Source organism: Hypanus sabinus, chromosome 1, assembly GCF_030144855.1.
Source record: "Hypanus sabinus isolate sHypSab1 chromosome 1, sHypSab1.hap1, whole genome shotgun sequence".
NCBI classification, from domain to species: Eukaryota; Metazoa; Chordata; class Chondrichthyes; order Myliobatiformes; family Dasyatidae; genus Hypanus; species Hypanus sabinus.
Window position 1 is genome coordinate 38,316,124 of NC_082706.1, and position 144,179 is coordinate 38,460,302.

The window sequence follows — 144,179 nt, forward strand, 5'->3', positions numbered from 1 at the left end:
AGGAAGGTTGGCTAGTGCTGCTCCAGGGGGTTTAAACTAGATTTGCAGGGGGAGGGGAAGCAGTGTTAGAGCAGATAGTGAGGTGGAGTAGGATAAAGGTCATGCGAGAACTGCAAGTATAGTGCATGGAGTAAAGCCAGATCTAGCATATAAAGGGGCTTTGAGGAAAGACAAGCAGAATAAAGGGTGTAAAGGTATTAAGGTAGAAGGGTTAAAGTGTGTGTTCTTCAGTGCAAGAAGCATCAGGAACAAAGGTGATGAACTGAGAGCTTGGATACACACATGGAATTATGATGCAGTGGCCATTACAGAGAGTTGGCTGGCACCAGGGCAGGAATGGATTCTCAATATTCCTGGATTTCAGTGTTTTAAAAGGGATAGTGGGGGGGGGAGAAGGAGAGGAGGGGTGGGATTACTGGTCAGGGATACTATTAAAGCTGCAGAAAGGGTGGGTAATGTAGCAGGATCCTCTTTTGAGTCAGTATGGGTGGAAGTCAGAAACATGAAGGGAGCAGTTACTCTATTGGGAGTATTCTGTAGGCCCCCTGGTAGCAGCAGAGATACCGAGGAGCAGGTTGGGAGGCAGATTTTGGAAAGGTGCAAAAATAACAGGGTTGTTATCATGGGTGACTTTAACTTCCCTAATATTGATTGGCACCTGATTAGTTCCAATGGTTTAGATGGGGCAGAGTTTGTTAAATGTGTCCAGGATGGATTCCTATCACAGTATGTTGATAGGCCGACTAGGGGGAATGCCATACTAGATCTAGTCTTAGGTAATGAACCAAGTCAGGTCACAGATCTCTCAGTGGGCGAGCATCTGGGGGACAATGACCACCTCTCCCTGGCCTTTAGCATTATCATGGAAAAGGATAGAATCAGAGAGGACAGGAAAATTTTTAATTGGGGAAGGGCAAATTATGAGGCTATAAGACTAGAACTTGCGGGTGTGAATTGGGATGATGTTTTTGCAGGGAAATGTACTATGGATGTGTGGTCAATGTTTAAGGATCTCTTGCAGGATGTTAGGGATAAATTTGACCCAGTGAGTAAGATAAAGAATGGTAGGGTGAAGGAACCATGGGTTTCAAGTGAAGTGGAAAATCTAGTCAGGTGGAAGAAGGCAGCCTACATGAGGTTTAGGAACCAAGGATCAGATGGGGCTATTGAGGAATATAGGGTAGCAAGAAAGGAGCTTATGAAGGGGCTGAGGATAGCAAGAAGGGGGCATGAGAAGGCCTTGGTGAGTGAGGTAAAGGAAAACCCCAAGGCATTCTTCAATTATGTGAAGGACAAAAGGATGACAGGAGTGACGGTAGGACTGATTAGAGATGAAAGTGGGAAGATGTGCCTGGAGGCTGTGGAAGTGAGCGAGGTCCTCAATGAATACTTCTCTTCGGTATTCATCACTGAGAGGGAATTTGATGACGGTGAGGACAATATGAGTGAGGTTGATGTTCTGGAGCATGTTAATGTTAAGGGAGAGGAGGTGTTGGAGTTGTTAAAATAGATTAGGACCGATAAGACCCTGGGGCCTGACAGAATATTCCCCAGGCTGCTCCACGAGGTGAGGGAAGAGATTGCTGAGCTTCTGGCTAGGATCTTTATGTCCTCGTTGTCCACAGGAATGGTACTGGAGGATTAGAGGGAGGCGAAAGTTGTCCCCTTGTTCAAAAAAGGTAGTAGGGATAGTCCTGGTAATTATAGACCATATGTCTGTGGTGGGAAAGCTGTTGGAAAAGATTCTTAGAGATAGAATGTATGGGCATTTAGAGAATCATGGTCTGATCTGGGACAGTCAACATGGCTTTGTGAAGGGAAGATTGTGTCTAACAAGCCTGATAGAGTTCTTTGAGGAGGTGACCAGGCATACAGATGAGGGTAGTGCAGTGAATGTGATCTACGTGGATTTTAGTAAGGTATTTGATAAGGTTCCACATGGTAGGCTTGAAAGTCATGAAAGTCAGAAGGTATAGGATCCAGGGAAGATTGGCCAGGTGGATTCAGAATTGGCTTGCCTGCGGAAGGCAGAGGGTTGTGGTGGAGGGAGTACATTCGGATTGGAGGGTTGTGACTAGTGGTGTCCCACAAGTATCGGTTCTAGGACCCCTACTTTTTGTGATTTTTATTAACGACCTGGATGTGGGAGGAGAAGGGTGGGTTGGCAAGTTTGTAGACAACACAAAGGTTGGTGGTGTTGTAGATAGTGTTGAGGATCGTCGAAGATTACAGAGAGACATTGATAGGATGCAGAAGTGGGCTGAGAAGTGGCAGATAGAGTTCAGCCCAGAGAAGTGTGAGGTGGTACACTTTGGAAGGACAAACTCCAAGGCAGAGTACAAAGTAAATGGCAGGATAATTGGTAGTGTGGAGGAGCAGAGGGATCTGGTGGTATACGTCCACAGATCCCTGAAAGTTGCCTCACAGGTAGATAGGGTAGTTAAGAAAGCTTATGGGGTGTTAGCTTTCATAAGTCGAGGGATAGAGTTTAAGAGACGTGATGTAATGATGCAGCTCTATAAAACTCTGGTTAGGCCACACTTGGAGTACTGTGTCCAGTTCTGGTCGCCTCACTATAGGAAGGATGTGGAAGCATTGGAAAGGGTACAGAGGAGATTTACCAGGATGCTGCCTGGTTTAGAGAGTATGGATTATGATCAGAGATTAAGGGAGCTAGGGCTTTACTCTTTGGAGAGAAGGAGGATGATAGGAGACATGATAGAGGTGTACAAGATATTAAGAGGAATAGACAGAGTGGATAGCCAGCGCCTGTTCCCCAGGGCACCACTGCTCAGTACAAGAGGACATGGCTTTAAGGTAAGGGGAGGGAAGTTCAAGGGGGATATTAGAGGAAGGTTTTTCACTCAGAGAGTGGTTGGTGTGTGGAATGCACTGCCTGAGTCAGTGGTGGAGGCAGATACACTAGTGAAGTTTAAGAGACTACTACACAGGTATATGGAGGAATTTAAAGTGGGTGGATTTATAGGAAGCAGGGTTTAAGGCTTGGCGCAACATTGTGGGCCGAAGTGCCTGTACTGTGCTGTTCTATTCTATAAGATTCTATAAGACAGTGTGTGTCCCTGCTGGGGGACAGTGTGTGTCTGTGCTGGGAAACTGTACCTGTCTGTGCTGGAGATGGGATGCATCTGTTTTGGGAGTCAGCATGTGTCTGTGCTGGGAGACATTGACCATCTATGCTGGGAGACAGTGTGTGCCTATGCAGGGGGTAGTGTGTGTGTCTGTTGCCAGACAGTGTGTGTCTCTGCAGGCAGACTCTGTGTGCTGTGCTTTGAGACAATGTGTGTCTCTATTCTGGGAGACAGAGTGTGTCCATTGTGGAAGACAGTGTGTATCTCTATTTTTTTTTGGGAGAGAGTTTGTGTCTGTGCTGTGAAACTGTGTTTTTGTGTGGGAGAGAGTGTGTGTCTGTGCCGGGAGAGAGCGTGTGTCTGTGCCGGGAGAGAGCGTGTGTCTGTGCCGGGAGAGAGTGTGTGTCTGTGCCGGGAGACGGTATGTGTCTATGCTGAGAGAGAGTGTGTGTCTGTGTTGTCAGATGGTGTGTCTCTCTGAAGGCAGTCTGTTTATGTTGTGCTTTGAGACAGTGTGTGTGTCTGTTAGCAAGCAGTGTGTGGCTGTGCTGGGAAACAATGTGCATCTGTGTGGGAGACAGTGTCTGTGCCAGGAGACAGTGTATGTCTGTGCTGGGAGAGCATGTGTGTCTGTGTTAGCAGACAGTGTGTGTCTCTCCAGGCAGACTGTGTGTGCTGTGCTTTGAGATTGTGTTTGTGCTAGGAGACAGTGTGTGTCTATGTTGGTAGACAGAGTGTGTTCATGCTGGGAGGCAGTGTGTGTCTGTGTTTGGAGACAGTGTGTGTCTGTGTTTGGAGGCTGTGTGTGTCTGTGTTTGGAGGCAGTGTGTGTCTGTGTTTGGAGGCTGTGTGTGTCTGTGTTTGGAGATAGTGTGTGTCTGTGTTTGGAGGCAGTGTGTGTCTGTGTTTGGAGACTGTGTGTGTCTGTGTTTGGAGGCAGTGTGTTTCTGTGTTTGGAGGCAGTGTGTGTCTGTGTTTGGAGACAGTGTGTGTCTGTGTCTGTCTCTGTTGAAAGAGAGTGTGTCTCTGTGCTGGGTGACGGTGTGTTTATTCTGGAAGGCATTGTGCGTCTGTGTTGGGAGACGTTATGCAACGGTTCTGGGAGACAGTGTGTGCCTCTGTTAGGAAAGTTAATGATCTGGAAGACAGCATGTGCCTATGCTGGGGGCAGTCTGTGTCTATTCTGGGAGACAGTGTATGTCTGTGCTGGGAGAGTGTGTATGTCCGTGTTGCTAGATGCTGTGTGTCTCTGCAGGCAGACTGTATGTGCTGTGCTTTGAGAGTGTATCTCTGTTGTAAAACAGTGTGTGACCATTGTGGGAGACAGTGTTTGTCTCTGTTGGAAGAGAGTTTATGTCTGTGCTGGGAAACTGTGTACGTCCATGTGGGAGACAGTGTGTGTCTGTGCTCAGGGACAGTGTATATCTGTACTGGGAGAAAGTGTGTGTTGTGTTGGCAGGTGATGTGTATCCCTGCAGGCAGACTGTATGTGCTGTGTGCATGTGTCCGTTGTGGGAGACGATGTGTGTCTCTGTTGGAAGACATTGTGTCTGTGTTGGGAAACAGTGTGTGTCTTTGCTGGATGACAGTGTGTGTGCATCTATGCTGGGAGACATTATATGCCTGTGCTGGGAGACATTATGTTACCAGGCCGGGAGACATATTGTGTCTGTGTTGGGAAACAGTGTGTGTCTTTGCTGGATGACAGTGTGTGTGCATCTATGCTGGGAGACATTATATGCCTGTGCTGGGAGACATTATGTTACCAGGCCGGGAGACATAGTGTGTCTGTGTTGGGAAACTGTGTGACTGTTTTGGGAGACAGAGAGTGTGTGTGAGCTCGGAGACAGTGTGTGTCCATGCTGTGAGACAGAGTGTGTCCTTGCCTGATGACAGTGTGTGTCTGTGTGGGAGACTATGTGTGTCTGTTTGCGGAGACAGTTTGTGACTGTGCTGGGAGATAGTGTGTGTCTGTGCTTGGAGAGAATGTGTATCTGTGGTGGGAGACAGTGTACGTCTCTGGTGGGAGAGTTTGTTTATTATTCACTTTGCCTTTAATCCTGACAGGAACATACAAACTCTCCTTTGAAGGCCTCCCACTTACCAATGACATCCTTGCCAGAGAACAATCAGTCCCAATCCACGCTTATTTGATCCTTTCTCATTTCTTCAAATTTGGTCTTTTTCCAGTTTAGAACCTCAACCCGAGGACCAGATCTATCTTTATCCATGACCAAGTTGAAACTAATGGTGTTATGATCACTGGAACCAAAGTGTTCCCCTACACACACATCCGTCACCCGTGCTAACTCGTTTCCTAATAGGAAATCTAATTTTGCATCCACTCTAGTTAGTACCTCTATATATTGATTTAGAAGACTTTCCTGGACACATTTTACAAACTCTTACCCATCTAGACCTTTAACAGAATGGGAGTCCCAATCAATACATGGAAAATTAAAATCCCCTACTATCACAATTTTATGTTTCCTGCAGCTATCTGCTATCTCTCTGCAGATTTGCTCCTCCAATTCTTGCAGACTGTTGGGTGGTCTATAATACAACCCCATTAATGTGGTCATACCTTTTCTGTTTCTCAGCACCACCCATATGGCCTCGGTAGACAAGCCCTCTAATTTGTCCTGCCTGAGCACTGCTGTAACATTTTCCCTGACTAGCAATGCCACGCCCCCCCAAAACTTCATCCCTCAGCCTCTATCACGTCTGAAACAACGGAACCCTAGAACATTAAGCTGCCCCTCCTGTAGCCAAGTTTCACTAATGGCTACAATGTCATAATCCCATGCGTCAATCCACACCCTCAACTCGTTAGCCTTCCCCACAATACTCCTCGCATTGAAATAGACACACCTCAGAAGACTATTATAACCAACACAACCCTTCTATTTGTGTGTGTCTGTGCTGGGAGACGGTGTGTTCTGGAAAACAGTGTGTGTCTGTTTTGGGAGACAGTTTGTGTTTGTGCTGGGCAACAGTGTATGTCTGTGCTCGGAGAGAATGTGTATCTGTGCCGGGAGACATTGTGTATCTCAATTGCAAGACAGTCTGTGTCTATTTTGGAAGACAGTGCATGCTGTTGGTGGAAGACAGTCCACTTTGGTTTCAAGAGACAGTGTAGGCTGTGCTGGGAGACAGTGTGTCTCTGTTGGAAGACTCTGAGTGTCCATGCTGGGAGACAGTGTGTGTCCGTGCTGGGAGACAGTGTGAGTCTGTACTGGGACATAGTGTGTGTCAGTACTGGGAGACTCTGTGTGTCCATGCTGGGAGACTGTGCGTGTCTGTGCTGGGAGACTGTGTGTGTCTGTGCTGGGAGACAGCGTGTGTCCGTGCTGGGAGACAGTGTGTGTCCGTGCTGGGAGACTGTGTGTGTCTGTGCTGGGAGACTGTGTGTGTCCGTGCCAGGAGACAGCGTGAGTCTGTGCCGGGAGACAGCGTGTGTCCGTGCGGGAGACAGCGTGTGTCCGTGCCGGGAGACAGCATGTGTCCGTGCCGGGAGACAGCATGTGTCCGTGCCGGGAGACAGTGTGTGTCAGTGCCGGGAGACAGTGTGAGTCTGTCCTGGGAGACAGTGTGTGTCAGTGCTGGGAGACATTGTGAGTCTGTACTGGGACATAGTGTGTGTCAGTACTGGGAGACTCTGTGTGTCCATGCTGGGAGACAGCATGTGTCCGTGCTGGGAGACTGTGTGTGTCTGTGCTGGGAGACTGTGTGTGTCTGTGCTGGGAGACAGCGTGTGTCTGTGCTGGGAGACAGCGTGTGTCAGTGTTGGGAGACAGCGTGTGTCTGTGCTGGGAGACTGTGTGTGTCTGTGCTGGGAGACAGCGTGTGTCTGTGCTGGGAGACAGCGTGTGTCAGTGCTGGGAGACAGCGTGTGTCCGTGCTGGGAGACAGTGTGTGTCCGTGCTGGGAGACAGTGTGAGTCCGTGCTGGGAGACAGTGTGTGTCAGTGCTGGGAGACTGTGTGTGTCCGTGCTGGGAGACTGTGTGTGTCCGTGCTGGGAGACAGTACGTGTGTGTACTGGGAGACAGTGTGTGTCCGTGCTGGGAGACTGTGTGTGTCAGTGCTGGGAGACTGTGTGTGTCAGTGCTGGGAGACTGTGTGTGTCCGTGCTGGGAGACTATGTGTGTCCGTGCTGGGAGACAGTACGTGTGTGTACTGGGAGACAGTGTGTGTCCGTGCTGGGAGACAGTGTGTGTCCGTGCTGGGTGACAGTGTTTGTCCGTACTGGGAGACAGTGTGTGTCCGTGCTGGGAGACAGTGTGAGTCCGTGCTGGGAGATAGTGTGTGTCTGTCCTGGGAGACAGTGTGAGTCCGTGCTGGGAGACAGTGTGTGTCCGTGCTGGGAGACAGTGTGTGTCCGTGCTGGGAGACTGTGTGTGTCGTACTGGGAGACTGTGTGTGTCGTACTGGGAGACAGTGTGTGTCAGTGCTGGGAGACTGTGTGTGTCCGTGCTGGGAGACTATGTGTGTCCGTGCTGGGAGACAGTACGTGTGTGTACTGGGAGACAGTGTGTGTCCGTGCTGGGAGACAGTGTGTGTCCATGCTGGGTGACAGTGTTTGTCCGTACTGGGAGACAGTGTGTGTCCGTGCTGGGAGACAGTGTGAGTCCGTGCTGGGAGATAGTGTGTGTCTGTCCTGGGAGACAGTGTGTGTCTGTCCTGGGAGACGGTGTGAGTCTGTCCTGGGAGACGGTATGAGTCTGTCCTGGGAGACGGTGTGAGTCAGTCCTGGGAGACGGTATGAATCTGTCCTGGGAGACAGTGTCTGTCTGTCCTGGGAGACGGTGTGTGTCTGTCCTGGGAGACAGTGTGAGTCTGTCCTGGGAGACGGTGTGTGTCTGTCCTGGGAGACAGTGTGAGTCTGTCCTGGGGACGGTATGTGTCTGTCCTGGGAGACAGTGTCTGTCTGTCCTGGGAGACGGTGTGTGTCTGTCCTGGGAGACAGTGTGAGTCTGTCCTGGGAGACGGTGTGTGTCCGTGCCAAGAGACATTGTGCTCTGGGAGTCTGTGTGTGTCTGTTTTGTGAGATGGTTTGTATCTGTGCTGGAAGATAGTGTGTGTCTGTTCTGGAGGAGTGTTGTGAATCTGTGCTGGGAGACGGTCTGCATCCAGGCCAGGAGACAATGAGCATCCATTGTGGGAAACAGTGTGGGTCTGTGCCGGGAGATGGTGTGTTCTGGGAGGCATTGTGTGTCTGTGCTGAGAGACAGTGTGTGTCTGTTTTGGAAGACAGTTTGTGTCTGTGCTGGGAGTCAGTGAGTCTTTCTGATGGAACGTGGTGTATTTGTCTGTGCTGGGAAACAGTGTGATCTGTGCTGGGAGATGCTGTGTGTCTGTGCTGAGAGACAGATTGTGTCCACGCTTTGAGACAGTCGAGTGTGCGTGTCTGCTTTCGGAGACAGCTTGTGACTGCTGGGAGACAGAGTGTGTCTTTGTTCCAAGACAGGGTGTGTCTGTTTTGGAAGGCAGTGGATGTCCGTGCTGAGAGATGGTGTCTTTCTGTGCTGGGTACTGTGTGTATCTGTGTTGGAAGACATTGTGTGTCTGTGCTGGGCAACAGAGTTTGTCCACCGGGAGGCAGTGTGTAATTGTGCTGGGAGAGAGTGTGTATCTGTGTTTGGAGAGAGTGTGTGTCTGTGCTGGAAGACACAGTATTCTGGGAGATATTGTATGTCTGTCTAGGGAGTCTGTGTGAGTCTGTTTTGGGAAACAGTTTGTGTCCGTGCTGGGAGAATGTTTGTGCCTGCGTTGGGAGACAGCAAGTGTCAGTGTTGGGAGACTGTGTGTGTCTGTGTCTTGAGACAGCTTGTGTCTGTTCTAGGAAATGGTCTGTGTCTGTGTTGGCAGACTGTGTGAGTCTGTTTTGGGAGACAGTTTTTGCCTGTGTTGGGAGACAGTGTGTGTCTGTGTCTTGAGACAATTTGTGTCTATGCTGGGAGACAGTGTGTGGCAGTGTTGGGAGACTGTGTGTGACTATTTTGAGAGATGGTGTGTGTCTTTACTGGGAGAGTGTTTGTCTGTACTGGGAGGCATTGTGTGTCTGTGTCGGGGGACTGTGTGAGTCCGTTCTTGGAGATGGTTTGCATCTGTGCTGGGAGACAGTGTGTGTCTGTTTTGGAAGAGAATTTGTGTCTGTGCTGGGAGTGATTCTCTTTGCTGGGACAAGGAGTGTGTCTGTTGGAAGTCAGTGTGGGTCTGTGCAGGAAGACAGTATATGTCTGCACAGGCAGAGAGTATGCATCTGTGCTGGGAAACTGTGAGTGTCTCTGCTGGAACACAATCTATTCTAGGGGACAGAGTCTCTGTTTTGGGAGACAGTCTGCATATGTGCTGGGAGACAATGTGTATCTTTGTTGGAAGACGGTGTGTCTCTATGCTGGGAAGCAGTGTGTGTCTGTACTGGTGGACAGTGAGTGTCTGTGCTGGGAGTCAGTGAGTCTCTCTGCTGGGACAAGTTGTGTGTTGTGCTAGGAGACAGCGTGTGTGTGTGCGCTGTGAGACAGCGTGTGTTGTGCTGTGAGACAGCGCATCTGTACTGGGAGATGGTGCGCTCTGGGAGACAGTGCTGGAAGACAGAGTGTGTCTTTGTTGTGAGACAGGGCATGTATGTTTTGGAAGACAGTGTGTGTCCGTGCTGTTGATCAGTTTGCGTCTGTGCTGGGAGATAGTTTCTGTCTGTGCTGGGAGACAGGTTGTGTCTGTGCTGCGAGACAGTGTGTGTTGATCTTGGGTGACCGTGTGTGATTGTTTTAATAGATGATTTATGTCTGTGCAGGGAGACAATGTGTGTTTTTCTTGGATGACAGTGTGTCTCCCTGCTGGGTGACAGTGTGGTCTGCTTGGGAAGATGTTGAGTGTCTGTTTTGGAAGACAGTTTGTGTCTGTGCTGGCAGTCAGTGAGTCTCTCTGCTGGGTCGGTGTGTGTTGTGAAGGAAGCAGTGGGCATCTATGCTGGGAGATGGTGTGTTCTAAGACAGGGGTCACCAACCTGTTTTGGACTGCAGCCCGGTTTAATATTGACAATATTCTTGTGGACCAGCCGATGGGGAGGGAGTGGTGTTAATCACGACCGGAATATAGGCAATAAGTGAACTATAAGTCACTTGTAAGTGGCTAATACATTCAATTTCGTTTCTAAAAGGATTTATCTAACAAATTTAGTATTAAACACACAGCATATATTTTCCTCGCATGAATATAGTGATATGTCAATTATAAGTCACTTATAATTCAATAGCATCATAGCATTTTAATTAACATTTGGATATTAAACACACAACGCATATTTTCCTCGTATGAACATATAAATTCCTTGCAACACACCAATATTGCTGAATCAGTGGGAGCCCTGGGCTTGTTTCCCTGCAACAAGACGGTCCCATTGAGGGGTGATGGGAGACAGTCCTTATGTCCAGTCTATTCTGCAATTTAGTTTTCGTTGCATTCATTGTGGAAAAGCCCACTTCACAGAGATATGATGTTGGAAATGGAAGCAACGTTTTCAGTGATTTCGTGGCTATCTCAGGATATTCAGCCTTGACTTTGATCCAGAATGCCGGCAGAGATGTTATGTCAAACATACTTTTCAGCCCACCGTCATTTGCAAGCTCGAGGAGTTGATCTTCTTCCCGTGCTGACATGGATGATTCACTGGGGACATTCACAAATGGGTCATGGACCCATTCCTTTGCACGTCTTGGGTCATTTGCAGTTGGGAAGTAACACTCGAATTCTGTCGACAGCGAAGATAGGTGATCGTGCACCAGCTGTGAGAAGGACGGTGCAGCCTCAGTCTCTCCCAAAATCCCAGCTAATGTTGGGAACATGTCAAATATGCCAACACAAAGTGCACTGCAGATGCTATAGTAAAATCAAGACGTACAAAAAAGCTGGATGAACTCTACAGGTCGGGCAGCTTCCGTTGAAAGAAGCAGTCAACGTTTCGGGTCGAAACCCTTCATCAGGACTTCATCAAATATGCCCCTGTCCACTCGCCGTCTCCACAGTTCCAGTTTGGCTTTGAAAGCAGACACTTTATCTGCCAACTTGAAGACAGTTGTTATTCTCCCCTGAAGTGACAAATTGAGTTCATTGAGCAGGTTGAAGGTGTCACACAGATCAGCGAGTTTTGCTATCCACTCCTCGTCACTGAAGTGTGCTGCCAGTGGTGACTTTTTTCCTGAAAGAAATCTCTGTAGCGGCTCTCTTAACTCAAAAACCCTGGCCACGGCTCTCCCCCTTGATAGCCACCTGACTTCAGTGTGTAAGAGAAGGTGTTCGTGCTCTGCATCCATTTCCTCGCAAAGCTGCTCAAACAGACGTGAGTTAGGGGCTTCTGCTGCGATGTGATTGATAACTTCAACAATGTCACTCAATAGGCTGTTAAGATCAGGTGACATTTTTCAGCTAGCCAGCATTTCCTTGTGTATGACGCAGTGTGTAGACTGGCATTCAGGAGCAACCTCTTTGACTCGGGTAGTGAAACCAGACAGCCGTCCAGTCATAGCTGCAGCCCTGTCTGTGCATATTCCAACACAGAATGATCAGTCCAGTTTGCCTGACATGTAGTCATTCAAAGACTTGAATAGTTCTGCCCCAGTTGTGTTAGTTGGCAGCAACAGTGCACACAACATATCCTCATGCACATCGTCTTGAAATATATATCATACATAAATCAGCATTATTGCCTTGTTGTCAACATCGGTAGACTTGTCGACCTGGGTAGCATACCATGGTGACTCGTTAAGCCGTTCCAGCAGCTGTGCTTCGATGTCCTCCGCTATGTCATCGATTCTCCTTGAAACTGTGGGAGCTGAAAGAGAAACCTGTGCCATCTTGTTAGCTGAAGTTTCTCCCAACAGTTCACGGCACATGTCCTTGGCAGCAGGCAGAATCAGTTCTTCTTAGCTTAGCAATATGTCTAGCCACTATTTGGGATGCTGTCAGAGCAGCAGTATTTGTGGTGGTGGCTCTCAGCATTTGCTTCTGTCCTGCTTGCACATGTTTTTTCCACTCAAAAAACTCAAAGGGTTTGTCTTTAAGTGCAGAGTGCTTGGACTCAAGGTGCCAAAGTAGTTTTGAGGGCTTCATTGCCTCATTAAACAGATCACACACAGGGGGCTTGGAGCATCTGAGTCACCGGTCGCATTAAAGCCACATTTTATGTATGACTCATCGTATTTTTTGTTGAGGGAAGCTTTCCAGTTTTTTGCAGATTTGGCCTCAGCTGTCTGCGTTATCATCGTTAGGCCTTTTAAGTCCCTACCACCTCTTCCAAAGAAACTCTCAAGCAATTTGTTTGTTACTCATTGAGTAGTAGTAGGTTAATGACTGACTGATGACCTCATGTGGGTAATGACCTCGCGTGCGTTCAAGTTCAACAGTGGGCATGACGGAATGAGAAAAGGTGCAGCTGATTCATATCGTTTCATACCACCAAATCATGTTGTTTCCTCGCGGCCCGGTAGCACATGCTTTGCGGCCCGGTAATTGAGGACCACTGATCTAGGAGACTGTGTGTCTGTTTTTGGAGATGGTTTGTTTCTTTGCTGAGAGACAGTGTACGTCTGTGGTGGGAGACGGTGTGTGTCTGAGCTGGGAAGAGGTGCATGAAGACTGTGTGTATCTGTGCCAGGAGACAATTTCTGTCCCTGCTTGGAGACAGTGTGTCTCTGAGCTAGCAGACTGTATGGGTCTCTGCTGGGAGATTATGTGTGTCTTTGCTGGGAGATTGTGTGTGTCTCTGCTGGGAGACAGTGTGTCTCTGTTTTGGAAGGCAGTTTGTGTCTGTGCTGGGAGTCAGTGATTCTCTCTGCTGGGACACAGTGTGTGTTGTGCTAGGAGATGGTGTGTTTCTCTGCTTGGAGACCGTGGTGTATCTCTGCTGGTAGACACTTTGTCACTGCTAGGAGATAGTGTGTGTCAGTTTTGGAAGGCAATTTGTGTCTCTGCTGGGAGATTATGTGTGTCCGTGCTGGGATGCAGTGTGTGTCTGTGCTGGGATACTGAGGCATCCATGCTGGGAGACAGTGTGTCTTTGCTGGGATACTGGGAGAGAGTGTGTGTCTGTGCTGGGAGGCAGTGTGATCTGGGAGGCATTGTGTGTCTGTGTTGGGAGACAGTATGAGTCTGTCCTGGGAGATGGTTTGTGTCTCTACTGGGAGACAGTGTGCGTCTGTTTTGGGAGACAGGTTGTGTCTGTGCTGGGTGATGGTGTGAGTCTGTGGTGGGAGACCGTGTGTTATCTGCATGGAGACAGTATGTGTCGTGTGTTTGTGTATTTGTGCTGGGAGACTGTGTGTCTGTTTTGGGAGGCAGTTTGTGTCTCTGTTGGGAGACTGTCTGTATGTGCTTGGAGACAGTGTGTCTCTGTTTGGAAGACAGTTTGTGTCTGTGCTGGGAGTCAGTGAGTCTGTCTTCTGGGAGATGGTTTGTGTTGGTGCTGGAGGACACTGCTTGACTGTGCTGGAAGACAATCTGCGTCTGTGCTGGGATACAGTGTGTGTCGCTGGTGGGACCCAGTTTATTCTGGGAGATAGTGATTGTCTGTTTTGTGAGATAGTTTATGTCTGTGCTGGGAGACAGTTTCTGTGTGTGTTGGAAGACAATGTGGATCTGTGCTGGGAGGCAGTGTGTGTCTCTGCATGGAGACAGTGTGCGTCTGTGCTGGCATTTGGCTTGTGACTGTGCTGGGGTACAGTGTGTGTCTGTGCTCAGAGACAGTGTGTGTCCGTGCTGGGAGACGGTGTGTGTCCGTGCTGGGAGACGGTGTGTGTCCGTGCTGGGAGACGGTGTGTGTCAGTGCTGGGAGACGGTGTGTGTCCGTGCTGGGAGACGGTGTGTGTCAGTGCTGGGAGACGGTGTGTGTCCGTGCTGGGAGACTGTGTGTGTCTGTGCTGGGAGATAGTGTGTGTCTATTTTGGGAGGCAGTTTGTGTCTGTGCTGGGAGGCAGTGTGTTCCTGCTGGGAGACCTCGTGTGTCTGTGTTGAGAGATTGTGTATCTGAGCTGGTAGACAGTGTGTGTCTGTGCTGGCTATCAGTGAGTCTCTCTTCTGGGACACAGTGTATGTCCGTGCTGGGAGACTATGTGTGTCAGTGCTGGGAGACAGTGTGTGTCTGTGCTGGGAGACAGTGTGTGTCAGTGCTGGGAGACAGTGTGTGTCCGTGCTGGGTGACAGTGTTTGTGTCAGTGCTGGGTGACGGTGTGTATCGATGTTGGGACTCTGTGTGTGACTGTATTGAGAGACGGATTGTGTCTGTGCTGACAGGCAGCATGCGTGTGTGCTAGGAAAAGTTGTGCATCCGTGTTGGGAGACATAGTGTGTCTGTACTGGGTGACAAAGTGTATTTGTACTGGAAGACATTATGAGTCTATTCTGGGAGGTGGTTTGTGTCTCTGATGGGAGACAGCGTGTGTCTGCTTTGGGAGACAGTTTGTGTCTGTGCTGGGAGACAATGTGTAAGTGTTGGGATACTGTGAGTGACTGTTTTGAGAGATGGCGTGCGTGTGTACTAGGAAAAAGTATGCGTCCGAGCTGGGCGATTGTGCGTGTCCATGCTGGGAGACCAAGTGTGTCTCTGCTGGGAGACACTGTTTCGGGAGGCAGCCTTTGTCTGTGCTGGGAGACATTGTGTGTGTCTTCGTAGGATGACAGGGTCTGTCTGTGCTGGGAGATGGTGTGTTCTGGAAGATAGTGTGTCCTGGGAGACAGTGTGTGTCTGTTTGGGAAATGGTTTGTGTCTGTGCTGGGAGACGGTGTGTTCTCGGAGAATGTCTGTGCTGGGAGACAGTACGTGTGTGTACTGGGAGACAGTGAATCCCTCTTTTGGGACACGGTGTGTGTGTGTCTATGCTGGCAAACAGTGCGTGTCTTTGCTGGGAGACAGTGTATGTCTGTTTTAAAAACAGTATGTGTCTGTGCTGGGAGACAGTGTCTGCTGGGAGAGTATGTGTCTGTGCTTGGAGAGTGTTGTGTCTGTGTCTGTTCAGGGAAATGGCGTGTGAGTGTGTGTGTGTGTGTGTGTGTGTGTGTGTGTGTGTGTGTGTGTGTGTGTGTGTGTGTGTGTGTGTGTGTGTGTGTGTGTGTGTGTGTGTGTATGTGTGTGTGTGTGTGTGTGTGTGTGTGTGTGTGATGGTTTGTGCCTGTGATGGGAGACAGTGTGTGTCCGTGCTGGGAGACATTTTGAGTCGGTGCAGGAAGGCAGTGCGTGCCTGTTTTCTGGGACAGTTTGTGACTGTGCTGGGAGACACTATGCCTCTTTTTTGGAAGACAGTGTGCGTCTGTGCCGGGATTCAATGTGTGTCTCTGCAAGGAGACAGTGGGTGTCTGCTTTGGAAGACAGTGTTTCTCTTTGCTGGGAGACAGTGTTTGTCTGTGCTTGAAGACAATTTGTGTCTGTGCTGGGAGACAGTTTGTGTCTGTGCTCGGAGCTGTTGTGTGTGTCTGCTTTGGAAGATGGTGTGTGACTGTGCTGGGGTTCATTATATGTGTGTGCTGAGAGATGGTGTGTCCATGCTGGGAGACAGTGTGTCCGTGCTGTGGGACAGTGTGTAGCTGTACAGAAAGACATTGTAGGCCTATGCTGGGAGACAGTGTTTTCTGGTAGACATTGTGTGCGGTGTTGGGAGACTGTATGTGACTGTTTTCAGAGATAGTTTGTGTCTGTGCTGGAAGATGGCTTGTGTCTGTGGTGGGTGACAGTCCTTGTTTGTGCTGGGGGAATGTGTGTGCCTGTGCTGGAAGACAACTCGTGGTTGTTTTGGGAGACATTTTGTGTCTGTGTCTGGAGACAGTGTGTGTCTCGGCTGGGATACAGTCTATTCTGGGAGACCGAGTGTGTGTCTGTTTCGGGAGATAGTAGATGTTTGTGCTGGGAGAGAATGTGGGTGTGTTTGCTGGCAGACAGTGTTTGTCTCTACTGGGAGACAGTGTGTGTCTGTGCTGGGAGACAGTTTGTTCTGGAGGTATTGTGTGTCCCGGTAGGGAGACTGTGTGAGTCTGTTCTGGGCAATGATTTGTGTCTCTGCTGGGAGACAGTGCTGGGAAGACAGTTTGTGTCTGTGCTGTTGACAGTGTGTGCCCGTGCTGGGAAAATGTGTGTGTCTCTACTGGGGGACGGTGTGTGTCCATTTCAGCAGATAGTTTGTGTTTGTGCTGGGTGACAGTGTGTGTTTTTGTTGGAAGACAATGTGTATCCATGCTGGGAGACAGTGTATGTCTGTGTATGTCTGTGACTGTGCTAGAAGACGGTGTGTGTCTGTGCTGGAAGATGGTATGTGTCTGGTGTGTGACATTGTGTGTCTGTTTCGGGAGGCTGTTTATGACTTTGATGGGAGACTGCATGTATCTCTGATGGGGCACAGTCTATTCTCGGAGACAGTGTCTGTCCATGCTTGGAGACAATTTGTGTCTGTACTGGGGGATAGTGTGGCTCTGTGCTGGGAGACAGTGTGTGTCTGTCCTGGGAGACAGTGTGTGTCCGAGCTGGGAGACAGTGTGTGTCCGTGCTGGGAGACAGTGTGTATCTGTGCTGGAAGATGGTGTGCAGCCGTGCTGGGAGACATTGTGTGTCTGTGTTGGGAGACTGTGTGAGTCTGTTCTGGGAGATGGTCTGTGCCACTGGTGGGAGTCAGTGTTTGTATGTGCTGGGTGACAGTGTTTGTGTCTGTGCTGGGAGACAATGTGTAAGTGTTGGGATACTGTGTGTGACTGTTTTGAGAGATGGCATGTGTGTGTACTAGGAAAAAGTATGCGTCCGAGCTGGGAGATTGTGCGTGTGCATGCTGGGAGACCAAGTGTGTCCATGCTGGGAGACACTGTTTCGAGAGGCAGTCTTTGTCTGTGCTGGGAGACATTGTGTGTCTTTGTAGGATGACAGGGTCTGTCTGTGCTGGGAGATGGTGTGTCCTGGGAGACAGTGTTTGTCTGTTTGGGAAATGGATTGTGTCTGTGCTGGGAGATGGTGTGTTCTCGGAGAATGTCTGTGCTGGGAGACAGTACGTGTGTGTACTGGAAGACTGTGAATCCCTCTTTTGGGACACGGTGAGTGTGTGTCTATGCTGGCAAACAGTGCATGTCTTTGCTGGGAGACTGTGTATGTCTGTTTTAAAAACAGTATGTGTCTGTGCTGGGAGACAGTTTTGTCTGTGCTTGAATACAGTTTGTGTCTGTGCTGGAAGACAGTGTCTGCTGGGAGAGTATGTGTCTGTGCTTGGAGAGCGTTGTGTCTGTGTCTGTTCAGGGAAATGGTGTGTGTGTGTATGTGATGGTTTGTGTCAGTGCTGGGAGACAGTGTGTTACCGTGCTGGGTGACAGTGTTTGTCTGTGCTGGGTGACGGTGTGTATCGATGTTGGGACTCTGTGTGTATATGGGACTGTGTGTCTGTGGGACTGTATTGAGAGACAGATTGTGTCTGTGCTGAGAGGCAGCATGCGTGTGTGCTAGGAAAAGTTGTGCGTCCGTGTTGGGAGACATAGTGTGTCTGTACTGGGTGACAAAGTGTATTTGTACTGGAAGACATTGTGAGTCTATTCTGGGAGACGGCATGTGTCTGCTTTGGGAGACAGTTTGTGTCTGTGCTGGGAGACAATGTGTAAGTGTTGGGATACTGTGAGTGACTGTTTTGAGAGATGGCGTGCGTGTGTACTAGGAAAAAGTATGCGTCCGAGCTGGGTGATTGTGCGTGTCCATGCTGGGAGACCAAGTGTGTCTCTGCTGGGAGACACTGTTTCGGGAGGCAGTCTTTGTCTGTGCTGGGAGACATTGTGTGTCTTCGTAGGATGACAGGGTCTGTCTGTGCTGGGAGATGGTGTGTTCTGGAAGATAGTGTGTCCTGGGAGACAGTGTGTGTCTGTTTGGGAAATGGATTGTGTCTGTGCTGGGAGACGGTGTGTTCTCGGAGAATGTCTGTGCTGGGAGACAGTACGTGTGTGTACTGGGAGACTGTGTGTCTGTGCTGGGAGACAGTTTGTGTGTGTGCTGGGAGTCAGTGAATCCCTCTTTTGGGACATGGTATGTGTGTGTCTATGCTGGCAAACAGTGCGTGTCTTTGCTGGGAGACAGTGTGTGTCCATGTTCTGGGAGACTGTGTATGTCTGTTTTAAAAACAGTATGTGTCTCTGCTGGGAGGCAGTTTTGTCTGTGCTTGAATACAGTTTGTGTCTGTGCTGGAAGACAGTGTCTGCTGGGAGAGTATGTGTCTGTGCTTGGAGAGTGTTGTGTCTGTGTCTGTTCAGGGAAATGGCGTGTGTGTGTGTGTGTGTGTGTGTGTGTGTGTGTGTGTGTGTGTGTGTGTGTGTGTGTTTGTGTGTGTGTGTGTGTGTGTGTGTGTGTGTGTGTGTGTGTGTGTGTGTGTGTTTGTGTGTGTGTGTGTGTGTGTGTGTGTGTGTGTGTGTGTGTGTGTGTGTGTTTGTGTGTGTGTGTGTGTGTGTGTGTGTGTGTGTGTGTGTGTGTGTGTGATGGTTTGTGCCTGTGATGGGAGACATTTTGAGTCGGTGCAGGAAGGCAGTGCGTGCCTGTTTTCTGGGACAGTTTGTGACTGTGCTGGGAGACACTATGCCTCTTTTTTGGAAGACAGTGTGCGTCTGTGCCGGGATTCAATGTGTGTCTCTGCAAGGAGACAGTGGGTGTCTGCTTTGGAAGACAGTGTTTCTCTTTGCTGGGAGACAGTGTTTGTCTGTGCTTGAAGACAATTTGTGTCTGTGCTGGGAGACAGTTTGTGTCTGTGCTCGGAGCTGTTGTGTGTGTCTGCTTTGGAAGATGGTGTGTGACTGTGCTGGGTTTCATTATATGTGTGTGCTGAGAGTTGGTGTGTCCATGCTGGGAGACAGTGTGTGTCCGTGCTGTGGGACAGTGTGTAGCTGTACAGAAAGACATTGTAGGCCTATGCTGGTAGACAGTGTTTTCTGGTAGACATTGTGTGCGGTGTTGGGAGACTGTATGTGACTGTTTTCAGAGATAGTTTGTGTCTGTGCTGGAAGATGGCTTGTGTCTGTGGTGGGTGACAGTCCTTGTTTGTGCTGGGTGAATGTGTGTGCCTGTGCTGGGAGACAACTCGTGATTGCTTTGGGAGACAGAGAGTGTCTGTGGGAGACAGTGTGTTTTGGGAGATATTTTGTGTCTGTGTCTGATGACAGGGTCTGTCTGTGCTGGGAGACAGTGTGTGTCTCTGCTGGGAGATTATGTCTCTCTTTGTAGGATGACAGTGTATACCCGTGCTGGGAGATCGTGTGTACCTATGTTGGATGACAGTGTGTTTCTGTACTGGGAGACAGTGTATATTTGTGCTGGGAGACAATTTGTGTCTGTTTTGGGAGATAATGAGTGTCTGCTGAGAGACAGTGTGTTTTTGGAGACATTGCGTGTCTGTGTCTGGAGACTGTGTGTCTCTCGGCTGGGTCACAGTCTATTCTAGGAGACCGAGTGTGTCTGTTTCAGGAACATTATGTGTCTCTGCTGGGAGACAGTGTGTGTCTGTGCTGGGAGGCATTGTGTGTCTGTGTTGTGAGACTCTGAGAGTCTGTTCTGGGATATGATTTGTGTCTCTTTTGGGGGACAGTGTATTCTGGGAGACAATGTGTCGGTGTTTGGGAGACAGTTTGTATCCATGCTGGGACACAGTGCATGTAGAACATAGAAGATAGAACAATACAGCACAATGCAGGCCATCTGGCCCACAATGTTGTGCCAACCCTTAAACCCTGCCTCTCATATAACCCTCCACCTTAAATTCCTCTATATACCTGTCTAGTAGTCTCTTAAATTTCACTGGTGTATTTGCCTCCACCACTGACTCAGGCAGTGCATTCCACGCACCAACCACTCTCTGAGTGAAAAACCTTCCTCTAATTTCCCCCTTGAACTTCCCATCCCTTACCTTAAAGCCATGTCCTCTTGTATGTCTGTACTGGGAGGCAGAGTGTGTCCTTGCTTGGAGTCAGTATGTGCTTCTGCTGACAAACAATGTAAGCCACGGGAGATTGTGTGTGTCTATGCTGCGAGACCGTGCGTGTCCGTGCTGGAAGACACTCTGTATTCCTGCTGGGAGACAGTGTGTGTCTTTGTTAGACAATAGTGTATGTCCGTACTGGGAGGCAGTGTGTTTCTGTGTTGGGAACGATGTATATCCATGATGTGAGACAGTCTAATCTGTGCTGAGTGACAGTGTGTCTCTGTGCTTGCAGACATGGTGGCTCTCTGCTGGGAGACAGTGTGTGTCTGTTTTGGGAGGCAGTTTGTGTCTGTGATGGGAAACCATGTGTGTCTTTCTAAGGTGACAGTGTGTGCCCGTGCTGGGAGAGAGCTTTTGTCTGTGCTGGGAGACAGAGTGTGTATGTTTTGTAAGACAGTGTGTGTTTGATATGAAGTCAGTTTGTGTCTGTGTTGGGAGTCAGTGAGCCTCTCTGTTGGGACACGGTGTATGTTGTGCTAGGAGACGGTGATCTTTTGCTGGGAGACAGTGTACGTCTATGCTTGGAAAAGGTGTGTTCTACGAGATTGTGTGTGTCTGTGCTGGAAGATAGTGTATTCTGGGAGACTGTGTGTGTCTGCTTTGGAGATGGTTTGCTTCTGTGCTGGGAGATGTGTCTGTGCTGGGAGATGGTGTGTCTGTGCTGGGAGATGTTGTGTCTGTGCTGGGAGACTGTGTGTCTGTGCTGGGAGATGTTGTGTCTGTGCTGGGAGACTGTGTGTCTGTGCTGGGAGATGGTGTGTCTGTGCTGGGAGATGTTGTGTCTGTGCTGGGAGACTGTGTTTGTCTGTGCTGGGAGATGTTGTGTCTGTGCTGGGAGATGGTGTGTCTGTGCTGGGAGACTGTGTTTGTCTGTGTTGGGAGATGATGTGTCTGTGCTGGGAGATGGTGTGTCTGTGCTGGGAGATGGTGTGTCTGTGCTGGGAGATATTGTGTGCTGGGAGATATTGTGTCTGTGCTGGGAGATGTTGTGTCTGTGCTGGGAGATGTTGTTTCTGTGCTGGGAGACTGTGTTTATCTGTGCTGGGAGATGGTGTGTCTGTGCTGGGAGATATTGTGTCTGTGCTGGGAGATATTGTGTCTGTGCTGGGAGATGTTGTGTCTGTGCTGGGAGATGTTGTGTCCGTGCTGGGAGACTGTGTGTCTGTGCTGGGAGATGGTGTGTCTGTGCTGGGAGATGTTGTTTCTGTGCTGGGAGACTGTGTTTGTCTGTGCTGGGAGATGTTGTGTCTGTGCTGGGAGATGGTGTGTCTGTGCTGGGAGACTGTGTGTGTCTATGCTGGGAGACAATAGACAGTAGGTGCAGGAGTAGGCCAATTGGCCCTTCTAGCCAGCACTGCCATTCACTGTGATCATGGCTGATCATATACAATCAGGACCCAATTCCTGCCCTCTTCCCATATCCCTTGACCCCGCTATCTATAAGAGCTCTATCTAACTCTCTCTTGAATGCATCCAAAGACTTGGCCTCCACTACCTTCTGGGCAGAGCATTCCACATAACCACCGTTCTCTGGGCGAAAAAGTTTTTCCGCATCTCAGTTCTAAATGGCCTACCCCTTATTCTTAAACTGTGGCCTCTAGTTCTGGGCTCACCCATCAGCGGGAACAGGCTTCCTGCCTCCAGTGTGTCCAATCCCTTAATAATCTTAGATGTTTCAATCAGATCCCCTCTCATCCTAAATTCCAGTGTATACAAGCCCAGTCGCTCCAATCTTTCAACATACGACAGACCCGCCATTCCGGGAATTAACCTTGTGAACCTACGCTGCACTCCCTCAATAGCAAGAATGTCCTTCCTCAAATTTGGAGACCAGAACTGCACACAATACTCCAGGTGGGGTCTTACCAGGGCCCTGTACAGCTGCAGAAGGACCTCTTTACTCCTATACTCAATTCCTCTTGTTATAAAACCCAGCATGTCATTAGCTTTCTTCACTGCCTGCTGTACCTGCATGCTTGCTTTCATTGACTGATGGACAAGAACACCTAGATCTCGTTGTACTTCCCCTTTTCCTAACTTGACTCCATTTAGATATCCTGTTCTTGCCACCAAAGTGGATAACCTCACATTTATCCACATTAAACTTCATCTGCCATACATTTGCCCACTCACCCAACCTGTCCAAGTCACCCTGCATTCTCATAACATCCTCCTGACATTTCACACTGCCACCCAGCTTTGTGTCATCAGCAAATTTGCTAACTTTACTTTTAATCCCTTCATCTAAATCATTAATGTATATTGTAAACAGCTGCGGTCCCAGCACCGAACCTTGCGGTACCCCACTGGTTACAGCCTGCCATTCCGAAAGGGACCCGTTAATCACTACTCTTTGTTTCCTGTCAGCCAACCAATTTTCAATCCATATCACTACTCTGCCCCCAATACCACGTGCCCTAATTTTGCCCACTAATCTCCTATGTGGGACTTTATCAAAAGCTTTCTGGAAGTCCAGGTACACTACATCCACTGGCTCTCCCTTGTCCATTTTCATAGTTACATCCTCAAAAAACTCCAGAGGATTAGTCAAGCATGATTTCCCTTCATAAATCCATGCTGACTTGGACTGATCCTTCTACTGCTATCCAAATGTGTCGTGATTTCCTCTCTTATAATTGACTCCAGCATCTTTCCCACCACTGACGTCAGGCTAACCGGTCTATTATTCCCTGTTTTCTCTCTCCCTCCTTTCTTGAAATGTGGGACAACATTAGCCACCCTCCAATCAGCAGGAACTGTTCCTGAATCTATAGAACATTGGAAAATGATTACCAATGCATCCATGATTTCTAGAGCCACCTCTTTAATATCCTGGGATGCAGACCATCAGGTCCCAGGGACTTATCAGCCTTCAGACTCAACAGTCTAATATAAATTCTTGCCTAATATAAATTTCCTTCAGTTCATCCTTTACCCTAGTTCCTTTGGCCACTATTACATCTGGGAGATTGTTTATGTCTTCCCTAGTGAAGACAGATCCAAAGTACTTGTTCAACTCATCTGCCATTTCCTTGTTCCCCATAATAAATTCACCCGTTTCTGTCTTCCATGGCCCAATTTTGGTCTTAACTTTTTTTTTGCTATTCACATACCTAAAGAAGCTTTTACTATCCTCCTTTATATTCTTGGCTAGTTTACCTTCATACCTCATTTTTTCTTGGTGTATTGCCTTTTTTATTATCTTCTGTTGCTCTTTAAAAGCTTCCCAGTCCTCCGGTTTCCCGCTCATCTTTGCTATGTTATACTTCTCTTTTATTTTTATACTGCCCTTTACTTCCCTCGTCAGCCACGGCCACCCCTTACTCCCCTTAGGATCTTTCTTCCTCTTAGGAATGAACCAAACCTGCACCTTCTGCATTATTCTCAGAAATACCTGCCATTTTTGTTCCACTGTCTTCCCTGCTAGGGTATTGTTCCATTGAACTCTGGCCAGCTCCTCCCTCATAGGTCCATAGTTCCCTTCGTTCAACTGTAATACTGACACATCCGATTTTCCCTTCTCCTTCTCAAATTGTAGGTTAAAACATATCATATTATGGTCCCTACCTCCTAATGGTTTCTTTACCTCGAGGTTCCTGATCAAATCCTGTTCATTGCACAACACTAAATCTAGAATTGTATTCTCCCTGGTAGGCTCCAGTACAAGCTGTTCTAAGAATCCATCTCGGAGGCACTCCACAAACACCCTTTCTTGGGGTCCAGTACCATTCTGTTTCTCCCAGGCTACCTGCATGTTGAAATCCCCCATGACATATGTATCATTACCTTTGCGACATGCCAATTTTCAACTTATACCCTACATCCAGACTGCTGTTTGGGGGCCTGTAGATAACTCCCATCAGGGTCTTTCTACCCTTAGAATTTCTCAGTTCTATCCATACTGACTCTACATCCCCAGATTCTATGTCCCCCCTCGCAAGGGGCTGAATATCATTCCTCACCAACAGAGCCAACCCACCCCCTCTGCCAGTCAGTCTGTCCTTTCAATAAGATGTATATCCTTGAATATTCATTTCCCAGGCCCTGTCCGCTTGAAGCCATGTCTCAGTTATTCCCACAACATTGTACTTGCCAATTTCCAACTGAGCCTCAAGCTCATCTACTTTATTCCTTATACTGAAAGACTGTGTGTGTTTGTGCTGGGAGATGGTGTGTCTATGCTGGGAGACCGTGTGTGTCTGCTTTGGGAGACAGTGTGTATCTGGTCTAATAGACTGTGTGCGCAATCACAGCTGGCTTTTGCTGGTGTCCCAAACCTAGATGTTGGCTTTATAACTACCCGGCGGCACACAAGGGAAGCAGATGCTGGAATCTGGAGTGACAGCCTGTTCTCCATTTGGTCGGTTGGTTGCACAGTGTGTGTCGATGGGAAAGGAACTCGCAACATTTTAGGTTGGACTTCTGTCACTGAACCTCCCTTGGTTTTCTGCGCTGGAGATTTTTATTGTGAGATCTCGGTTGATTTGGAATTGTGTTATGTGGGAGAGCAGTGTTTTTTCTGGCTGTGGGCTGGCTGCTGACCCAGTTGATTTTCAGCCATGGCCACCAGCCTGTTGGTAGAGTGTGTGGGAGCACTAAATGTGTCTCTAAGGTGCTGAGTTCACCAAACGTCTCCCCAGAGCTTGACTCAGTCTCGCTCTGAACTTCGGGGACACCCCCTCTGCCTTTCACGGGATCTAAAATAAGAACTGACTTCCTCTTTCTGTTTTATCAGAAGCAGAAGGTATGGGTGCAGATGCCAAGGGCGGACTGTGTTAAAGGGTGCCCAGACCGCCACTGCTGGTCCCAGAAATAGATCACACTGTCTCGGTCACTAGGAGCTGGCGCTGGACACAAAGGGCAGACACTGGCAACTCCTGACCCGCATCATAAGCTCACCCCACCCCCTGGCACCCAAAGGTCTTGAAGTTGGCAGCTGAGGCACAGCACCACAGGTTGCAGAGATTCTCTACTGAAGGCAGGGTCCGCTGTCCCACAGTCCCACAGTCCCACATAGCTTGTCCAGAGTGCCGGCCCAAAACTGAGGCAAACCACGGCTGGGTTGGTTCTCCCTCGGCTGGTCTGAGTCTCAGCTGTGGATGTGGCCAGTGGACCCAGACATAGTGTAACCCCATCAGTGCTGCCGGTCAGGGGCTGTCTGCAAAACGCCGTTGCACTTATCTTTAGGGTTGTGTGTAGGTGAGCAGTGTGTGACTCAGAAGGGGGAAGACAGTACGAGGTAAGACAGCTGGTGTAGACCGGGGAGTAATGTGCTCATGGACACTGGTGTGTGATTCAGACATGTGCACATTGAAGTGTGTGAATCAGAGCATAATTAAAGTGAGTCAGGGATGGGTGCATTGATGAAGTCTCTGAGTGTGTAAATCGGGGGTAATTAGTGTGATTTGGGGGCAGATACATTGAAGCTCATGTGTGTGTAAATCAGGGGGTAATTAGTGTGATTCGGTGGCAGATACATCGATGAGGCTTTTGAGTGTATAATTCAAGGTGTAATTAGTGTGATTTGGGGCAAATACATTGATGAGGCTTGTGTGTGAAAATCAGGGGTGTAATGAGTGTGATTTGGGGGCAGATACATCGATGAGGCTTGTGAGTGTGTAAGTCAGATTTGGAGTATAAATCTGTTTGCCTGGGTGTATTGTGTTACCCCGCATTGTGTTGTGGGATTTAATCTGGAGGTATATTCATCCTACGTGGACTCAGCCACAGGGGAGGCTTGGTGGGGAAGGGGTTAACCGGGTATAGTCTGAGCAGCGGGGTTTGCTGGGCTGTATGAGAGAGCTCGAGCTTCCAGCAGAGGCCACGTGTGGTTTGATGTGGTTGTCTCACCAGTGCCTGTTGCACCACGTGCAGAGGCTGATTTGCTTACAAAGTGCGTCTCGGGGGCTGAGCGATATACGTCCTTCCTCCACCCCCAGGGGGTGGGGGTGGGGGGGGGCTGACTCAGGCATCTCTCCGACTGCTGCTCCGTCACGCCTGTTGTCTCCCCACTCTCCACCGTCCCCTGACCTCCAGTGTCCCGACACCTCTCCTTGTTTGCGAGCTGGCAGTCCTCTGAATCCGTGCTGAAACTGTTGGTGGAGGCAGTGAAAGTGGAGCACTGAGAGAATGGTGTGTGGGTGAAGTTGGAACCCAGTCGCTGGGATTCAGTAATCTGGTACACTCAACTTTTTCTTCCCCCCTCCTCTCTGTCGCTCCTTGGTCTCTACACCCCTCTGAACCCCACGTTTACCTCACCCATTATCAGGTGGTCAATGTTTTTCCTTTAAGATACATCATTATGCAAACCCCCTCTGAATAACTTTCTGCTCCCCCTCCTGCTAACATCTGCTGATGTGGCTCGCTGTCACAGTTCTTTTGAGAATTGTACCTTGAGATGTTTTACAGTGGCGTACAAACGCGGATGTGTTGTTCTAGGGGCAGCGGGGATGTGCTGGTGTGTTCAGTGCCCTACTGTGGGAGATGTATCTTTGGCTCAGCTCTCCTACAGCAACAGGTCGTCTGAGATATTAAGGTTCCCTGGACGAGGTCTGAGTCTGGAAGTCCCCACACTGGCAGGATTCATACAGATTTTCTGTCAGAGAGCAGTCAAATGTCCATAACTTTGTTCGAAGTATGTCAACCAGAGTAGTCCGTGGCTGTGTGTTTTCTACTGTGTAAGTGCTTCATTGGTCAGACTGTGTCACGCATGCTTGGCTCTCCGTGTCAATTTGTGTGGTTGTTTCAGCCTGAATGTTTGAGCTTCAGTGTGTTTTAACTTAGATATTTTGTGACTTTGTCATGCCTTCAGAACGTACGCTTCGGAGCGCGCGTGTTTCGATATTGAGAGAAAGTGTTTTCAGCGTGTGTTGGCGTGCTGCATTGCCTGCCTCTCAGCAGAATCAGAAGCAGCTTTGTTATTTATCCCTGACGTGCAGCGTGAAATTTGTTGTTCTGTGGCGGTGTTACAGTGCGGGTCATAAAATTTACTAGAAGTCACAAAAACAAACATTTAAAAAATATTGTGCAAAAGAGGGACAGTGAAGTTCATGGGTTAGTGAACCAGTCAGAAATCTGATGGTGGATTAGAAGAAGGTGTTCTTTGGCATGCAGTTAGCATGATGTTATTACAGCTTGGGGCATCGCAGCTCAAAATTCACCTCCGGCACCCTCTGTGAGGAAGATTGTATGTTCTTCCCACGTGCATGTGGGTTTCCTCCGGCTGTTTTGATTTCTTCCCAAAGACGTACCAGTTAATTGGTCATTGTAAATTGACCAGTGATTAGGCTGGGGTTAAATCTGTGGACTGCAGGGTAATGCAGCTCACTGGGCCGGAAAGGCCTGCTCCATTTGAATCCCTAAATAAAATAACGCATTGAGGTTCCTGTGTCGCTGACAATTATTACTGACTCATTAGAGAGCAAGGGCACGCAGCAGTGCGGTGAGTAAAAATCGAATCAGAGAGACCATAGAAAGCGTGTGACCTTAAAGGCCATTTGGGCCATCTGGGAAAGAGTTGCCCCTCCTATTCCCACCTCCCCTCAGCGGGTTTTGTGGCCTTGCAGTCTACGTGTGGTTAGACTTGCTGCCACCTCCCCCACCTGCTGACGGAACAGTTTCAGTTTCCCACCACCCACCGGCAGAGAGATTTTTCCAAACTTCACTTTACTCCTTCAGCCCATTATTTGAAATGTTACTCCCCTTCCACCCCTGACCTGAGTTCCAGCACAGGCCCAAGTCCCTTCGACCATCCATCGGGCACAAATCAGTCTCTATTCTAATTCCACAGAGTTTGTCTATCACAGTCTCTGCATTGGTAAGTCTAGATTCTGCTTCTATAAAGAGAGTGCCTCTGCCCCCACCACCCCCTCAGGTATTGTGTTCCAGATTCTAACCACCCCCACCTCCGGGTGAAAAAAATGTTCCTCCTTAAATCCCCGACCCACACTCTCCGATAATAGATGCCTCTGCCAAGCAGACAGCTTTATCCTCCACCCTATTCTTGTACAGGGGTCCAAGTCCACAGGTCTCTGAAAGTGGCTGCACAGGATGATGGTGGTAAAGAAGTCACGTGGCTTACTTGTATCGTCAAAGCACTGAGTTCAGGAGTCAGGAAGTTATAATGCAACTTAGTAAAACTCTGCTTCGGCTGCATCTGGAATATTGTTTTCAGTTCTGGGAGCTCTTTTGCAGGAAGGATGTGGAGGCTTTGGAGAGGGTGCATAAGAGTTCCACTAGGATACTGCCTGGGTTAGAGGGTATGGGCTGGAAGGAGAGGTTGGATAAACTTGGGTTGTTTTCTCTGGAATAACAGAGGCTGTGGAAATCCGATAGAAATTTATAAGATTGTGAAAGGCATAGATCAACAACCAGTATCTTTTCCTCAAGGTTTTATTTTATTTTGCTAATTTATTCACTTACGGGATGTGGGCTTCATGAGCTAGGCCCACATTTATTGCCCATCCCCAGTTGCCCTTGAGAAGGTGGTGAGGAGCGGTCTTCTTGAACCGCTGCAGTCCTTGAGGTGTAGGTACACCCACAGTGCTGTTAGGGAGGGAATTCCATAGAACCATAGATCTTTACAGCACAGAAACAGTCCTTTTGGCCCTTCTTGGCTGTGCCAAACCATTTTTCTGCCTAGTCCCACTGACCTACACCTGGACCATATCCGTCCATACACCTCTCATTCATGTACCTGTCCCAAGTTTTTCTTAAATGTTAAAAGTGAGCCCGCATTTACCACTTCATCCGGCAGCTCATTCCACACTCCCACTATTCTCTGTGTGAAGAAGCCCCCCCAATGTTCCCTTTAAACTTTTCCCCCTTCACCCTTAACCCATAGCCTCAGGTCTTTTTCTCCCCTAACCTCAGTGGAAAAAACCTGCTGAATTTGAATTTCAAACATTTCTGTTGAGACATTAAGCTTCCTTCTCACCCCACCCGTCATCCTAAATCAGATATTTTGCAATATTGCCATGCAATTGAAAAAGTGGAATTGTGATTATTAATTATAAATACTTATTAATTAATATTAATGAATTATTAATTGTGATTCCATCAATTCCATTCTAAAGATGTCATTGAATTCGTACATCTTAATGGTGTGTATATTTTGTGTGTTAACCAAAAAAAAGATTCCACTTCTGTAGAAAGAACTAATAATAGTCGCTTTTGTATACATTCAGAACTCTTAACGCAATATACTACTACTCCACACTATGAATATATTTTGTAAATATGAAACGCTTCTTATAATAAGACAAAAATCAGTATTGAAGTTACATGTGGCAAACAAGACCCATGTTTTTGATTTTGACTAGCGACAGTGAAAGAACGATGTTATGTTTCCAAGTCAGGATGGTGAGTGACTTGGAGGGGGATTTCCAAGTGGTGTGTTCCCAGGTATCTGCTGTTCTCGCCCTGCTAGATGGTAGTGATTGTGGGTCTGGAAGGTGCTGCCTTAGGAACTTTGGTGTGTTGTTGCAGTGCATCCTGTAGATAGTACACACTGCTGCAACTGTTCGCCGATGGTGGGGGGATTGGATGCTTGCCGAAGGGGTATCAATCGAGTGGGCTGCCTTGTACTGGATGCTGTCAAACTTCTTGAGTGTTGATGGAGCTGCATTCATTCAGGTGAGGGGTGAAATATCTAATACTAGAGGGCATATGTGTAAAGTGAGAGGGGAGTAAGTTCAAAGGAGATCTGTGGGACTGTGTTTTTAACACAGAGTTGTGGCGGCCTGGAATGCTGTGCCAGGCGTGTTGGTGGAGGCAGATGCAATAGAGGCACTTAAGAGGCTCTTAGTATACGAATGTGCAGAGAATGGAGGGTTAAGGACATTGTGTAGGCAGAAGGATTAATTTAGTTCTGCATTTGATTACTAATTTAATTAAAAACATGGTGAGCCGGCCTGTGCTGTAAGTCTCATGAATGAGAATGCATCAGTCGAGTCCCTCAGCCTGACTGACATATGCAATGTCTTTCCTGTTTACTCAGTCTGAGTCTCTCCCGGCTGTCAGTGCTGCTGAGGGTCCATGTGGGAAGTTGTGATTTTCCCTGGCCACTGCGCTGCCCGCTTGCATTGAGGCCTGTTTTGGCTGAAGGATTCCATCCTTCTGTGAGTCGTGGAATCAGAGTCGATACCAATGCAGGCTCTGTTTTTTCTGTCTAGTGGACGTGGCCTGGGCGCACCCAAAGGATTCAGTAATCACTTGTCGATTTTATAAGTTGCAGTGAAGTCTTACCGCAGCTCCAAGGGAAACAATCCAGCCAGTCCAGTCCATCCTCATAGCTAGAGCCAACGACCTTATACCCTCTCCAGAGTAATCACGTCCTTCCTGTAATGTGGTTCCTCCGACCATATGCAGCACTGAATCAATGGCCCAGTTGGTGTTGATACAGTTTGAGCATAGCTTCCCTGTTCCTTACACTCTGTGCATGAGGCAATAGAGGTTAGGGTTAGGGTTAGGGTTAATCATCTCACTGCCCCCCATTGCTTTCCCCCTTTCCTGGTTTTGCTCATAGAACATACTGTAGACCAGCACAAAAACAAGCCCTTCAGCCCATAACCATATATCAATCACAGCACGGAAACAGGCCATCTCGGCCCTCCTAGTCCGTGCCGAACTCTTAATCTCACCTAGTCCCACCTACCCGCACTCAGCCCATAACCCTCCACTCCTTTCCTCTCCATATACCTATCCAATTTTACCTTACTGAACTAATTAATTAGTGGGGGGAAAACATCCAACTAAATCCATTCCTTCTGGCTACACTAGTCTATATCCCTCCCATTCTGTGCCTATCCAAATGCCTCTTGAAAGCCTCCACCTCCAACCCTGGCAGCACATTCCAGGAACCCATCTAGTCCATGCCAGAACCATTTAAATTGCTTGCTCCCATATCTCTGCTGTCAATGTACCTATCCAAACTTCTCTTAAACATTGAAATTGAGCTCACACACACTACTTGTGCTGGCAGCTTGTTCCACACTCACAACCCTCTGACTGAGGAAGTTTCCCCTCATGTTTCACTTAAACCATTCACCTTTCACCCTTAACCCATGACCGCTGGTTGTAATCCCAACCAACCTCATTGGAAGAAGCCTGCATGCATTTAACCTATCTTTACCCCCCATAATTTTGTATACTTCTGTCAGATCTCCCCTCATCTTCCACCACTCCACCAATCCAAGTTTGCCCAACCTGTCCTCAAACCCACGTGCCCTCTAATCCTGGCAGCATCCTGGTGAACCTCTTTTGCACCCCCTTCAAGGCCTCCACATCCTTCCTATAGTGGGCAACCCGAATTGAATGCAATACTCCAGATGTGGCCTAAACCAGAGTTCTCTAAAGCTGCCATAACTTCCTGCCTCTTGAACTGAATGTCTATATACTTCATTATCACCCTATCAGCCTGTGTAGCCACACTCAGGGAACTATGGACATGGGACCTCAAAATCCCTCTACTCATCAACACTGTTAAGGGTCTTGCCTTTAACAGTACACCGTCTCTTTACCTCTGATCTCCCAAAGTGCAACACTTCACATTTGGCCGGGTTAAACTCCATCTGTCATTTCTTTGCCCATAACTGCTACTGCTCTATTTCCCACTGTATTCTTTGACAATCTTCTACACCCCATCCAAGTCATTTATATATACACAAACAGTAGAGGTCCCAGTACAGATCCCTGCAGAACATCTTCAGCCCAGGTAGGTCTGATTGACCACTACCCTCTTTCTTCAATGTGGAAGCCAGTTTTGAATTCAGACAGCCAATTCACCAAGGATCCCATTCATCTTAATCTTCTCAATGAGCCTCCCATGAGGGACCTTGTTAAACACCTTAATAAAGTTCATGTAGACAACATCCACAGCTCTACTTGCATCAATCACCTCTGTCACCTTCTTGAAAAACTCAGTCAAGTTAGTAAGACACAACTTTCTCTGCGCGGTCATGCTGACGGTAACTAATTAGGCCAAGGTTTTCCAAACAGTCGTAAATCCAATCCCGAAGCATCCTCTCCAGTAATATCCCTACCCCTGACGTGAGACTTAGTGGTCTATTGTTTCCAGGATTATCTCTAGTTCCCTTCTTGAATAATAGAACAACATTAGCTAATCACCAGTCATCTGAGACCTCAGAGGGAACACAAAGATATTGGTCAAGGCCCATATAGCACATCATACCTTGTGAACTTATCCACCTTAGTGTTCTTTAAAAGACCCAACCCTATCTCCTCTTTTATCTTAAAACATCCTTTCACATTAATATGCTCCACACTGATCTCTCTATCCATCTTCTTCACCTCCAAACACATGTTCCCTTCTTTATCTTTGAGTGGTCCTACCCTCTCCCTAGTTATCTTCTTGCTGTTGATGTACGTATAGATTGCCTTGGGATTCTCTTTAATCTTACTTGCCAAGGACTTTTTATGACTCATTCTGGCTTTCCTAACTCTCTGCTCGAGTTCTTTTCCATCTTCTTCATAAACCTCTGCTTAATTTTGGCTTACTAAACACTACATGTACTTCCTTTTTCTTCTTGACCACATTTGCCATCTCTCTCGCCATCTAAAGTTCCCTGACCTTGCCATTCTTAACCTTCCTTCCTACTGGAACATGCATTTCCTGTACTTTGTGTAGTTGGTCTTTAAACACGCTCCACATGTAACATGTGGACTTGCCCAAAAGCAGCTGTTCCCAATGAACTTTCCCTATTTTCTGTTTAATAGTCTCATAATTTTCCCTGCTCCAATTTAATACTCTCCCATAAAGTCTATACCAACTTATCTTTATCTATAGTTATCTTAAAACCTAAGGAATTATGGTCACAGTTCCCTAATTGTTCCCCACTGAAAGGTCAGTCACCTGGCCAGGCTCATTTCCCAGCATCAGGTCCAGTGTAGCTCCATCTCTGATGGAATGGCTACACATTGATTTAAGAAACTCTCCTGGATGTACCTAACAATTTCTCCTCTACCTAAACTTCTTGCACTAAGGGGGTCCATGTCTATATTGGAGAAGGTGAAGTCACCACGGCAACAACGTTATTGTTCTTATATCAGCCTGCATACCTGTTCCTCAATATCTCAGTGGTTATTGGGGACTCTGCATCATCCAATATAGTGATTGCACCTTTCTCGTACTTGAGATGTATCCATATAGATGCAGAGGATGATGCCTCCATTCTGTACAGGGAAGATTCTAACATGGATAAAGCAGTGGCTGACTGGCAGGACGCAAAGAGTGGGAATAAAAGGAACCATTTCTGGTCAGTTGCTGGTGACTAGTGGTCTTCCACAGGGGTCTGTTTTCGGACCAACTATTTTTAGGTTATATGTCAATGATTTGGATAATTGATTAATGGCTTTGTTGCAAAGTTTGCAAATGATACGAAGGTAGGTGGAGAGGAAGGTAGTTTTGAGGAAGTAGAGAGGTTACAGAAGGATCTAGACATATTAGGAGAATGGGCAAAGAAGTGGCAGATGGAACACAGTGTTGAGAAGTGTATGATCATTCACTCTGGTAGAAAAAATGAAAGGGTTAACTATTTTCTAAATGGAGAGAAAATACAAAAAAAAAACGGAGGCACAAAGGGACTTGGGAGTCCTTGTGCAGGATTCCCTAAAAGTTAACTTGAAGCTTGAGTCTGTGGTGAGGAAGGCAAATGCAATGTTAGCATTCGTTTCAAGAGGACGAGAATATAAAATCAAGGATGGAATATTTATAAAGCATTGGTGAGGCCTCACTTGGAGTATTGTGAGCAGTTTTAAGGCCCTTATCTTAGAAAGGATGTGCTGAAACTGGAGAGGATTCAAAGGAGGTTCACAAAAGTGATTCCAGGATTGAATGGCTTGTCATAACTCTATGCTTGTATTCATTGGGATTCAGATGAATAAGGGGTGACCTAATTGAAATCTATTGAATGATGAAAAGCCTCAATAGAGTGAATGTGAAGAAGATGTGAAGAGGAAGACCAGAGGACACAGCCTTTAAGGCCGAGATTGATAGGGTCTTGTTTGGTCAGGGCATGAAGGAATGTGGGGAGAAGGCAGGAGATTGTGGCTGAGAGGAAAAATGGATCAGTCGTGATGAAATGGCAGAGTAGACTCAATGGGCCAAATGGTTTAATTCTGCTCCAATGTCATATGGTCTAATGGTGTCCTCTGAATGCAGCTGATTAATAGCATAACTCCCCTCCCCCAAATTTATTTTATCTCCAGCTATATCATTCTTTAAGCTTTGAAACCGTGGAACTTGAAGCATCAAGCCATGTCTCTCTCTCTCTCAATCAAGTCTCTGTTATGGCCACATCATAGTTCCGTGTACTGATCCATGTTCTTCTGAATTCTTCAGCCTTACCCATATTTCTTCTTGCTTTAAAATATGCACATTTTAACCTGTCTATCCCAATGTATCTATCAATATTCTTACTGGTCATGGCAACAACCTTTCTCTCAATCCCTCCATTTTCCAACCTAATGCTCTGGTTCCCACCCCCTTGCCAAACTAGTTGAAACTCTCCTGAGTAGCACTAGTGAGCTTCCCAGCCAGGATATTGGTTCCCAATGTTAAAGTGCAATCCACTCATCTTGTACAGGTAGAACACTCCTGCCCCAGAAGACATTCCGAAGATCCAAGAACCTGAAACTCTGCCATGTGCACCAGTTCTCAGCCACATATTTATCCATTCTGTCTTTCTACTCCTGCCCTCACAGTCTTGTAGCACCAGGAGTAATCCAAAGGTTGCTACCTTCGAGGTCTTGCTTTTCAGTCTCTTTCCCAACTCCCTATACTCACTGTGCAGGACCTACTCCCCCACCCTTCCTCTGTCTTTGGTGCAAGTGTGCATTACAACCTCGGGCTACTCAACTTACCCCTTGAGGATGCTCCAAGATGACCTTAACCCTGACATCTGGGGGGGGGGGGGCAACATGCCATCCTGGTGTATCTGTCCCCCTAACTCTTGAATCTCCAACCACTGTTACCTGCTGAGCTTCAGAGACAGACCAGAAACACTAACCTGGCTAAAATCTATTTGCCCAGCTCAGTCTATTGTGATCGTCCTGCAGTCTGGGCTGTGGATGCATGGCTGATCTTTGTACTGCTGGAGACCCCTTGCCCACCTTCCCCCACCAAGTCCTGGATCGTTGAGGTCTCTTTCTGAAGGCGAGGGTGGAGTACTGAGGCTTGTGCACCCCTTCCCAAAGGGAGCACCCTTGCTGTCTGATCCTGCTGCTGAACCCACTCACCTTGGACCCCACTTGCCTTGGGGGTCCCACGGGCTCCTACTTCTCTGCTCACCTGTTAAAAGTTTCGCCAGACTCCATGTAACCTACATCACGTGCTTCATCCACCTTCACCTCATCACCTCTTTCAAACATGATGTTCCCTTAACAAACCTGCACTGACTGCCATGATCAATCTGTGCCCACCTCAGTCAAGATCTATCCACCCTTCAGTATGGATCCCAGTGCTAACGGCATTGTACTTGCACTGTCCCCCCCCCCCCCACCACCATCTTGTACAACACCAACTCTCCTCCACTCCCTGCAGTCATGAAGATTTAAAAATTGTAGGGAGAGCCTTTCCAGTTTTCTCCTTTGCTTCTATTAACAGCCTGTCATATGCGTTATCTGGGCCTGCTAATTTATCTATACTCCAGGACGATAAATCCTTTAAAGATAAATGAATATCAAAGCAACAGCAGATGCTGGAAATCTAAAATAAAAGCAGAAAATACTGAAAACGATCAGCAGGTCAGACAGCATCTGAAACAGAATTAAAGTTTCAGATAAACGCCTCACCACTTCCTCTTTTACCCTGTTTACCGATCCATGGTTTCACATTTATTTTTCTAAGCTACATCATTGATTCATACCCTCTTTTGCGAAAAATATTATCATGATTATTTTTTACTGCGTCTTCATCTTCCTCACTTCTCTTCGAGTTGCACTCTGCACTCCTGGTGTCTGAAATAAGCTTCCCTTTCTTGCCTTATCTTTCACTGAGTGCTCCTATATTTAGCTGTCCTACCCTCTTTGTTTGTGGAAACGTGTTTGACCGGAACACATTCAATCTCTCCTCAAGATCCTTCTTTTGCTCTGGGACTGATTTTCTTCCAAGTGTCTCCTTCTAGTCCAGTCTTGCTAGCTCCAGTAGAACTGACTTTATCCTGATTTGGAGCCTTTACTATCCCTCCTCTTTTCTATGTCTATGCTGTTTTGTGATCACTTCTACAATAATGTTCCCCCACTGATACATTTTCCACCTGCCCAGCCTTCCTCCCTTAAACTCAATCCAGACTGGTTCTGGTCCTGGTCTTCTTATCGTGTCCATGGACAGTCTTTACATGGCCCAGCCAGAAATGGACACATTTTTGTGCCATGTTGTTGAACTCAGCAAGATCTGCAATGGTACAGGGTTCTTCTTGCGATGGGCATTGCAGGAGATGTTGCATAATTTGTGGCTCAGCTCCACATTCACAAGTTGTCGGGCTGGGTGTATATCCCCATTTGCTTAGTGACAGCTTTGAAAGGCCTACACCAGTCCTCAGTCTGTTCAGGCACTTCCAGGTTGCCCAGTTGCAATTAGCTCATGGGGAAGGCTTTCATCTGGTGGAATTTCCTTTGTTGGGGGTTGTTTGAGACTGGCGAGCCGGTCTTTCAACAAGGCGATGCGGGCTTCGGATGGGTTAATTGCAATGGAACAACACTGTTCATGAAACTCTTCCTTGACTTTAGGCAGCTGGGTATGACCATGTAGAGGGTGCCTCTCATCTGATGTTTGACGGAGTCATACCATTCTTCTTATATCAGGGGGAGCAATACCCGCCAGGATATATAGGCTGTTGGTGTTTGTTGGTTTTAAACAACCGGTGATAAGTCGGCAGCTTGCATTCAGAATGGCATCTATCTTCTTAGCATGAGTAGATCTTTCCCATGCAGGGCAGGCATATTCAGCAGTGGAATAGCAAAGAGCAAGTGCACTGGCTCTCAATGTTTTCGAGCTTGCTCCCCATTTTGGTCCTGGTGAGGGGCAGTCTATTTGGCCTTCTCCCCTGGACATGCATCCAGTGCCCTAGAGAGCAATGACTCTCTCTCCAGCCTCACCTCTGCAGCCACACATTCATCTGCCCAACATCCTGCTTGTGTGCTCACTGGCAGCTGCCACATAGCAGTAGCAGTGCTCCCTTTTCTCTACCTGCCGTGTCTAAGAATATCAGAAGTTTTAAAAATATGTTTCCGATTATCACATTTATGGAATTAAGATTTTGAACAACATCAAGCATAGAACAGTACAGCACTGGACAGGCATTCGGCCCACAATGTGCCAATCTTGATGCCAATTTAGAAAGCCACACACAAATTGCTGGAGGATCTCAGCAGGTCGTGCAGCATCTATGGAAATGAATAAGCAGTTGACATTTTGGGACGAGACCCTTCATCAAGACTGGCCAATTTATAATAATTGCTCTCCTCCTATGTATCCTCCATATTCTTCTATACTCGTATTCCTGTATCTTTCTAACAGCTTCCTAAACTCTACCAAGCTTCCTGCATCCACCACTACCCCTGGTAATCCATTCCAGGTACCTATCACTGTCTGTGTAAAAAAAATTGTCCCTTACGGCAGCTTTAAACTTCCCTCCTCAACCAGCCCTAAAAGCATGCCTTCAGCTGTCTGAATAGTTTCTAACTGTCTACCCTAACTTTTCCTCTTATAGTTTATAGTTTTATAGTTTTAAAAACCTCTGTAAGGTTTCCATTCATTCACCAATACTCAAAGGAGAACAATACAAGTGTGCTTAACTTCTTCTTGATAGTTCATATCCTCTAATCCAGACACTTCCTGGTAAACCTCTTCTGCAGCCTCCCCCTCTCCACATCCTTCCTATAATAGGACAGTTATACTGCACGCAATACTCCAAGTGTGGTGTGACTAATGTTTCATACAGCTGCAGAGTGACTTCCTCACTCTTCTACTAAAAACACTTACCAATGAAGACAATCATGCTATATACCTTCGTTACTGTTTTATCCACTAGTGTGACCACTTTCAGAGATCCCTCTGTACCTCAATGCTATAGAGGCCTACCCTTTATAGTACACCTTCTCCTTTCATTTGTCCTGTCAAAGTTCAACACCTCTATATTGAATAAATAGTACAAAAGGTGAATAACAAGGTGGTGATTGTAGGTTTGTGGACTGTTCAGAAATTTGGTGGTGTAGAGGAAGAAACTGGTACTAAAACATTCAGTGTGGATCTCCAGGCTCCTGTACCTCCACTTTCATGAGCCACAGACTTTCGGAGATGTCCTCAATGGTGGGGAGTCTTGAGCTGACTGAGTCTACAGCTTCTTTCGACCCTGTGGATTAGACCTCCATACCAGGAGATGATGCTCCAGGAGGGGTTCTCTCCACTGCACATCTGTAGAAATTTTTTAGAGTCTTTGATGACGTAACAAATCTTGGGCTCCTAATGAAGTGGAGCCAGCTGTTTTAGTGTGCCTTTGTAGTTGTAGAGTCCTGTGTTTTCTGTGGTACCTGGAGCAGGCAGGTGGAAATCTTGTACAGCATGGACAAGTTTGGCTGAAGAGCCTGTTTCGTTGTGGTATGGCTCCTGACCCTACCAATCACTGTGTAGGTTTCACACTTACGAGTCCTTCCAAAGGGTATCATTTCACTTGCAGCAAAGTGTGATTAAATTGTAGGGCACTGGAGGCCATGCAGGGAGATCGGTGAGTGTGCTCCCCACAGCTGGGTGGCAGAGATTAATTATCCAGTAAGGGGCAATATGAGAAAGTATCTGTCATGGAAAAAGTGCAAGAATATCATCAGCAAACCTGGGTAAGAATTTCAAGTAAAACAAAATCATTTGAGCCCATCAGTGACAGTGTTGGAATGGTGTAAAACTTCATAGAATCATACAGCATGGAAAAAGGCTGTTCAGTCCGCTATCTGCACTGACCTGTGGTCAAGCATCTGCTTTCACCACATCTTCGAGAACTTGGCCCCCCCATACCCTTTGCCTGGGAGATCCAACTACTCGTCCAGTCAAATCTTTAGTGCTGTCAGTGACTATGGTTTCACCTCTCTATCTCTGACAGTGTGTTCCAAGTACTCAGCACTCAGGCAGAAGAAGGTCACCTTCAGAGTCTCTCTAAGTCTCTGGCCCATTTCCCCTATCTCAGTAAGAAATTACAGCTAGAAATTCCATTGTGTAACCTCTGAAATGATGCTGTTCAGATCATATATCAAGTTGTGTAAGACGCTGAGACATTAGTGAGGTCTAGTTTGAAGTACAGTGTGCAGTTTTGGCCATCTAGCTACAGGAAGGATATCAATCAGATTGAAAGAGTACCAAGAAAATTTGCAAGGATGGTGTTGGGGCTTGAGAACCTGAGATTTAGGGAGAGGTTGAGTAGGTTACGATTTCATTCACTGCAGTACAGGAGACTGGGGAAGATCATACAAAATTATGAAGGGTATAGATAGGGGTATGCAGACTTTTTCCTCTTAGATTGGATAAGAATGGAAATGGAGGCCATAGGTTTAAGATGAAAGGTAAAATATTTAAGGGGAATCTGAGGGGAAACTTCTTCACTCAGAGGGTGTTGTGAATGTGGAATGAGCTGCCAGTGTAAATGGTAAATGCGGGTTCAATTGTAATGTTTAATGAATCTGTAGATGTATGAGAGTGGTAAGGAGGGATATGGTCAGGGTGCAGGTAGGTGGGATTAGGCAGAAGATCAGATCAGCATGAACTAGCTGGGCCAAAAAGGCTTGTTTCTGTGCGGTAGTGCTCTGTGCCACAATTACTGTGTTCACTTGAAGAGCAGGATTGTGCAGGTGGCCAAGTGTGGCAGGGAAATGTAACCCTGGCTTTCTAGCCATATTTACAGTCTTTATGGTGAAATAAAACTCCTTTAGTTGACAAATTGCAGAGTTGTGGACTCAGCTTCGAACATCACAAAAACCAGCCTCCCCTCTGTGAGCTCTTTCACTGCCTCAGTAACACAGCCATCATAATCGAAAACCCTGTCCACCCCTGACTTTCTCTCTTCTCCCTTTGTCCATCGGGCAGAAGGTACGAAAGCCTGAAAGCACTCACCACCAGGTTCATGGACAGCTCCTACCCCACCGTTATATTGAGCAGACCAACAGTAAGTTAAAAAGGACTTTTGACCTCACAGTCTCCCTCGTTATAGTCTTGCACCTTACTGTTTACCTGCTCTGCAGTTTCTCTGTCGCTGTTCACTTTATTCTCTATTCTGTCATTGTTTTATCTTGTTCTACCTCAATGCACTGTGTAATGTGTATGAACAGTATGCAAGACGAGCTTTTCACTGTACCTCAGTACATGTGACAATAATAAACCAATTCCAAAACGTTACAGCTCAGCAATTCCATCGCAGCCCATGCCTCCCTCTGGTCCCCTCCTCCTTCTCTTTATTCCATGGTCCACTGTCTTCACCTGTTAGACATTTCCTTCAGCCCTGTACCGCTTCCACCTATCCTCTCCCAGCTTCTTACTTCATTCACACCCACCCACCTTCCCCCTCGCCCATCTCCCGCCAGCTTGTACTCCACCTCACCTTCTTACTCTGACATCTGCCCCTTCCTTTCCGATCCTGATGAAGAGTCTCAGCCAAAAATGTCAACTGTTTATTCTCCTCCCATAGATGCCACCTGACCTGCTGAGTTTCTCCAGCATTTTGTGTGCGTTGCTCTAGATCAGGGTCCCCGACCTTTTTTTATGCCATTGACCAATACCATTAAGCAAGGGCTCCGTGGACAACAGCTAGGAACCCCTGCTCGAGATACGTCCCCATTTACGCTTCACGCTGTCGAGATGGGGGTCTTCTTTCCACTGCTGTTCATGAGTTTAACCAGAGACCAGTCAGCTGAAGTAGAACATCCACAAATGAAAACCCTACGGTTACAAAAGGGGTCCTCTTAGTTTAGCAGGAACTCCAGGAACTCTGGCCTCCAGCATTTAATTAAAATGTTACCAGCACTGACTACTACATTGCAAATGGTTAGGCAATGTGCAATTGTCCCACCAGCTTTCTGGGATGGATCATTTCTGTTAGTCGCTAGATCATGTTCTCCCTGAGTCAATGTGTTAAGATGCCATTTCTAGTTTCAGTGGGAGGCCTGTTTTTCCCTCACTGTGAGTACTGCCACGTCCTGGATGCTGTTGGTGTCATGTTAAAACCACATTCCCCAAGGCAGGCAGAGGGCAGTCCACTCCCTCCTGACCTATGCTTTGGAGATGGGGATAAAGTTTTTGGGGAGTCAGGACTAGCCAAGTTAGGCACCGAGGTCGACACAAAATGGTTGGGCTGAATGGTCTGTAAGCATGTAGTATCGCTCTGAGGCACTCTTTGTACTGGAACCCCTTCCCTCCACCCTACCATCTGAAACAATCAGGTCTGCCCCATCTGGGGACAACCTCTCCATCCAGAGAGTTGAGCCATCAGTCCCACTAGCCCCAGAGGTATTGGTAGCAGGACGGAGAGCTGGACAGATGGGTGAAGGGGAGGTGAGGTTCAGCGAGTGGGCTTGGAGCTGTGGGGGTGGGCAGCTGCACCCATGACACATTAAGTTACTCGGTACTGCAAAAACAGAATGACTTGATTGGCTGAGACTGTCTTGGTATTGGTATTGATATTGATTTATTATTAATAAACTCTTCTCAGGCTTCCAGTCATGTCAGGCATCTATTTTAACTGAAGTTTTGATGATAAATTCTGCCATCTTCATCAGGGATGATGCCTGGGCATGCCTAGTCCGGTGGTATTTATACCCCCGTCGTCCATCCCTCCTGATTGGATAGTCCTCATCCAATCAGTTTTCCACTGTCCCACCTTGCTTACAAAGACAAAGCAATTTTAACAAAGCCGAAAGTCTCACTTGAATTCGATCATATCCTTGAGCCAGGAATCTGTACGTCCAGGGTTTTGTATCTTCTGCCGGATGGGAGGGGGGAGCAGAGAGACTGTCCAGGGTGGGTGGGGTGACTCATTAAGCCGGCTGCTTTACCAAGACAGTGAATAGTGTAAACAGAGTCCATGGGGGGGGGGGGAGCACTGGTTTTTGTGATGTTCTTGTGCTCACGGGCAGAGTAGTTGCTGGACAAAGCTGTGGTGCGTGCAGATAGGATGTTTCTATGGTGCACCGATAAAAGTCAGTGGTCCATGGAGACATGTCAAATTTCTTCAGCCTCCCGGGGAAGGAGAGGGATCTGTGAGCTTTCCTGGCCATAGCTTCCATGCTGCGGGCAGACTATCTGCTTAGGGGTTGGCATTCGCCCCGCCACCCCTTTAGGCATGGAACCCACCGCCGATGTCAGCACCCCAGCTACCCCACCCCCCACGGTACATACCCAGTATGTCCTCTTGCTACCTACCCACATCCTGGGCTGCTGTTTTCCTCCTTTTACCCTGCCAGTGGCCATTCCCAGAGACAAGCCAGGGCCGGTCTCTCCCTTTGCAAAATGACCTAGGAACCAAGCAGGTCAGGCAGCATCTGTGGGGACGAATAAAGAGTCAATTTCTTATTCCTCTCCCTTGATGCAGCTTGACCTGCCGAGTTTCTCCAGCATCTTGTACGTGTTACGCTGGATTTCCAGAATCTGCAGAAACTCTTGTGTTTATATACCCCCCTCCCCTGACCCTTGGTCACTTCCTCAACTCCTGTGGGGGGCCCTTCCCCTCCCTCCCTCCCTCCTCGACCCCACCCTGAGCCGCTGGAACAGTTACCCCTCCCCCACTGAGATCGGTCCACTTCTCCGGGGATTGTTCCTTGCCTCCCCCACTCTGGGATCTGCAGGCCTCCCTCCTGTGGTCAAGGTACACAGGAGTGACTAGCCTCTCCACTCAGTCTCCCGCTGTCTCCTCTCCCTCTTGTCCCACCAGCTCACCAGTCTCAATGTCTCCCCTTCCTTTCCTCCTCTGTCTCTGCTCTGCTCTCTCATTCCCTCCCCATGCTGTGTTCCATTTCTCGCCATCCCTCACCTCTGACGCTCATTCCCCCCCGCTGCTTTATCTCTCTTTTGTTTTCTTTTCTCTATCTTTTCCTCTTTTTCTCTGTCTTTCCCCTTGATTTTCTTTTCTCTATCTATCTTTCCATCTCACTCTCTCTCTCTCTCTCTCTCTCATTGCCTCTCTATATCTCTATCTCCCACTCTCTCTCACTATCACTACTTCTCCCGGTTATCTCTTTTGTCCATCTGTATCTTAATATCTCTGACTCATTATCTCTTTCCTATATCTCTATTTCGCAATCTTTCCTCCCTCTCGCTCTCTCTTTCTCTCCTTTTCTCCCTCACCCTCTCTCTCACTGTCAGTCACTCTTTCCCTCTGTCTCGTTATGTCACCCCTAACTACCCAGGGAAGGACAGTTCTATTTTTACTCATGTCCATAAGTTAAAAAATACACAAAACTCACTGCGTATTGAAACTATACCTCCACAATATTGCAATAAGTCAAGAAAACTCATAAGAAACATTAACCGAAAGTAAAGAGAGAGGAAGCTAGTTCTGCCGTTAGTGGGATGATCGTGTTTGTACAAATGTTGGACTTTTCAATGTGATGCTATGAGGGGAGCAGTGTCAGTGTGAAATGTCAAGCACTGGTAACCCAGGGACAGCCTATGTCTGAAGTTAATGTTTGTCATCTCCCTGCAGAAATAAGAATGAACAAAGAGACAGAATGTGAGAGTGCCGGATTGGAGTCCCAGCTGGAGCTTACAGGTACAGCCGAGCTTACACGCACAGCCGAGCTTACAGGCACAGCCGAGCTTACAGGTACAGCCGAGCTTACACGCACAGCCGAGCTTACAGGCACAGCCGAGCTTACAGGTACAGCCGAGCTTACAGGTACAGCCGAGCTTACAGGTACAGCCGAGCTTACACGCACAGCCGAGCTTACAGGCACAGCCGAGCTTACAGGTACAGCCGAGCTTACAGGTACAGCCGAGCTTACAGGTACAGCCGAGCTTACACGCACAGCCGAGCTTACAGGCACAGCCGAGCTTACACGCACAGCCGAGCTTACAGGCACAGCCGAGCTTACAGGTACAGCCGAGCTTACACGCACAGCCGAGCTTACAGGCACAGCCGAGCTTACACGCACAGCCGAGCTTACAGGCACAGCCGAGCTTACACGCACAGCCGAGCTTACACGCACAGCCCAGCTTACAGGTACAGCCCAGCTTACAGGTACAGCCCAGCTTACACGCACAGCCGAGCTTACAGGTACAGCCGAGCTTACAGGTACAGCCGAGCTTACAGGTACAGCCGAGCTTACACGCACAGCCGAGCTTACAGGTACAGCCGAGCTTACATGTACAGCCGAGCTTACAGGTACAGCCGAGCTTACACGCACAGCCGAGCTTACAGGTACAGCCGAGCTTACAGGCACAGCCGAGCTTACAGGTACAGCCGAGCTTACAGGCACAGCCGAGCTTACAGGTACAGCCGATCTTACAGGTACAGCCGAGCTTACAGGCACAGCCGAGCTTACAGCTACAGCCGAGCTTACAGGCACAGCCGAGCTTACAGGTACAGCCCAGCTTACAGGTACAGCCGATCTTACAGGTACAGCCCAGCTTACAGGTACAGCCGAGCTTACAGGTACAGCCGAGCTTACAGGCACAGCCGAGCTTACAGGCACAGCCGAGCTTACAGGTACAGCCGAGCTTACAGGCACAGCCGAGCTTACAGGTACAGCCCAGCTTACAGGTACAGCCGATCTTACAGGTACAGCCGAGCTTACAGGTACAGCCGAGCTTACACGTACAGCCGAGCTTACAGGTACAGCCGAGCTTACACGCACAGCCGAGCTTACAGGCACAGCCGAGCTTACAGGCACAGCCGAGCTTACAGGTACAGCCGAGCTTACAGGTACAGCCGAGCTTACAGGCACAGCCGAGCTTACAGGTACAGCCGAGCTTACACGCACAGCCGAGCTTACAGGTACAGCCGAGCTTACAGGCACAGCTGAGCTTACAGGTACAGCCGAGCTTACAGGTACAGCCGAGCTTACACGCACAGCCGAGCTTACAGGTACAGCCGAGCTTACAGGTACAGCCGAGCTTACAGGTACAGCCGAGCTTACACGCACAGCCGAGCTTACAGGTACAGCCGAGCTTACAGGCACAGCCGATCTTACAGGCACAGCCGAGCTTACACGCACAGCCGAGCTTACAGGTACAGCCGAGCTTACAGGTACAGCCGAGCTTACAGGCACAGCCCAGCTTACACGCACAGCCGAGCTTACAGGTACAGCCGAGCTTACAGGTACAGCCGAGCTTACAGGTACAGCCGAGCTTACACGCACAGCCGAGCTTACAGGTACAGCCGAGCTTACAGGTACAGCCGAGCTTACACGCACAGCCGAGCTTACAGGTACAGCCGAGCTTACACGCACAGCCGAGCTTACAGGTACAGCCGAGCTTACAGGTACAGCCGAGCTTACAGGTACAGCCGAGCTGACACGCACAGCCGAGCTTACAGGTACAGCCGAGCTTACAGGTACAGCCGAGCTTACACGCACAGCCGAGCTTACAGGTACAGCCGAGCTTACAGGTACAGCCGAGCTTACAGGTACAGCCGAGCTTACACGCACAGCCGAGCTTACAGGCACAGCCGAGCTTACAGGCACAACCGAGCTTACAGGTACAGCTGAACTTACACGCACAGCCGAGCTTACACGCACAGCCGAGCTTACAGGTACAGCCGAGCTTACAGGTACACCTGAGCTTACAGGTACAGCCGAGCTTACAGGTACAGCCGAGCTTACAGGCACAGCCGAGCTTACACGCACAGCCGAGCTTACAGGTACAGCCGAGCTTACAGGTACAGCCGAGCTTACAGGTACAGCCGAGCTTACACGCACAGCCGAGCTTACACGCACAGCTGAGCTTACAGGTACAGCCGAGCTTACAGGTACAGCCGAGCTTACACGCACAGCCGAGCTTACACGCACAGCCGAGCTTACACGCACAGCCGAGCTTACAGGTACAGCCGAGCTTACAGGTACAGCCGAGCTTACAGGTACAGCCGAGCTTACACGCACAGCCGAGCTTACAGGTACAGCCGAGCTTACACGCACAGCCGAGCTTACACGCACAGCCGAGCTTACAGGTACAGCCCAGCTTACAGGTACAGCCCAGCTTACAGGTACAGCCGAGCTTACAGGCACAGCCGAGCTTACACGCACAGCCGAGCTTACAGGTACAGCCCAGCTTACAGGTACAGCCCAGCTTACATGCACAGCTGAGCTTACAGGTACAGCCGAGCTTACAGGTACAGCCGAGCTTACACGCACAGCCGAGCTTACACGCACAGCCGAGCTTACAGGTACAGCCGAGCTTACAGGTACAGCCGAGCTTACACGCACAGCCGAGCTTACAGGTACAGCCGAGCTTACAGGTACAGCCGAGCTTACAGGTACAGCCGAGCTTACACGCACAGCCGAGCTTACAGGTACAGCCGAGCTTACACGCACAGCTGAGCTTACAGGTACAGCCGAGCTTACACGCACAGCCGAGCTTACACGCACAGCCGAGCTTACACGCACAGCCGAGCTTACAGGTACAGCTGAGCTTACAGGTACAGCCGAGCTTACACGCACAGCCGAGCTTACAGGCACAGCCCAGCTTACAGGTACAGCCCAGCTTACAGGTACAGCCGAGCTTACACGCACAGCCGAGCTTACAGGCACAGCCGAGCTTACACGCACAGCCGAGCTTACAGGCACAGCCGAGCTTACAGGTACAGCCGAGCTTACACGCACAGCCGAGCTTACACGCACAGCCGAGCTTACACGCACAGCCGAGCTTACAGGTACAGCCGAGCTTACACGCACAGCCGAGCTTACAGGTACAGCCGAGCTTACAGGTACAGCCGAGCTTACAGGTACAGCCGAGCTTACAGGTACAGCCGAGCTTACAGGCACAGCCGATCTTACAGGCACAGCCGAGCTTACAGGCACAGCCGAGCTTACAGGCACAGCCGAGCTTACAAGCACAGCCGAGCTTACAGGTACAGCCGAGCTTACAGGTACAGCCGAGCTTACACGCACAGCCGAGCTTACAGGTACAGCCGAGCTTACAGGTACAGCCGAGCTTACACGCACAGCCCAGCTTACAGGTACAGCCCAGCTTACAGGTACAGCCCAGCTTACAGGTACAGCCGAGCTTACAGGCACAGCCGAGCTTACACGCACAGCCGAGCTTACACGCACAGCCGAGCTTACAGGTACAGCCGAGCTTACACGCACAGCCGAGCTTACACGCACAGCCGAGCTTACAGGTACAGCCGAGCTTACACGCACAGCCGAGCTTACAGGTACAGCCGAGCTTACACGCACAGCCGAGCTTACAGGTACAGCCGAGCTTACACGCACAGCTGAGCTTACAGGTACAGCCGAGCTTACAGGTACAGCCGAGCTTACACGCACAGCTGAGCTTACAGGTACAGCCGAGCTTACAGGTACAGCCGAGCTTACACGCACAGCCGAGCTTACAGGTACAGCCGATCTTACAGGTACAGCCGAGCTTACACGCACAGCCCAGCTTACACGCACAGCCCAGCTTACAGGTACAGCCGATCTTACAGGTACAGCCGAGCTTACACGCACAGCCGAGCTTACAGGTACAGCCGAGCTTACACGCACAGCTGAGCTTACAGGTACAGCCGAGCTTACAGGTACAGCCGAGCTTACACGCACAGCTGAGCTTACAGGTACAGCCGAGCTTACAGGTACAGCCGAGCTTACACGCACAGCCGAGCTTACAGGTACAGCCGAGCTTACAGTTACAGCCGAGCTTACACGCACAGCCGAGCTTACAGGTACAGCCGATCTTACAGGTACAGCCGAGCTTACACGCACAGCCCAGCTTACACGCACAGCCCAGCTTACAGGTACAGCCGAGCTTACACGCACAGCCGAGCTTACAGGTACAGCCGAGCTTACACGCACAGCCGAGCTTACACGCACAGCCCAGCTTACACGCACAGCCCAGCTTACAGGTACAGCCGAGCTTACACGCACAGCCGAGCTTACAGGTACAGCCGAGCTTACACGCACAGCCGAGCTTACACGCACAGCCCAGCTTACAGGTACAGCCCAGCTTACAGGTACAGCTGAGCTTACAGGTACAGCCGAGCTTACAGGTACAGCCGAGCTTACACGCACAGCCGAGCTTACAGGTACAGCCGAGCTTACACGTACAGCCGAGCTTACAGGCACAGCCGAGCTTACAGGTACAGCCGAGCTTACAGGTACAGCCGAGCTTACACGCACAGCCGAGCTTACAGGTACAGCCGAGCTTACAGGTACAGCCCAGCTTACAGGTACAGCCCAGCTTACAGGTACAGCCGAGCTTACAGGTACAGCCGAGCTTACACGCACAGCCCAGCTTACACGCACAGCCCAGCTTACAGGTACAGCCGAGCTTACACGCACAGCCGAGCTTACACGCACAGCCGAGCTTACACGCACAGCCGAGCTTACACGCACAGCCCAGCTTACAGGTACAGCCCAGCTTACAGGTACAGCCGAGCTTACAGGTACAGCCCAGCTTACAGGTACAGCCCAGCTTACAGGTACAGCCGAGCTTACACGCACAGCCCAGCTTACACGCACAGCCCAGCTTACACGCACAGCCCAGCTTACAGGTACAGCCGAGCTTACAGGTACAGCCGAGCTTACACGCACAGCCGAGCTTACAGGTACAGCCGAGCTTACAGGTACAGCCGAGCTTACACGCACAGCCGAGCTTACAGGTACAGCCGAGCTTACAGGTACAGCCGAGCTTACAGGCACAGCCGAGCTTACACGCACAGCCGAGCTTACACGCACAGCCGAGCTTACAGGTACAGCCGAGCTTACAGGTACAGCCGAGCTTACACGCACAGCCGAGCTTACAGGTACAGCCGAGCTTACACGCACAGCCGAGCTTACAGGTACAGCCGAGCTTACAGGTACAGCTGAGCTTACACGCACAGCCGAGCTTACAGGTACAGCCGAGCTTACAGGTACAGCTGAGCTTACAGGTACAGCCGAGCTTACAGGTACAGCCGAGCTTACAGGTGCAGCTGAGCTTACAGGTGCAGCCGAGCTTACAGGTACAGCCGAGCTTACACGCACAGCCGAGCTTACACGCACAGCCGAGCTTACAGGTACAGCCGAGCTTACAGGTACAGCCGAGCTTACAGGTACAGCCGAGCTTACACGCACAGCCGAGCTTACAGGTACAGCCGAGCTTACACGCACAGCCGATCTTACAGGCACAGCCGAGCTTACAGGTACAGCCGAGCTTACACGCACAGCCGATCTTACAGGTACAGCTGAGCTTACAGGTACAGCCGAGCTTACAGGTACAGCTGAGCTTACAGGCACAGCCGAGCTTACAGGTACAGCCGAGCTTACAGGTACAGCCGAGCTTACACGCACAGCCGAGCTTACAGGTACAGCCGAGCTTACAGGTACAGCCGAGCTTACACGCACAGCCGAGCTTACAGGTACAGCCCAGCTTACACGCACAGCCGAGCTTACAGGTACAGCCGAGCTTACACGCACAGCCGAGCTTACAGGCACAGCCGAGCTTACAGGTACAGCCGAGCTTACACGCACAGCCGAGCTTACAGGTACAGCCGAGCTTACAGGTACAGCCGAGCTTACAGGTACAGCCGAGCTTACACGCACAGCCGAGCTTACAGGTACAGCCGAGCTTACAGGTACAGCCGAGCTTACACGCACAGCCGAGCTTACAGGTACAGCCGAGCTTACACGCACAGCCGAGCTTACAGGTACAGCCGAGCTTACACGCACAGCCGAGCTTACAGGCACAGCCGAGCTTACAGGTACAGCCGAGCTTACACGCACAGCCGAGCTTACAGGTACAGCCGAGCTTACAGGTACAGCCGAGCTTACACGCACAGCCGAGCTTACAGGTACAGCCGAGCTTACAGGTACAGCCCAGCTTACAGGCACAGCCCAGCTTACACGCACAGCCGATCTTACAGGTACAGCCGAGCTTACAGGTACAGCCGAGCTTACAGGCACAGCCCAGCTTACACGCACAGCCCAGCTTACAGGTACAGCCCAGCTTACAGGTACAGCCGAGCTTACAGGTACAGCCGAGCTTACACGCACAGCCGAGCTTACAGGTACAGCCGAGCTTACAGGTACAGCCGAGCTTACAGGCACAGCCGAGCTTACACGCACAGCCGAGCTTACAGGTACAGCCGAGCTTACACGCACAGCCGAGCTTACAGGTACAGCCGAGCTTACAGGTACACCTGAGCTTACAGGCACAGCCGAGCTTACAGGTACAGCCGAGCTTACAGGTACAGCCGAGCTTACACGCACAGCCGAGCTTACAGGTACAGCCGATCTTTCAGGTACAGCCGAGCTTACACGCACAGCCGAGCTTACAGGTACAGCCGAGCTTACAGGTACAGCCGAGCTTACAGGTACAGCCGAGCTTACACGCACAGCCGAGCTTACAGGTACAGCCGAGCTTACACGCACAGCCGATCTTACACGCACAGCCGAGCTTACAGGTACAGCCGAGCTTACAGGTACAGCCGAGCTTACAGGTACAGCCGAGCTTACACGCACAGCTGAGCTTACAGGTACAGCCGAGCTTACAGGTATAGCCGAGCTTACACGCACAGCCGAGCATACAGGTACAGCCGATCTTACAGGTACAGCCGAGCTTACACGCACAGCCGAGCATACAGGTACAGCCGATCTTACAGGTACAGCCGAGCTTACAGGTACAGCCGAGCTTACACGCACAGCCGAGCATACAGGTACAGCCGATCTTACAGGTACAGCCGAGCTTACACGCACAGCCGAGCTTACAGGTACAGCCGAGCTTACACGCACAGCCGAGCTTACACGCACAGCCGAGCTTACAGGTACAGCCGATCTTACAGGTACAGCCGAGCTTACAGGTACAGCCGAGCTTACACGCACAGCCGAACTTACAGGTACAGCCGAGCTTACAGGTACAGCCGAGCTTACAGGTACAGCCGAGCTTACACGCACAGCCGAGCTTACAGGTACAGCCGAGCTTACACGCACAGCCGAGCTTACAGGTACAGCCGAGCTTACAGGTACAGCTGAGCTTACACGCACAGCCGAGCTTACAGGTACAGCCGAGCTTACAGGCACAGCCGAGCTTACAGGTACAGCCGAGCTTACACGCACAGCCGAGCTTACACGCACAGCCGAGCTTACAGGTACAGCTGAGCTTACACGCACAGCCGATCTTACAGGTACAGCCCAGCTTACAGGTACAGCCCAGCTTACAGGTACAGCCGAGCTTACAGGTACAGCCGAGCTTACAGGCACAGCCGAGCTTACAGGTACAGCCGAGCTTACACGCACAGCCGAGCTTACAGGTACAGCCGAGCTTACAGGTACAGCCGAGCTTACACGCACAGCCGAGCTTACAGGTACAGCCGAGCTTACACGCACAGCCGAGCTTACACGCACAGCCGAGCTTACAGGCACAGCCGAGCTTACAGGTACAGCCGAGCTTACACGCACAGCCGAGCTTACAGGTACAGCCGAGCTTACAGGTACAGCCGAGCTTACAGGTACAGCCGAGCTTACACGCACAGCCGAGCTTACAGGTACAGCCGAGCTTAAAGGTACAGCTGAGCTTACAGGTACAGCCGAGCTTACACGCACAGCCGAGCTTACAGGTACAGCCGAGCTTACAGGTACAGCTGAGCTTACACGCACAGCCGAGCTTACAGGTACAGCCGAGCTTACAGGTACAGCCGAGCTTACACGCACAGCCGAGCTTACAGGTACAGCCGAGCTTACACGCACAGCCGAGCTTACAGGTACAGCCGAGCTTACAGGTACAGCCGAGCTTACAGGTACAGCCGAGCTTACACGCACAGCCGAGCTTACAGGTACAGCCGAGCTTACACGCACAGCCGAGCTTACAGGTACAGCCGAGCTTACAGGTACAGCTGAGCTTACAGGCACAGCCGAGCTTACAGGTACAGCCGAGCTTACAGGTACAGCCGAGCTTACACGCACAGCCGAGCTTACAGGTACAGCCGAGCTTACAGGTACAGCCGAGCTTACACGCACAGCCGAGCTTACAGGTACAGCCGAGCTTACAGGTACAGCCGAGCTTACAGGTACAGCCGAGCTTACAGGCACAGCCGAGCTTACAGGTACAGCCGAGCTTACAGGTACAGCCGAGCTTACACGCACAGCCGAGCTTACAGGTACAGCCGATCTTACAGGCACAGCCGAGCTTACACGCACAGCCGAGCTTACAGGTACAGCCGATCTTACAGGTACAGCCGAGCTTACACGCACAGCCGAGCTTACACGCACAGCCGAGCTTACAGGCACAGCCGAGCTTACAGGTACAGCCGAGCTTACAGGCACAGCCGAGCTTACAGGGACAGCCGAGCTTACAGGCACAGCCGAGCTTACAGGCACAGCCGAGCTTACAGGTACAACTGAGCTTACAGGCACAGCCGAGCTTACAGGTACAGCCGAGCTTACAGGTACAGCCGAGCTTACAGGCACAGCCGAGCTTACACGCACAGCCGAGCTTACACGCACAGCCGAGCTTACAGGTACAGCCGAGCTTACACGCACAGCCGAGCTTACACGCACAGCCGAGCTTACAGGTACAGCCGAGCTTACACGCACAGCCGAGCTTACAGGTACAGCCGAGCTTACACGCACAGCCGAGCTTACAGGTACAGCCGAGCTTACACGCACAGCTGAGCTTACAGGTACAGCCGAGCTTACAGGTACAGCCGAGCTTACACGCACAGCTGAGCTTACAGGTACAGCCGAGCTTACAGGTACAGCCGAGCTTACACGCACAGCCGAGCTTACAGGTACAGCCGATCTTACAGGTACAGCCGAGCTTACACGCACAGCCCAGCTTACACGCACAGCCCAGCTTACAGGTACAGCCGATCTTACAGGTACAGCCGAGCTTACACGCACAGCCGAGCTTACAGGTACAGCCGAGCTTACACGCACAGCTGAGCTTACAGGTACAGCCGAGCTTACAGGTACAGCCGAGCTTACACGCACAGCTGAGCTTACAGGTACAGCCGAGCTTACAGGTACAGCCGAGCTTACACGCACAGCCGAGCTTACAGGTACAGCCGAGCTTACAGGTACAGCCGAGCTTACACGCACAGCCGAGCTTACAGGTACAGCCGATCTTACAGGTACAGCCGAGCTTACACGCACAGCCCAGCTTACACGCACAGCCCAGCTTACAGGTACAGCCGAGCTTACACGCACAGCCGAGCTTACAGGTACAGCCGAGCTTACACGCACAGCCGAGCTTACACGCACAGCCCAGCTTACACGCACAGCCGAGCTTACAGGTACAGCCGAGCTTACACGCACAGCCGAGCTTACAGGTACAGCCGAGCTTACACGCACAGCCGAGCTTACACGCACAGCCCAGCTTACAGGTACAGCCGAGCTTACAGGTACAGCTGAGCTTACAGGTACAGCCGAGCTTACAGGTACAGCCGAGCTTACACGCACAGCCGAGCTTACAGGTACAGCCGAGCTTACACGTACAGCCGAGCTTACAGGCACAGCCGATCTTACAGGTACAGCCGAGCTTACAGGTACAGCCGAGCTTACACGCACAGCCGAGCTTACAGGTACAGCCGAGCTTACAGGTACAGCCCAGCTTACAGGTACAGCCGAGCTTACAGGTACAGCCGAGCTTACAGGTACAGCCGAGCTTACACGCACAGCCCAGCTTACACGCACAGCCGAGCTTACAGGTACAGCCGAGCTTACACGCACAGCCGAGCTTACACGCACAGCCGAGCTTACACGCACAGCCGAGCTTACACGCACAGCCCAGCTTACAGGTACAGCCGAGCTTACAGGTACAGCCGAGCTTACAGGTACAGCCGAGCTTACACGCACAGCCGAGCTTACAGGTACAGCCGAGCTTACACGTACAGCCGAGCTTACAGGCACAGCCGATCTTACAGGTACAGCCGAGCTTACAGGTACAGCCGAGCTTACAGGCACAGCCGAGCTTACAGGTACAGCCGAGCTTACAGGTACAGCCCAGCTTACAGGTACAGCCGAGCTTACAGGTACAGCCGAGCTTACACGCACAGCCCAGCTTACACGCACAGCCCAGCTTACACGCACAGCCGAGCTTACAGGTACAGCCGAGCTTACAGGTACAGCCGAGCTTACACGCACAGCCGAGCTTACAGGTACAGCCGAGCTTACAGGTACAGCCGAGCTTACACGCACAGCCGAGCTTACAGGTACAGCCGAGCTTACAGGTACAGCCGAGCTTACAGGCACAGCCGAGCTTACACGCACAGCCGAGCTTACACGCACAGCCGAGCTTACAGGTACAGCCGAGCTTACAGGTACAGCCGAGCTTACACGCACAGCCGAGCTTACAGGTACAGCCGAGCTTACACGCACAGCCGAGCTTACAGGTACAGCCGAGCTTACAGGTACAGCTGAGCTTACACGCACAGCCGAGCTTACAGGTACAGCCGAGCTTACAGGTACAGCTGAGCTTACAGGTACAGCCGAGCTTACAGGTACAGCCGAGCTTACAGGTGCAGCTGAGCTTACACGCACAGCCGAGCTTACAGGTACAGCCGAGCTTACACGCACAGCCGAGCTTACACGCACAGCCGAGCTTACAGGTACAGCCGAGCTTACAGGTACAGCCGAGCTTACAGGTACAGCCGAGCTTACACGCACAGCCGAGCTTACAGGTACAGCCGAGCTTACACGCACAGCCGATCTTACAGGCACAGCCGAGCTTACAGGTACAGCCGAGCTTACACGCACAGCCGATCTTACAGGTACAGCTGAGCTTACAGGTACAGCCGAGCTTACAGGTACAGCTGAGCTTACAGGCACAGCCGAGCTTACAGGTACAGCCGAGCTTACAGGTACAGCCGAGCTTACACGCACAGCCGAGCTTACAGGTACAGCCGAGCTTACAGGTACAGCCGAGCTTACACGCACAGCCGAGCTTACAGGTACAGCCGAGCTTACACGCACAGCCGAGCTTACAGGTACAGCCGAGCTTACACGCACAGCCGAGCTTACAGGCACAGCCGAGCTTACAGGTACAGCCGAGCTTACACGCACAGCCGAGCTTACAGGTACAGCCGAGCTTACAGGTACAGCCGAGCTTACAGGTACAGCCGAGCTTACACGCACAGCCGAGCTTACAGGTACAGCCGAGCTTACAGGTACAGCCGAGCTTACACGCACAGCCGAGCTTACAGGTACAGCCGAGCTTACACGCACAGCCGAGCTTACAGGTACAGCCGAGCTTACACGCACAGCCGAGCTTACAGGCACAGCCGAGCTTACAGGTACAGCCGAGCTTACACGCACAGCCGAGCTTACAGGTACAGCCGAGCTTACAGGTACAGCCGAGCTTACAGGTACAGCCGAGCTTACACGCACAGCCGAGCTTACAGGTACAGCCGAGCTTACAGGTACAGCCCAGCTTACAGGCACAGCCCAGCTTACACGCACAGCCGATCTTACAGGTACAGCCGAGCTTACAGGTACAGCCGAGCTTACAGGCACAGCCCAGCTTACACGCACAGCCCAGCTTACAGGTACAGCCCAGCTTACAGGTACAGCCGAGCTTACAGGTACAGCCGAGCTTACACGCACAGCCGAGCTTACAGGTACAGCCGAGCTTACAGGTACAGCCGAGCTTACAGGTACAGCCGAGCTTACAGGCACAGCCGAGCTTACACGCACAGCCGAGCTTACAGGTACAGCCGAGCTTACACGCACAGCCGAGCTTACAGGTACAGCCGAGCTTACAGGTACACCTGAGCTTACAGGCACAGCCGAGCTTACAGGTACAGCCGAGCTTACAGGTACAGCCGAGCTTACACGCACAGCCGAGCTTACAGGTACAGCCGATCTTTCAGGTACAGCCGAGCTTACACGCACAGCCGAGCTTACAGGTACAGCCGAGCTTACAGGTACAGCCGAGCTTACAGGTACAGCCGAGCTTACACGCACAGCCGAGCTTACAGGTACAGCCGAGCTTACACGCACAGCCGATCTTACACGCACAGCCGAGCTTACAGGTACAGCCGAGCTTACACGCACAGCCGAGCTTACACGCACAGCCGAGCTTACACGCACAGCCGAGCTTACAGGTACAGCCGATCTTACAGGTACAGCCGAGCTTACAGGTACAGCCGAGCTTACACGCACAGCCGAGCTTACAGGTACAGCCGAGCTTACAGGTACAGCCGAGCTTACAGGTACAGCCGAGCTTACACGCACAGCCGAGCTTACAGGTACAGCCGAGCTTACACGCACAGCCGAGCTTACAGGTACAGCCGAGCTTACAGGTACAGCCGAGCTTACACGCACAGCCGAGCTTACAGGTACAGCCGAGCTTGCAGGTACAGCCGAGCTTACAGGTACAGCCGAGCTTACACGCACAGCCGAGCTTACAGGTACAGCCGAGCTTACACGCACAGCCGATCTTACAGGTACAGCCCAGCTTACAGGTACAGCCCAGCTTACAGGTACAGCCGAGCTTACAGGCACAGCCGAGCTTACAGGTACAGCCGAGCTTACAGGTACAGCCGAGCTTACACGCACAGCCGAGCTTACAGGTACAGCCGAGCTTACAGGTACAGCCGAGCTTACACGCACAGCCGAGCTTACAGGTACAGCCGAGCTTACACGCACAGCCGAGCTTACACGCACAGCCGAGCTTACAGGCACAGCCGAGCTTACAGGTACAGCCGAGCTTACACGCACAGCCGAGCTTACAGGTACAGCCGAGCTTACAGGTACAGCCGAGCTTACACGCACAGCCGAGCTTACAGGTACAGCCGAGCTTACAGGTACAGCTGAGCTTACAGGTACAGCCGAGCTTACACGCACAGCCGAGCTTACAGGTACAGCCGAGCTTACAGGTACAGCTGAGCTTACACGCACAGCCGAGCTTACAGGTACAGCCGAGCTTACAGGTACAGCCGAGCTTACACGCACAGCCGAGCTTACAGGTACAGCCGAGCTTACACGCACAGCCGAGCTTACAGGTACAGCCGAGCTTACAGGTACAGCCGAGCTTACAGGTACAGCCGAGCTTACACGCACAGCCGAGCTTACAGGTACAGCCGAGCTTACACGCACAGCCGAGCTTACAGGTACAGCCGAGCTTACAGGTACAGCTGAGCTTACAGGCACAGCCGAGCTTACAGGTACAGCCGAGCTTACAGGTACAGCCGAGCTTACACGCACAGCCGAGCTTACAGGTACAGCCGAGCTTACAGGTACAGCCGAGCTTACACGCACAGCCGAGCTTACACGCACAGCCGAGCTTACAGGTACAGCCGAGCTTACAGGTACAGCCGAGCTTACAGGTACAGCCGAGCTTACAGGCACAGCCGAGCTTACAGGTACAGCCGAGCTTACAGGTACAGCCGAGCTTACACGCACAGCCGAGCTTACAGGTACAGCCGATCTTACAGGCACAGCCGAGCTTACACGCACAGCCGAGCTTACAGGTACAGCCGATCTTACAGGTACAGCCAAGCTTACACGCACAGCCGAGCTTACACGCACAGCCGAGCTTACAGGCACAGCCGAGCTTACAGGTACAGCCGAGCTTACAGGCACAGCCGAGCTTACAGGGACAGCCGAGCTTACAGGCACAGCCGAGCTTACAGGCACAGCCGAGCTTACAGGTACAACTGAGCTTACAGGCACAGCCGAGCTTACAGGTACAGCCGAGCTTACAGGTACAGCCGAGCTTACAGGCACAGCCGATCTTACAGGCACAGCCGAGCTTACAGGTACAGCCGAGCTTACAGGTACAGCCGATCTTACAGGCACAGCCGAGCTTACACGCACAGCCGAGCTTACAGGTACAGCCGAGCTTACAGGTACAGCCGAGCTTACACGCACAGCCGAGCTTACAGGTACAGCCGAGCTTACAGGTACAGCCGAGCTTACAGGTACAGCCCAGCTTACAGGTACAGCCGAGCTTACATGTACAGCCGATCTTACAGGTACAGCCGAGCTTACAAGCACAGCCGATCTTACAGGTACAGCTGCGCTTACAGGTACAGCCGAGCTTACACGCACAGCCGAGCTTACAGGTACAGCCGATCTTACAGGTACAGCCGAGCTTACAGGTACAGCCGAGCTTACAGGTACAGCTGAGCTTACAGGTACAGCCGAGCTTACACGCACAGCCGAGCTTACAGGTACAGCCGAGCTTACAGGTACAGCCGAGCTTACAGGTACAGCCGAGCTTACAGGCACAGCCGAGCTTACAGGTACAGCCGAGCTTACAGGCACAGCCGAGCTTACAGGTACAGCCGAGCTTACAGGCACAGCCGAGCTTACAGGTACAGCCGAGCTTACACGCACAGCCGAGCTTACAGGCACAGCCGAGCTTACAGGTACAGCCGAGCTTACACGCACAGCCGAGCTTACAGGTACAGCCGAGCTTACACGCACAGCCGAGCTTACAGGTACAGCCCAGCTTACAGGTACAACTGAGCTTACAGGTACAGCCGAGCTTACAGGTACAGCCGAGCTTACAGGTACAGCTGAGCTTACAGGTACAGCCGAGCTTACACGCACAGCCGATCTTACAGGTACAGCTGAGCTTACAGGTACAGCTGAGCTTACAGGCACAGCCGAGCTTACAGGTACAGCCGAGCTTACAGGTACAGCTGAGCTTACACGCACAGCCGAGCTTACACGCACAGCCGATCTTACAGGTACAGCTGAGCTTACAGGTACAGCTGAGCTTACAGGCACAGCCGAGCTTACAGGTACAGCCGAGCTTACACGCACAGCCGAGCTTACAGGTACAGCCGAGCTTACAGGTACAGCTGAGCTTACAGGTACAGCTGAGCTTACAGGTACAGCCGAGCTTACACGCACAGCCGAGCTTACACGTACAGCCGAGCTTACAGGTACAGCCGAGCTTACAGGCACAGCCGATCTTACAGGTACAGCCGAGCTTACAGGTACAGCCGAGCTTACACGCACAGCCGAGCTTACATGCACAGCCGAGCTTACAGGTACAGCCGAGCTTACAGGTACAGCTGAGCTTACAGGTACAGCTGAGCTTACAGGTACAGCCGAGCTTACACGCACAGCCGAGCTTACAGGTACAGCCGAGCTTACAGGTACAGCTGAGCTTACAGGTACAGCCGAGCTTACAGGTACAGCTGAGCTTACAGGTACAGCCGAGCTTACAGGTACAGCCGAGCTTACACGCACAGCCGAGCTTACACGCACAGCCGAGCTTACAGGTACAGCCGAGCTTACAGGTACAGCCGATCTTACAGGTACAGCCGAGCTTACAGGTACAGCCGAGCTTACACGCACAGCCGAGCTTACAGGTACAGCCGAGCTTACACGCACAGCCGAGCTTACAGGTACAGCCGAGCTTACAGGTACAGCCGAGCTTACACGCACAGCCGAGCTTACAGGCACAGCCGAGCTTACAGGTACAGCCGAGCTTACACGCACAGCCGAGCTTACAGGTACAGCCGAGCTTACACGCACAGCCGAGCTTACAGGTACAGCCGATCTTACAGGTACAGCCGAGCTTACAGGTACAGCCGAGCTTACAGGTACAGCCGAGCTTACACGCACAGCCGAGCTTACAGGTACAGCCGAGCTTACAGGTACAGCCGAGCTTACACGCACAGCCCAGCTTACAGGTACAGCTGAGCTTACACGCACAGCCGATCTTACAGGCACAGCCGAGCTTACAGGTACAGCGGAGCTTACAGGTACAGCCGAGCTTACAGGTACAGCCGAGCTTACAGGCACAGCCGAGCTTACACGCACAGCCGAGCTTACACGCACAGCCGAGCTTACAGGTACAGCCGAGCTTACAGGTACAGCCGAGCTTACAGGCACAGCCGAGCTTACAGGTACAGCCGAGCTTACAGGTACAGCCGAGCTTACAGGTACAGCCGAGCTTACACGCACAGCCGAGCTTACAGGTACAGCCGAGCTTACAGGTACAGCCGAGCTTACACGCACAGCCGAGCTTACAGGTACAGCCGAGCTTACAGGTACAGCTGAGCTTACAGGTACAGCCGAGCTTACACGCACAGCCCAGCTTACAGGTACAGCTGAGCTTACACGCACAGCCGATCTTACAGGTACAGCTGAGCTTACAGGTACAGCCGAGCTTACAGGTACAGCCGAGCTTACAGGCACAGCTGAGCTTACAGGTACAGCCGAGCTTACAGGTACAGCCGATCTTACAGGCACAGCCGAGCTTACAGGTACAGCCGAGCTTACACGCACAGCCCAGCTTACAGGTACAGCCGAGCTTACACGCACAGCCGATCTTACAGGTACAGCTGAGCTTACAGGTACAGCCGATCTTACAGGTACAGCCGATCTTACAGGTACAGCTGAGCTTACAGGTACAGCCGATCTTACAGGTACAGCCGATCTTACAGGTACAGCTGAGCTTACAGGTACAGCCGAGCTTACAGGTACAGCCGAGCTTACAGGCACAGCTGAGCTTACAGGCACAGCCCAGCTTACACGCACAGCCGAGCTTACAGGCACAGCCCAGCTTACAGGTAAAACTGCTGGCAGCCTCAGACTGCCAGGTGGGACATCTCTCTGCCTCTCTGCCCTCTGCATCCTGATGTATCTCTACACCCTCCCCCCTTCTCTCACTGGTGACACAAGGATGGGGCGGGGGCTAAGCTTGCATGTGGGCATGTGTCTGCCTCTGCCAATGTGGTGTGACCACGTGTAGGGGGTGGTGGGGTGCCAGGAACCAGACTCAGATGGTGGGACCAACCTATTCAGATAGTGTGTGTGCGGAGGGAAAGGGCAGGAGTAGGCATGTGAGGAGGGAGGTGGGGAGGAAAGAGATGGAGGGGGAGGGAGGTGAATGAAGAGCGAGATGGGGAGGAGGGTGAGGGGGTGAGGAGGGAGGTGGAGAGGAGAGGAAGGGTGCCTGAGGAGGGAGATGAGTGAAGGGGTTGGGAGGAGGGAGATACGTGAAGAGGAGGTGAGGAGGGAGATGAGCAAAGGGGGTGGGGAAGAGGGAGGGGTAAAGGGGAAAGTAGGGGAGGAGAGAAGTGGAGGAGGAGGGAGTTGGGGAGGAGGTGGATTAGGTGAGGATGGAGAAGTGGTGATGAGGGAGGTAGGGGAGGAGTGTGGTGGGGAGAAGGGAGCTGAGTGAAGAGGAGGTGGGGTAGGAGGGAGGTGAGGTGGGGAGGAGGGAGATGAGTGAAGGGGAGGTTGGGTTGAGTGAGTTGGGGAAGGAGAGAGATGAGCGAAGGGGGAGATGGTGAGGAGGGAGGTGGAGAACGGCAAGGCCAGGAGGCATCTCCTCCAGTCTGATCCACTGCATTGATGGGGCTTCCTGGGAGAGACCTACTGAGGACCAGGTGACCATTTGGCCAGCTTGAGCTTTCAGGTCCCCTGTGATTTCACCTGCCCTCCATGTTCCCACACTGATCTGCCCATTCACAGCCACAGTGAGAGAAATGACTCCTTTTGTCCCTCCCCGCCACCGAATATGTTTACATGGAGCACTGCCAAATGAAAGCAGCATCCACTGTCATGGGAGCGAGTCAGTCTGAAGGCTGGGACCAACCGGGGCAGATTCCCGAACCTGCTCTCTGCCCAGTCCCGTGACAATCACCGATAATCTGTGTCTGTCTCTCTTCCAGACGCCGAGAGGAGCAGCTCAGATATCAATCACAAGGTGGGTGCTGTAGGCCCTGTCTGGAACTGGAGGGGTGAGGCCAAGGGCAGAGGAGGGAGCCGGGCAGGACGGCTGAGAATAGTGGGGTGGGAGTGTGATCGCACAGAGGGGGCAGGGAGGGGTGGTATAGTGGGTCGTGAGGGAACCCTTGGGCTGGGTATGTTGTGTGAAGAGGCGTTGGAGCCTGGGGGGGGGAGGGTGAGAGAGTGAGAGCACCTAATGGGATGTGGGGAGGTAGTGGATGGGGGGGGGAGGTTAGTAGAGGTTGTAGAGAGACTGAGATAGGCCCTTCAGTCACCCTGTCCAACCTCCCCCCATGCTTCTCCCCATCGCCAGCTTGACTAGGTGGGGGGAGAGAGGGAGGTTGATGGGTGCAGGGTTGGGGGTGTGAATGAGTGGTGTCGGGGGTTACAGAGGGTGGGGGGTGGTGTGGAAGCAACCTACCAGAGGGAGAGGGTGACTGAGAATTGGAAACGTTAGTGTTCATGCTGGACTACCCAATGATGGGTGGGAGGGGGTACAAGGTGCTGTCCCTCTGGCTGACTGTGGGAAAGGGAGAGAACAGACAGATTAGTGTGGGAATGGGATGGGGAGGTGACAGGGCGTACCCGTGACCGACCGGTGGGTGTGCTGCTCTGCAGAACAGTCGCCCAGACTGTGCCAGTATTGGGGAGGCCACTGGCAAAGGCAGACAAGGTTGGAGGAGATGCATGGGAACCTTTGCCTCACATTGTAGGGCTATTTAGAAGGTGGTGAAGGAAGAGGAGCAATTATGAGGTCAGGGAAGGACGAGTGGGAAGGGGTAAGCAGTCCAGGGGGCTAAGGAGGGAGTGGTTCGTGCAGAAGGTAGAAAGAAGTGAGGAAAGGAACATGAGAAAAGGTATCATTAGTCAGGGCACTGAGAACAGGAGCTGCGACTTTTCGGTACATAGGGGGCGGATGGAAGTCGAATGGAGGGTATTAGGCTATATTGCGCAGAAGGGCTAGATTGATTGAAAACCAGAGTTTCAGATGCTGGAAATCTTGAGCTGGAGGATCTCTGCAAATCAGGCAGCATCTATGGAAGGGGGTTAACAGAAACATAGAAATCTACAGCACAATACAGGCCCTTCAGCCCACAGTGTTGTGCTGACCATGTAACCTGTTCTAGAAACTGCCTTGAATTTCACTACCGCATAGCCCTCGATTTTACTAAACTCCATGGACCCATCTGAGAGTCTCTTAAAAGATGTTATTTTATCCGCCTCTACCCCTGTTGCTGGCAGTGCATTCCACGCACCCACCACTCTCTGTGTGAAAAACTTACCTCTGACCTCCCCCTTCTACCTGCTTCCAAGCACCTTAAAACTGTGCCCCCTCGTGTTAGCCATTTCAGCCCTGGGAAAAAGCCTCTGGCTATCCACATCATCAATGCCTCTCATCATCTTATACACCTCTATCAGGTCACCTGTCATCCTCTGTCACTCCAAGGAGAAAGGGCCAAGTTCACTCATAAGGCAAGCTTTCCAGTCCAGGAGACATCCTTGTAAATCTCCTCTGCACTCTCTCTCTCTATAGTATCCACATCCTTCCTGTAGTGAGGTGACCAGAACTGAACACAGTACTTCAAGTGGGGTCTAACTGAGGTCTTATACAGCTGTAACATTACCCCACGGCTCTTGAACTCAATCCCACAGTTGATGAAGGCCAACACACCTTATGCCTTCTCAACAACACTGTAAACCTGCGCAGCAGCTTTGAGCATCTTATGGATATGGACCCCAAGATCTCGCAGATCCTCCACACTGCCAAGAGTCTTACCATTAATACAATATTAGGTTTTGTCTTTAAATTGGACCTGCTGAAATTAACCACTTCACACTTAGCTGTGTTGAACTCCACCTGCCACTTCTCTTTATATGAGTCGGCGCGGCGTCTCTCCTGTTCTCTGTTCTGCGCTGCGATAGTCATTGGTGGACTAGAAGCACTGTACTGTGCACAGTTTCAGTCACCGTGTTATAGGAAAGATGTGGTTAAACTGGAACGAGTGCAAAGGGGATTTACGAGGATGTTGGCAGGACTGAAATATAAAGAGAGGTCGGCCAGGCTGGGTCTTCGGTCCTTGGAACGTAGGACAATGAGGGGAGACCTAATGAAAGTGTTTAGAGTTACGAGAGCCATAGATATGAAGAATGGTCACAGTATTTTCCCCAGTGCTGAGGGATATAGATTTCAGGTGAAAGATTTAAAATGGACAAGAGAGGGGCAACCTTTGGTGAGCATATGGAACTCCTTGCCAAAGGAAGTGCTTCAGCCACATACAGTAGTATCTTTGAGCAGATAATTGGAGGGGTGAGACTTGGAAGGATACAGGAAAATGGAACTATTTGGATGGTCACTGAGGTTAGCAGGCACTGTTTGGGCCAAAGGGCCTGAGCCCATGCTATACTGCACGGCCTGTGGTGGGATCTTGATGTGACACTCGATCCCCGTCCGATGGTTCACCAGCGGACGTGATGGTTCAGGGACCGGCTGACGGGCTGTTCCCCATCCGCTCCCCCAGCCCCCCGGCATCCCGGGGTTGTGAGTGGACGTAGGGGTTGGGAGGGGGAGTGGGGAGACGAGCTGAATCCTGCTTCTTGTTTCAGACGCAGCCCAGTAAAGTGCCGGCGATCTCCGCTCCCCCTGTGGCCCCCGGTCTTGGCAGCAAGGTAGGTGTTCATGAGACTGAAGGAGCCCGACCCTCGCACACTGTCATCCGCCCCTGTGCTTCCGCCACCACCTGCTGGCACGCACCGTGGTCTGAGCTCCCCCTGCCTGGCTCTCTGGAGTGAACCAGAAAAGAGGGTAAGAGGAAGCAAGGGAACTGGGGAGGAGAAGAGTGAGTGTGGTAACTGGGGAGGGTCCCGAAGGTGGTGAAGGAATGGAGGGGGCAAGGGAATGGGGAGGGAAGGTGGCAGGAATGAGAGATGGGTGGAGAGGAGGGAGTGAGGGATTGGCAATGAGGGAACTGGGAGGGATGTAGGAGGGAGTGAGGGAACTGAGGCTTGAGGAGAGGAGAAGGAATGAGGGAACTGGAGGAGGAGGAAGAGTGGGAACTGGGATCTAGGGTGAGGAAGTGAGGGAACTAGGGATAGGAAGAAAGGAGTGAGAGAGGGAACCAGCGAGGAGGGAATGAGAGATCGGAGGCCTGAGGAGAGGGAGTGATGTAACTAAACCCTGCAAGGGAATCAAGGAGAGTGGAAAGTGAGAATGAACCAGGAAGAGGGTGTAGGGGGGAGCGAGGAAAGTGGGGAGGGTAAGGACTAATTCTTCTCCTCTACCAGAGTTGCTCGGGCCACATGTTGCTGTGTGCTGTTGAGAGGCAGCGTCTGTCCGTGCGCATCGGGTGTGGAGAGGGGGCCGGATGTGAGGGAGCGCTGGTTTGCCTGCTCCTGGCAGAGAGATAAATCCTCCATTGCTCCGGCCCCCTGTCGCTGTCAGCCACTGCTCGCCCCTTGTTCAGCACTTTCTCCTCTGTGGGCTCAGTGAGTCAGCTGTCCCAGTGGGCTGCTGGGGAAACCCCTGCCCTGGCAGGAAACAACAGCTACACCCACCACTGCTCAGAGTATTCCCTCTGAGGCACTGCGCAGAGGCTGGGGTGAGGGGCCATGTGTCAGGTGTGTGTCAGGCAGTGTGTGAAGGATGTGTGTCAGGCAGTGTGCGAGGGGCCATGTGTCAGGTGTGTGTGAAGGGTGTGTGTCAGGCTCTGTGTGAGGGGTGAGTTAGGCTATGTGTGAGGGGCCATGTGTCAGGTGTGTGTGAGGGGTGTGTGTCAGATGTGTGTGAAGGGGGTGTATCAGGCACTGTGTGAGGGGTGTGTGTCAGGCAGTGTGTGAGGGGTGAGTTAGGCTGTGTGTGAGGGGCCATGTGTCAGGTGTGTGTGAGGGGTGTGTGTCAGGCAGTGTGTGAGGGCTGTGTGTCAGATGTGTGTGAGGGGTGTGTGTCAGATGTGTGTGAGGAGTGTGTGTCAGGCAGTGTGTGAGGGGTGTGTGTCAGGTGTGTGTGAGGGGTGTGTGTCAGGCAGTGTGTGAGGGGTGTGTGTCAGGTGTGTGTGAGGGGTGTGTGTCAGATGTGTGTGAGGGGTGTGTGTCAGGCAGTGTGTGAGGGGTGTGTGTCAGGTGTGTGTGAGGGGTGTGTGTCAGATGTGTGTGAGGGGTGTGTGTCAGATGTGTGTGAGGGGTGTATGTCAGATGTGTGTGAGGGGTGTGTGTCAGGCAGTGTGTGAGGGGTGTGTGTCAGGCAGTGTGTGAAGGGTGTGTGTCAGGCAGTGTGTGAGGGGTGTGGGTCAGGTGTGTGTGAGGGGTGTATGTCAGATGTGTGTGAGGGGTGTGGGTCAGGTGTGTGTGAGGGGTGTGTGTCAGGTGTGTGTGAGGGGTGTGTGTCAGGTGTGTGTGAGGGGTGTGGGTCAGGTGTGTGTGAGGGGTGTGTGTCAGGCAGTGTGTGAGGGGTGTGTGTCAGGTGTGTGTGAGGGGTGTGTGTCAGGCTGTGTGTGAGGGGTGTGTGTCATGCAGTGTGTGAGGGACCCTGTGTCAGGTGTGTGTGAGGAGTGTGTGTCAGGCAGTGTGTGAGGGGTGTGTGTCATGCAGTGTGTGAGGGGTGTGTGTCAGGCTGTGTGTGAGGGGTGTGTGTCATGCAGTGTGTGAGGGACCCTGTGTCAGGTGTGTGTGACGGGTGTGTGTCAGATGTGTGTGAGGGGTGTGTGTCATGCAGTGTGTGAGGGGTGTGTGTCAGGCTGTGTGTGAGGGGTGTGTGTCAGATGTGTGTGAGGGGTGTGTGTCAGGTGTGTGTGAGGGGTGTGTGTCAGATGTGTGTGAGGGGTGTGTGTCATGCAGTGTGTGAGGGACCCTGTGTCAGGTGTGTGTGACGGGTGTGTGTCAGATGTGTGTGAGGGGTGTGTGTCATGCAGTGTGTGAGGGGTGTGTGTCAGGCTGTGTGTGAGGGGTGTGTGTCAGGCAGTGTGTGAGGGGTGTGTGTGTCAGGCAGTGTGTGAGGGGTGTGTGTCATGCAGTGTGTGAGGGGTGTGTGTCAGGCTGTGTGTGAGGGGTGTGTGTCATGCAGTGTGTGAGGGACCCTGTGTCAGGTGTGTGACGGGTGTGTGTCAGATGTGTGTGAGGGGTGTGTGTCGTGTGTGTGAGGGGTGTGTGTCAGATGTGTGTGAGGGGTGTGTGTCATGCAGTGTGTGAGGGGTGTGTGTCAGGTGTGTGTGACGGGTGTGTGTCATGCAGTGTGTGAGGAGTGTGTGTCAGGCAGTGTGTGAGGGGCCCTGTGTCAGGCAGTGTGTGAGGGGTGTGTGTCAGGCAGTGTGTGAGGGGCCCTGTGTCAGGTGTGTGTGAGGGGTGTGTGTCAGATGTGTGTGAGGGGTGTGTGTGTCAGGCAGTGTGTGAGGGACCCTGTGTCAGGTGTGTGTGAGGGGTGTGTGTCAGGCAGTGTGTGAGGGGCCCTGTGTCAGGTGTGTGTGAGGGGTGTGTGTCAGGCAGTGTGTGAGGGGCCCTGTGTCAGGTGTGTGTGACGGGTGTGTGTCAGATGTGTGTGAGGGGTGTGTGTGTCAGGCAGTGTGTGAGGGACCCTGTGTCAGGTGTGTGTGAGGGGTGTGTGTCAGGCAGTGTGTGAGGGGCCCTGTGTCAGGTGTGTGTGAGGGGTGTGTGTCAGGCAGTGTGTGAGGGGCCCTGTGTCAGGTGTGTGTGAGGGGTGTGTGTCAGGTGTGTGTGAGGGGTGTGTGTCAGATGTGTGTGAGGGGTGTGTGTCAGATGTGTGTGAGGGGTGTGTGTGTCAGGCAGTGTGTGAGGGATCCTGTGTCAGGTGTGTGTGACGGGTGTGTGTCAGGTGTGTGTGAGGGGTGTGTGTCGTGTGTGTGAGGGGTGTGTGTCAGGTGTGTGTGAGGGGAGAGTGTCAGGCTGTGTGTGAGGGGTGTGTGTCAGGTGTGTGTGAGGGGTGTGTGTGTCAGGCAGTGTGTGAGGGGCCCTGTGTCATGTGTGTGTGAGGGGTGTGTGTCGTGTGTGTGAGGGGTGTGTGTCAGGTGTGTGTGAGGGGTGTGTGTCAGATGTGTGTGAGGGGTGTGTGTCAGGTGTGTGTGAGGGGAGAGTGTCAGCCAGTGTGTCAGGCAGTACACTCCCTTCTCTGTCTAAATTCAGTGCTCCATCCACTCCCACCTCCCAGCTCAGCCCGGATTGACATTTCCCAGGAGTCAGCAGAGATGCGGCCCCCATGAGGCAGCCTCAGTGCAGTCCAGAATCTTGCCCATTCCTACTGCTCAGAAACGTGTCGGACACCATAGTCTGGGGGCTATGCCCCATTTTTCTCCCTTCTTCCTCCACTGGGAGAGAACTCCCATTGTCTCCCCTCCCGCTAACACAGATCTCCCTCCACAGTTCAAGTCTGAAGATGCTGGTGACTGCCCCGATGCCCCCCAGCAGGCTCCCCAGCAGCAACAGACCCACCTCCCGCAGGCTCAGCTCATGCTGGCCAGCACCCAGCTGGCAGGGGTAAGTGACCTGACTGGGCTATCGCTGGAGGTAGTGCATGGAATACTCATGGGACGGAGACCTGGGGGAGGGGGTGGTGTGGAGTGACATGTACTGCACACCCAGTACAAGGCAAATCAGAGGAGGCAGGACCTTCTGCGGCCTGGGTCTGAACCCTCTCCTGTCCTGTCTTGCCCCTTGAGCCCTCGTGGGGAACTAATCTTGTCCAGCTACCCGAGCTGCAGTGAAACCCACAGCAACCCAACCCCCTCCCCCCCACACCTTCCTGTCTGCTCTCTGCTTCCTCTTGCCTGAGTGAGGGAACATCAGCCCTCCAGTCCTTCCCTGCTGGTAACGTGGGTACTCAAACTGATCCCTGCTGGTAACATGGGTACACAAACCTATCCCTGCTGGTAATGTGGGTACACAAACCGATCCCTGCTGGTAACATGGGTACACAAACCGATCCCTGCTGGTAATGTGGGTACTCAAACTGATCCCTACTGGTAACGTGGGTACTCAAACTGATCCCTGCTGGTAACGTGGGTACTCAAACTGATCCCTGCTGGTAATGTGGGTACACAAACCGATCCCTGCTGGTAACGTGGGTACTCAAACTGATCCCTGCTGGTAACGTGGGTACACAAACCGATCCCTGCTGGTAATGTGGGTACTCAAACTGATCCCTGCTGGTAACGTGGGTACACAAACCGATCCCTGCTGGTGATCCCTGCTGGTAACGTGGGTACTCAAACTGATCCCTACTGGTAATGTGGGTACTCAAACTGATCCCTGCTGGTAACGTGGGTTCCCCAAACCGATCCCTGCTGGTAATGTGGGTACTCAAACTGATCCCTGCTGGTAACGTGGGTACACAAACCGATCCCTGCTGGTAACATGGGTACACAAACTGATCCCTGCTGGTAACATGGGTACACAAACCGATCCCTGCTGGTAACATGGGTACACAAACCGATCCCTGCTGGTAACATGGATACTCAAACTGATCCCTGCTGGTAATGTGGGTACACAAACCGATCCCTGCTGGTAACATGGGTACACAAACCGATTCCTGCTGGTAACATGGGTACTCAAACTGATCCCTGCTGGTAATGTGGGTACACAAACTGATCCCTGCTGGTAATGTGGGTACACAAACCGATCCCTGCTGGTAATGTGGGTACACAAACTGATCCCTACTGGTAACATGGGTACACAAACCGATCCCTGCTGGTAATGTGGGTACACAAACCGATCCCTGCTGGTAACGTGGGTACACAAACCGATCCCTGCTGGTAACATGGGTACTCAAACCGATCCCTGCTGGTAACATGGGTACACAAACCGATCCCTGCTGGTAACATGGGTACTCAAACCGATCCCTGCTGGTAACATGGGTACACAAACTGATCCCTGCTGGTAACATGGGTACTCAAACTGATCCCTGCTGGTAACATGGGTACACAAACCAATCCTTGTTTGTAATGTACATCCCCTCACCAATCCCTGCTGCTAATGTCTGTTCCCACACCGATCCCTGCTGGTAATGTCCAACCCCACATTGATCCCTGCTGGTAACATCCACCCCCACACCAATCCTGCGGGTAACATCCATCTTCGCACGGATTCCAGGTCAAGGAATTGATGTCCTGGTAACTCACAGCTCAGACTGCCTGCTCTGTTGTTTAAAGTCTCTCTGTCTCTCCTTCCCCCTCCTTCTGCTCAATTACCATTGCTCTCCTTTTCCATTGCACACACATAACCATCGCCTCCCTATACTTCCACCCCCCCATTCATTCACCCCCACATCAACACATCACTCCCACCCCTACATCGATCCATCTTGTCATCTTCCCTCTCCTTTTGCCATTTCCCATTCTTTCCCTCCTCTTCTCCTCTCACCCCCTCAATTCCCCCTCCATCCTCACCCTCCCCTTCTCCATCAACTCCCCCCTCACTCTCACTCCCTTTTCTCTACCTCCCCCCTTACCCTACTCCTACCCATCCCCTCTGTCCTGCCCCACCTTCCATTTCATCTGCATCCCTTCCCCACCTTCCTTTCCCCAATTCCGCCTCCTACCCTCCATCACCTCCCACTCTTCCCCCTGTGAAATTACCCCCTCGCCTGCTCCTCTCTTCCCCCTCCCTCGCCCCCTTCCCTCCTACTTCCCCAACCACCCCTCGTCTGTCCACCTCTCCCAATGCTCCCCCTCCCCCAACTCCACTCCTGCCTCTCCCCGCCCCTCATATCCTCGCCCTCACTTTCCCCTCCACCCTCTCCTCTCCTCCAATCTCCCCTTCTTCATCCCCTCATCTTTCTCCTTCCCTGCACTCCCCTCGCCCTCAACCTCCGCCCACCGCCAGCTGACAGCGCTCCTTCCGGCCCAGCAGCAGCTCCTCCTGCAGCAGGCCCAGGCCCAGCTGTTGGCTGCAGCCGTCCAGCAGTCCAGCGCAGCCGCCGCGGCCTCGCAGCACCCGGCGCTGGAGCCTGCGTCACAGCCGTCCGGCCAGGCCGGCAGCCAGCCGCAGGCGCCCCCACTGGCACTCTCGCAGCCCGTCCACATCACCGCCCAGGTAAGCAGGGACGCCCCCATGCCCACCGAGCGAAACCGAGCGAGGGACTTGGGGAGGGGGACGGTCACTCACACTGGGGATCCCTTCCCCTCACTCCCGGGGTGGGAGTGAGGGGAAGGGAACTGGGGGAGGGGTTAAGGTGAGATTAAGGGGGAAGGAGGGAAGGGAGGGGAAGGAGAGAGTGCAGATGAATGTAATGGAGGATGGAGGGGAGGGAAGGGAGAGGGGATTGAGGGAGGAGGGTAAAGAAGGGGAAGGAGAGGATGTGAATAGGTTGGGACTGTTGCCCCTGGTGAAGAAGGTTGAGGTTTATAGAAACATGAGGGACACAGGCTAGGGTAGACTAGAGGGCACAGGTTGAAGGGGAACTTCACGTTGTTCAGATGTGAAGGGGACCTGATGGATGAGTTTTTCTCATGGAGGGAAGGGGATGTGGAACAAGCTCTCAGCAGGAGTGGTAGAGGTTGGTACAATGACGGCATTTAAAAGGCTTTAGGGCAGGTATGAGGATAGCTTTTGAGGGATATGAACCAAACATGGGCAAGTGGGAAGGCTAGGAGGAGCTGAGCTCCGGAGCCAGTTTCAGGGAGTTGGTGGGGGGGACCAGGGGGATGACAGAAGCTGTGATGGTTCCACCCACCCACACACACACACACACACACACACACACACACACACACACACACACACACACACACACACACACACACACACACACACTCATACAGACTCGTCATAATCTCTTACACCCACCAACTCAAACACGTAGAGGACACACACACACACAAACACACACATAAACAACTGTTTCGACTGTCAGTGGGAACCTTGATAGTTGGTCACTGTGCGGACACTGGAGAGGTATTAACTGACTGACATTCCTACATGCACTTTCATGCCCTTTCTGACAATATTGTCTCTCTCTCTCTCCCTCCTTGGAAGTGGGCTAGCATTTACCCCCAGTGTGTGGTCCTTGATTGGGCATTCTCTCTCTCTCTTTCTCACTCTCTCTCCCTCTTCCCCTCTCTCTCTCACTCTCTCTCCCTCTACCCTCTCTCTCTCTCTCTCTCTCTCTCTCTCTCTCTCTCTCTCTCTCTCTCTCTCTCTCTCTCCCTCTCTCTCTCTCTCCCTCTCTCCCCCATCTCTCTCTCCCTCTCCCTCTCCTTCTCCCTCTCTCTATCTCTCTCACTCTGTCCTTCTCTCTCTCGAAGCGGGCTGGCGTTCACCCCCAGCGGTGCAGCCATACGGCCCTTGGCTGGGCATTCCCCATCCAGCCCTCTAACCCACTGCCGTATGTTTCCAGGACCTCCAGCAGTTGCTGCAGCTTCAACAGTTGGTCCTCGTACCCGGGCATCACCTCGCTGCCAACCTCCAGGGGCCCGCGCACTTCCTCCTGCCCCAGGCACAGCAAGGACAGCAAGGTAGGAGCCCCAGCACTCAACGTTTATCCAAGCTGCCGTTACTGTGTTCCCCCTCCTTCATGAATGGGGGCCAGACCATCTGATATAGGATCAGAACTAAGCCATTTGGTCCATCGAGTCTGTTCCGCCCTTAAATCACAGCTGATTTATTTTCTCTCTCAACCCAGTTCTGCCTTCTCCCCATAACCTTTGGCACACACACTAAACAAGAACCTATCAATGTCTGCTTTAAATGTACCCAACGGCTTGGCCACCACAGCCATCTGTGACAATGAATTCTACAGAATTTTCACGCCCCTCTCCCCCCACCCGGCTAAAACAAAATTCCCTCATCTGATCTAAAGGAACATCCTGTTTGGAGGCTGTACCTCTGGTCCTAGACACTTGCATTATTGTAAAAATCTACTCCACATCCGCTAGGCTTTTCAATATTCAATGAGATCTCCTCTTCTTCTTCCGAATTCCAGCGTACCATCACAGTGCAGTGTGTAATGATTTGATCTTTATGAACATTATGCAAGAGAAGCTTTTCACTGTTCCTTAGTACTGGTATTATTTTGTAATTTTTACTTACTTCATTTATTACTGCAACTTATGTCTTGAACTGTACTTCTGCCACAAAACAGCAAATTATCATGTCGGTGATAAAAAAAAATCCTGACTCTGACTCTGAACGATAAGGAGGTGGTGATTATCCTTCCACCTCCTCCCTCACCACCATCCATGGACCTAAACAGCCCTTTTAGGTGTGGCAGAGGTACAGGTTGACTTCGTCCAATCTGCTCCATTACATTCAGTGCTCCTGAACTGTTGTCCTTTACAAGTGAGGCCAAGCAGAGACCCGGCAACTCTCTGTCCAAGTGGCCATCCCCAGCTACTAGATATGAGTCATTTGAACTTCCCTTCCCATTCTTTCCTCAGTGATCCATCTCTCCTAATATTCTTCATTGCCACCGTGGGGCCAATCACAAACTAGAGGAATAGCACCATATATTCCCCCTGGGAAACCTACATCCCAATTACATAAATTTGCCAATTGCAAGTAACACACTCCTGCTGCGTCTCTTTCCCAGACAGGCTCTTTCCATTTGTTCACCTTTCCCATCCCTACGCTTGTTACCCAGGTATCACTCTCCACCATTATCTGCTTATCGTAGAGCACTACCACACAGAGACATCCCCTTCAGTCCATCCAGTCCCTGCCTACCTGTTTTTCTGCTTAGTCCCATCGACCTGCACCCCAGACCATAGCCCTCCCATCCACGTACTTATCCAAAATTCAAATGTTACAATTGAACCCGCATCTATCACTTCCACTGGCAGCTCGTTCCACACTCACACCACCCTCTGAGTGAAGAAGCTCCCCCTCAGATTCCCATTAAATAATTTACCTTTACCCTGTTATTTTGATTGACTGCAAATGAACAAAATTAGACCATAAGACATAGGAGCAGAATTAGGCCATCTGGCCAATCAAGTCTGCTCCACCAGTCAGTCATGGCTGATTCTTTTTTTTCTCCTCCTCAAACCCATTCCCCGCCTTCCCCCCGTAACCTTTGATGCCATGTCCAATCAAGAACTGATCAATCTCTGCCTTAAATACACCCAACGACCTGGCCTCCACAGCTGCATGTGGCAACAAATTCCACAAATTTACCACCCTCTGGCTAAAGGAATTTCTCTAGTGCAGACACCTGGTACAGATAAGATCGGTAGCATGGTAGAAAAGTGGTTAGCACAACACTTTACAGTACCAGCGACCCGGGTTCAATTTCTGCCGCTGCTTGTACATTCTCCTATGACTGTGTAGGTTTCCTCCAGTGCTCTGGCTTCCCCTCACAGTCCAAAGATAGACCGGTTGGTAGGCTAATTGGTCGTTGTCAATTGTCTCATGATTAGGGTAGGGTTAAAATGGGGGTTGCTGGGCTGTGCAGCTTGATTGACCTATTCCATGCTGTATCTCAATAAAAAATATTTATACAATGCTTTTGACGATTATATCCTTCAAGTCTTCAGTTTCATTGTAACATTCAAGACAGTTGGTGATCCCTTCAAATTCTTTGTAGTTCCCAACTTTTAATGCAACAAACAGTGGTGATAAGGTATTCTTAAAATAAACCCAAGATGGCTACTGACCTATTGAAGTCAGTATGTTCAAGTACAAGTGTAAAAAAAAGCACAGCAAGGAGTGGCAACAACAAAAAAATGCAGCCCAGCATGCGCAGACACAGTCAAGTTAAAAAATACGCAGCACAGCACATGTTCGTCGGGAGGAAAGACATGACTGAGATTTTTTTATAAAGTCAAAAGCAGAATAATTCACAATTTCCTAAAGGGTGAGTTCCAGGTGAGAGTAATCATTTAAAACAAGAGCAGAAATGGCTGACACGCTTGAATACTTGATTTTATATACTGAGCAAATTGAACAGCATTTTGAAGCAAATGAAACAGCCAATGGGAAATATGTACCAATTTTGCTTAGTAAATTGGATTTAAAGACTTCAAAGTTTAACTGCTTTGCTGATATCGTGAAAGTGATGCAAGAACATTTAGAACTGAAGCCATCGTTGATTACAGAGCGCTTTAAGTTTCATAAGCGGAATCATAAAGAAGGGGAATCCATTTCAGTGTGTGTGGCTGAATTGAAGAGATTGTCTGAGCATTCTCAGTTTAGTAATGGGCTCAATGATGTAAGAAAAACCTACAATCGACAAGCAAAATGGCTTACACTAGAAGCGAATGGCAAATAAATTGGACTCTGGTTCTGCTGATTCAGTCCACAAAATGAGTTTGAGTGACATTTCAAAAATACTGAACTGATGCCTGCAAGGATCTAACTAAGAACCTATACTGGAGAAAAGATGACTCCTGTGGGAAAGACGTTTGTGACAGAGAAATACAACAGCCAACAAGTCACTGTGAGTTTGTATGTGGTAAGAACAGGAGGACTAGCCTTGTAGGGCTGTGATTGGCTGAGGCAACAACAACTTAATTGGAGATCCATCCACTATTTGCATGCCCCATCCCCTGTAATGGAGTCAACTAGAAGCAAATTATGAAAGGTACTGGATGATGCCACAGCTGTATCCAAGAATGGTATTGGAAAACTTACTCAAAGGTAATAAACTAGGGTTAAATGAAAATGCTGCACCCAAGTTTTACAAAGCCTGTCCAGCTCCTTAAAGTAGCCAGTGAGCTAAATCATGTGGAGGCTGACGGAATTTTTTCCAAGGTTGATTGGAGCCCCTGGGCAGCACCAGTAATCCCAGTAGCCAAGAAGGATGAGTCTATCAGGATTTGTGGTGATTTTAAGGTCACCACCAGCCCAGTACTGAAAGTAGATCAATACCTTCTTCCCAGGATAGAGGATATCTTTGCAAACCTTTCTGGTGGGGCAAAGTGGACTTAGCTGTGGCCTATCCACAGATGGAGATGGAAGAGGAGTTCGAAGTGTTTTTCATCATGAACGTTCACAAGGGGCTTTATCACTATAACACACTTATTTCTGGAGTAACATCAGCAGAAATCACTCTGGCAGAAAACTATGGACCAAATGCTGCCAGGCTGCCCAGGCACTCAGTGTTACCTGGGTGACATCATTGTTACAGGTAAGGATGCCCAGGAACTTCTCCAAAACCTCAAGACGGGGTTAAAAGATTAGAATATTATGGGCTCCATGCACAACAAGCCGAGTATGAATTCTTTAAACCAAACATCACTTTGGTCACACTATTGACGCGCGGAGATTACACAAGTGCGTTGAGAAAATTTAAGCAGTGGTGGTGGATGTCCTAAGGCCAAAAGGTGTGTCACAGTCGCAGTCCTTTTTAGGATTTGTCAATTACTGTGGCAGGTTCTTGCCAAACTTGGCTGCTGTGCTCCATTCCTTGAATTCATTACTGCAGATCTGGAAGAAATGGCAATGAACAAAGCAGTGCAAGGTGGATTTCTAAAAGGTAAAGGAAACAACGACGTCAGACACTGTTCTCATACGTTATGACCCACATTATCCAGTGAAGCTTGCCTGTGTCGACTCGCCTTATGGTGAAGCTGCAGTCAGTCATGTTACATGTTATGAGTGATGGAAGTGAATGCCCCATAGTTCCCTTACCACTGCAGAGAAAAACTACGCACAGATTGACAGAGGGACCCTAAGTCTGGTTTGGGGTGTAACACATTTCAACCAATACCTCTATGGGAGGAAGTTTACCCTCATTACTGATCATCAACCATGAGTGTCCATTTTCAATCCGCAGAAGGGTGTTTCACTAACAGTAGCAGCACGAGTGTGGAGATGGGCTCGGTTTCTGGAGGAAGCAATTACAAGATTGAATTCAAGAGGGCAACTGATCATGGAAATGCCGATGGATTGTTCTGTTGAACCTTGCAAAAGGAAGTACTAGGAAAATCTACAAAAGAAGTCACTCCCCGACATATTCTCCGTAACGCAAATTGAAAGTCTCTGTATTACAGCAGAGATGATCCAAATGGAAACTAAAAAAGACCCAACACTGCCTCTGATCTACATGGCAACCCAAAATAGCTGGAATGGGCAGCAGAAACTCCAGTTCTGCATTTTTTTTAACAGTGAAACTTGCCCTTGGGAGGTTTGAGAGTTGCAACAATGTTGTGTTGTACAGGATGCCAACACCTCCAGAAGATGCCTACTGCAGCTCCTCTCCATCCCCGGGAACAGCCTGCATTGCCCTGGTGAAGAATTCATGTGGATTTTGCTAGACCATTCATGGGCACAAATTTCTTGGTGGTAGGGGATGCAGCTACAAAATGGCCAGAAGGTTCGGCATAGACTAGATGGGCCAAAGGGCCTGTTTCTGTGTGGTACTGATCCCTGACTGTATGACTTTAAGTGTTCCCAGTGGTCTCCACTGCAGCCTTGCACACTGCTGATGGATTGAGAAGCCTCTTTGCAAGGACTGATGTTCCTGAACACTTAGTCAGTAACTATGGACCACAGTTTGTGAGGGAACAGTTTCAGCCGTTCTTAGAAAGGAACAGATTAAGTTATATTGCATCTGCACTGTACCACCCAACCACAAAGGGCTTGGTGGAAAGGTTTATCTGGAGTCTAAAGAATGCACTGTCAGCAGAACACTACACTGAATCAGAAACTTGCCAATCTCCCCCTCGCATGTCTCAATGCAGCGCACTCCACAACCGCCACGCTGACCAGCCATGCTGTTCCCGAGTCGTCCTTTACGTTCATGCGCGGATCTCCTCAGACCCAATCTCAGAAGGAGTATGTGGGACAAACAGCTGAGGCAAATCCTCAAACAAGGAGGTTCGATGTTTCGCTCCTAGGCAATCATTCCCGGCGAGGGTCTGACAGAGGTGATTGGAAGTGGGCACTTGGAAAGATTAAGGACAGAACTGGACCACTGTCCTACACAGTGGAGCTTGCGTCTGGTATCGCATGGAGATGACTCATCGATCAGTTGAGGAACAGAGTCAATTATTAGAGAAGAAAAGTGGCTACTGCTGTCAGAACCACTTCCTGCAGTCTCAGAGTCACTTCCTACAACCACCACGGAGGAGGGCCCAGAACCAGAACCTGAGATTGTTTCACAGCCACAAGTCTGTCCTGCCTTGTCTGGAAAGACGTCATCCCATAAGAGTAAGAAAGCCTCGATAGGTCTGAGTGGGCCAACTTAAAAATGACTGTGCTGTGTCTGTCTGTGTATAGTAGTTGTATTATATAATATTCTGTGTATTTAAGATGCATTCTCTATTGAATTATTGAATTGTTGTATATTTAATATTTCAGTAGTATTTAAGTAATCTTGTATATACGTCGATTAAGCATTCTTGTTTGTTTAAATAATTCATTACAGGTAATATGTAAAAATATGTGAATTGCACACGTCGTCACACTAGTAACTGATACATGTGTGCCTCACGAAGTAAACATGAAGTTAGACACATTTTGGGCTCATGTGTCTTCTTCTGAATAAGTTCAATGTTCCGAAGTTACAAAACATAACAGCTTCCACCCATTGCCTACCAGCTGCCCTTTTCCTTTCTCTTACACTCATGTTTATTCATACCAAGCAACTCATTTTCTTATTAAAAAGTAAATTAAATGAGTGAGGGCAAGAACTCAGTGGCCATTCAGCATTCTTACCAAACAGAGGCATATTTTCATTTTGTACGTCATTTTCGCAGATTTGTAAATAGACTAGGCCAAAAAAAAATCCACAAGCAGTTCCTTGTTAAATTGTGATTAAAATGAGAATTGAGTAAAGCTACAAAGAGACAAATCACTTGGAATCAAGTCTCTGAAATCAACGCACCAATTTACAATGCACTGTTACTGCTTCAAGCTCTTCTTCCAAGTGGAGTCTGCATCACAGATGCCATGAAGTAATATACATGCCTTCCTTTGTCTGTCACTCAACTGACGCTTCACAAATGTCAGTATATTTATTCACAAGAATACAGAAAGTCATAGATCATCCCTGCTAAGTCACCACAGCTCCGTTGTAAAAGTCTCTTTAAATTCACCCTGATTACTGATTACCAAGATTGCACCATTAAGTTTAGAGATTTTGAGAAGCAAAATGTACAAGGGTCATTGCATTTTACAAGTTAATTGGAAGCCACTCAGTAAATAATGCCTTTGCAAAATACAATATGACCACTCAACTCTGTCCTGAAGTCCAGATAACCCTGGCCAAAGCCTTTACAATCATTCTGCTCATTTGAATGTGCATACACACAATCTGACAGTGAAATCAAATTAACCCACATCTCAAACAGAAATCTTTTGAAGCAGCTTTTCTGTGCATCACAAATGTCATCCAGACCAACATTATCACTGTTTGTTCCCCTACCCATCAATGCTTTGATCACGACGATCTTCCTTCTGTCCTGAGGCAGGGTCTCGGTGTGAAACACCAGTCATTCCACAGCCTCCACAGATGCTGCTCAACCTGCTGAATCCCTCCAGCCATTTAGATTTTGCTCAATCTGTTCTCCAGGTCGGCACCATGTTGTTCCTGTCCTGGGACAGAGCAAGGATGGAATTTAGTCCTCTGCTCCTGCTTCTGTCTGCACAAAGTAGTTATCAAGAGCCCGGCCCTCCCTCCGGATGGGAATTTCCTGCTGGATTAACAGGGTCCATGGCCACTGCGAGGTCTCAGTATCATGAAGGGGGCTGTTTTTTCAAACTTATTGACAGTCTTTGTCCATTTATGTATAGTTTTTCATCACTTCTATTATTTTTTTTCCTGTAAAAGGCCTCCAAGAAATAAATCTCAAGGTGGTATATGTATGTGTATTTTCATAATACATCTGCTTTGAACTCTGAACTTTGAACTGCACACTCTCTGTTCCTCCCAGGTCTGCTCTCGACACCAAACCTTCTACAGCTACCTCAGCAAAACCAAGGGGGACTCCTGCAGGCACAGCCCAGGCTGGGGTTGGCAGCACAGGTCAGTCCCCTCTCTCTCCCATTCCTCCCCCCACCACTGTGCACTGCGGCAGGGAGTGGCCCCAGGGGCTGGCACAGACCTGAGCACACGTGGGTCAGGGATGGAGCACAGAGGGACTGGGGTAGGGTTTGAGGGTCACCGGAGGCACGCTGCTCCTGCCTTACAACGGGAGCATGGGGTGGGGGTAGGGTGCAGGAGGGGGAGAGATGGCAGGGTCACACTAGGCTGAATGGCCTGGGAGCTCCACAACTGTGCGTCTGCTGGAGGTGGAGTGAGTGAGAGAGCAAGGGGTGGGGGGAAGAGAGAGGGATAGTGAGAGAGGAGAAAGAGAGAAGGGAGAGAGTGAGGGGGAGAGGCAGGAGAAAGGAGGAGAGAGAGGGGGAAGAGAGGTAAGTGGTGGGAGTGGGGAGAGGAAGGAGAGGGGGTGACTGAGAGGAGGTAAGGTGGGGTTGATTGAGGGGAAAGATGTAGTGAGGAAGGTGAGGGAGGAATGAGCAAAGAGAAAGGAAGAGGAGGGAGGGAGTGGGGAATGAGCAAGGAAAAGCTGCTGAATTCTCCACCAAGGGCAGCTCGAGGCCACTTCATCAGCTGTTCTGCAGCAGTTAGGTGTTGTTGGGGAATAGATGAGGGGGTAGGGGGCAGCATGGGGACAGTTCTAGCTTGATTGAAGCATGAATGGAGGGGCTGGTTCAATGGGTTGAGGCATCCCCTTGGGTGGAGTGAGTGGCTGAGGATGGGGATACAGGCAGGGTGGGTTGGGGAGAGGAGCTGGGGGTGAGGGAGTGCTGGGTGAGTGAGCGGTGCTGGTGACAGAAAGGGGAGGCAGAGGCGGTAAGAATGCAGAAATGATTGGGAAGAGGGTGGAAAATGATTGTTGACATGTGACGGGGCAGATGGACAGAGGCGGAAGGGCTGGAGGAGAGGAGGGACAAAGGGATGCTGGAGGGGTAAGAGAGACGGGGAGCTGGTACACAGAGAGTTTGAACAGTGAGGGAGGCGTTGATGAGGGTGGGGTTGAGAGGGAGGAGTATGAGAGGCTGGAAATGGGAGGTTTGGGCGAGGCCTTCCCACTCCCCCCCTCCCAGTGGTAACGAGAAGCCCTCTCTGCGTTGCAGGCAGTGAACCGGCCAGCCCTGGCCTGCCCAATGGCCCCCGAGCCCCACCCGCAGGGACTCCCCCACCCACCGACCACTAAAGGCGTGGAGGCCGTGTCCCACCAGGAGGAGCCCAGCGACCTGGAGGAGCTGGAACAGTTCGCCCGCACCTTCAAACAGCGACGCATCAAGCTAGGCTTCACCCAGGTATTGCTGGGGGGAGGTTGGGTGGGAGTAGAGAGCAGTTGGTGGGTGAGGGTAGCGGGATTGTCCCCAACCCTCTGGGATCACAACTGGACACGGAGCCCTGTAATATGCTTGGCTATATCTCCAACTCTGGCTGGGCTGTATCTGTACGGTAATGGACCCTGTCTCCTGGGTGGGCTGTTACTGTGCTGTAATGGACCCTGTCTCCTGGGTGGGCTGTAACTGTGCTGTAATGGACCCTGTCTCCTGGGTGGGCTGTAACTGTGCTGTAATGGACCTTGTCTCCTGGGTGGGCTATAGCTGTTCTGTAACAGTTTTCTGCGCATGCTGTGAGTTTTCCAACCTCGCCCCTCTGGGCTGTCACCTTCCTTCAGGGAGACGTTGGGCTGGCGATGGGGAAACTCTACGGCAATGACTTCAGCCAGACGACAATCTCGCGCTTCGAAGCCCTGAACCTCAGCTTCAAGAACATGTGTAAGCTGAAGCCCTTACTGGAGAAGTGGCTGAACGATGCAGGTAAGTGGTCACGAATGCCCCCGGCAAGGCCGGCATATCCCAGACCCAGTCCCACCTCCCGGGTGTGCTGAATGGGATAGCAGTCCGTGGCGCAGAGCTGGTTGTGGGTTGACGGTACAGCACATAGAGTGGGGATGGCGGGGGTGGTGAATGTGACCGAGTGGTGGGTTTCATCGGTGCAGGCTGGGCAAGGCTGTGAGGGCAGTAGGGGAGGCTGGTGATATTGGTTTGGGCTGTTTCTAATGGTGTGAGGGTTACAATGTGTAAAGGAGCAGGGTAACCAGTATATTCTGCTCTCCAGAATCAGGTTTATTATCACTGAGATATTGATGAAATATGTTGTTTAGTGGCAGCAGTACAGTGCCATACAAAAAGTATTACTAAATCACAGTAAACACTGCACAAAATGGGTAATGATGTAGTGTTCATGGTTTCATCGACTGTTCAGAAATATCATTATTTATTAAATATGAGGCTTAGGATCATTGGCATACGTTGTGAAATCTGTTGTTTTGTGGCAGCAGTACATTACATAATAAAAACATCATAAATTACAATAATAAATATATATAAAAATAAATTAAATTAAGTGAGTAATAGAAAAAGAGAGCAAAAGAAGAAAAAAATAGTGAGGCAGTGTTCATTGTCCATTCATGGCGGAGGGGAAGAAGCTGTTCCTAAAACAGAGTGTGTCTTCAGGCCTCTGTACCTCCTCCTTGGTGGTAGCAATGAGAAGAGGGCAGGCCCTCTTGAGAAGAGGGTGATGGGTGTCCTTAATGACAGATGCCGCCCTGGTGTGGGGTCTCCTTTTGAAGATGTCCTCAGCGGTGGGGAGGCTAGTGTCTATGACGGAACTGGCTAGTTTGCGGCCTTCTGAAGATTTTTTTTCTGACCTTGTGCAGTGTCCCTTCCATACCAGTCGGTGATGCAGCCAGTTAGAATGCTCTCCACGGTACATCTATAGAAATTTGTAAGTCTTGGGTTACGACCAAGTCTGGTCAAACTCCTAATGAAACATAGCTGCTGCCATGCCTTCTTTATGTCTATATTGCATCAATATGTCAGGCTCAGGATCTTCAGAGATGTTGACACCCAGGAACATGAAGCTGCTCATGCTTTTAACCGCTGATCCTTCCATGAGGACTAGTGTGTGATCCCTTGCCCTTCCTGAAGTCCACAATCAATTCCTTAGTCATACTGACATTGAGTACAAGGTTGTTGTTGCAGCACCACTCGGCCAGCTGACCCATCTCACTTCTTGTCACCATCTGAAATGCTGCCAACAGTAGCTGTGTCATTGGCAAATGTATAGATGGTGTTTGAGCTGTGCACACACTTGTGGGTGTAGAGAGAATAGTTCAGTGGGCTAAGCACCATTCTTTGAGGTGTGCCGGGCTGAGAAACCTTGAACTGTTCCTCAAGCATTGAGTGTGCGTCTTCAGGCTCCTGTTCCTCCGCCCCGATGAAGAGGACAGGTTCCGGATTGCGAGGGTCCTTAATGATGGATTCCACCTTCCTGAGGCATTGCCTATCGAAGATGTCCTCAGTGGTGGGGAGGTTTGTGATAAATAATGGTTAGAGTCAGCGGGGAAATCCCAAATTTCTTTCGTTCCTTGAGGAAGTAAATATGCTGGTGAGCTTTCTTGGCTGTGACATCATTGTGGTTTGACCAGGACAGGCAGTTGGTGACATTCACTCCTGGAAACTAGAAGCTCTCACAATCTCTCAAACTCAGCACCATTAATGTAGACCCGAGCATGTGCACCACCCCCTTCCCTGAAATCAGTGGCCAATGGCAGCATTTAGTATCTACCTCTCATCACACTGTGGTGGTACGGAGCCCCTTGTAGCCTAGACTGGGGCAAGGCACCAGACTTCCTTTCCAGAAGGACATGTTTTCAGTTGTCTGGATACACCAGACCATAAGAGCAAATGGAACAGGAACGGGAACAGGAGACCATTCAGCTGCTCTCCAACTGATCTTCTACCTCGGCACCATTTTCCTGCACTAACGCTGGACCTTGATCTCCCTGACACCCAGAAATCTGTTCCATCTCTCTTTTAATTGACTCCAGTGACTGAACCCCTGGAACACATTGGTCACTGACCTCCAGGCAGATTACGCTCTTTGTACTACCACCCTTTGCCTACAATGGGCAAGCTAATTCTTTGTCCGCACAGCCAAGTTTCCCTGGATCCCATGTCTCCTGACCTTCCAAATGAGCTTGCCGATAGCGATCCTTATCAAATGCCATATATACCTCATCCACTGCTCTACCTTCATCAATATGCTTTGTCACATCCTCAAAGTATTCAGTCAGGCTCATGAGGTATGACCTCAGAAAGCAGTGCTGACTATCCCTAATCAGACTATGTCTCTCCAAATGCTTGTAAGTCCTGTCTCTGAGAATATTCTCCAATAATATGCCCACCACTGAATTAAGACTCACCAGTCTATAATTTCCAGGGTTATCCCTATTCCCTTTCTTGAACAAAGAAATAACATTTGCCACCGTCCAATCATCTGGAGTCACCCCTATAGCCAGTGAGGATGCAAAGCTTATTGCCAACAATATAGCAATCGCTTCCTGTAACATGGGGTGTATGCTAACTGGCCCCAGGGCCTAATCTATCCTAATGCTTTTCAAATGGTTCAGCATGTTCTCTTTCTTAACATTGACATGTTCAATCATATCAGCCTATTTTACACTTTACTCACAAACTTCAAGGTCCCTCTCAATCTTGAATACTAAAGCAAAGTATTAAGGACCTCCCCTGCCTCCTCCAATTCTAGGCACCTGTTTGCTCTCATATCCCTGATCAGTCCCACCCTCACTCTAGCCATCCTCCTATTCTTCACATATGTCTTGGGGGTTTTCCTTAACCCTACTCGTCCCCTTTCCAGCTCTCCAAGTCCACTCTTCAGCTCCTTCCTGGCTACCTTGTGACTCCCTAGAGCCCTATCTGAACCTTACTGCCAAAACCTGAAGTAAGCTTCCTATTCCTTCTTGACTAGATGTTCCACATCTCTTGTCAACCCTGCCTCAATGGGTCAAACCCATCCAAAGTGCTCCTTAACAACCTCCACATTTCTGTTGTACATTTCCCTAAGTACATCCATTCCCACTTTATGCTCCCTGGTTTCTGTCTAATTCCCCTTCCCCCAATTAAATACTTCCCTAGAGTTTTACACGCAGTCTCCCCTTGTCAGTACTTCATCCCCCATGCTAAATCAGTTTAAACTTCCCCACACCACAGAGTCAGTGGCTCTTTCTATGAGGACTTCAGCCCCGGTTCTTTTAACGACTCGCTTTGCTGCTGCCATCCAGAGCTGATCTCAGTGCTAAGGTCTGTAAAACCCTCCCTCCACCCCTTCTCCAGCAGCACATATATCCACATTATCCTCTTGGTCTTCCGCCCCTTGGGACGTGGCACAGAGTATAATCTGAAGGTTGCCACCTTGTTGAAGTTCCATAGCAACACAGGAGCAGAATTAGGCCATTTGGACCATCGAGTCTGATCAGGACTGATTTATTATCCACCTCAACCCCATTCTCCTGGCTCCTCCATGTAACTTTTGACACCCTTACAATCAAGAACCTATCAACCTCTACTTTAAATATGCCTAGTGATTTGGCTTCCACAGCTGTCTGTGGCAATGAATTCTCTGGCTAAAGAAATTCCTCCTCACCTCTGTTCCAAAGGGACATCTGAGGCTGTGCCCTGTGGTCCTAGACTTCCCCAGTATAGGAAACACATCTCCAAGTCCACTCTATCTAGCCCTTGCAATATTCAATAGATTTCATTGAGATTTACCCTTTTTCTTCTAAACTCCAGCGAGCAAAGGCCCAAAGCCATCAAACACTCCTCATGCTCCTCAAAGCTCCTGAGGGCCTTTCACATGAACCTCCTCTGGACCCTCTCCGATGCCAGCACATCCTTTCTTAGATAAGGGACCCAAATCTGCTCACAGTGCTCCCACTGCCCTTAAGACTCTTTCCCTCTTTCTATTTATGCTACTGCTTTCAGGATAGATCACAGCCTCTTTCTGTGCATCCTCCACCTCCCAAACCCTCTCTGTAGTGACTCAGTGACATCCTGAACCACAAATATATATACATAGTTTGTATACATACCTATACGTAAATATATGTACTTTGATAATAAAACTTACTTTGAGGTGCACGAGGAACTGGTCAGGCAGCATACATGGAGGGGAATGGTCAATCGATGTTTCAGATCAAGTCCCCTCGTCTGCACTGGGAAGTTTCCCTGCCTGCATATGGGAATGATGTGCACCTGGGCCTTTCGGTTCTACAACATTTCCAGGGCCATGGACTCCTTGGCTCCTGCCCTGGTTTAACTGATGAGCTTCTTGCACTTGTCCAGGGGACAGGGTGGGGACGGGCGGTGGAGACCGAGATAGGCACACCAGGGCTGGAGTTGGGTGAGGGAGCACAGAGGGTGTGATGGTAGAAGGATAAGCTGGGGATCATCGGGTGGTAGGGGAGAGATGTCCCCTCGTCTGCACTGGGAAGTTTTCCTGTCTGCATAAGGGAATGGAATGAAAGGGATGGAGGTGAGTGGGGGAGTACGGATGTTGTGACAGTAGAAATGGAGGGAGTAGAATGGAAAGGGATGGAGGATAAACGATGCAGCTTCACAAAATGAAAGGGGGGTTGGGTGTGCAGGAGTGGGGCTGGGATGTACTGAGAAGTCCGAGGGAAAGGAGTGAGAGGGACATAGCAAGGAACAGAGATGGACAGAGGGAAGGGATTGAAGAAATGGTGACGGGTTCTTGTCATACTCACCTGCCCCGTGTACCCGGCAGAGAACATGTCTGCAGACTCGACGCTGCCCAGCCCGAACGCACTGAGCAGCCCGCCGGTCGGCATGGAGGGGATGGGGGGACGACGCAGGAAGAAACGAACAAGCATCGAGACCAATGTCCGCGTGGCCTTAGAGAAGAGCTTCCTGGCGGTAGGTATCCCTGACTGAGGGCAGAGTGTCTCTTACACAGAAGTGGGACACCACACTGACGGACAACATAGTACACAAAAAAAATGCTGAAGGAACTCAGCTGGTCAGGTAACATCTGCGGAGAGGAATAAGCAGTCAATGTTTCGAAGCAAGACCCTTCATCGGGACCAGTGAGGGGTCTCGGCTTGAAACACCAACTGTATATTCTTCTCCATAGATACAGATTTCCTTCAGCATTTTGTGTGTGTTACTCTAGATTTCCAGCTTCTGTAGAATCTCCTGTGTTTATGACTGATGGACAGGCAGTATTTTATACAGGACTGGGCTCAGCACACTCCTGGGCAGGGAATATGTTACTGCGGGGTGAGTCTGGTGACAGAGTCGTCTGATGGGTAGGTAGATCGAGGGGTGGAGGGGGCTTAGAGGGAAGGGATCACGGTGGGGAAGGTCAGTGTTGAGGGTGGGGAGTAGGAATGGCAGTGTGGTACATTTTGCGTGGGGGTGGAAGGGTGCGGGTGGGGAACGGTGGTGTGGGGGTTGTGGGCAAGGGTTGATGTCAGTCTGTGCAGAAGAGGGTTTGGGCTGATGAGGGTGTGGAATTGTTGGGGGAGGGAGTCGGTGAGGGGTGTGGTTGATGGTCAGACTGTGAGGGGTGGGGTGTGGGGGTGAGGCTGTTGGAGCATGGGGGGGGGGGTTTCATCAGAAGCCCGCCCCTCCGGGCTTGTGTGTGACACTAGTTGTGACCACCCCTCCCTCGGACAGAACCAGAAGCCCACCTCGGAGGAGATCCAGCTGATCGCCGAGCAGCTGACCATGGAGAAGGAGGTGATCCGCGTCTGGTTCTGCAACCGGCGGCAGAAGGAGAAGCGCATCAACCCCGCCAGCAACAGCGGCCTGACTCCCCACACCCACAGCAAGCCGTCCGTCTACAGCACACACATGGTGAGTGGGGACACCCTAGAGTGACCTGCCCGCCCCACTCCATCCCAGGAGCCTCTCGTGCTGCAGCGTGGGGGGGGTGTGGAGCGCAGCTCCGGGCTGCCGTGGCTGCACCAGGGGAGGGGGAAGGCGGGACACCCTCTGCCCGGCTATGAGAGTTACCGGAAGAGGCGCAATGTGGATGGGGGCTCCCGCAAGGGTCCCGTGTCCCAGTTCATCCCCAGCAGTAGTGTAAACTGATCTATGAGCTGTTCCTGGGGCGGGGGAGGACAGTGAGATGGACGCTAAATGCTGCTGGAAGATTATCAGCAATGAAAGATGCCCTGTGGCCTGCCCAAAGCTCGTTGGTCACCCGGCAGTGAGGTATCCGTAAGGGAACACTGCCAAATGGCACATTCCAGGTACAGGAGGGCGAGGCAGATATTGTTATGTAAATAGTGACGGATTGCTGAGGGACTTGGGGGTGCTTGAGCGTGAATCACAAACGGTTGGTTTGCAAGTGCAACAGAGGGCAAATGCAATGTGGTCCTTCATTGCTAGAATTAAAGAGCAGGGAAGTTATGCTGCAGCTGTACTGGTGAGGCCGCACCTGGAGTACTGCTTTTAGTTCTGGTTTCTACTTGAGGAACAATGTACTGAGGATGTTCGCCAGGTTAATTCCAGAGATGACGGGGTTCATCAATAAGGAGAGACAGAGTAGCCTGGGACTATACTCACTGGAATTCAGAAAATTGAGAGCAGATCTTACAGAAACCTGTGAAATGGAAACATATAAAACTTACAAGACACAGGTAGGTGAGACTGGAACTAAGGGACATAGCCTCAAGATTCAGAGGGAGTACATTTAGGATGGAAATGAGCAGAAGCTGCTTTTCCCAGAGAGGAGCGAATCTGTGAAATTCTCCGCTAATAGAAGCAGTAGAGGCTCCCTATTAAATACACTTCATACACAGTGAGATCGATTTTTGCATAGTAGGGTTCTTGGAAAAAGACAGGTGGTGGAGCTGAGTCCATGCCCAGATCAGCCATGATCTTGTTGAATGGTGGCACAGGCTTGATGGACTAGGTGCCCCCAGTCCAGGGGTCTTCCACTACAGGACAGGGAAAGTCTGCATTGGGTGGGGAAGCCCCCAAAATAATGTATTGATGTACCACTGTGGGGAGCCACATGCATGGCAATGGGCCATCATTTTGAAAAATTAAGTTTACACTAGTTTTCTCCTAGCTCAAGGGGTGGCCATGAACACCCGCATGGGGCAAGCCTTACCCAGTAATGCTCCCCAACTCCTCCTGCTCTGCACCCATCCTAGAACTCCTCAATTTCATTGACTTTGCCTCCAACTTCCACCCTTTCCTTAAATTCACTAGTCCACTTCTGACACCCCTCTTCCCTTTCCTGATTTCTCTGTCTTCATCTCTGGTGACAGACTGTCTACTAATTTCTTTTATAAACCTACCTTATAAACAGCTATCTTGATTGTATCTCTTCCCACTCTGTCTCCTGTAAAATGCCATTCCCTTTTCTCAGTTCATTTGTCTCCATTTGTTTCCAGGACATCAGAGATGCCTCTTTCTTCAAAACTGGGTTTCCTTTCCCCCTCCATTGATGCAGCCCTCACCCACATCTCCTCCATTTCCTCCATTCCACATCTGTACTCATCCACTCTTCCTGATGCCTTTACAGAGATAGTGTTCCTCTTGTCCTCACCCCATGATCCTCCACATCCAACACTTCATTCTCTGCAGCTTCTGCCATCTTCAAAAGGATCTGCCACAAAATACGTCTTTACCTCCCTTCCCCTTCACTCTCTCCGCTTTCCACAGGGATCGATCCCTCCAAGATCTCCTTGTTCATTTGTCCCTCCTGGCACATATCCCTGCAAATGACCTGCCCTTTCACCTCCTCCCTTACCTCCATTCAGGTACACAAACTGTCCTTGCAGGTGAGGCAACACTTCACCTGCCAATCTTTTGGGGTTGTCTGTTGTGACCAGTGCTGTCTAAGCACACTGGTGATACCCAAAGTAAATTGGGGGAGCTCTTTGTCAAACACCTCTATCCGCCAAAACTGGAATTTCCCAGAGGCCAACCATTTTAGTTCCCATTCCCATTGTCATTCCAACATGTTGGTCTATGGTTTCCTCATTTGGGTGAAGGAGCAACATCTCACGTTCCATCTAGATAGCCTCCAAACTGATGGCAAGAACACGGATTTCTCCTTCTGGTAATGTTTTTCCCCTTCCCTTTTCCCTCTTCTTCTATTCCCCATTGTGGCCTCTTGTCTCTTCTCCTCACCTGCTTATCACCTCCCCCTGGTGCCCCACCATCTCCCCCTTCTCCTATGGTTCACTCTCCTCTCCTATCAGATTCAACCCCTTACTTTCCCACCTACCTGGCTTCAGCTATCACCTTCTAGCTAGTCTTCCTTCCCCTTCCCCCACCCCACCACTTTTCTACTCTGGCATCTACCCCCTTCCTTTCAAGTTCTGAAGGGTCTCGGCCTGAAACATTGACTGTTCAATTATTTCCATAGATGCTGCCTGGCCTGCTGAGTTCCTCCAGCATTTTGTGTGTGTTGCTCTGTGTTTCCAGAAATTTCCTCTTGTGTTTATGGTTGACACTATTAAATGCATTGCCCAGGAATGTAAAGACTTTGAATGGTTTATTTTTGCGTAATTTTTTAATTGTGAATACAGGTTTTGTTTAAAGAACGAGCTGGCAACTCAAGTCCATGAGCTCTGGTGAAGGACAACTTGCACATCTTCTGAATTTTTGATATTCCGCTTGGGCATATAATTCTCCCTGCATCTTCCACATTCCCTTTTGTAATGCCATTTGAAGTACTAGTTTGGAACTGTAGCCAGGAATGGTTAAACATTGGGATACATTGCGTGGCGCCAGGGCTATTTTTGCAGCGTGCACCCTCTTCATCTATGGCTCTTGGCAGCTGCATATGCCTCTGGGTCTCCACTGAAGGTTGGCCCAGCTGTGGAACTTTGACTAATTTCAACCAATGCTCTTCTCTTTCCCTGTTAGACTCTCCAGCAAAGAAAGATAAGGAAATATTTTGGGAAAGCATGTTTACTCCACAGAAAATGCCCTTAAGAATACAAAGCCAGTTAACTAAACTCTTTGTCACATAGATTGATTCCTTTTGCATTATTTCCCATGGATTGTTGTGTGTTTTTCCTCCAAATGCTCAGAATGATTATTTTGGAGATTACTAATTGTATCCAGTTTAGACAACAATGGACAGAACTATTACCATTCACAAGAAGTTGCCCGTAGCTGATGAGTGACAAAGCTCAGCAGAAAACATAATGTCTGGAGACCCTGGGCTTATCTTCAGCTGACCTGGCTACACTGGAAAAGCATGACCAAGGGAAAGGTCCACAGGCTTTGTAGATGCAGCACTTACAGTGGTGTGCTTTTTGAGGCATCTCAGTGCATTGAGACCAAGCTGCAGTCAGAATGTTTAGCTTGTTAATTTTAGAAAAAAAAAATTGCTGCCCAACTATGTTGTTCTAATTTTTTTATTCCTTCCCTTCTGGAGTTTTCACTTTAATGTTTGTTGAGCAGATCCAAACAGCGTGGAAACACTGTCACTGAATCCTTCAGTTCTAGTAATGATTTTCCAATTTTATGCATAAAATAATATATCATCAATGAAGGTATATAGTATAGATTAGCAAAACTGGACTATTAATAATATGTATAAAATACAAAATATTCATTGTTCATTTGTACCTATCTTATTGTAGTCCACTATTATTCTACTATAGATCTATTGAGTATGCCCACAAGACAATGAATCTCAGAGTTGTATATGGTGACATGTACATACTTGGATAATAAATTTACTTTGAACTTTAAAAGAAGGGTAGGACAAAAGAATGTGTGGTAAGGGGCTGCTGTAAGGTTAGGGAGTCAGGCCTTGGACTGTTGGGATGTCTCCTGGAACAGAGGTGACATGGACAAGAGGGATGGGTTACACTTGAGCTGAAGGAGACCAGCTCTGCTGGACTTACTCAGATGACTTTAAACCCTCCACCAGAGAGGTGGGACCCAGTGGGAGTTGAGGAAGCTGAGGCAAATGTAGAAGATGAAGCAACACGAGAGATCCTGCAGATAATGAAAACCTTGAGCAACACACACAAAATGCTGGAGGAGCTCTGCTGCTTGCTCTCCCCCTTGAGAATGACCTGCAACTGTTTAGAGACATCCTCAACTTTAACAGCAGGGAGGCATCACACCATCCTGTGGCCACAGAATCTCCCAACGATCAAGTCTCCCATCACTACAGCTCCTCCCTGCTGTCACTGAGCCACAGACCAGGCTGCTGCTGCTGCTCTCCTCTGAAAGGCCACCCTCTCCCAAAACCAGATACATGTTAGTGAGGGAACAACCAGCACCCTCTGCCTACCCCTTCTGTTCTTGCTGGTGGTCACCCTACTACCTGCCCCCTGTAACTCTGGTGAGAGTCCCTCTCTGTGGCTCCTGCCTGTGAAGTTCTCCAGAGAGAGTCCATGTGCAGACCCTAATCTCCTTGAACCTCCCTTATCTGTTCACAGCATACTTAAATATCTCTCAAGAGCTTGATGCAGAGTCTCCACCCAAAACCACAGCCATCCCGTCTCCCACAGATGCTGCTTGACCTGCTAAGTTCTTCCTGCAGTTAGCTTACTGCTCCATGTTCCAGTATCTGCAGTCTCTTGAGTCTCTGTTAAATATTCCTCAAGTCAGATTTGATTCACTGGCAGTACGAAGTTTTGCTTTCCAGTGGATATGCCTCGAACTTGCCAAGGGTCAGTCTTGCTCCTCACTGTGCCTCGTGGACCGCACTGGCTGCAGGGTGATAGTTAGTGCTCACAGGCAGCCGTGATCTGGAGACCTAGTGAGGGGTGTTGGGCTCTAGCCAGCCGCTGAAAGAGTGTAGCCTCTGCTGCTGTCCTGGGCCAGCCACCTCCCTTCCTGCTACTGCTTGGTCAGTACCTGAATCAGGTTTATTACCATAAGACCATAAGAGATAGGAGCAGAAGTAGGCCATCCGGCCCATCGAGTCTGCTCTGCCTTTCAATCATGGGCTGATCCAATTCTTGCAGTCATCCCCACTCCCCTGCTTTCACCCCATACCCTTTGATGCCCTGGTTAATCAAGATCCTATCTATCTCTACCTTAAATACACCCAATGACTCATGGCAAAAAAAAAAAATCCACAGAGTTACCACCCTCTGACTGAAGTAATTTCTCTGCATCTCAGTTCTAAAAGGACATCCTCCAATCCTGAAGTTGTGCCCTCTTGTCCTAGACTCCCCTACCATGGGAAATAACTTTGCCATATCTAAACTGTTCAGGCCTTTTAACATGCTGCCAGATGTTCCTCATGTGATAACTTTTTCATTCCTGGAATCATTGATGTTATGTTGTGAACTTCATTTTATGGCAACAGGACAGTGAAAGACATTTTAGTATTAGTTCATTATTGTCACATGCACCAAAGTATAGTGAAACGCTTGTCTTGTGTACTGGTCATACAGATCAAATCATTGCACAGTGCACTGAGGTAGAACAAGATAAAAACAAAGAAGTGTAAAAACTAATGCAAAAGTGCAGTTCAGGTAAATGATACCATAATGAGGTTGATTGTGAGGCCAAGAGTTCATCATATCATACAAGAACCTGACCTTGAGCCTGGAGGTACGTGCTTTTAGCCGTTTGTATTTTCCACTCATGAGGCGGGGGGGGGGGGGAGAAGAGAAATGTTCGGGATGGGAAGGCTCTTTGAATAACTTGGCTACTTTACTGAGGCAGGGAGAAGTATAGACAGAGTCCACAGAGGGGAAGCTGGCTTCGATGATGCACTGAGCTGTGTCCACAACTCTCTGCAGTTTCTTACGGCAACTGCGAGTGACTGCGCCATTCCTACAGAATCCTTTCTATGGTGCATCAATAACAATTGGCTAGGGCTGGCGAGGTCATGTCAAATTCCATTAGTCTCCTGAAGAAGTAAAGGCATTGGTGAGCTTTAAAAATATATATTGCAATAGAAAAATAAATAGTGCAAAATAGTGACCTAGTGTTCATGAATTCATGGACAGTTCAGAAATCTGATGGGAGAGGAGTTCCTGAAGAAACCGTTCCTAGAATATTAAGTGTGGGCCCTCATGCTGCAGTAGTCCCTACCTGCTGATAGAACAGGGCACATCCTGCATGGTGAAGGTCCTTAGGACCTCAGGACCCACTTTTGAAGATGTCTTCGATGATGGGTAGGGTTACGCTGTTGAGTCTAAAACCCTCTGCTGACTCTTTCAATCCAGGCAGTGATGCGCCCGGTTAGAAGGCTGTAGTAATTTTTCAGAGCCTTTGATGACATGCCAGATCTCCTTAGACTCCTAATGACGTGTAGTCTCTGGCACGTCTTCAGCCCCTGGCTCACCCAACCCCTCCCAGTGTCCATCTGATGGCTGATCTGTTTACTGCCCCCTTCCAGGTCTCGCCTCAGCCCACGGGTTTGAACCTGCCAGTATCACAGAGTTCCAACAGCCTCAGCACAACAGGTAACAGGGGAGTGGGCGGGCTGTGGCAGAGGGGTGGGGGGGAAGAGAAAGACGGGGAGGGTATGGTGGGGCTGGGCACAGGGTGCAGTGGGAATGAGGTAAAGGAAGATACTGTGGGTGGAGGGGACTGAGGGTTGGGGATAATGGCTGTAGAGTGATGAGGGAGGGGGAGAGGGGCAGGGTCATGTGTAGGGTAGGGAGAGGAAGAGGATGGGAGAAGTTTGGCAAGGTTAGAGTGGGAGGGGCAGGGAAAGGATGAGGGGTAGAGGGGTGAAGAAAGAGGGGCAGGGACATGGGAGGGAAAAGGAGCCAGTAGGAGCAGGAGGGGCATGAGGAGATAGGGTGGTAGGGGAAAAGGGCAGGGGAGGGGTGCCAGGGCCAGGGGAAGTTGGGGTGGGGAGGGGCAAGGGAGAGGGGTGGGCGAGGGGGTTGGGGTTGGGGATAGAAGGTCAGAAGAGAGGGAGAGAAGGAAGGGGGTGAATTAATTGGGGAGAGGGGCAGGGAGGGAGAGATTGTGGATAGGAGAGGGCCAGGGGAGTGTTCGGAGGGGAGAGGGGCAGGGTTTTGAGGTGAGATGGACATCCTCAGCACATATTGGAAGAGATAAAGTGAGATAGAGATAGTGAGAGAGAGATATATATAGAGAGAAAGATAGAGAGGGAGACAGAGAGAGAGAGAAAGAGAGAGGAGGTATAGGGGGAGGGGACGATGAGGATGGATGGGAGAGAGATGCAGAGGAGGGGTGGTGGAGTAGAGAGGGACCAGGACAGGAATGGGAAAGGGAGGGAGAGGGGCAGGAAGAGTGAATGGGGTGGGACTATGTTGGTTCTGGTTGGGATTGAGAGCAGGTATCGTGTGGCCTGGGAAGGAAGGGACCGGCTCCGTGAGTGCTGACTGTGATCCTCTCCCCTCCCAGTTTCTACGATGTCTGCCGCTGGCTCGTCACACACGCCGGGAGTAAGCGGGAGCTCCCTGTCGGCACTCAACACCTCCCCTCCCACACCCCCGAACAGCACAAACAGCAGCCACTCGATGGCACTGTCAGCACTGAACACCAGCACAGGGTAAGAGACGCTCGCTTCTCACACCTCAGCCCAGGTACGCTGACACACCAGGGAGGGGCACAGTGTGTGGGGGAGGGAGAGAGGCTGGTGGGGGGCATGTCCTGCAGAATGGAGCATACTGGGAGGAAACAGAAGAGAGAGTTGGTGGTCTGGTTAGCCCGAGGGAGAGGGGAACATAGAGGAAACGACTCCAATGCCATGTGGGGCTGACAGCGTCCCCCGTCCCATCCCATTGTCCACCCAAAACATACCCATCACCATCACTACCCCCAAAAACACACACCCCTTTCCGAAAATACCCACACACACTCAGACGTGTACATGCCCCCAATGCATATGTTTAAAAACACACAAGCAATATGCATGAGCCTATACGTACACATGTAAATGTTGTGCACAAATTATGCACATACATACAAAATGCACACACACAACTATGTACACACACAAACACACACACACACACACACACACATACACACACACACACACACACACACACACACACACACACACACAGCATGTGTGCACGCATGTATACAAACATATAAGCACGCACATTCACTGGCGTTGACACTCCACACTGAAAGAGCACCCCCTTGCACCCCTGTGCATGCCTGCCCACGGAGCCAGCCGGGACCTGCACCCCTCAGTATGCAAGGACTGTTTCTGAATACCTTCTGTTGGTTGGATTGCAGGAGTTCACTGCTGCCTGTCAACCATGGGATTAACGCCTCGTTGATGGCCAGTAATCCCTTGGCCACCATCCAAGGTTTGTTTGTATCTGTGTGTGCACTCACTCCATTTCACCCACATGGCAAGTGCTGCTGGCCTTGGAGTGACGGTCCCACACATCCTGCATCAGACCCGTCACACACCCCGCCATATGTGTCATGAATCCTGCCCGCATGTATGTTACACATTCCACTCCATTACCGTCATATCATACAGTCCCCCTCATCTCCCGTAAACCACCACACATCTGGACTGGACGTGTCCCTGAAGGTCACTAATCCCCTTTCCTGGAGTTCCAATTCTCTTATCTTCTCTCCTCTCCTGGTCTCTAACCCCCTTCAATCTCTTCCTCCCTTCTCCCATATACTTCTTGTCTCCTCCCCAATCTCTCCTTCTCTCGTCCTCTTCCCCATTCTGTCCCCTGTCATCTTTCCCCGCCCACCTCCTGCTTTCTCCCATCACCTTGGCATCCATCTTCTTGCTCTGACTTTCCTGGTTTCTCTTCCCGAGTACTAGGTGCCAGCCTTAGGTTCTCAGCTTTGTCCTGTTGTGAAGCGAGGAATGGATGGACAAGGTATACCTGTGCAGAGCAAGGGAAAGCTGACATTTCAGGTTGATGACTGTTCCAAAACTTGCGTGTCTTCATACAGGGTTTGGGGAGGTTAGACATTATTCTCTGGTGGGTGGGAGTAGTGGAGAGTCAAGGAAAGAAATCTTATTTCAGCTGTACAATGACCCTCCCCTTGAAGGCCCCAATTCTTTATCCTCTCCTCTGAAGGTCCCAACTCTCCACCCCGTCCCCTAAAAAATCCAGACTCTTTTCTCCTCCCCCTCCCCAAAGATACCCCACTCTCCCCCTCCTTCCCCTGAAGGTCCTGACTCTTCCCCCTCCTCTGAGGTCCTGACAGTCACACCCTTTCCTCGGACTCTCCTTCTTCCCCTAAAGTTCCTGACTTTCTTCCTCACCCCCCCAATGGTCCTGACTGTCCCTCCCCATGTCCAAAATCCCCACTCCATAGACTCTCTATCCCCTCTCCAGAAGGTTCCCACTCTCTCCACCCTGCCCCCAATGGGATCTCCTGATTTAACCTTGTACCCCAGGCACTGGGGAAGAGCATTTCCAGCCTGCAGACCATCAGGTTTAGAAGAAGGAGTGAACCATGGTGTAGCTCAGTGGGTCAGTCAGCATCGGTGGAGGGAAGTAAACACAACGTTTTGAAAGAAGGGTTTTAATCAGAAACTTCAGCTGCCCATTCATAAGAACATAAGAAATAGAAACAGGAGTGGACCATCTTGCCTGTCAAACCATTCAATAAGATGATAGATGATCTGGCCGTGGACTCACCTTTTCCCCCTAACCCATAATTCCACTGCTATGCAAAAATCTATATAGCTCTTTCTTAAATATGCTTAATGAGGTTAGCTCTACTACTTCTCTAGGTAGAGAATTCCACAGTTTCATGACTCTCTGGGAAAAGCAGTTTCTCCTCATCTCCTTTCATATGTCAATTCCACCAAATCTTGAGGCTATGTCCTGTAGTTCTAGTCTTGCTTACCAGTGTAACAACTTTCCTATCTCTGTCTTATCTATCCCTTTTATAATTTTATATACGATCCCCTCCCATCCTTCTCAATTCCAGTGACTAAAATCCTGGGTGACTCCATCTCTCTTCATCTCTGGAATCAACCTGATGCCTCCAAGCAGTGTAATTCCTTCATTCTTTCCCCTTCCCTGCCCCCATTTAGTGTACACTTGGGGAAGGATGTTCCTGTACTCCCGCCCCACTGGTAATGAGAAGAGGGTTTGTCCTGGTTGGTGAGGGCCGTTAATCCCCCTCCTGAGGCACCGCCATTTGAAGATGTCCTTAGTGGTGCAGGGGGGTTGTGCCCATGATGGAGCTGGCTAAGTCTACAACTCCCAGCAGCCTCTTGCGATCCTTTGTATTAGAAGCAGGTTGGAAACTCTGACTGCAGCAGTGAGGCTGACCATGTCCACAGGGAGCTGTGGCAGTGGACTCCCTGATGGCGGAGTGAGGAATTGGGTGTGGAAGGTGTGGAGAAGGTACAGGACATTGCTCAGACCAAAGCCCTGACGGGAGGGCAGAGAGCATGTAGGTCCAAATGAGGACCTTCGCCTCCTCGTTGTCAACGCACAGGGCTGTCAATCAGAAATGGTCACTCCCACTCTCTGCTGAGGGGCTGCCTGACTGGCTGAGCATTTCCAGCATTGATGTCAGCATTCTCACAAGCAACAGTACCAAATCTTGATACACCCTTCAAACCATGTCTCCCTGTCTTATTGCTTGTCAAGTGTCTATCTTCTTGAGCCGCCATCCCTGGTTCAGTGTCTCTGTCCCCGGTTCACTGTCTCTGACCCCGGTTCAGTGTCTCTGACCCCGGTTCACTGTCTCTGACCCCGGTTCAGTGTCTCTGTCCCCAGTTCAGTGTCTCAGTCCCCGGTTCAGTGTCTCTGTCCCCGGTTCACTGTCTCTGACCCCGGTTCAGTGTTTCTGGCCTTGTGCCCCTGTCCGTAGTTATATTTCCACCTGGTGTCTCATTGTCCCAAATTCAGCGATCCCATGTCTCTTCTACACTACCGTCAGACCTCTGAACTAGTCACTTCCTTCACACCCCCTTCCCAGTCGTGCTCATTCTTGATTCTTAGCTCCACCTCTTTCAATCATTCTCTTATTGTCACTTCAGAATTTCTTTTTTGCACTACTTTAGAGGTGCACTCGTAACCTTTGCAACATTCTGTCATTTTGATAATCTGGGTGCTGTGAATCTGAGATCAGTACCTGGCCCTCTATTGGTGTCAGCATTGTTTCCAGAGAATATCCTGGCCCCTGCTACTTCCAATCTGCACTGGTTTGCCCTCCTCAGTCCCAAGAGACTCTCTTCTTTATCCCCTCTAGGCCTCGTCACATCTCAGTGGCCTGCTTTGTTTTTATGTCACGTCATGATATCTCAGTGGCCACGTCCCAGCGTTTTTCACTTTGTTCCCTGAGGTTCCAGCAGTGCTCTGGCCACCAGCAGTGGTCATGACAACCTCAAGACATACAGCGAATATCATTGTGGGTGCGTTCCCACTCCATGTCATCCGCATGACGGTGTGTTCTTATGTAAAGTGACATTGGGGCCAGTTCAGATGCATCGCCACATCGTGTTCTCAGTAGCTGTGATGTATTTGTGGGTCGTGTTCTCATTTCGCTCCAGAGTGGCATTGTATTTCCTTTAGTTGTTGGGTACAAGGACGTGACCTCTCCTGTGTGGCACGCATACCCCCAATGTACTAACTGTGCCTTTTTCAATATTCCATCCAATTACCTTCGCCTGACTGTGCGCTCAGCTCGCATGTGTTGTGTGACGCTGTGTTCTGACCGTACGATCTTTGTGTGTGTGTGCCCGTGTGCTGTGTTCCAGCAGTATGCTCTCTGTCTCTTTACTGTTTTAACTCTAAGCCCTTTGTGCTTTACTTTGACTGTGTATTCTGCCTGTGTTTACTGTATGCTGTGTGTGTCCTGTGTACTCAATCTCACTTTGCTGTGTTCTGAGTGTATGCTGTCTCTGTGCTATGGTCAGACTGTGCGCTCTCCCAGTGCGTGTTGTTTGAGTGTATGTTCTCTGTTGTATTTTGTGTGCTCTAGTCTGTGCATGTGTGTGTGTGTGTTCTGTTGAGACTGTATCCTCCCTCTGTGTGTGCTGTGTTTTGACTGTATGCTTTCCCTGAGAGTGTTATGTTTGATTGTGTGCTCTGTATTCTGACTGTGTACTCCTTCTATGTATGACATTTCCTGAGTGTGTGCTCTCTCTTTGTTCTGGCTGTATGCTCTCACTGCGTTTCTTGTATTCTGACAGAGCTCCCTCTGTCTGTTGTGTTCTGAATGGTGTGTGTGTGTGTACTTACGTACGCGCACTGCATTTTGACTGTGTACCCTCTCTGTGCTGTGTTCAGACTGTGTACCCTCTCTGTGCTGTGTTCAGACTGTGTGCTTTCCTTTCATGTGTTATGTTGGACTGTATTGTCTGTTCTCTCTGTGCTGTGTGCTCTCCCTGTGTGTTCTATTCTGATGGTGTACACTCTCTCTGTGCTGTGTTCAGAATGTGCTCTCCTTGTGTGTGTTATGTTGTACTGTATCCTTTCCTTGTGTGTGCCGTGCTGTGTGGGTGTTCCAAATTTGTGCTCTCCCTATGTTTTCTGTATTCTGCGTCCTTTCCTTGTGTGTGCCGTGCTGTGTGGGTGTTCCAAATTTGTGCTCTCCCTATGTTTTCTGTATTCTGCGTGCTTTCCTTGTGTATGTGTTATGTTGGACTGCATGCTCCCTCTGTGTGTTTTGTTCTGATTGTGTGCGGAGTGTGTGTGTGCTGTGTTCTGAATGTGTACTCCCTCTGTATGTGATGGTTCCTGACTCTCTTTGTTGTGTTCTGACTCAATGATCTCTCCGTGTGCTGTGTTCGGGCTATATGCTCTCCCTGTGTGTGTGCTGCTTTCTGACTGTGTATTCCCTCAGTTTTGTGTCCTGCGTTCTGACTGTATGCTCTCTCCCCCTGTCTGGTATTCTGTGTGCTGTTCTGACAGAGTGCACTCTGTTTGTGCTGGGCTCTGATTGTATGCACTCTCTGTCTCTCACTTGTATGCTCTCTCTATCTGTGCTGTGTTCTGACTGAATGCTTTCTGTCTCTCTGTTGTGTTCTGTCTGTATGCTGTCCCTATGCATGCTAGTTCTGGGTGCTCTGAGAACAGTGCATTCTCACTGTTCCCCATGGTGTGTACCGTATTGTCGCTGCCTGTTCTCCAGTATGTATATTTTGATGTCCTCTCCAATTATTCCGCATGGTGTATATAGTTCTCTCTGCTTGTTCCCCAACAAGGTACACTGTATTCTCACTGCCTGTTTCCCACACTCTGTATTGTTGTCACCTGCTTGTTCTCCATGGCGTGTACAGTTCTCACTGCCTGTTCCCCATGGTCTGCTCTTCTCTTGCAGCCCTCGCGAGTGGTGGGACCATTCCAATTACCAGCCTTGACGCCGGCGGGAATTTGGTGCTGTCCAGTGGCGCAGGCAGTGCAGGGACACAGAGCATTGTTACCTCACCCCTCTTCCTCAACCACCCCAGCCTGCCTCTTCTCGCCAGTAACCCCACGGCCGTCAGTCTGGCTTCCGTCGCCTCTCTGCAGACGAAACCTCCCGCAGCCTGCAGCGAGCAGGGGCTGCCCGCCGTCAGCATCGGCCCCGCCGGCTCCAGCGCAGAGTGACCGGGGCGGGGAGGGAGTGCCACTCACTCTGACTCCAGCTTCTCAGCTCCCTCTGGACCTTATGGAGGAGGTACCCAGAGAGGCTGCGCAGGTCTGTGCGATGGGGGCTTGCTCACAGCCTGACGCTCAACCTTCCGTACTTCGACATGGATCCATCACCATCCCCTTTGGTTTTTTTTCCCTAAGTTTTCTCTGGGATTTGGGGTTTTATATCATTTATAGTGTTTATTTTGTATTATTTCCCAGTGGGGAGGGATTTATCTATTTATTTACTGCTTGAAATATTTTATTCAGATACAAAGCCCTCCCCACACTACAAGACCAAACTTAACACATCTTCTCTGCATATTGCTACTATCCAGTGCCTGAACACCCAGTTATATCACTCAAACCAAAAAAAAAAAGACACAACACTTTTTAAAAATGTTTCTCCGGCATTTGAATACTTAAATTAAAACAACCGTGGGTTTTAATTAGATATGAGCGGGAGACAGCCGTGTCCCTGCTCCTATATACCTCATAGCCAGGGTCGGGTTGCAGTGGGAAACCCTCCTTCCTCTCTGCTCCCGGGTCTTCCCGTCCTCACAAACAAACCCTGGCTTTCCTCCGAGATGTATTTAATAATGAAACAAAGATAAAACCAAAGTAATGTTGAGAGGAGGAGTGGGCCATTTCGACGGGATGGGACTAAACAGGAAGTGGGGGGGTGGAGAGGGGGCCACCAGCTCCCATCCTGATCCCCGAATCTCTGACCTCAGTTTAGCTTTTCGCTTCCCGCTTTCTGATTTCAGGTGTTTAACTCTAGACTGTGAACCAGTGTGTACACTGTCGTGTGTGAGCCCAGGTGTACACCCTAGTGTGCGAATCCAGGTGTACACCTTCATGTGTGAATCCAGGTATACACAGTACAGTGTTAGCCTAGCTGTACAAAAGCGTGTGAGCTCAGGTTTCTACTGTAGTGTGCGAGCGAGTGCATACACTCGTGTGCACGTGAGCGTGTGGACCAGCGTGCACACTGGTTGTGTGGGCCAGATTCTAGGCAACTGGACGAACTAACACGTACCCTGGGCTTGAGTGCGTTTGTGTCTGTGTATGATCCAAAGTATACCTGACTGCATAGGAGTGTGGCGATGAATGTGTGAATCTGTGTGTACACAAGCATGTGGGACTACCGTATGAAGCCCTGCATACACCGATGTGTGAAACAGTCCGTTAATGAGTGCGTGGACCAGTGTGTACACAGGAGTGTGAACCAGCGTGTACGTGAGTACAGCTTTAGGAGAGTGTGTGCAGGGGACCAAGGGAGCCCGGCCCCTCCTCACTCCCTTTAAACCCCCTTTACACCTGGAATTGAAGTGATCCTCACCTACTTTAGATGGAATGTATCTGTTTAGCTAAATAGTTTTTATAGAAGAAATCTATGTTCGGCTTTTATTGCATATGTATAAAAAACAAAAGAAACTTGACTTTAGACCAAAAATTCTCCTATCTCCACATTAACCAGCTGGTGGTTGACAGCGCATTCCTGATGCACAGAAATACCAAAAAAAATCCCACCCACAGCTCTCGCTGTGGGGATCTGATCAAGGCTGAGTTCTCAGCCTGGTCGACCGTATTTGCCTCACTCAGCACCGGGCTCCACCCGGTGGCCCAGATAGCTCCCAGTGAATCTCAGCCTCAGCATCTTTATCCACGGCCTCCGGAGGCAGTGGACACCACCAATATCGGTCAGAATCATCAGTATTCACCAGCATTACTACTGTTAATATAGCCGTTGTGCTGAAACATGTCTTTATTATTATTTAACGTAATGGGTGGCTCTTATTGTTCACTGAGATTCACTGGATTTATCCAGTGTGAATATCCCAAATGTGGGGAAACTTATCTCTATCCAGGGCTCCTACCTTCATTAGGGAGGGGCCTTATTTTGGAATGGGCCATTGCTCTTAGGTGGGGCTCCTGGCACAGGAGCAAGCGCACCTCAAATTGTCCTGCACCTGATCTCTCTAGGGCAGGAAAAATGAGCTGAGGACAAAACTGTCCTGTGGAAGTCTGTCTGGTCTGGGCCCCAAGGTTCCACTCTGGTCCCGGGCACTTAGACTCCATCCTGTGCCGAGATCCACCCTGAGCCAGGAGGGCTTTATTTTGGGAGGGCTGGGCTGCAGGGATGATTACCCTGCTTGCAGGGGTCTTTTCCCAGGGTTACAAGGTCTACGGGTCTAACCCAGTGCTGAGTGAAGACTATCCCGGCCAAAAATGTGCACATAAATAGAGTTTGAAATAAACACAGCCAAATAAACCATGGACCCCGTGAGGAACGAATGCGCCAAGAAACCACCCCGGCGGTAGGGAGATAGCCCGTCATATACCTCATGTACTTTGATGAACCAAATAAAGACGGCACGGGTTTAAGCACAGCACAGCATGGGAACCCTGGCTTTGTGTGGGACCAGGCCAGGCAGCACGTGAAGGCAGTCTGGGTGTACTGTCCTGCCCTGTGCTCAGCTGCTGGCCCCGACTGACCACGAGCTCTGGTGTGACCAGTCTCGGTTACCTCTTCCACCCAGGGTCTGCAGGGCACAGGAACCCGATCGATTGCAAAACCTATAGAGGAATGCTTTTACAAAATGCCTCTGGACAGTGTGCCTTGCGAGCCAGAGAAGAAAGAACACATCCATTGTAACCCAGGCAGAAAGTAAATCCAAAGATATAAATAAGGTGTCCAGTGTAATTCAGAAAGGGAAGGAAAGAGGGACAGAAAAAGTGTCCAGTGTAATTTGGAAAGAATCCAGTAAAACCCAAAGAAAGGAGAAGAGTATCGTGTGTAATCCAGAGCACACAGCATCGCCCTGGGAAAAGGGTCCAGAAAGAGAACGGTAGTGTTAACGAGAGGGAGATGACAGTGTAATCCAGAAAGAAGAACAGAGGAGCCTCTGGCGTAATCAGAGAGTGAGAGAGGAAGAGAAGAGCACTCGAAATGCAAGTCAGAAGAGAGACAGATATTAAAGTGCATCCAGTGTTAACCAGATAGACATAAGCATGAATGGCATTTTACACATTTCCTCGTTCACACAGCGCACACAGAATGCCAGCATCGATGGAAAAGAGTCCTTATGAAGGGTCTTGACTCGAAATGTCAGCTGTGCTTTTTTCCATGGATGCTGCCTGGCCTGCTGAGCTAACCTGGCATTTTGTGTGCTTGGCTCGGATTTCCAGCATCTGCAGATTCTCTCTTGTTTGTGATTCCCTCATTCAGTCCAGAGACAGGGAGCAAGATCTGATTTTGGAACTGCGAGGTTTGAGTGTCACCCAAATTCGGGAGTGCGGGAATCCGGTGGGATCCAGATCAGAAAGAGCGAAAGGTGAGGAGACGTTGTTGAGGGTGGGTTTGGCTAGGACTGAGCAGTAGTTAGTGAAGCCCTGTCGCTGTCTGGGCACTGTTCAGTTCCTCCTCCAGTGGCCGGCTGGACTGGGGCAGGCCACCGTGTTCTTCCCAGCAGATTGTACAAGGCAGCCTCTCCATGAAACAGGGTCCCCGACTGACGCTGTGCTGTGCTCTGATCTTGTGCAGTCGCTTGCGATTTCTGGACACCGGGAATCTCTCCAGTCTCTGTGGGCGGCAGGTCACACTGCAAGTGTCTTAATGCTTCCCTCAAACCAGTAACCAAACAGAAAAACACTTTAAACCTAAATCAAACAAACCTCGAAAGGAACTTACCAAAGGTTACATCGCCAGTATACCTGGGCAAAGACTTGTGTTCCCAACGGCTTGTTCTGGGAAACAAAATATACAAAGAAAAGCTTGGTGACTTTTTCTACAACCAAAGACAGGGCAACTGTGGTACCTAGTTGTTGGATGGGGTAGGGGCGGGTGGGTGGGAGGGAGGGAGGGTGGAGGGGTGGGGGACGGTGTGTGGTACCCAGCTACCTGCCCAGGCACCCAAAGGTGCCAGCTCTGGTTTAGCCTGTGGACGGGGTGACCCGGAGGCCGGAAGGCCAGCCTCGACCCCCGCTGTTTGGCAGGATGGGTGAGGGAAGGTGACAAGCCCAAGGTGAGGGGCAACCCAGCCTGCCCTGCCCTCCACTCACGTCGGCTGACCCAGAGCTGCTGCCTAGGGACCCTCTGCCGGTGAGGGCATCGAGTGAGTGCCCGCTGCAGTTCAGCAGCAAGCGGGCACAGGTGATCGCTGGCACCTACACTGATGAGGAGGGCACTGCTCCTAGCTGGGTGATTCGCATTTATGCACTCCAGGGCAATGGGTCCTGCTGAACGGGGGGCTCAGGTGGGGCCAAGAATCCGGCCCTCCACTACACCAGCACCGGGAAGGACTGGGGCAGGATTCCGGCTCACCGGACGGTGGGTGGGGGGGAGGAAGAACTGAGGAGGGAAGGGGTGGTGTGCTGCCAGTCCAGACATGCTCAGTCCCGGTAGACAATGGTTTAAGGTGGCAGGAACCTCGGGAGAGACAAGGTGACTCCGGCTAAAATTTTGTGGCAGGCATAGTGTAATAGAGGGAGAACAGAGGAGATGGAAGAGGGCAGAGAGGGAGAAGAGGGTGGGAGAAGGGGGTAGAGAGGGAGAAGAGAGGAGGGGAAACGGGCAGAGAGGAGGGGGAAGGGCAGAGAGGGAGAAGAGGAGAGGTAAGAGGGCAGAGAGAGAAGAGGGGATAGTGAGGGAGAACAGGAGGTGAGTGGGCAAAGGGGAGAACAGAGGGGGAACGGGGCAGAGAGAGTGAGAACAGGGTGGGGTCGGGACGAGAAGACACCAGATTCAGATATAGTGCGGTAGTGAGGAGTGGGTGGGGGATGGGAGGCCACAAGAAGACAAAATGAGTGGACAGCTGCTGGCATGCAGGGGAACGATGAAGGATAGAGGTGAGGAGAGCCAGAAGGGGCAAGAGCCAGGGATGAAGCAGGGGAAGAAAGAGCACAGGGCTGAGGCAAGTGGGGAGAGAGGGGGAGAGTGAAGAACAGGGGAGAGCACAGTATAGTGTGGGAGGGGGGCTGGGGGAGAGGAAGAACAGAGGGCAGACAGAAATGGCTGAGGGGACAGAGAGCAGAGAAAGGGCACAAGGGGGCAGGACATGGAAGGAGAAGTTGAGAGGACTGAGGGACGTGGTCAGCATTGGGGATGAAGGAGAGGGGCCATGGTACAATGCCCCTACCGCCGTTCAGCGGGAGCACTGACCTGTACACAGCTCTAACCCAAAGCTAGAAACAAAGTGTTAAATAAATGAAAATGTAATGAAAACGCTTTTCTTGCGGAATAAAACCAAAGAAACTTCAAATCCACAACTCCACTACCTTCAGTGTTTAAATCCAATTACCCAGCCAAAGTGAACTTTAACCTTTGACCTCAGCTATCCAAAGTGAAATTGTATATTTTATTATATTGTCCTGGGTTTAGCTTTGTAATGTTCTGTATCTTGTTTGATCCCTGTACTGAGAGCACCCTGTGCTGGGGACACCAGTAGATGTAGGCGATGAGAAACTGTCTGTCTGTATTTCTGTACGTCTTTGTAGAGCAATCTTTCCTCTGCTGTTTGTCACCCTCATGCCCCATCACTGACCCCCCCACATCATCATTCACCCCCCCCACTCCATCAACCACCATTACTGACACACACACCCCCGTCACTGACACACATCACTGACACACACACACACCCATCACTGACACACTCTGCCATTGGCACACAGATTGCCCCATCACTGACACAACCTGTTACTGTCACTGAGACACAACCACACTCCCCGTCACTGGCACACACGCACATAACACACACAAACACAACCCCGTCACACAAACACACACACAACCCCGTCACATAAACACACGCACATACCACTGACACACAACCCTGTCTCACTCACACACACACCCCTTCACTGACACACTCTCGTCAAGTACACACACATTGCCAATGACACACACACCTTCACTCCCACACATCTCACACCGATCCCATTAACAGCACACCCGTCACCGATCTCCACCCCATCATCAGTGACTTCACAGACACTGAACTATCCAAACGCTCCCCGCCTGTCACTCCCCTGACAGCGCTGACCACAGTCCCAACACCATCTCACCCATCGCTCTCCCCATTCTCAACACCCTCTACCCATCACTGACCCTCACCCCTGCAATGGAGTTGCCCTTCCTGCCCACACTTTCTCCTACCTAGCTTAGTCTCCCCCACTCAGCCTGGTCCACTCCCTCAACCTCTCTCCCTACGTTCCAACTCCATCATCCATTTCCCCCCACCCTACACATTCACTCGAGCTCCCTTCCCTGAGCACCTCCCCATGGTACCATCCATTGCTCCACTCAGTGAGACACCTTGGTCCAGCACTGCTGACATGTCTGTAGGGCCAGCCGAACCCTTGCTGCTGGCTGTCTGACGCAGGTTCAGCTGACTGGGCCGCACTGGCGGTTGTCGTGGGATTCGCCTTTCTCTGGCCCCAGCCCTTGGCTCACCAGGGTAACAGGGCCTGAGCTCCCACAGCTTGAGGTTCACCGTGGTAACGGCTCAAGTTCCCACCGCTCCAGTGATAATGGAGGATGGGATGAGGAGGAAGAGTATCTGTATCATTAAACACCCTTCTTCTCCAACCTTCTCCGGGCACAGTACAGGCTGCCCCTGATCTGTCTGCACCAGGGTCCCAGTTCTGGTCTGGGTTCTGCATCTGTCCCCCACTGACAAAACATCTCACGTCCCCCTGAACTCTTCCCCAAAGCCTCCTCACTCACTATCTCAGTGATACCCTTCCCTCTCCTCATTGACTCCTCAATTCCCTCACTGACACAACTCTACCCAACAACCCCCTTCATCCTCCCACAACACGGACACCCTTCATTGATGCCTCTTTCTCATCTCCTTCCTTCCTTTCCCTACCACACAACTCACATTTCCGTCACCTTCCATCCCCCGATCCCTCACCTCCCGACTGTTACTGACCATCGCCTCCCCTCCCCTCAACTCATTTCCTCTCCCCACAATTGCCCTCTCTTCCCCAAACCTCCACTCCACACACTCCATCACTTCCAAGTTCCTTTCCCTTCATTTTCCCACCCTCTGTTCCCCACCCCAATACTCCCATTCTTCTTAACCCTCCCAAAAACCCCGTTCCCCGGTTTCGGTTTTATCATTTGGACGTCTGTTAAGATGTGCTAGTCTCTACGTCCTGTGCTAGTGAGTAGATATTCTGGTGTGTTTCACGAGCTTGATGTGTACAGTGACGTTAATCCACGTCATTTTTGTAATTTGAGTGTCAAACATCAAAAATAAACTGTACAGTTAAACACACTCCAGTCCATGTGTTCATTGCTGGACGTCTTCAGCAAATGTGCTGGATCCCATCAGGTTAGTACGAGGATGAGAGAGATTATCTTCCACCAGGCCATCATTAAGGACTGGAAAAACCGCTCACAATCAGCGACCTCAATGTAGACGACTGCTAATGCAGAGTGAATCCCATCCTTAAGCCAGACAGCGCTCAGCAAAATCCAGTTTGAATTCATATGTTGACAGAAAAACACTGTTTCTGCGTAAATCTGCTCCAAGTAAAATATATTCTCAAGAAAACACACCTTCAGTATGAAACCACTCTCAGTAAAACACACCTTCAGTGTGAATCCCCTCTCGGTAAAACGCACCTTCAGTGTGAATCCCTACTCGGTAAAACACACCTTCAGTGTGAATCCCCTCATTAAAACACATCTTCAGTGTGAATCCCCTCATTAAAACACACCTTCAGTGTGAATCCCATCCCGGTAAAACACACCTTCAGTGTGAATCCCCTCTCGGTAAAACACACCTTCAGTGTGAATCCCCTCATTAAAACACACCTTCAGTGTGAATCCCCTCTCGGTAAAACACACCTTCAGTGTGAATCCCCTCATTAAAACACAACTTCAGTGTGAATCCCCTCATTAAAACACACCTTCAGTGTGAATCCCATCCCGGTAAAACACACCTTCAGTGTGAATCCCCTCTCGGTAAAACACACCTTCTATGTGAATCCCTACTCGGTAAAACACACCTTCAGTGTGAATCCCCTCTCAGTAAAACACACCTTCAGTGTGAATCCCTCTCAGTAAAACACACCTTCAGTGTTAATCCCCTCATTAAAACACACCTTCAGCGTGAATCCCCTCTCGGTAAAACACACCTTCAGTGTGAATCCCCTCATTAAAACACACCTTCAGTGTGAATACCCTCTCGGTAAAACACACCCTCAGTGTGAATTCCCTCCCGGTAAAAGAAACCTTCAGTGTGAATCCCCTCATTAAAACACAACTTCAGTGTGAATCCCCTCTCGGTAAAACACACCCTCAGTGTGAATCCCCTCCCGGTAAAAGACACCTTCAGTGTGAATCCCATCTCGGTAAAACACACCTTCAGTGTGAATCCCCTCTCCGCAAAACACACCTTCAGTGTGAATCCCCTCTCGGTAAAACACACCTTCAGTGTGAATCCCCTCTCGGTAAAACACAACTTCTGTGTGAATCGCATCATTAAAACACACCTTCAGCGTGAATCCCCTCTCGGTAAAACAAACTTTCAGTGTGAATCTCCTCATAAAAACACCCTTCGGGGTAAATCCTCTCTTTAAAGCACACCTTCAGTGACAATCCCCTCTCGGTAAACTTTACCTTCAGTTTGAATCCTATAATTAAAACACAACTTCAGTCTGAATCCCATCCCGGTAAAACACAACTTCAGTGTGAATCCACTCTCGGTAAAACACACCTTCTATGTGAATCCCTACTCGGTAAAACACACCTTCAGTGTGAATCCCCTCTCAGTAAAACACACCTTCAGTGTGAATCCCTCTCAGTAAAACACACCTTCAGTGTGAATCCCCTCATTAAAACACACCTTCAGTGTGAATCCCCTCTCGGTAAAACACACCTTCAGTGTGAATCCCCTCATTAAAACACACCTTCAGTGTGAATCCCCTCTCGGTAAAACACACCCTCAGTGTGAATTCCCTCCCGGTAAAAGAAACCTTCAGTGTGAATCCCCTCATTAAAACACACCTTCAGTGTGAATCCCCTCTCGGTAAAACACACCCTCAGTGTGAATCCCCTCCCGGTAAAAGACACCTTCAGTGTGAATCCCATCTCGGTAAAACACACCTTCAGTGTGAATCCCCTCTCCGCAAAACACACCTTCAGTGTGAATCCCCTCTCGGTAAAACACACCTTCAGTGTGAATCCCCTCTCGGTAAAACACAACTTCTGTGTGAATCGCATCATTAAAACACACCTTCAGCGTGAATCCCCTCTCGGTAAAACAAACTTTCAGTGTGAATCTCCTCATAAAAACACCCTTCGGGGTAAATCCTCTCTTTAAAGCACACCTTCAGTGACAATCCCCTCTCGGTAAACTTTACCTTCAGTTTGAATCCTATAATTAAAACACAACTTCAGTGTGAATCTCCTTTAGGTTAAAAAGTCCTTCAGTGTGAATCCCCTCACTAAAACTCACCTTCAGAGTGAATGCCCTCTCGGTAAAACACAACTTCTGTGTGAATCGCATCATTAAAATACACCTTCAGCGTGAATCCCCTCTGGATAAAACACACATACAGTGTGAATCCACTCTCGGTAAAACACACCTTCAGTGTCAATCCCCTCTCGGTAACACACACCTTCAGTGTCAATCCCCTCATTAACACACCACCTTAGTGAGAATCCACTCTCAGTAAAACACACCTTCAGTGTGAATCCACTCTCGGTAAAACACACCTTGTGTAAATTCCCTAATTAAAACACACATTTAGTGTGAATCCCCTCTTGGTAAAACACACCTTCAGTGTGAGTCCCCTCATTAACACACCACCTTAGTGTGAATCCACTCTCAGTAAAATACACCTTCAGTGTGAATCCCCTCATTAAAACAGATCTTCAGTGTCAAACCCCTCATTAAAACACACCTTCAGTGTGAATCCCCTCATTAAAACACAACTTCAGTGTGAATCCCCTCATTAAAACACACCTTCAGTGTGAATCCCATCCCGGTAAAACACACCTTCAGTGTGAATCCCCTCTCGGTAAAACACACCTTCTATGTGAATCCCTACTCGGTAAAACACACCTTCAGTGTGAATCCCCTCTCAGTAAAACACACCTTCAGTGTGAATCCCTCTCAGTAAAACACACCTTCAGTGTGAATCCCCTCATTAAAACACACCTTCAGCGTGAATCCCCTCTCGGTAAAACACACCTTCAGTGTGAATCCCCTCATTAAAACACACCTTCAGTGTGAATCCCCTCTCGGTAAAACACACCCTCAGTGTGAATTCCCTCCCGGTAAAAGAAACCTTCAGTGTGAATCCCCTCATTAAAACACACCTTCAGTGTGAATCCCCTCTCGGTAAAACACACCCTCAGTGTGAATCCCCTCCCGGTAAAAGACACCTTCAGTGTGAATCCCATCTCGGTAAAACACACCTTCAGTGTGAATCCCCTCTCCGCAAAACACACCTTCAGTGTGAATCCCCTCTCGGTAAAACTCACCTTCAGTGTGAATCCCCTCTCGGTAAAACACAACTTCTGTGTGAATCGCATCATTAAAACACACCTTCAGCGTGAATCCCCTCTCGGTAAAACAAACTTTCAGTGTGAATCTCCTCATAAAAACACCCTTCGGGGTAAATCCTCTCTTTAAAGCACACCTTCAGTGACAATCCCCTCTCGGTAAACTTTACCTTCAGTTTGAATCCTATAATTAAAACACAACTTCAGTTTGAATCCCATCCCGGTAAAACACAACTTCAGTGTGAATCCCCTCTCGGTAAAACACACCTTCAGCGTGAATCCCCTCTCGGTAAAACAAACTTTCAGTGTGAATCTCCTCATAAAAACACCCTTCGGGGTAAATCCTCTCTTTAAAGCACACCTTCAGTGACAATCCCCTCTCGGTAAACTTTACCTTCAGTTTGAATCCTATAATTAAAACACAACTTCAGTTTGAATCCCATCCCGGTAAAACACAACTTCAGTGTGAATCCCCTCTCGGTAAAACACACCTTCTATGTGAATCCCTACTCGGTAAAACACACCTTCAGTGTGAATCCCCTCTCAGTAAAACACACCTTCAGTGTGAATCCCTCTCAGTAAAACACACCTTCAGTGTGAATCCCCTCATTAAAACACACCTTCAGTGTGAATCCCCTCTCGGTAAAACACACCCTCAGTGTGAATCCCCTCCCGGTAAAAGAAACCTTCAGTGTGAATCCCCTCATTAAAACACACCTTCAGTGTGAATCCCCTCTCGGTAAAACACACCCTCAGTGTGAATCCCCTCCCGGTAAAAGACACCTTCAGTGTGAATCCCATCTCGGTAAAATACACCTTCAGTGTGAATCCCCTCTCCGCAAAACACACCTTCAGTGTGAATCCCCTCTCGGTAAAAGACACCTTCAGTGTGAATCCCATCTCGGTAAAATACACCTTCAGTGTGAATCCCCTCTCGGTAAAACACACCCTCAGTGTGAATCCCCTCCCGGTAAAAGACACCTTCAGTGTGAATCCCATCTCGGTAAAACACACCTTCAGTGTGAATCCCCTCTCGGTAAAACACACCCTCAGTGTGAATCCCCTCCCGGTAAAAGACACCTTCAGTGTGAATCCCATCTCGGTAAAACACACCTTCAGTGTGAATCCCCTCTCCGCAAAACACACCTTCAGTGTGAATCCCCTCTCGGTAAAACACACCTTCAGTGTGAATCCCCTCTCGGTAAAACACAACTTCTGTGTGAATCGCATCATTAAAACACACCTTCAGCGTGAATCCCCTCTCGGTAAAACAAACTTTCAGTGTGAATCTCCTCATAAAAACACCCTTCGGGGTAAATCCTCTCTTTAAAGCACACCTTCAGTGACAATCCCCTCTCGGTAAACTTTACCTTCAGTTTGAATCCTATAATTAAAACACAACTTCAGTCTGAATCCCATCCCGGTAAAACACAACTTCAGTGTGAATCCACTCTCGGTAAAACACACCTTCTATGTGAATCCCTACTCGGTAAAACACACCTTCAGTGTGAATCCCCTCTCAGTAAAACACACCTTCAGTGTGAATCCCTCTCAGTAAAACACACCTTCAGTGTGAATCCCCTCATTAAAACACACCTTCAGTGTGAATCCCCTCTCGGTAAAACACACCTTCAGTGTGAATCCCCTCATTAAAACACACCTTCAGTGTGAATCCCCTCTCGGTAAAACACACCCTCAGTGTGAATTCCCTCCCGGTAAAAGAAACCTTCAGTGTGAATCCCCTCATTAAAACACACCTTCAGTGTGAATCCCCTCTCGGTAAAACACACCCTCAGTGTGAATCCCCTCCCGGTAAAAGACACCTTCAGTGTGAATCCCATCTCGGTAAAACACACCTTCAGTGTGAATCCCCTCTCCGCAAAACACACCTTCAGTGTGAATCCCCTCTCGGTAAAACACACCTTCAGTGTGAATCCCCTCTCGGTAAAACACAACTTCTGTGTGAATCGCATCATTAAAACACACCTTCAGCGTGAATCCCCTCTCGGTAAAACAAACTTTCAGTGTGAATCTCCTCATAAAAACACCCTTCGGGGTAAATCCTCTCTTTAAAGCACACCTTCAGTGACAATCCCCTCTCGGTAAACTTTACCTTCAGTTTGAATCCTATAATTAAAACACAACTTCAGTGTGAATCTCCTTTAGGTTAAAAAGTCCTTCAGTGTGAATCCCCTCACTAAAACTCACCTTCAGAGTGAATGCCCTCTCGGTAAAACACAACTTCTGTGTGAATCGCATCATTAAAATACACCTTCAGCGTGAATCCCCTCTGGATAAAACACACATACAGTGTGAATCCACTCTCGGTAAAACACACCTTCAGTGTCAATCCCCTCTCGGTAACACACACCTTCAGTGTCAATCCCCTCATTAACACACCACCTTAGTGAGAATCCACTCTCAGTAAAACACACCTTCAGTGTGAATCCACTCTCGGTAAAACACACCTTGTGTAAATTCCCTAATTAAAACACACATTTAGTGTGAATCCCCTCTTGGTAAAACACACCTTCAGTGTGAGTCCCCTCATTAACACACCACCTTAGTGTGAATCCACTCTCAGTAAAATACACCTTCAGTGTGAATCCCCTCATTAAAACAGATCTTCAGTGTGAAACCCCTCATTAAAACACACCTTCAGTGTGAATCCCCTCATTAAAACACAACTTCAGTGTGAATCCCCTCATTAAAACACACCTTCAGTGTGAATCCCATCCCGGTAAAACACACCTTCAGTGTGAATCCCCTCTCGGTAAAACACACCTTCTATGTGAATCCCTACTCGGTAAAACACACCTTCAGTGTGAATCCCCTCTCAGTAAAACACACCTTCAGTGTGAATCCCTCTCAGTAAAACACACCTTCAGTGTGAATCCCCTCATTAAAACACACCTTCAGCGTGAATCCCCTCTCGGTAAAACACACCTTCAGTGTGAATCCCCTCATTAAAACACACCTTCAGTGTGAATCCCCTCTCGGTAAAACACACCCTCAGTGTGAATTCCCTCCCGGTAAAAGAAACCTTCAGTGTGAATCCCCTCATTAAAACACACCTTCAGTGTGAATCCCCTCTCGGTAAAACACACCCTCAGTGTGAATCCACTCCCGGTAAAAGACACCTTCAGTGTGAATCCCATCTCGGTAAAACACACCTTCAGTGTGAATCCCCTCTCCGCAAAACACACCTTCAGTGTGAATCCCCTCTCGGTAAAACACACCTTCAGTGTGAATCCCCTCTCGGTAAAACACAACTTCTGTGTGAATCGCATCATTAAAACACACCTTCAGCGTGAATCCCCTCTCGGTAAAACAAACTTTCAGTGTGAATCTCCTCATAAAAACACCCTTCGGGGTAAATCCTCTCTTTAAAGCACACCTTCAGTGACAATCCCCTCTCGGTAAACTTTACCTTCAGTTTGAATCCTATAATTAAAACACAACTTCAGTTTGAATCCCATCCCGGTAAAACACAACTTCAGTGTGAATCCCCTCTCGGTAAAACACACCTTCTATGTGAATCCCTACTCGGTAAAACACACCTTCAGTGTGAATCCCCTCTCAGTAAAACACACCTTCAGTGTGAATCCCTCTCAGTAAAACACACCTTCAGTGTGAATCCCCTCATTAAAACACACCTTCAGTGTGAATCCCCTCTCGGTAAAACACACCTTCAGTGTGAATCCCCTCATTAAAACACACCTTCAGTGTGAATCCCCTCTCGGTAAAACACACCCTCAGTGTGAATCCCCTCCCGGTAAAAGAAACCTTCAGTGTGAATCCCCTCATTAAAACACACCTTCAGTGTGAATCCCCTCTCGGTAAAACACACCCTCAGTGTGAATCCCCTCCCGGTAAAAGACACCTTCAGTGTGAATCCCATCTCGGTAAAATACACCTTCAGTGTGAATCCCCTCTCCGCAAAACACACCTTCAGTGTGAATCCCCTCTCGGTAAAAGACACCTTCAGTGTGAATCCCATCTCGGTAAAATACACCTTCAGTGTGAATCCCCTCTCCGCAAAACACACCTTCAGTGTGAATCCCCTCTCGGTAAAACACACCTTCAGTGTGAATCCCCTCTCGGTAAAACACAACTTCTGTGTGAATCGCATCATTAAAACACACCTTCAGCGTGAATCCCCTCTCGGTAAAACAAACTTTCAGTGTGAATCTCCTCATAAAAACACCCTTCGGGGTAAATCCTCTCTTTAAAGCACACCTTCAGTGACAATCCCCTCTCGGTAAACTTTACCTTCAGTTTGAATCCTATAATTAAAACACAACTTCAGTGTGAATCTCCTTTAGGTTAAAAAGTCCTTCAGTGTGAATCCCCTCACTAAAACTCACCTTCAGAGTGAATGCCCTCTCGGTAAAACACAACTTCTGTGTGAATCGCATCATTAAAATACACCTTCAGCGTGAATCCCCTCTGGATAAAACACACATACAGTGTGAATCCACTCTCGGTAAAACACACCTTCAGTGTCAATCCCCTCTCGGTAACACACACCTTCAGTGTCAATCCCCTCATTAACACACCACCTTAGTGAGAATCCACTCTCAGTAAAACACACCTTCAGTGTGAATCCACTCTCGGTAAAACACACCTTGTGTAAATTCCCTAATTAAAACACACATTTAGTGTGAATCCCCTCTTGGTAAAACACACCTTCAGTGTGAGTCCCCTCATTAACACACCACCTTAGTGTGAATCCACTCTCAGTAAAATACACCTTCAGTGTGAATCCCCTCATTAAAACAGATCTTCAGTGTCAATCCCCTCATTAAAACACACCTTCAGTGTGAATCCCCTCTCGGTAAAACACACCTTCAGTGTGAATCCTCTCATTAAAACACACCTTTAGTGTGAATCCCCTCTTGGTAAAACACACCTTCAGTGTGAATCCCCTCATTAAAACACAACTTCAGTGTGAATCCCCTCATTAAAACACACCTTCAGTGTGAATCCCATCCCGGTAAAACACACCTTCAGTGTGAATCCCCTCTCGGTAAAACACACCTTCTATGTGAATCCCTACTCGGTAAAACACACCTTCAGTGTGAATCCCCTCTCGGTAAAACACACCTTCTATGTGAATCCCTACTCGGTAAAACACACCTTCAGTGTGAATCCCCTCTCAGTAAAACACACCTTCAGTGTGAATCCCTCTCAGTAAAACACACCTTCAGTGTGAATCCCCTCATTAAAACACACCTTCAGTGTGAATCCCCTCTCGGTAAAACACACCTTCAGTGTGAATCCCCTCATTAAAACACACCTTCAGTGTGAATCCCCTCTCGGTAAAACACACCCTCAGTGTGAATCCCCTCCCGGTAAAAGAAACCTTCAGTGTGAATCCCCTCATTAAAACACACCTTCAGTGTGAATCCCCTCTCGGTAAAACACACCCTCAGTGTGAATCCCCTCCCGGTAAAAGACACCTTCAGTGTGAATCCCATCTCGGTAAAATACACCTTCAGTGTGAATCCCCTCTCCGCAAAACACACCTTCAGTGTGAATCCCCTCTCGGTAAAAGACACCTTCAGTGTGAATCCCATCTCGGTAAAATACACCTTCAGTGTGAATCCCCTCTCCGCAAAACACACCTTCAGTGTGAATCCCCTCTCGGTAAAACACACCTTCAGTGTGAATCCCCTCTCGGTAAAACACAACTTCTGTGTGAATCGCATCATTAAAACACACCTTCAGCGTGAATCCCCTCTCGGTAAAACAAACTTTCAGTGTGAATCTCCTCATAAAAACACCCTTCGGGGTAAATCCTCTCTTTAAAGCACACCTTCAGTGACAATCCCCTCTCGGTAAACTTTACCTTCAGTTTGAATCCTATAATTAAAACACAACTTCAGTGTGAATCTCCTTTAGGTTAAAAAGTCCTTCAGTGTGAATCCCCTCACTAAAACTCACCTTCAGAGTGAATGCCCTCTCGGTAAAACACAACTTCTGTGTGAATCGCATCATTAAAATACACCTTCAGCGTGAATCCCCTCTGGATAAAACACACATACAGTGTGAATCCACTCTCGGTAAAACACACCTTCAGTGTCAATCCCCTCTCGGTAACACACACCTTCAGTGTCAATCCCCTCATTAACACACCACCTTAGTGAGAATCCACTCTCAGTAAAACACACCTTCAGTGTGAATCCACTCTCGGTAAAACACACCTTGTGTAAATTCCCTAATTAAAACACACATTTAGTGTGAATCCCCTCTTGGTAAAACACACCTTCAGTGTGAGTCCCCTCATTAACACACCACCTTAGTGTGAATCCACTCTCAGTAAAATACACCTTCAGTGTGAATCCCCTCATTAAAACAGATCTTCAGTGTCAATCCCCTCATTAAAACACACCTTCAGTGTGAATCCCCTCTCGGTAAAACACACCTTCAGTGTGAATCCTCTCATTAAAACACACCTTTAGTGTGAATCCCCTCTTGGTAAAACACACCTTCAGTGTGAATCCCCTCATTAAAACACAACTTCAGTGTGAATCCCCTCATTAAAACACACCTTCAGTGTGAATCCCATCCCGGTAAAACACACCTTCAGTGTGAATCCCCTCTCGGTAAAACACACCTTCTATGTGAATCCCTACTCGGTAAAACACACCTTCAGTGTGAATCCCCTCTCGGTAAAACACACCTTCTATGTGAATCCCTACTCGGTAAAACACACCTTCAGTGTGAATCCCCTCTCAGTAAAACACACCTTCAGTGTGAATCCCTCTCAGTAAAACACACCTTCAGTGTGAATCCCCTCATTAAAACACACCTTCAGTGTGAATCCCCTCTCGGTAAAACACACCTTCAGTGTGAATCCCCTCATTAAAACACACCTTCAGTGTGAATCCCCTCTCGGTAAAACACACCCTCAGTGTGAATCCCCTCCCGGTAAAAGAAACCTTCAGTGTGAATCCCCTCATTAAAACACACCTTCAGTGTGAATCCCCTCCCGGTAAAAGACACCTTCAGTGTGAATCCCATCTCGGTAAAATACACCTTCAGTGTGAATCCCCTCTCCGCAAAACACACCTTCAGTGTGAATCCCCTCTCGGTAAAACACACCTTCAGTGTGAATCCCCTCTCGGTAAAACACAACTTCTGTGTGAATCGCATCATTAAAACACACCTTCAGTGTGAATCCCCTCTCGGTAAAACAAACTTTCAGTGTGAATCTCCTCATAAAAACACCCTTCGGGGTAAATCCTCTCTTTAAAGCACACCTTCAGTGACAATCCCCTCTCGGTAAACTTTACCTTCAGTTTGAATCCTATAATTAAAACACAACTTCAGTGTGAATCTCCTTTAGGTTAAAAAGTCCTTCAGTGTGAATCCCCTCACTAAAACTCACCTTCAGAGTGAATGCCCTCTCGGTAAAACACAACTTCTGTGTGAATCGCATCATTAAAATACACCTTCAGCGTGAATCCCCTCTGGATAAAACACACATACAGTGTGAATCCACTCTCGGTAAAACACACCTTCAGTGTCAATCCCCTCTCGGTAACACACACCTTCAGTGTCAATCCCCTCATTAACACACCACCTTAGTGAGAATCCACTCTCAGTAAAACACACCTTCAGTGTGAATCCACTCTCGGTAAAACACACCTTGTGTAAATTCCCTAATTAAAACACACATTTAGTGTGAATCCCCTCTTGGTAAAACACACCTTCAGTGTGAGTCCCCTCATTAACACACCACCTTAGTGTGAATCCACTCTCAGTAAAATACACCTTCAGTGTGAATCCCCTCATTAAAACAGATCTTCAGTGTCAATCCCCTCATTAAAACACACCTTCAGTGTGAATCCCCTCTCGGTAAAACACACCTTCAGTGTGAATCCTCTCATTAAAACACACCTTTAGTGTGAATCCCCTCTTGGTAAAACACACCTTCAGTGTGAATCCCCTCATTAAAACACAACTTCAGTGTGAATCCCCTCATTAAAACACACCTTCAGTGTGAATCCCATCCCGGTAAAACACACCTTCAGTGTGAATCCCCTCTCGGTAAAACACACCTTCTATGTGAATCCCTACTCGGTAAAACACACCTTCAGTGTGAATCCCCTCTCGGTAAAACACACCTTCTATGTGAATCCCTACTCGGTAAAACACACCTTCAGTGTGAATCCCCTCTCAGTAAAACACACCTTCAGTGTGAATCCCTCTCAGTAAAACACACCTTCAGTGTGAATCCCCTCATTAAAACACACCTTCAGTGTGAATCCCCTCTCGGTAAAACACACCTTCAGTGTGAATCCCCTCATTAAAACACACCTTCAGTGTGAATCCCCTCTCGGTAAAACACACCCTCAGTGTGAATCCCCTCCCGGTAAAAGAAACCTTCTGTGTGAATCCCCTCATTAAAACACACCTTCAGTGTGAATCCCCTCATTAAAACACAACTTCAGTGTGAATCCCCTCATTAAAACACACCTTCAGTGTGAATCCCATCCCGGTAAAACACACCTTCAGTGTGAATCCCCTCTCGGTAAAACACACCTTCTATGTGAATCCCTACTCGGTAAAACACACCTTCAGTGTGAATCCCCTCTCAGTAAAACACACCTTCAGTGTGAATCCCTCTCAGTAAAACACACCTTCAGTGTGAATCCCCTCATTAAAACACACCTACAGCGTGAATCCCCTCTCGGTAAAACACACCTTCAGTGTGAATCCCCTCATTAAAACACACCTTCAGTGTGAATCCCCTCTCGGTAAAACACACCCTCAGTGTGAATCCCCTCCCGGTAAAAGACACCTTCAGTGTGAATCCCATCTCGGTAAAATACACCTTCAGTGTGAATCCCCTCTCCGCAAAACACACCTTCAGTGTGAATCCCCTCTCGGTAAAACACACCTTCAGTGTGAATCCCCTCTCGGTAAAACACAACTTCTGTGTGAATCGCATCATTAAAACACACCTTCAGCGTGAATCCCCTCTCGGTAAAACAAACTTTCAGTGTGAATCTCCTCATAAAAACACCCTTCGGGGAAAATCCTCTCTTTAAAGCACACCTTCAGTGACAATCCCCTCTCGGTAAACTTTACCTTCAGTTTGAATCCTATAATTAAAACACAACTTCAGTGTGAATCTCCTTTAGGTTAAAAAGTCCTTCAGTGTGAATCCCCTCACTAAAACTCACCTTCAGAGTGAATGCCCTCTCGGTAAAACACAACTTCTGTGTGAATCGCATCATTAAAATACACCTTCAGCGTGAATCCCCTCTGGATAAAACACACATACAGTGTGAATCCACTCTCGGTAAAACACACCTTCAGTGTCAATCCCCTCTCGGTAACACACACCTTCAGTGTCAATCCCCTCATTAACACACCACCTTAGTGAGAATCCACTCTCAGTAAAACACACCTTCAGTGTGAATCCACTCTCGGTAAAACACACCTTGTGTAAATTCCCTAATTAAAACACACATTTAGTGTGAATCCCCTCTTGGTAAAACACACCTTCAGTGTGAGTCCCCTCATTAACACACCACCTTAGTGTGAATCCACTCTCAGTAAAATACACCTTCAGTGTGAATCCCCTCATTAAAACAGATCTTCAGTGTCAATCCCCTCATTAAAACACACCTTCAGTGTGAATCCCCTCTCGGTAAAACACACCTTCAGTGTGAATCCTCTCATTAAAACACACCTTTAGTGTGAATCCCCTCTTGGTAAAACACACCTTCAGTGTGAATCCCCTCATTAAAACACAACTTCAGTGTGAATCCCCTCATTAAAACACACCTTCAGTGTGAATCCCATCCCGGTAAAACACACCTTCAGTGTGAATCCCCTCTCGGTAAAACACACCTTCTATGTGAATCCCTACTCGGTAAAACACACCTTCAGTGTGAATCCCCTCTCGGTAAAACACACCTTCTATGTGAATCCCTACTCGGTAAAACACACCTTCAGTGTGAATCCCCTCTCAGTAAAACACACCTTCAGTGTGAATCCCTCTCAGTAAAACACACCTTCAGTGTGAATCCCCTCATTAAAACACACCTTCAGTGTGAATCCCCTCTCGGTAAAACACACCTTCAGTGTGAATCCCCTCATTAAAACACACCTTCAGTGTGAATCCCCTCTCGGTAAAACACACCCTCAGTGTGAATCCCCTCCCGGTAAAAGAAACCTTCAGTGTGAATCCCCTCATTAAAACACACCTTCAGTGTGAATCCCCTCTCGGTAAAACACACCCTCAGTGTGAATCCCCTCCCGGTAAAAGACACCTTCAGTGTGAATCCCATCTCGGTAAAATACACCTTCAGTGTGAATCCCCTCTCCGCAAAACACACCTTCAGTGTGAATCCCCTCTCGGTAAAACACACCTTCAGTGTGAATCCCCTCTCGGTAAAACACAACTTCTGTGTGAATCGCATCATTAAAACACACCTTCAGCGTGAATCCCCTCTCGGTAAAACAAACTTTCAGTGTGAATCTCCTCATAAAAACACCCTTCGGGGTAAATCCTCTCTTTAAAGCACACCTTCAGTGACAATCCCCTCTCGGTAAACTTTACCTTCAGTTTGAATCCTATAATTAAAACACAACTTCAGTGTGAATCTCCTTTAGGTTAAAAAGTCCTTCAGTGTGAATCCCCTCACTAAAACTCACCTTCAGAGTGAATGCCCTCTCGGTAAAACACAACTTCTGTGTGAATCGCATCATTAAAATACACCTTCAGCGTGAATCCCCTCTGGATAAAACACACATACAGTGTGAATCCACTCTCGGTAAAACACACCTTCAGTGTCAATCCCCTCTCGGTAACACACACCTTCAGTGTCAATCCCCTCATTAACACACCACCTTAGTGAGAATCCACTCTCAGTAAAACACACCTTCAGTGTGAATCCACTCTCGGTAAAACACACCTTGTGTAAATTCCCTAATTAAAACACACATTTAGTGTGAATCCCCTCTTGGTAAAACACACCTTCAGTGTGAGTCCCCTCATTAACACACCACCTTAGTGTGAATCCACTCTCAGTAAAATACACCTTCAGTGTGAATCCCCTCATTAAAACAGATCTTCAGTGTCAATCCCCTCATTAAAACACACCTTCAGTGTGAATCCCCTCTCGGTAAAACACACCTTCAGTGTGAATCCTCTCATTAAAACACACCTTTAGTGTGAATCCCCTCTTGGTAAAACACACCTTCAGTGTGAATCCCCTCATTAAAACACAACTTCAGTGTGAATCCCCTCATTAAAACACACCTTCAGTGTGAATCCCATCCCGGTAAAACACACCTTCAGTGTGAATCCCCTCTCGGTAAAACACACCTTCTATGTGAATCCCTACTCGGTAAAACACACCTTCAGTGTGAATCCCCTCTCGGTAAAACACACCTTCTATGTGAATCCCTACTCGGTAAAACACACCTTCAGTGTGAATCCCCTCTCAGTAAAACACACCTTCAGTGTGAATCCCTCTCAGTAAAACACACCTTCAGTGTGAATCCCCTCATTAAAACACACCTTCAGTGTGAATCCCCTCTCGGTAAAACACACCTTCAGTGTGAATCCCCTCATTAAAACACACCTTCAGTGTGAATCCCCTCTCGGTAAAACACACCCTCAGTGTGAATCCCCTCCCGGTAAAAGAAACCTTCAGTGTGAATCCCCTCATTAAAACACACCTTCAGTGTGAATCCCCTCTCGGTAAAACACACCCTCAGTGTGAATCCCCTCCCGGTAAAAGACACCTTCAGTGTGAATCCCATCTCGGTAAAATACACCTTCAGTGTGAATCCCCTCTCCGCAAAACACACCTTCAGTGTGAATCCCCTCTCGGTAAAACACACCTTCAGTGTGAATCCCCTCTCGGTAAAACACAACTTCTGTGTGAATCGCATCATTAAAACACACCTTCAGCGTGAATCCCCTCTCGGTAAAACAAACTTTCAGTGTGAATCTCCTCATAAAAACACCCTTCGGGGTAAATCCTCTCTTTAAAGCACACCTTCAGTGACAATCCCCTCTCGGTAAACTTTACCTTCAGTTTGAATCCTATAATTAAAACACAACTTCAGTGTGAATCTCCTTTAGGTTAAAAAGTCCTTCAGTGTGAATCCCCTCACTAAAACTCACCTTCAGAGTGAATGCCCTCTCGGTAAAACACAACTTCTGTGTGAATCGCATCATTAAAATACACCTTCAGCGTGAATCCCCTCTGGATAAAACACACATACAGTGTGAATCCACTCTCGGTAAAACACACCTTCAGTGTCAATCCCCTCTCGGTAACACACACCTTCAGTGTCAATCCCCTCATTAACACACCACCTTAGTGAGAATCCACTCTCAGTAAAACACACCTTCAGTGTGAATCCACTCTCGGTAAAACACACCTTGTGTAAATTCCCTAATTAAAACACACATTTAGTGTGAATCCCCTCTTGGTAAAACACACCTTCAGTGTGAGTCCCCTCATTAACACACCACCTTAGTGTGAATCCACTCTCAGTAAAATACACCTTCAGTGTGAATCCCCTCATTAAAACAGATCTTCAGTGTCAATCCCCTCATTAAAACACACCTTCAGTGTGAATCCCCTCTCGGTAAAACACACCTTCAGTGTGAATCCTCTCATTAAAACACACCTTTAGTGTGAATCCCCTCTTGGTAAAACACACCTTCAGTGTGAATCCCCTCATTAAAACACAACTTCAGTGTGAATCCCCTCATTAAAACACACCTTCAGTGTGAATCCCATCCCGGTAAAACACACCTTCAGTGTGAATCCCCTCTCGGTAAAACACACCTTCTATGTGAATCCCTACTCGGTAAAACACACCTTCAGTGTGAATCCCCTCTCGGTAAAACACACCTTCTATGTGAATCCCTACTCGGTAAAACACACCTTCAGTGTGAATCCCCTCTCAGTAAAACACACCTTCAGTGTGAATCCCTCTCAGTAAAACACACCTTCAGTGTGAATCCCCTCATTAAAACACACCTTCAGTGTGAATCCCCTCTCGGTAAAACACACCTTCAGTGTGAATCCCCTCATTAAAACACACCTTCAGTGTGAATCCCCTCTCGGTAAAACACACCCTCAGTGTGAATCCCCTCCCGGTAAAAGAAACCTTCAGTGTGAATCCCCTCATTAAAACACACCTTCAGTGTGAATCCCCTCTCGGTAAAACACACCCTCAGTGTGAATCCCCTCCCGGTAAAAGACACCTTCAGTGTGAATCCCATCTCGGTAAAATACACCTTCAGTGTGAATCCCCTCTCCGCAAAACACACCTTCAGTGTGAATCCCCTCTCGGTAAAACACACCTTCAGTGTGAATCCCCTCTCGGTAAAACACAACTTCTGTGTGAATCGCATCATTAAAACACACCTTCAGCGTGAATCCCCTCTCGGTAAAACAAACTTTCAGTGTGAATCTCCTCATAAAAACACCCTTCGGGGTAAATCCTCTCTTTAAAGCACACCTTCAGTGACAATCCCCTCTCGGTAAACTTTACCTTCAGTTTGAATCCTATAATTAAAACACAACTTCAGTGTGAATCTCCTTTAGGTTAAAAAGTCCTTCAGTGTGAATCCCCTCACTAAAACTCACCTTCAGAGTGAATGCCCTCTCGGTAAAACACAACTTCTGTGTGAATCGCATCATTAAAATACACCTTCAGCGTGAATCCCCTCTGGATAAAACACACATACAGTGTGAATCCACTCTCGGTAAAACACACCTTCAGTGTCAATCCCCTCTCGGTAACACACACCTTCAGTGTCAATCCCCTCATTAACACACCACCTTAGTGAGAATCCACTCTCAGTAAAACACACCTTCAGTGTGAATCCACTCTCGGTAAAACACACCTTGTGTAAATTCCCTAATTAAAACACACATTTAGTGTGAATCCCCTCTTGGTAAAACACACCTTCAGTGTGAGTCCCCTCATTAACACACCACCTTAGTGTGAATCCACTCTCAGTAAAATACACCTTCAGTGTGAATCCCCTCATTAAAACAGATCTTCAGTGTCAATCCCCTCATTAAAACACACCTTCAGTGTGAATCCCCTCTCGGTAAAACACACCTTCAGTGTGAATCCTCTCATTAAAACACACCTTTAGTGTGAATCCCCTCTTGGTAAAACACACCTTCAGTGTGAATCCCCTCATTAAAACACAACTTCAGTGTGAATCCCCTCATTAAAACACACCTTCAGTGTGAATCCCATCCCGGTAAAACACACCTTCAGTGTGAATCCCTCTCAGTAAAACACACCTTCAGTGTGAATCCCCTCATTAAAACACACCTTCAGTGTGAATCCCCTCTCGGTAAAACACACCTTCAGTGTGAATCCCCTCATTAAAACACACCTTCAGTGTGAATCCCCTCTCGGTAAAACACACCCTCAGTGTGAATCCCCTCCCGGTAAAAGAAACCTTCAGTGTGAATCCCCTCATTAAAACACACCTTCAGTGTGAATCCCCTCTCGGTAAAACACACCCTCAGTGTGAATCCCCTCCCGGTAAAAGACACCTTCAGTGTGAATCCCATCTCGGTAAAATACACCTTCAGTGTGAATCCCCTCTCCGCAAAACACACCTTCAGTGTGAATCCCCTCTCGGTAAAACACACCTTCAGTGTGAATCCCCTCTCGGTAAAACACAACTTCTGTGTGAATCGCATCATTAAAACACACCTTCAGCGTGAATCCCCTCTCGGTAAAACAAACTTTCAGTGTGAATCTCCTCATAAAAACACCCTTCGGGGTAAATCCTCTCTTTAAAGCACACCTTCAGTGACAATCCCCTCTCGGTAAACTTTACCTTCAGTTTGAATCCTATAATTAAAACACAACTTCAGTGTGAATCTCCTTTAGGTTAAAAAGTCCTTCAGTGTGAATCCCCTCACTAAAACTCACCTTCAGAGTGAATGCCCTCTCGGTAAAACACAACTTCTGTGTGAATCGCATCATTAAAATACACCTTCAGCGTGAATCCCCTCTGGATAAAACACACATACAGTGTGAATCCACTCTCGGTAAAACACACCTTCAGTGTCAATCCCCTCTCGGTAACACACACCTTCAGTGTCAATCCCCTCATTAACACACCACCTTAGTGAGAATCCACTCTCAGTAAAACACACCTTCAGTGTGAATCCACTCTCGGTAAAACACACCTTGTGTAAATTCCCTAATTAAAACACACATTTAGTGTGAATCCCCTCTTGGTAAAACACACCTTCAGTGTGAGTCCCCTCATTAACACACCACCTTAGTGTGAATCCACTCTCAGTAAAATACACCTTCAGTGTGAATCCCCTCATTAAAACAGATCTTCAGTGTCAATCCCCTCATTAAAACACACCTTCAGTGTGAATCCCCTCTCGGTAAAACACACCTTCAGTGTGAATCCTCTCATTAAAACACACCTTTAGTGTGAATCCCCTCTTGGTAAAACACACCTTCAGTGTGAATCCCCTCATTAAAACACAACTTCAGTGTGAATCCCCTCATTAAAACACACCTTCAGTGTGAATCCCATCCCGGTAAAACACACCTTCAGTGTGAATCCCCTCTCGGTAAAACACACCTTCTATGTGAATCCCTACTCGGTAAAACACACCTTCAGTGTGAATCCCCTCTCGGTAAAACACACCTTCTATGTGAATCCCTACTCGGTAAAACACACCTTCAGTGTGAATCCCCTCTCAGTAAAACACACCTTCAGTGTGAATCCCTCTCAGTAAAACACACCTTCAGTGTGAATCCCCTCATTAAAACACACCTTCAGTGTGAATCCCCTCTCGGTAAAACACACCTTCAGTGTGAATCCCCTCATTAAAACACACCTTCAGTGTGAATCCCCTCTCGGTAAAACACACCCTCAGTGTGAATCCCCTCCCGGTAAAAGAAACCTTCAGTGTGAATCCCCTCATTAAAACACACCTTCAGTGTGAATCCCCTCTCGGTAAAACACACCCTCAGTGTGAATCCCCTCCCGGTAAAAGACACCTTCAGTGTGAATCCCATCTCGGTAAAATACACCTTCAGTGTGAATCCCCTCATTAAAACACACCTTCAGTGTGAATCCCCTCTCGGTAAAACACACCCTCAGTGTGAATCCCCTCCCGGTAAAAGACACCTTCAGTGTGAATCCCATCTCGGTAAAATACACCTTCAGTGTGAATCCCCTCTCCGCAAAACACACCTTCAGTGTGAATCCCCTCTCGGTAAAACACACCTTCAGTGTGAATCCCCTCTCGGTAAAACACAACTTCTGTGTGAATCGCATCATTAAAACACACCTTCAGCGTGAATCCCCTCTCGGTAAAACAAACTTTCAGTGTGAATCTCCTCATAAAAACACCCTTCGGGGTAAATCCTCTCTTTAAAGCACACCTTCAGTGACAATCCCCTCTCGGTAAACTTTACCTTCAGTTTGAATCCTATAATTAAAACACAACTTCAGTGTGAATCTCCTTTAGGTTAAAAAGTCCTTCAGTGTGAATCCCCTCACTAAAACTCACCTTCAGAGTGAATGCCCTCTCGGTAAAACACAACTTCTGTGTGAATCGCATCATTAAAACACACCTTCAGCGTGAATCCCCTCTCGGTAAAACAAACTTTCAGTGTGAATCTCCTCATAAAAACACCCTTCGGGGTAAATCCTCTCTTTAAAGCACACCTTCAGTGACAGTCCCCTCTCGGTAAACTTTACCTTCAGTTTGAATCCTATAATTAAAACACAACTTCAGTGTGAATCTCCTTTAGGTTAAAAAGTCCTTCAGTGTGAATCCCCTCACTAAAACTCACCTTCAGAGTGAATGCCCTCTCGGTAAAACACAACTTCTGTGTGAATCGCATCATTAAAATACACCTTCAGCGTGAATCCCCTCTGGATAAAACACACATACAGTGTGAATCCACTCTCGGTAAAACACACCTTCAGTGTCAATCCCCTCTCGGTAACACACACCTTCAGTGTCAATCCCCTCATTAACACACCACCTTAGTGAGAATCCACTCTCAGTAAAACACACCTTCAGTGTGAATCCACTCTCGGTAAAACACACCTTGTGTAAATTCCCTAATTAAAACACACATTTAGTGTGAATCCCCTCTTGGTAAAACACACCTTCAGTGTGAGTCCCCTCATTAACACACCACCTTAGTGTGAATCCACTCTCAGTAAAATACACCTTCAGTGTGAATCCCCTCATTAAAACAGATCTTCAGTGTCAATCCCCTCATTAAAACACACCTTCAGTGTGAATCCCCTCTCGGTAAAACACACCTTCAGTGTGAATCCTCTCATTAAAACACACCTTTAGTGTGAATCCCCTCTTGGTAAAACACACCTTCAGTGTGAATCCCCTCATTAAAACACAACTTTAGTGTGAATCCCCTCATTAAAACACACCTTCAGTGTGAATCCCATCCCGGTAAAACACACCTTCAGTGTGAATCCCCTCTCGGTAAAACACACCTTCTATGTGAATCCCTACTCGGTAAAACACACCTTCAGTGTGAATCCCCTCTCGGTAAAACACACCTTCTATGTGAATCCCTACTCGGTAAAACACACCTTCAGTGTGAATCCCCTCTCAGTAAAACACACCTTCAGTGTGAATCCCTCTCAGTAAAACACACCTTCAGTGTGAATCCCCTCATTAAAACACACCTTCAGTGTGAATCCCCTCTCGGTAAAACACACCTTCAGTGTGAATCCCCTCATTAAAACACACCTTCAGTGTGAATCCCCTCTCGGTAAAACACACCCTCAGTGTGAATCCCCTCCCGGTAAAAGAAACCTTCAGTGTGAATCCCCTCATTAAAACACACCTTCAGTGTGAATCCCCTCTCGGTAAAACACACCCTCAGTGTGAATCCCCTCCCGGTAAAAGACACCTTCAGTGTGAATCCCATCTCGGTAAAATACACCTTCAGTGTGAATCCCCTCTCCGCAAAACACACCTTCAGTGTGAATCCCCTCTCGGTAAAACACACCTTCAGTGTGAATCCCCTCTCGGTAAAACACAACTTCTGTGTGAATCGCATCATTAAAACACACCTTCAGCGTGAATCCCCTCTCGGTAAAACAAACTTTCAGTGTGAATCTCCTCATAAAAACACCCTTCGGGGTAAATCCTCTCTTTAAAGCACACCTTCAGTGACAATCCCCTCTCGGTAAACTTTACCTTCAGTTTGAATCCTATAATTAAAACACAACTTCAGTGTGAATCTCCTTTAGGTTAAAAAGTCCTTCAGTGTGAATCCCCTCACTAAAACTCACCTTCAGAGTGAATGCCCTCTCGGTAAAACACAACTTCTGTGTGAATCGCATCATTAAAATACACCTTCAGCGTGAATCCCCTCTGGATAAAACACACATACAGTGTGAATCCACTCTCGGTAAAACACACCTTCAGTGTCAATCCCCTCTCGGTAACACACACCTTCAGTGTCAATCCCCTCATTAACACACCACCTTAGTGAGAATCCACTCTCAGTAAAACACACCTTCAGTGTGAATCCACTCTCGGTAAAACACACCTTGTGTAAATTCCCTAATTAAAACACACATTTAGTGTGAATCCCCTCTTGGTAAAACACACCTTCAGTGTGAGTCCCCTCATTAACACACCACCTTAGTGTGAATCCACTCTCAGTAAAATACACCTTCAGTGTGAATCCCCTCATTAAAACAGATCTTCAGTGTCAATCCCCTCATTAAAACACACCTTCAGTGTGAATCCCCTCTCGGTAAAACACACCTTCAGTGTGAATCCTCTCATTAAAACACACCTTTAGTGTGAATCCCCTCTTGGTAAAACACACCTTCAGTGTGAATCCCCTCATTAAAACACAACTTCAGTGTGAATCCCCTCATTAAAACACACCTTCAGTGTGAATCCCATCCCGGTAAAACACACCTTCAGTGTGAATCCCCTCTCGGTAAAACACACCTTCTATGTGAATCCCTACTCGGTAAAACACACCTTCAGTGTGAATCCCCTCTCGGTAAAACACACCTTCTATGTGAATCCCTACTCGGTAAAACACACCTTCAGTGTGAATCCCCTCTCAGTAAAACACACCTTCAGTGTGAATCCCTCTCAGTAAAACACACCTTCAGTGTGAATCCCCTCATTAAAACACACCTTCAGTGTGAATCCCCTCTCGGTAAAACACACCTTCAGTGTGAATCCCCTCATTAAAACACACCTTCAGTGTGAATCCCCTCTCGGTAAAACACACCCTCAGTGTGAATCCCCTCCCGGTAAAAGAAACCTTCAGTGTGAATCCACTCTCGGTAAAACACACCTTCAGTGTGAATCCCCTCTCGGTAACACACACCTTCAGTGTCAATCCCCTCATTAACACACCACCTTAGTGAGAATCCACTCTCAGTAAAACACACCTTCAGTGTGAATCCACTCTCGGTAAAACACACCTTGTGTAAATTCCCTATTTAAAACACACATTTAGTGTGAATCCCCTCTTGGTAAAACACACCTTCAGTGTGAGTCCCCTCATTAACACACCACCTTAGTGTGAATCCACTCTCAGTAAAACACACCTTCAGTGTGAATCCCCTCATTAAAACACATCTTCCGTGTCAATCCCCTCATTAAAACACACCTTCAGTGTGAATCCCCTCTCGGTAAAACACACCTTCAGTGTGAATCCTCTCATTAAAACACACCTTTAGTGTGAATCCCCTCTTGGTAAAACACACCTTCAGTGTGAATCCTATCATTAAAACTCACCTTCAGTGTGAATCCCCTCTCGGTAAAACACACCTTCAGTGTGAATCTCCTCATTAAAACACACCTGCAGTGTGAATCCCCTCGCCGTAAAACACAGTGTCAGTGTGAATCCCCTCTCGGGAACACACGCCTTCAGTGTGAATATCCTCATTAAAACTTACCGTCACAGTGAATACGCTCTCGGTAAAACACACCTTCAGTGTGAATTCCCTCATTAAAACGCACCTTCAGTGTGAATCCTCTCATTAAAACACACCTTCAGTGTGAATCCTCTCATTAAAACACACCTTAAATGTGAATCCCCTTTAGGTTAAAAAGTCCTTCAGTGTGAAACCCCTCACTAAAATACACATACAGTGTGAATCCCCTCTCGGTAAAACACATCTTCAGTGTGAATCCCCTCTCGGTAAAACAGACCTTCAGTGTGAATCCCATCTCGGTAAAACACACCTTCAGTGTGAATCCCCTCACGGTAAAACACACCTTCAGTGTGAATCCCTCTCGGTAAAACACATCTGCAGTGTGAATCCCCTCTCGGTAAAACACACCTTCAGTGTGAATCCCATCTCGGTAAAACACAACTTCAGTGTGAATCCCCTCTCCGCAAAACACACCTTCAGTGTGAATCCCATCTCGGTAATACACACCTTCAGTGTGAATCCCCTCTCCGCAAAACACACCTTCAGTGTGAATCCCCTCTTGGCAAAACACACCTTCAGTGTGAATACCCTCTCGGTAAAACACACCTTCAGTGTGAATCCCCTCTTGGTAAAGCACACCTTCAGTGTGAATCCCCTTTCGGTAAAAGACACTTTCAGTGTGAATCCCCTCATTAACACACCACCTTAGTGTGAATCCCCTCTCGGTAAAACACACCTTCAGTGTAAATCCCCTAATTAAAACACACATTTAGTGTGAATCCCCTCTCGGTAAAACACACCTTCAGTGTGAATCCCCTGCCGGTAAAACACACCTTCAGTGTGAATCCCCTCATTAAAACACACATTTAGTGTGAATCCCGTCTCGGTAAAACACACCTTCAGTGTGAATCCTCTCATTAAAACACACCTTTAGTGTGAATCCCCTCTCGGTAAAACACACCTTCAGTGTGAATCCTCTCATTAAAACACACCTTCAGTGTGAATCCCCTCATTAAAACACACATTTAGTGTGAATCCCCTCTCGGTAAAACACACCTTCAGTGTGAATCCTCTCATTAAAACACACCTTTAGTGTGAATACCCTCTCGGTAAAACACATTTTCAGTGTGAATCCCATCCCGGTAAAACTCACCTTCAGTTTGAATCCCCTCTCGGTAAAACACACCTTCAGTGTGAATTCCCTCTCGGTTAGACACAGCTTCAGTGTGAATACCCTCTCGGTAAAACACACCTTCAGTGTGAATCCCCTCTTGGTAAAGCACACCTTCAGTGTAAATCCCCTAATTAAAACACACATTTAGTGTGAATCCCCTCTCGGTAAAACACACCTTCAGTGTGAATCCCCTGTCGGTAAAACACACCTTCAGTGTGAATCCCCTCATTAAAACACACATTTAGTGTGAATCCCCTCTCGGTAAAACACACCTTCAGTGTGAATCCTCTCATTAAAACACACCTTTAGTGTGAATCCCCTCTCGGTAAAACACACCTTCAGTGTGAATCCTCTCATTAAAACACACCTTCAGTGTGAATCCCCTCTCGGTAAAACACATTTTCAGTGTGAATCCCATCCCGGTAAAACACACCTTCAGTGTGAATCCCCTCCCGGTAAAAGACACCTTCAGTGTGAATCCCATCTCGGTAAAAAACACCTTTAGTGTGAATCCCCTCTTGGTAAAACACACCTTCAGTGTGAATCCTATCATTAAAACACACCTTCAGTGTGAATTCCCTCTCGGTAAAACACAAATTCAGTGTGAATCAATACTCGGTAAAACACACCTTCAGTGTGAATCCCCTCTCAGTAAAACACACCTTCAGTGTGAATCCCCTCATTAAAACACATCTTCAGTGTCAATCCCCTCAATAAAACACACCTTCAGTGTGAATCCCCTCTCGGTAAAACACACCTTCAGTGTGAATTCCCTCATTAAAACGCACCTTCAGTGTGAATTCTCTCATTAAAACACACCTTCAGTGTGAATCCTCTCATTAAAACACACCTTAAATGTGAATCCTCTTTTGGTTAAAAAGTCCTTCAGTGTGAAACCCCTCACTAAAATACACATACAGTGTGAATCTCCTCTCGGTAAAACACATCTTCAGTGTGAATCCCCTCTCGGTAAAACACACCTTCAGTGTGAATCCCATCTCGGTAAAACACAACTTCAGTGTGAATCCCCTCTCCGCAAAACACACCTTCAGTGTGAATCCCATCTCGGTAAAACACACCTTCAGTGTGAATCCCGTCTCCGCAAAACACACCTTCAGTGTGAATCCCCTCTTGGCAAAACACACCTTCAGTGTGAATACCCTCTCGGTAAAACACACCTTCAGTTTGAATCCCCTCTTGGTAAAGCGCACCTTCAGTGTGAATCCCCTTTCGGTAAAAGACACTTTCAGTGTGAATCCCCTCATTAACACACCAACTTAGTGTGAATCCCCTCTCGGTAAAACACACCTTCAGTGTAAATCCCCTAATTAAAACACACATTTAGTGTGAATCCCCTCTCGGTAAAACACACCTTCAGCGTGAATCCCCTGTCGGTAAAACACACCTTCAGTGTGAATCCCCTCATTAAAACACACATTTAGTGTGAATCCCCTCTCGGTAAAACACACCTTCAGTGTGAATCCTCTCATTAAAACATACCTTTAGTGTGAATACCCTCTCGGTAAAACACACCTTCAGTGTGAATCCTCTCATTAAAACACACCTTCAGTGTGAATCCCCTCTCGGTAAAACACACCTTCAGTGTGAATCCTCTCATTAAAACACACCTTCAGTGTGAATCCCCTCTCGGTAAAACACATTTTCAGTGTGAATCCCATCCCGGTAAAACACACCTTCAGTGTGAATCCCCTCTCGGTAAAACACACCTTCAGTATGAATTCCCTCTCGGTAAAACACACCTTCAGTGTGAATCCCCTCTTGGTAAAGCACACCTTCTGTGTGAATCCCCTTTCGGTAAAAGACACTTTCAGTGTGAATCCCCTCATTAACACACCACCTTAGTGTGAATCCCCTCTCGGTAAAACACACCTTCAGTGTAAATCCCCTAATTAAAACACACATTTAGTGTGAATCCCCTCTCGGTAAAACACACCTTCAGTGTGAATCCCCTGTCGGTAAAACACACCTTCAGTGTGAATCCCCTCATTAAAACACACATTTAGTGTGAATGCCCTCTCGGTAAAACACACCTTCAGTGTGAATCCTCTCATTAAAACACACCTTTAGTGTGAATCCCCTCTCGGTAAAACACACCTTCAGTGTGAATCCTCTCATTAAAACACACCTTCAGTGTGAATCCCCTCTCGGTAAAACACACCTTCAGTGTGAATTCCCTCTCGGTAAAACACAACTTCAGTGTGAATCCCCTCTTGGTAAAGCACACCTTCAGTGTGAATCCCCTCTTGGTAAAACACACCTTCAGTGTGAGTCCCCTCATTAACACACCACCTTAGTGTGAATCCACTCTCAGTAAAACACACCTTCATTGTGAATCCCCTCATTAAAACACACCTTCAGTGTGAATCCTCTCATTAAAACACACCTTCGGTGTGAATCGCCTCTCGGTAAAACACACCTTCAGTGTGAATCCTATCATTAAAACTCACCTTCAGTGTGAATCCCCTCTCGGTAAAACACACCTTCAGTGTGAATCTCCTCATTAAAACACACCTGCAGTGTGAATCCCCTCGCCGTAAAACGCAGTGTCAGTGTGTATCCCCTCTCGGGAACACACGCCTTCAGTGTGAATATCCTCATTAAAACTTACCGTCACAGTGAATACGCTCTCGGTAAAACACACCTTCAGTGTGAATTCCCTCATTAAAACGCACCTTCAGTGTGAATCCTCTCATTAAAACACACCTTCAGTGTGAATCCTCTCATTAAAACACACCTTCAGTGTGAATCCTCTCATTAAAACACACCTTAAATGTGAATCCCCTTTAGTTTAAAAAGTCCTTCAGTGTGAAACCCCTCACTAAAATACACTTACAGTGTGAATCCCCTCTCGGTAAAACACATCTTCAGTGTGAATCCCCTCTCGGTAAAACACACCTTCAGTGTGAATCCCATCTTGGTAAAACAGACCTTCAGTGTGAATCCCCTCTCGGTAAAACACACCTTCAGTGTGAATCCCTCTCGGTAAAACACACCTTCAGTGTGAATCTCCTCATTAAAGCACACCTGCAGTGTGAATCCCCTCGCCGTAAAACGCAGTGTCAGTGTGTATCCCCTCTCGGGAACACACGCCTTCACTGTGAATATCCTCATTAAAACTTACCGTCACAGTGAATACGCTCTCGGTAAAACACACCTTCAGTGTGAATTCCCTCATTAAAACGCACCTTCAGTGTGAATCCTCTCATTAAAACACACCTTCAGTGTGAATCCTCTCATTAAAACACACCTTCAGTGTGAATCCTCTCATTAAAACACACCTCAAATGTGAATCCCCTTTAGTTTAAAAAGTCCTTCAGTGTGAAACCCCTCACTAAAATACACATACAGTGTGAATCCCCTCTCGGTAAAACACACCCTCAGTGTGAATCCCCTCCCGGTAAAAGAAACCTTCAGTGTGAATCCACTCTCGGTAAAACACACCTTCAGTGTGAATCCCCTCTCGGTAACACACACCTTCAGTGTCAATCCCCTCATTAACACACCACCTTAGTGAGAATCCACTCTCAGTAAAACACACCTTCAGTGTGAATCCACTCTCGGTAAAACACACCTTGTGTAAATTCCCTATTTAAAACACACATTTAGTGTGAATCCCCTCTTGGTAAAACACACCTTCAGTGTGAGTCCCCTCATTAACACACCACCTTAGTGTGAATCCACTCTCAGTAAAACACACCTTCAGTGTGAATCCCCTCATTAAAACACATCTTCAGTGTCAATCCCCTCATTAAAACACACCTTCAGTGTGAATCCCCTCTCGGTAAAACACACCTTCAGTGTGAATCCTCTCATTAAAACACACCTTTAGTGTGAATCCCCTCTTGGTAAAACACACCTTCAGTGTGAATCCTATCATTAAAACTCACCTTCAGTGTGAATCCCCTCTCGGTAAAACACACCTTCAGTGTGAATCTCCTCATTAAAACACACCTGCAGTGTGAATCCCCTCGCCGTAAAACACAGTGTCAGTGTGAATCCCCTCTCGGGAACACACGCCTTCAGTGTGAATATCCTCATTAAAACTTACCGTCACAGTGAATACGCTCTCGGTAAAACACACCTTCAGTGTGAATTCCCTCATTAAAACGCACCTTCAGTGTGAATCCTCTCATTAAAACACACCTTCAGTGTGAATCCTCTCATTAAAACACACCTTAAATGTGAATCCCCTTTAGGTTAAAAAGTCCTTCAGTGTGAAACCCCTCACTAAAATACACATACAGTGTGAATCCCCTCTCGGTAAAACACATCTTCAGTGTGAATCCCCTCTCGGTAAAACACACCTTCAGTGTGAATCCCATCTCGGTAAAACACACCTTCAGTGTGAATCCCCTCACGGTAAAACACACCTTCAGTGTGAATCCCTCTCGGTAAAACACATCTGCAGTGTGAATCCCCTCTCGGTAAAACACACCTTCAGTGTGAATCCCATCTCGGTAAAACACAACTTCAGTGTGAATCCCCTCTCCGCAAAACAAACCTTCAGTGTGAATCCCATCTCGGTAATACACACCTTCAGTGTGAATCCCCTCTCCGCAAAACACACCTTCAGTGTGAATCCCCTCTTGGCAAAACACACCTTCAGTGTGAATACCCTCTCGGTAAAACACACCTTCAGTGTGAATCCCCTCTTGGTAAAGCACACCTTCAGTGTGAATCCCCTTTCGGTAAAAGACACTTTCAGTGTGAATCCCCTCATTAACACACCACCTTAGTGTGAATCCCCTCTCGGTAAAACACACCTTCAGTGTAAATCCCCTAATTAAAACACACATTTAGTGTGAATCCCCTCTCGGTAAAACACACCTTCAGTGTGAATCCCCTGTCGGTAAAACACACCTTCAGTGTGAATCCCCTCATTAAAACACACATTTAGTGTGAATCCCGTCTCGGTAAAACACACCTTCAGTGTGAATCCTCTCATTAAAACACACCTTTAGTGTGAATCCCCTCTCGGTAAAACACACCTTCAGTGTGAATCCTCTCATTAAAACACACCTTCAGTGTGAATCCCCTCATTAAAACACACATTTAGTGTGAATCCCCTCTCGGTAAAACACACCTTCAGTGTGAATCCTCTCATTAAAACACACCTTTAGTGTGAATACCCTCTCGGTAAAACACATTTTCAGTGTGAATCCCATCCCGGTAAAACTCACCTTCAGTTTGAATCCCCTCTCGGTAAAACACACCTTCAGTGTGAATTCCCTCTCGGTTAGACACACCTTCAGTGTGAATACCCTCTCGGTAAAACACACCTTCAGTGTGAATCCCCTCTTGGTAAAGCACACCTTCAGTGTAAATCCCCTAATTAAAACACACATTTAGTGTGAATCCCCTCTCGGTAAAACACACCTTCAGTGTGAATCCCCTGTCGGTAAAACACACCTTCAGTGTGAATCCCCTCATTAAAACACACATTTAGTGTGAATCCCCTCTCGGTAAAACACACCTTCAGTGTGAATCCTCTCATTAAAACACACCTTTAGTGTGAATCCCCTCTCGGTAAAACACACCTTCAGTGTGAATCCTCTCAATAAAACACACCTTCAGTGTGAATCCCCTCTCGGTAAAACACATTTTCAGTGTGAATCCCATCCCGGTAAAACACACCTTCAGTGTGAATCCCCTCCCGGTAAAAGACACCTTCAGTGTGAATCCCATCTCGGTAAAACACACCTTTAGTGTGAATCCCCTCTTGGTAAAACACACCTTCAGTGTGAATCCTATCATTAAAACACACCTTCAGTGTGAATTCCCTCTCGGTAAAACACAACTTCAGTGTGAATCAATACTCGGTAAAACACACCTTCAGTGTGAATCCCCTCTCAGTAAAACACACCTTCAGTGTGAATCCCCTCATTAAAACACATCTTCAGTGTCAATCCCCTCATTAAAACACACCTTCAGTGTGAATCCCCTCTCGGTAAAACACACCTTCAGTGTGAATTCCCTCATTAAAACGCACCTTCAGTGTGAATTCTCTCATTAAAACACACCTTCAGTGTGAATCCTCTCATTAAAACACACCTTAAATGTGAATCCTCTTTAGGTTAAAAAGTCCTTCAGTGTGAAACCCCTCACTAAAATACACATACAGTGTGAATCTCCTCTCGGTAAAACACATCTTCAGTGTGAATCCCCTCTCGGTAAAGCACACCTTCAGTGTGAATCCCCTCTTGGTAAAACACACCTTCAGTGTGAGTCCCCTCATTAACACACCACCTTAGTGTGAATCCACTCTCAGTAAAACACACCTTCAGTGTGAATCCCCTCATTAAAACACACCTTCAGTGTGAATCCTCTCATTAAAACACACCTTCGGTGTGAATCGCCTCTCGGTAAAACACACCTTCAGTGTGAATCCTATCATTAAAACTCACCTTCAGTGTGAATCCCCTCTCGGTAAAACACACCTTCAGTGTGAATCTCCTCATTAAAACACACCTGCAGTGTGAATCCCCTCGCCGTAAAACGCAGTGTCAGTGTGTATCCCCTCTCGGGAACACACGCCTTCAGTGTGAATATCCTCATTAAAACTTACCGTCACAGTGAATACGCTCTCGGTAAAACACACCTTCAGTGTGAATTCCCTCATTAAAACGCACCTTCAGTGTGAATCCTCTCATTAAAACACACCTTCAGTGTGAATCCTCTCATTAAAACACACCTTCAGTGTGAATCCTCTCATTAAAACACACCTTAAATGTGAATCCCCTTTAGTTTAAAAAGTCCTTCAGTGTGAAACCCCTCACTAAAATACACTTACAGTGTGAATCCCCTCTCGGTAAAACACATCTTCAGTGTGAATCCCCTCTCGGTAAAACACACCTTCAGTGTGAATCCCATCTTGGTAAAACAGACCTTCAGTGTGAATCCCCTCTCGGTAAAACACACCTTCAGTGTGAATCCCTCTCGGTAAAACACACCTTCAGTGTGAATCTCCTCATTAAAGCACACCTGCAGTGTGAATCCCCTCGCCGTAAAACGCAGTGTCAGTGTGTATCCCCTCTCGGGAACACACGCCTTCACTGTGAATATCCTCATTAAAACTTACCGTCACAGTGAATACGCTCTCGGTAAAACACACCTTCAGTGTGAATTCCCTCATTAAAACGCACCTTCAGTGTGAATCCTCTCATTAAAACACACCTTCAGTGTGAATCCTCTCATTAAAACACACCTTCAGTGTGAATCCTCTCATTAAAACACACCTCAAATGTGAATCCCCTTTAGTTTAAAAAGTCCTTCAGTGTGAAACCCCTCACTAAAATACACATACAGTGTGAATCCCCTCTCGGTAAAACACACCCTCAGTGTGAATCCCCTCCCGGTAAAAGAAACCTTCAGTGTGAATCCACTCTCGGTAAAACACACCTTCAGTGTGAATCCCCTCTCGGTAACACACACCTTCAGTGTCAATCCCCTCATTAACACACCACCTTAGTGAGAATCCACTCTCAGTAAAACACACCTTCAGTGTGAATCCACTCTCGGTAAAACACACCTTGTGTAAATTCCCTATTTAAAACACACATTTAGTGTGAATCCCCTCTTGGTAAAACACACCTTCAGTGTGAGTCCCCTCATTAACACACCACCTTAGTGTGAATCCACTCTCAGTAAAACACACCTTCAGTGTGAATCCCCTCATTAAAACACATCTTCAGTGTCAATCCCCTCATTAAAACACACCTTCAGTGTGAATCCCCTCTCGGTAAAACACACCTTCAGTGTGAATCCTCTCATTAAAACACACCTTTAGTGTGAATCCCCTCTTGGTAAAACACACCTTCAGTGTGAATCCTATCATTAAAACTCACCTTCAGTGTGAATCCCCTCTCGGTAAAACACACCTTCAGTGTGAATCTCCTCATTAAAACACACCTGCAGTGTGAATCCCCTCGCCGTAAAACACAGTGTCAGTGTGAATCCCCTCTCGGGAACACACGCCTTCAGTGTGAATATCCTCATTAAAACTTACCGTCACAGTGAATACGCTCTCGGTAAAACACACCTTCAGTGTGAATTCCCTCATTAAAACGCACCTTCAGTGTGAATCCTCTCATTAAAACACACCTTCAGTGTGAATCCTCTCATTAAAACACACCTTAAATGTGAATCCCCTTTAGGTTAAAAAGTCCTTCAGTGTGAAACCCCTCACTAAAATACACATACAGTGTGAATCCCCTCTCGGTAAAACACATCTTCAGTGTGAATCCCCTCTCGGTAAAACACACCTTCAGTGTGAATCCCATCTCGGTAAAACACACCTTCAGTGTGAATCCCCTCACGGTAAAACACACCTTCAGTGTGAATCCCTCTCGGTAAAACACATCTGCAGTGTGAATCCCCTCTCGGTAAAACACACCTTCAGTGTGAATCCCATCTCGGTAAAACACAACTTCAGTGTGAATCCCCTCTCCGCAAAACAAACCTTCAGTGTGAATCCCATCTCGGTAATACACACCTTCAGTGTGAATCCCCTCTCCGCAAAACACACCTTCAGTGTGAATCCCCTCTTGGCAAAACACACCTTCAGTGTGAATACCCTCTCGGTAAAACACACCTTCAGTGTGAATCCCCTCTTGGTAAAGCACACCTTCAGTGTGAATCCCCTTTCGGTAAAAGACACTTTCAGTGTGAATCCCCTCATTAACACACCACCTTAGTGTGAATCCCCTCTCGGTAAAACACACCTTCAGTGTAAATCCCCTAATTAAAACACACATTTAGTGTGAATCCCCTCTCGGTAAAACACACCTTCAGTGTGAATCCCCTGTCGGTAAAACACACCTTCAGTGTGAATCCCCTCATTAAAACACACATTTAGTGTGAATCCCGTCTCGGTAAAACACACCTTCAGTGTGAATCCTCTCATTAAAACACACCTTTAGTGTGAATCCCCTCTCGGTAAAACACACCTTCAGTGTGAATCCTCTCATTAAAACACACCTTCAGTGTGAATCCCCTCATTAAAACACACATTTAGTGTGAATCCCCTCTCGGTAAAACACACCTTCAGTGTGAATCCTCTCATTAAAACACACCTTTAGTGTGAATACCCTCTCGGTAAAACACATTTTCAGTGTGAATCCCATCCCGGTAAAACTCACCTTCAGTTTGAATCCCCTCTCGGTAAAACACACCTTCAGTGTGAATTCCCTCTCGGTTAGACACACCTTCAGTGTGAATACCCTCTCGGTAAAACACACCTTCAGTGTGAATCCCCTCTTGGTAAAGCACACCTTCAGTGTAAATCCCCTAATTAAAACACACATTTAGTGTGAATCCCCTCTCGGTAAAACACACCTTCAGTGTGAATCCCCTGTCGGTAAAACACACCTTCAGTGTGAATCCCCTCATTAAAACACACATTTAGTGTGAATCCCCTCTCGGTAAAACACACCTTCAGTGTGAATCCTCTCATTAAAACACACCTTTAGTGTGAATCCCCTCTCGGTAAAACACACCTTCAGTGTGAATCCTCTCAATAAAACACACCTTCAGTGTGAATCCCCTCTCGGTAAAACACATTTTCAGTGTGAATCCCATCCCGGTAAAACACACCTTCAGTGTGAATCCCCTCCCGGTAAAAGACACCTTCAGTGTGAATCCCATCTCGGTAAAACACACCTTTAGTGTGAATCCCCTCTTGGTAAAACACACCTTCAGTGTGAATCCTATCATTAAAACACACCTTCAGTGTGAATTCCCTCTCGGTAAAACACAACTTCAGTGTGAATCAATACTCGGTAAAACACACCTTCAGTGTGAATCCCCTCTCAGTAAAACACACCTTCAGTGTGAATCCCCTCATTAAAACACATCTTCAGTGTCAATCCCCTCATTAAAACACACCTTCAGTGTGAATCCCCTCTCGGTAAAACACACCTTCAGTGTGAATTCCCTCATTAAAACGCACCTTCAGTGTGAATTCTCTCATTAAAACACACCTTCAGTGTGAATCCTCTCATTAAAACACACCTTAAATGTGAATCCTCTTTAGGTTAAAAAGTCCTTCAGTGTGAAACCCCTCACTAAAATACACATACAGTGTGAATCTCCTCTCGGTAAAACACATCTTCAGTGTGAATCCCCTCTCGGTAAAACACACCTTCAGTGTGAATCCCATCTCGGTAAAACACAACTTCAGTGTGAATCCCCTCTCCGCAAAACACACCTTCAGTGTGAATCCCATCTCGGTAAAACACACCTTCAGTGTGAATCCCGTCTCCGCAAAACACACCTTCAGTGTGAATCCCCTCTTGGCAAAACACACCTTCAGTGTGAATACCCTCTCGGTAAAACACACCTTCAGTTTGAATCCCCTCTTGGTAAAGCGCACCTTCAGTGTGAATCCCCTTTCGGTAAAAGACACTTTCAGTGTGAATCCCCTCATTAACACACCAACTTAGTGTGAATCCCCTCTCGGTAAAACACACCTTCAGTGTAAATCCCCTAATTAAAACACACATTTAGTGTGAATCCCCTCTCGGTAAAACACACCTTCAGCGTGAATCCCCTGTCGGTAAAACACACCTTCAGTGTGAATCCCCTCATTAAAACACACATTTAGTGTGAATCCCCTCTCCGTAAAACACACCTTCAGTGTGAATCCTCTCATTAAAACACACCTTTAGTGTGAATACCCTCTCGGTAAAACACACCTTCAGTGTGAATCCTCTCATTAAAACACACCTTCAGTGTGAATCCCCTCTCGGTAAAACACACCTTCAGTGTGAATCCTCTCATTAAAACACACCTTCAGTGTGAATCCCCTCTCGGTAAAACACATTTTCAGTGTGAATCCCATCCCGGTAAAACACACCTTCAGTGTGAATCCCCTCTCGGTAAAACACACCTTCAGTATGAATTCCCTCTCGGTAAAACACACCTTCAGTGTGAATCCCCTCTTGGTAAAGCACACCTTCTGTGTGAATCCCCTTTCGGTAAAAGACACTTTCAGTGTGAATCCCCTCATTAACACACCACCTTAGTGTGAATCCCCTCTCGGTAAAACACACCTTCAGTGTAAATCCCCTAATTAAAACACACATTTAGTGTGAATCCCCTCTCGGTAAAACACACCTTCAGTGTGAATCCCCTGTCGGTAAAACACACCTTCAGTGTGAATCCCCTCATTAAAACACACATTTAGTGTGAATCCCCTCTCGGTAAAACACACCTTCAGTGTGAATCCTCTCATTAAAACACACCTTTAGTGTGAATCCCCTCTCGGTAAAACACACCTTCAGTGTGAATCCTCTCATTAAAACACACCTTCAGTGTGAATCCCCTCTCGGTAAAACACACCTTCAGTGTGAATTCCCTCTCGGTAAAACAC

General features: G+C 48.8%; 1 protein-coding gene across 1 annotated transcript; it reads left to right on the forward strand.

Moving 5' to 3' along the window:
- Nucleotides 1–26,196: 26,196 nt before the first annotated feature.
- On the forward strand, nt 26,197–104,975 carry pou2f2b (POU class 2 homeobox 2b). The gene is made up of 16 exons (XM_059977061.1): nt 26,197–26,241; nt 43,760–43,825; nt 61,817–61,851; nt 64,479–64,541; nt 68,241–68,354; nt 70,698–70,907; nt 72,211–72,328; nt 79,685–79,776; nt 80,892–81,077; nt 81,452–81,593; nt 86,425–86,573; nt 87,336–87,515; nt 94,003–94,069; nt 94,986–95,133; nt 95,832–95,905; nt 100,857–104,975. Exons 2-16 carry the CDS (start codon nt 43,768–43,770, stop codon nt 101,123–101,125), a joined length of 1,905 nt encoding a protein of 634 aa, XP_059833044.1. The 5' UTR covers nt 26,197–26,241; nt 43,760–43,767; the 3' UTR covers nt 101,126–104,975.
- The last annotated feature ends 39,204 nt before the right edge of the window (nt 104,976–144,179 follow it).

Bases quoted from the DNA above. Each gene is read 5' to 3' on its own strand.
- pou2f2b (XM_059977061.1), top strand. From the start codon at position 43,768: ATGAACAAAGAGACAGAATGTGAGAGTGCCGGATTGGAGTCCCAGCTG. The intron at 61,852-64,478 runs GTGGGTGCTGTA...TTCTTGTTTCAG, and splicing joins GCTCAGATATCAATCACAAG to ACGCAGCCCAGTAAAGTGCC. The intron at 79,777-80,891 runs GTCAGTCCCCTC...TCTGCGTTGCAG, and splicing joins GGCTGGGGTTGGCAGCACAG to GCAGTGAACCGGCCAGCCCT.